A 144,179-nucleotide genomic window follows, 5' to 3' on the forward strand; every position below is an offset into this window, starting at 1 on the left:
ATCTTTGTTTTCAATGTTCTGAATAAATCTTTCTGCAATGGGTGCTATCATTTCGCACCTGGTCCTGTAGAAATGAATATTATGGTTCTTAAACAAGGCACGAACGTTCTTGATGCAAAACTCTTTTCCTTGATGTGTTTATGTAACATGGCACTTATTTAAAAATAGACTCGAAAGCATTAACAACAGCGTCTGCTGATTTCTTCTTCAGTGTTGGAACCCAAGCAAATCGGGAAAAAGAATCAATACACATAAGAAGGAAACACACACCCCCATTCTCTTTTGCAGGATGACATATCTGCCAAATCACATTGAAAAGTGTGTAAAAGTGTCGGGACTTTGATTTGATTGCGTTTAAACTTTCTTCTAATGGGTTTATGTCTCACATAAGTAGGCTGTGTTGCTAACCAACTTTTCACGGTTTCATATGGCAAATTTGTATGTTTCTGTAAAGCTTTGATACTTCCAAAACTAACTACTATATTAGGATTATAGTAATCTGCTAACTTTTCCATCACTAACTATTAGTTTCTCTTTGCAGGTGAAAATCAAGAACCATCGCAAAAGTGGGATACTTGCTTTTATAGCAGTGCTACTAATATTAGTGTATGTGGAAATTGGCATACTCATCTGGGAAGCAGTATCAAAATCACCTAATCGCACGTCTTATCAAAGAAATGTTACGACAAGAAAAACACCACATGGATTGGTGATGGCTGTAAATTTCTATTTCTGCATATTACATTGTAAATAATATCTGTGAAATAAAATGTTTAAACTTAAATGAACAGTGTCGTAAATGTGTTATGCACTTTTGAAATCACAGTGAATTCACACACAATTTATTTATTTATTAAAATTTGGACAAATCAAAATATTCGGATGTGTTATGAATAAAATATGAATTAGAATATGAATAAAATATGGATGAGTTATGAAAAAAAAAGTGTATGTTTGAGGGGACACCACCATATAATTAATTATTCTGAAAAGGTCTAAACGCAGCTGCCATCTCGACTTTGCTCTACTCTAAGAATTCCCATATTATTTAACAGGAAAGAAATACCCCAAACTATATTGGAAAATTAGTACTGCCATCTATAGACAACCAATCACAAAACTTGATGACAAGGACGGATGTTTGTCACCCTGGGAAAATTCCAAGATATCTTATCTCAAAAACATCGCCCACAATTCCATAGGCAAACCAAAACACCATGTGATATCACAGTGACATATGTTTCCCCGAAATTTCCAAACACATAACGTCACGATTCCTTATCTCTAAATATCACCCATAATGTTAAACGCGAACCACACCACGTGATGTCCCTGACAGAAGGGGCCCCCAGCAAAATTCCAAACTCTATTTTATCAGTATCCATCACCCATAATGCCATATGCAAACCATTTACTTATTTACAGTTCATAACAGCATACATCCACGCCTCTTCCCCCATTCATCCTATCCCTATTTGGTTTCAACTGTCCCACCAATCACAACACGAATCCTTATCCACTAATAATCTTCCTTTTCCATTCAAAACAATAACGTCACTTATTTACAACTAACAAATGATGTCACTTATCTTCATCCATTTGATAACAACACACATCCACGACACTGAAATTGCTTCCCCGTTCACCCAACCCCTATTTGGTTCAGTGTCTCACCAATCACGACACGTTTCCTTATCTCTAACCGTCACCCACAATTCCATACGCTAACAAAACAAACGTGACGTCACACGTTCCCCAGTAAAATTCCAAATATTCCAATTGCATGACGTCACACACACGACGCCATCAGCTGAACAACCAATCACGTCACGATTCCTTATCTTATCTTGATCTGGTTCAGAGTGCCTGGCCTACTACTACTCATGACCTTTTCTGCTGATGGAACTGACTTTTTCTTTGGCACTGAACAACCAGCTTCTGTCCACTTTTTTTGATTGCTGTTTGGATTCTGATATATAATAGTGAATCAAAGTCTCATCCATAGTAATAAATTGACACACAAAATCAGTTTTATTCTTGTTAAAACACTCGAAGTACTGTTCAGAGATTTTCATGCAAGTGCATGTTTGATCTGCTGTGAGCAAGTACAGCACCCATCTTGCGAAAATATATCTTCGCAAGATGCCTAGTCTCAGCAATTTCATGCACTTTTACTCACTGATCATCCAATACCATATCGTGCACGTGATCAATGATTTCTGGTGTTACAATCCTTCATGTGCATGATCCTCAAGGCTGGTATGGCCATTTTGGCATTCAATCTTCTTTTACAAAGGATTCTATAATCGCACAATACTCAATTTTATCCATTTCAAGGGTTACAGACAACACTGGCTGTATAAAACAAACTACTTGATAGAATGACTTGCAATTTCACACGGATGCTTACGACAGATGTACCAACTTAGAAAAAAAATCTTGCCGATAGTGTTGCCATCTATGGTCGAGGCCTAGAGCCTTTCATACCACCCTCGTATGTATACATACACACAGAGGGAACTCTTTCAACTGCTTTGGTACACTTGCTCAAAAACCAAGGTTTGGACAATGGTCTGAGATTGAACTTCTGGGTGGAGAGGGGGGGGGGGATGAAGTCCTACATCTCCATTCCTTTAAGAATGGTTTGTTATCTGGATAATCCAGGTGCCTGGATCTAAAGAGTGAAAGCAGTAGTCATCCCCATAAAAGGAGAAGTAAATTCGCTGTGTATTTATCAAGCAAATTGGTAAAGTCATCAAGAATGTTCATGAAGGTGGGGAGGATTAGTGAGTATTCTGCTGAGATTGTTACTGATGGCAAGATCTTAATATTTCTGCCAGCTTAGTAGATGGAATTGAAGGAAAGCTATTGTGAACCTTAAATCCGTCCTCTCTCCAAGAAATATGACCTCTCTTTGGATTGCAGATAATCAAGTTTCACAGACAGATTGTGGAAAAGTTCAGTGTTTATCAGAATTGGAACTTCATCAGAAATGACAGTGAAAGCAGATCATAATGAATGAATTCAAGGTGACATTCTTTGAAACAGGGTATGAGACTTCACAAATGCAGTTTCTCCCATGTTAAAGAAGTTATAAAAACAAAATAAAAAAGAATAAATATCAGTTTTACACAAGTGCAATTATTATTATTATTATTACTATTATCTGAGATCTCCAGGGAGTCAAGGACTCATTGAGGGAGGCTGTAAATTACCCATGTTTGTATTATGGGAAATACTGAGATAGGAGTGATGTTAGCTTGGTCCACCTTTGCTACTAGTTGCCCAGTGTTGTACTACCTCACCCCAGTCCTGAAGATATTTTCAGGGGCAAACTTTTATCCAAATGTGAGCAAACTTGTTTGCTCACACTTGGATAAAAGGATTAAACTAAATTTATCACAGTCTAACCAAGTGAAAAATAAACTTTCAACATCTTTTTCTAAATCCAGAGTAATTTAATAAAAAGGTGGCACACCTTTTGGCAACTCCTATAGGTAAAGGTGACCTCGCCATTGCTTCTGCCTGTGCCTGGTATCTCCAGGGCAGTGATTAATACCCTTGGAGGGTAACGGATGGCAATGCTGTAGCCAATGAAGTTCTGAGGCTCGGCTATTGCTGTTACCCTCTGCCATGATCAGAGCTTTAATAGCTCAATAACACCTTATCTCTACACTGTCCTCTACAGATAATGGGGAAGATGAAAAGCATTCTTGCTTCGCCCCTTTAAGCCAGTCCTTATAAGTATAATATAATAAGCATCTCCACTTCTAGGCCTGGCTCCCACTGAAGAGATATGAGGCTCTGCTTGGGGTAGGTTTTTGCCTGTCTCTGAGTAGGGCCAGGCAAAAATTAAATTAAATTACTCTGGTATGAGCCTGCCACTGGGTAGAGCTATAGAGCCAATGCTGAGACGTTCTTGGTGATGGGGTGAGCCTGTCACTGAGTGGAACAAAGCTGAGTTGGGCGATCTTTCGGGATCGTCTAATTTTTAGAGAGGTCTTTACTTAAATACACCTCAATAAAGGTAGAAACTAGCCTGGGTAGTGGCCCTTCCCTTAATGCATAACATTATATACACCTCCAAGGAGATGTGTTTTGCATTATGGGAGATACTGAGATAGGAGTGGTTAGCTTGGTCCATCTTTGCTACGAGTTGCCCGGTGTTGTACTACCTTACCCCAGTCCTGAAGATATTTTCAGGTGCAAACTTTGTTTGCTCACACTTGGATAAAACGATGAAACTAAATTTATTATAGTCTAACCAAGTGGAAAATAAATTTTCAACATCTTTCTCTAAATCCAGAATAATTTAATAAAAAGGTGGCACACCTTTTGGCAACTCCTATAGGTAAAGATGACCTTGCCATTGCTTCAGCCTGGTATCTCCACTTCTGGGCCTGGCTCCCATTGAAGAAACTAGTCTGGGTAGTGGCCCTTCCCTTAATGCATAACATTATACATATCTCCAAGGAGATGTGTTTTGCATTATGGGAGATACTGAGATAGGAGTGATGTTAGCTTGGTCCACCTTTGCTACGAGTTGCCCGGTGTTATACTACCTTACCCCAGTCCTGAAGATATTTTCAGGCACAAACTTTATTTGCTCACACTTGGATAAAAAGATTAAACTAAATTTATTATAGTCTAACCAAGTGAAAAATAAACTTTCAACATCATTCTCTAAATCCAGAGTAATTTAATAAAAAGGTGGCACACCTTTTGGCAACTCCTATAGGTAAAGATGACCTCGCCATTGCTTCTGCCTGGTATCTCCACTTCTGGGCCTGGCTCCCACTAAAGAGACCTCAATAAAGGTCGAATCCAGTTGGGGGCTGGCTCTAAGAGGCTCTGCTTGGGGATAGGTTTTTGCCTGTCTCTGAGTAGGGCCACCGCTGAGATTATGGTTCTGCTTGGTGGTGGGGGTGAGTCTGCCACTGGGTAGAGCCAATGCTGAGAAGTTCTTCTAGGTGATGTGGTGAGCCTGTCATTGAGTGGAACAACGCTGATTTGGGCGATCTTTTGGGATCGTCTTATTTTTAGAGCGCGCTTCACCTATACATAAGGCAGAAACTAGTCTGGGTAGTGGCCCTTCCCTTAATGCATAACATTATATATATCCGCAAGATTTGTTTTGCATTATGGGAGATACTGAAATAAGAGTAATGTTAGCTTGGTCCACCTTTGCTACGAGTTGCCCGGTGTTGTACTACCTTACCCTAGTCCTGAAGATATTTTCAGGAGCAAACTTTGTTTGCTCATACTTGGATAAAAGGATTAAACTAAATTTATTATAGTCTAATCAAGTGAAAAAATAAATTTTCAACAAATCATTACCTTAAATCTGGAAGATTCACACCCATTGTATACCTCTTTGATATCTGTCTGTCAACCATCCCCTGATCCAAGTCAATAGATTATGTTCCAATCACATATTCTCCAGTTTACACAACAGCCTATCGTGTGGTATCCTATCAAATGCCTTAGAAAAATCCAACATTATCATAGTGTATCCATTCCCCTTATCCAACACGGCCATAACATTGTTATAAAATATGAGCAAATTGCTAAAACATGACCTTCCTTTAGTAAACCCATACTGTTCCCTGCAGAGTATAGAATGCTTGTCTATCCATTTCTGTATGCGAGTTCTTACCAACTTCTCTAAAATCTTCAACTACCACACCAGAGGCACTAATAGGTCGGTAGTTAGACACATCAATTTTTGCACCACCCTTGTGCAATGGAACTATCATACATTCCTGAGTTGAGACTCAAGTTATACAAATGTGTGAAAGGCCTAGCCAATTCAGCTGAACATTCCTTTAACAAACGGGCAGATATTCCATCTGTCCCTATTGACAAATTCTTATCCAGGTTATGCAAGAGCTCTTTAACCTCATTTTCATGAATCTCTAACTCTTCATCCAACGTAGCAGTAGCACCATGCACCTCAATGATATATCTTAGCAAAGTGAGCACTCATTAACTGAACAATCTCCTTAGCTTCCGACACTCGTGTACCATCTGCATTCAATAAAGTTATTCTTCCACATTCATTCTTTCTTTTGCTTGCAACATAATGATAAAATTCTTTTGGATTGCCTTTAGCTTGCATGGCCAATTTCTTTTCACACTCCATTTTAGCTTTTCTCACAATACTCGTTACTTTTCTGGCCTGAGCTTTATATATTTCATAACTCCTCTCACTCTTATTCTCACAATATTCTTTCCACATCATCTTCTTGTGGATCTCTAGCTTAATAAGGCTGCACATTCATTTCACTCCCAACCTATTTATTCTTCGAACACTAGGGATACATTCAGATACCACCTCATTCAAGCACTTTTTCAAAGATTCCCATGCACTGCTGACATTTTTTCCATTCAGTAACTGATACCATGGGACCAAAGATAGTATTCTCCTAAGTTGATCATAATTTCCAGCTTTGTAATTCAGCATGTAGCCTGATTTAATCAGAGCTTCAATACAAGTAGATACTTCCCAAGAAAGAACAGCATGATCGTTGTCACCAATTGGTGGTAAAATAGCCATATTCTTGACAGAGATCCCTTCTGATGCTATGAGCAAATCCAACAATCTTTGACCTAGAGTTCCTTCTTTCACATGCTGCTCGAGAAAATTATCCTGCAACAATTCAATAAATTCCTGTTCTTTCTAATCATGAGATTTCTCTTCTACCCAATTAATGTTTGGAAAATTAAAGTCACCCATAATGATCATTCGCTTGGTACCCATAAGGCTAAATTGGCGATGCATTTCTTCGTCCCCCACAAGTGAGCTGCCAGGTCTGTAGCAACACCCCACCATATATTTCATTCTGTTAACCTCCACTTTATACCAAATAGACTCAAACTCATTGCTACATGGGACATTGTTACCATCATTGTTTTCTTGTATTTCTACTCTAACTGGACTTAAGTCATCTGATATCATTAGTAGCACTCCTCCTCCTCTCCTATCGCTTCTGTCATTCCTAAAAATAGTATATCTGTTACACTCGATTCCATATCTGATTCTTATTTACAGAAAATACTGAAAAAGGTGACTAAATAGCCCAAAAACTAATAATTTCCTTAGCTGGCAAATACAGCTAAGGAAATTATTATCCCTTTTTATAAGGTTTTTGGATGACTAAATCTGTGCGCATCTCCTGTTGTGCAGAGATTGTCAACTTGAAGTGGAAAGGTTGTGGACACAAGTAACCAAAATGATGAATGGTTTGAAGAGTGCTTACAGTTCCTAGATTACTAAGAAAAGGTTTTATTGAAGGGGATGCTAAAGAACTTTTTCAATATATGACTGGGTGGGAGAGACCAAAGGGAGATCACCCTTGGAAGCTTTGTAAGCGTGTGGTTAAATAGAGTAGATTATTTCCTCCCCCTTCTTGAAGAGTGGTAAATGAGTGGAATAGATTGCCATGTTTTGTATGTAAGCAACTAAGTTAAGAAGAGGAATGCATGCCAATATTAGTCAGTGTTGACCTTCCATGATGAGCCTTTAGACTCCATGAAGATGTCTGTGAAATAATAAAAATAAAGCCATGTTTAATTTCCAAACCAGACATCAAATCATTACTATTAGACAACGGTTCCAAGTAATCCAAAACATTCTTAGCTATTTTGCTGGACTGGCTGGCAGAGCAGATAGATCCTCCCAATCTCCAATCAAATAAGTTGTCAATTCAAATTTTGCTTCAGATGTTTGAGAGATTTTAGGTAGCAGATGAATTTTGTTGCTTGCTGTGAAACCATCACGGCCCTGCTTATTGCATATACCTATATATAATTTTTTTTTTTTGTTCCAAGAACAAGCTTTTCCTTTTCACTTAAAGACAGTTAATATCATATTAGGGCATTTTTTACATTTAATATTGTGTACTTTTAAAATGTCACTAAAACCATTACAATCCCCATCACCAAGCCATGTTGGTTTCCTGACATTGTCAAGTATGCTTTGATTAAGCCCTCATATTCATGGCACATGCTCACTTAGTAATGTAATCAATGGCTACCTGTAAAGGCAGAATCCCTAGTTATATCTACGTTTTTATACTAAATATTAGTTCTTTCTATTAGAGTACATAACAAGCTCAAGTAACATGACAAAAAATTAGAAAAGCACAGGATGTCTGCTGATCCAAAATTTTCATCCATGATCAGTAAGGAGAAGACTTTTTGATTTAAAATTAGTTGCCACATTAACAGGCTTAAAAGTTCAAAAATTTACCATTACTAAACAAATTATAACATTCAAATCTGATATATGAATAACAATGGTTTAAAATAATTTTTATTACAAAATAATGTCGGTTCATTTATGTATACATTACTTTTATTCTCTTTTTATGGTACCAGTATTTCATATAAAGAATGTACAAAAATAGGTTTAAAATTCGAGAAATTACAGTAAATCTCTCTCTCCAAAGATTCGACATATTAAAATGGACTTTTATCATTTTCGAATTTTGAAACACCTACTAGTTAAACTTCGATACTCAAAGTCATGTGGTAAATCTTTTACATAAGCTAAGAAAGAGCAGTTTTAGTCTGGAATTGCAAAAGCAGCAGTTTTTTCCATGCAAACCATAGAGAAATGTTTTCTTCATCAAAGTCATAACTGAAATAATATACATTTTTTGTTCTCTGATTCCCACTTCTTTTGATTTGATAAATTACGCTGATACAGTTCAAAGAGTGCCAAGTTATGATAAATTGAGTTACTGAATAAAATACCTACAAAGATATAACTTTAAATAGTACACTATCATGATGTTTTCTTTTAGCTGCACATCACAAATTACTTATACTCATTAAAACTGTCATTAGAACAACAGAAAACTTGCCAGTCTGATGACTTTTCATATTCAGTAATTAGTAAAGTTTATAAAAATAACCGATTTTGATGTTTATCATTGTTTACAGTACACAAGGAAAAGTCTTCTAAATGGTTTCTTATATATTTCTTACATATTTAAGCAAACAAAGATGTAAATGGCACAAAAATACCTCTTACAGCAGTACAACCGATTCCAGTTAGTAGAAATTACAGTACTATGTAATGCAGGATCTCTCATTATAGAAAACTCATAACCTCAGGAAAAATTTGTTACAGAGAATATTTTGCTACACTGAATTGTTTTAGAATAGCATTGGGCATATATGGTTTGATTTAAGACTTTCTGAGAGGTGTTATAGTAAACAAGTTTACTCTAACGTTTACTATAGTGAGAGGGGATACATATTTTCTTTTCTTTCTTTTTTAATTTACAATATTTACAGTTTTCAGCTGGAACTTCATCAACACAACCTACTTTGCAATTATAGCAGATTTATATATAAGATATATTATTATAATAATAGCCCTGTGGGAATGAGATTTGCTTCCATGGTACTAGTGTACTTGAAGAGAGAGAACATTATAGATTTGATTCTAGTTGCTGACTAAAAAACTTCAAGGCCTTTCTTTGGCCAGTTCCCAAGTTAGTAGATCTTTGGCACAAGCAAGACGGGGCTTCCCTTCCAAAAACATGAAGAATCACAAGATGGCAGCACTTGTCTGCTGTAATCTCTCTCTCTCTGTCTCTCTCCTGAAAGCCTGAAGATGGTTGACAGCCAGCCACCACCTTCAAAATGTTAGGGGTAACGGAGCTCTGCCTACCTCTGTTTGAGAATAAAAGGTGTCAGATGATTTATTTTATAATATAATGCATTACTACTTCAGTGGTTGCATTTGTAACATAAGTAGTCAAGATGATGACAGTCATCACCTACAGTAAATTTTATAATTTTTTAAGTTTCTGTGCTGCTCAAGTTTATAATTTTGAGATTTCAGAACTTAGAAATTAATCTCATTCTAATTAGACCATCTCATTTCAATCTAGTTCAGAATATTACAAATGTACAAAAACAGATAACTTTTATTTCTTGTTGCTTCACAGAATTATGATATCTGGTGTGGCATTATTAGGAGACCTTCTGCTTATTTTATGCACAGTACAAATGTACTATAAGTTTACCTTACAGGAGTGGGAGTCATATACAGTGAAATCTGTACATTATTTGGGTAATATGCCAATTTCCATTCTCAATGTGGTTATATACAACTCATTCCAATATTAATAGTGTTTCTTATGTTACTACATATTTTGCTTGAATATCTCCACATTAATATCATGAATTAACTAAGCTCAAGACAACTGTTCAGTTCTCTCCAACATTCATACATTGATTTAATTAAGCCATCCTGATGTGAATTATTTCAGCCTAATAGTGTTGCTTGCTTGAAAATACAACTGTAGGGTAACACACCCGTGCATGTTATCATTCAATACAATTTAATTTATAAAGAATAATAACCGACTAGGGGGTTTTACATTTACAGCAAGCATAAAGTGTGATCTGTACTAATAAACAACACTATAATAGTGCTGAAAAAGTTCAAAGTGTTTTATTTCTCTAACAAAAGAGGTGTGAATTGAATTTATAAAATAAATGGAGTCACACTATTAAAATTTAAATTATAACATTAAAATACCCTAAACACTTGATAAAGAAATTGTGGATAAAAGGCAGATATGATCAATGAAACAATGACTTTCTGATAAGGTAAATTTGCAACACTAACATTCAAAATAGTTTCAAGAAGTGAATTCCTTAATTTTACAAATTTATTCTGAAGAAAATTACAATTAACCATAAATATTTCTGAATGCAGATTTTCTTTTCTACATGAAAACAGTAAACAAAGATTTTTATACTCCAATCTTACGGGAGAAAATCATGGAATCTAATAAAAAATAATAAAATAAATTTCTAATACTTCCATCATGTGTTTTTAATAATTACTGGCTAAACCAATCCTGATGTTTTATTTCCCATTTTACCGAAATTTTCCTCAAGATTACTTCATCTCACCAAGGACCCTTTATCCCATCCAAAATTATACAGAATTCAATATTCCTGGACACTATGCTCTACAGAGTCTAAACAGCAGGCATCAGATTAATTAATAATATAAAAAATTGTAAGAATTATTCAGCAAGGCAGGTTTTGCAGACCCAGATTAAAAGCAACAATGGGATCCCATGTAAAAGGACTAGGGTGATTGTTTCATAAAATGTAAATTTGAACATCTCTTTAAAGATGGAACTCTTATCAACAGGCTTTAAGCAGAAGTGGAACTTTTCAAAATATGAACTAATGTCCTCTGAAGATGAAAGGAAACCATTATCAGATGTGGCATAATTGAACAAAAGATTCTTGTTATATGCTTCATAGTTGCACATTAATGTGCAGTGCTTCTTTTCAATTATCTAAAATATTCCTGATAATTTCCTTGGAACAACAATGAAATGTTGAATATCTGTAAGGAAAAACAATATTTTCTTTAGTACAGAGCATTATTCACAAAATTAACAATAACCAAAAAGTTGTTTACAGATTTAGTCACCAGGTTTTCATGGTGATGAGGATATGGTGGAAATGGTCCAGAAAAGATTTACAAAGGTGGTCGGTGATCTTTGGAATGTAGAGTACGAGGACATATTGAGAGAATGTAAGTTACAAAGTCTTGTGAATAGGAGGGGATATGATTGAGACATAAGCTAGTCAGGGGTTGTTATCAGGTTGACATGGAAGAGATTTTTCATAGAATGTGAGAGGGGAAAACAAGAGGCCATTGCTGGAAACTGTATTTAAGGCATGGTTAGATGAGCATTATGTGCAATAGTGTGCACCTCCCACAATGAGTCTCTGACTCCATGGATGTCAAATGTTAATAATAATAATGGCAATCTATCAACACAATTTTTATGCCAAAGTTTCTTTTTCCTCTTTGGTATACTAAGGAGTGTAAGCATAGTATATATAATTAAGAGTGAGACCTCCAGGTAGTAAGTCCCTTAGTAAACTCATCTGTTTATTTCAAAGCATAAATTTTCTGTTAACCAATTTGTGTATGCAAGCTCTTACCAGCTTTTCAAAAACTTTATCAGCACATCAGAGACACTAACAGGTTGATAGTGCAAGGATGTTACAACACCCTTCTGCAGTGGAATTACTATACATTGTTTCCAGCCCTGTGGAATCTTCACTGTTCTGTAACTCAATATAGCCTCGTCAAAGGAATAGCCAGTGTTCAGCTGAACACTCTTTTAGCATCTATGTTGATATCCCATTAGTCCCTACTGCTGAATTCTTATTCAGTTTATGTAACAGCTGTAGTACTTCCTTCTCATACACCTGAGTTTCTTCATCCACTGAAGAGATAGTAATGATCTCCAAGTGCATATATCAAGGTTGATAACTTTTAGCAAAATGGGTACTGAATTAGTCATACAATCTCTTCTCCATCTATCACTCGAATACTATTTGCATTCAGATCTTTTATTTTCATTCTTTCTTTCACTTGCAGCATAATGACAAATTCTTCAGGCTGTCTTTAGCTTGCAGAGCCAGTTTAATTTCATACTGACTTATCTTTCCATACAATAGTAATAACAAGTATTCCTTCCTCATAATCTTTTTTTTCTTAAGAATCTCTTGCTTAATAAGATTGTACATCCATGTAAATCCTTAATAAGATTGTGCTCCTATCATATTTATTCTTTGAATGCTACAGACACATTCCAATATTGCATCTTTTAAGTATTTTTAAATGCTTTCCATATACTGTGATATCCTTCCCGTCTGGCAATCAGATACCATGAGATTAAATGCAGATTATCGATACTCAGTTAGTCATAATTTCCTGCTTTGTAGATAGCATGATATAACTATTTTAGAATGGATCATTGATAAACTTATCCTCTTGCCAAGACAGTATAGCATGATCACCATCACCAACCAGAAGCAGAAGAGTCACATCTTTAACACCCTCCCTGAGGGTATAATCAGATCTAACACTATGACCTTCAGTTTCTTCTACCACAGGCTGCTTGAGGAAATTGTTCTGCAACAGCTCAAATCACTGTTATCCAATAACTAAAGTCTCACATGTGATTATTCATTTCATACCAATGATCTTTAGTGGTAATGCATTTCTTTGTCACTAGCAACTGATTATTTGATCTTGTTAGACTTCAGCTCACACCACATGGCTTTAAACTCACTGCCACACAAAATTTTTACTAGTATTGCGATCATTGATTTCTACTTTAATTGGACTAAAATAGATAAGAATAGAGATCTTCAAGTTATCCAACTGGATCATGCAAACTACAGAAGTGAGTTTGCATGATCCAAACATCAGAGACGTGAGTTTGCACCCAAAATCATTAGAAGCACACCCCTCCTCTCCTATCCCCTTTATCCATTCAACTACTTGCATCAATACCACTGCATATACCTGTCTCTTTTAGCAATGTCTCACTGAGACATTGCTGACAGAGAAATCTAAAACCCAACATAAACATTCCAGCCACTAAATTAGAAACTTTTACTTCATACTGTGTAAGAGATTACATAAGATGATGGACTGCATTTGTGTCTACAACATACCAGATGTTCACCAGACAGTCCTTTAACAGGCTCAGATTTCATGGAAGAGAACTTTGCTCACAGATCTGTTTTTCTAGCACATCCCATACATTCTCAATGGAGTTCAGATCCGTGCTTTATGGCAGCCAGAGAAGATGATGGAAATCACTCTCATGCTCTCTGAATGACTGTTGAACAATTCTTATGCAATGGACAGTAGCATTGTCATTCATGAAACAACCATCACCTACTGGATAAAATGTCAACACTGCAGGATGAACTTGATTGGCAACAATATCCAGATATTCCTTAAAGGATACCTGACTTTCCAGCAATATCAGGGGACCTGTTCCATACTAATAGAACTTGTCCCACACCATGACGCCACCTCTGGAACCTTGAGTTGTGTTTACAAGACAAGCTGAGTTTGTTGCTTCATGGAGCTACTGTCAAACTCTCTACCTACCATCAGTACAGAACAAGATTTACTGCGACTCATTGGACCATGACTTTTTTTTCCCAGTCTTACAGTGTCCAGTCACAGTGAACACTACTGTACATGAACTATCCATCCAGTTATTTGCAGAAATCAGTGGCTTCCATATGGAAACTGACTGCCAATACTGATTTTCTTTAATTCTGTGTGCATAGTTCAGTGAGATAGGAACAGCCTTCATTAAATGTTTCAGTGAATTGCTGCTCACAGGAAGTTCTGTTTGTCTCTACAAGCTTTTTCAGACAATGGCAATCTCATTCCTGACAGGCTGTCTTAGGACCAGAGTTACGGCTTAAATAAGCAACGTGGGTTATTTATCCACTGATTAAGCATCTAGTATATCTCATCTTTTGAGAAACCAGTCAGCTCTACTGTTTTCAAAATCATGACTCCAGACAGACAGGCACCCAAAATAAACCCTTTATCAAACTCTGAAAGATCCTGTGTTTCTCCCATTGTGATCAACACTACTGACTAGTTGCATTCTTAAATAGTTACCTAGAACCTGTGTGACACATCTGACAAAGTATTTTGCATATACACTGCATAAGTGATGTTTATGTACATCTCCATATAGGTTTCTAATTCAGTGGCCAGTATGTGTATCTGTCAAGGCAACAAAGTCTATCCCTCTGTTTCTAATTCATGTAGACATAAGCACAGATCTGAAGTTCTAATGGAAAACTGGACACTTGAAGACATAAATTACCTGCATGCTTTTGAAAACTCACTTCTGTACTTTGCATGATCCAGTTGGATAACTTGAAGATCTCTATTCTTATCTAATGTCTTACTTATGTAGACATGCTTGCATGTTGCTTATTATGTCTGAACCAGACAAACCAACTTTTGTTCTTTACTCATAATCTTTTCAATAATAATGCATATTCTGATCATTATCATCATTACATAACATGGTTACTCTTATGCACAGATTCTCACCATTCCACCCATCATAATTTAATTTTCAATACTAATTAATAATTTTTCCAGACTGTTGATATCAAATGCATTCAAATACAGGCTGTTCCTCTTAACACAAATCCATTCTTCCCTCAAACTCACTCCACACATTTATTCCTTCTACATAGCCTACACACCAAATCATTCCATTGTTAAATTGTGATTTTAGGAATTCCAATCTAATCACGATTTAACATACATAACCCAATGAAAAGGAAATTAAATACATGTGTTTGTCTCTAGGTATTATAATACAGCTTTGTAAATATTAAATGTTCCAAACTTAAGAAAAAAGAGTAGTTATCAAGTATTAACAAAAGAACACTCACTAGTTTGTGTAAATAACAGTGGAAATGTAAATACTTAATATTTGTTAGAGCCATAAGTATTACGAGTTGTTGAATGACTTGAACAAACTTCTAAAGGGGATGTAAATCCAAAGGTCACGAAGCAGTGATGTGAAGGGGAGCGGTTTGCCCCAGGCAATCGCGTACCGACGGCACACGAGAAGGGTAAAGGAAAAAGGTGGATGTTGTGACGTCGACGCATGTGAAAGCGCTACGTAGACATCGCGGAGTGCAAGAATCACCATGATAGAAGGCAAAATAAAAGGGTCAAGAACTCCCCCCACACAAGGCTTTTTGTTCCTGATCTCCTGGTGTTGGTCTCTCAGTGTCGCGAACTGGAGAAGAGTGGCAGCACCTCTACTCCACAGGTTTTGATCGAGGCATCGGCGGAAACTCGAGGTCCATGGGGCGAGAATAGGCCCAGCCGTCCGCAGAAGGAAGGGTTACGCGCTTGTTATGCAGACATCGTGGAAGTTCACCGATAGCACGGAGAACCACGTGCGTGCTTAAAGCCAGAGAGGACTCAATGGAAAATTCGATTAAGGAGAAACAAATTCCTGAAGATCAATCTGTTTGCCTATGGATGAAAGGATTTGTGTCAGGTTGTGATTCAGAGGAAAGAATGTATTTTTGAAAATTATGGAGACAACTACCGTGTTTGAATAAAAACTTTAGTTTAATATAACTAAAATCTACATTCGACGTTTCGACCTTTATGTCAAGGTCATCTTCTGGAGCATACAACTATACACAGAAAACAAGCTACACTACAATCAAACTGGTTTGTTAAAGATACTGACCAACCGCTACAACAATTGTTGTAGCGGTTGGTCAGTTTGATTATAGTGTAGCTTGTTTTCTGTGTATAGTTGTATGCTCCAGAAGATGACCTTGACATAAAGGTCGAAACGTCGAATGTAGATTTTAGTTATATTAAACTAAAGTTTTTATTCAAACACGGTAGTTGTCTCCATAATTTTCAAAAATGCATTCGGATCACCATGTAAGCCTAAAAGAAAGGATTCAGAGGAAAGAACATTAATAGTATCATAAAGAACTGAACTGATCTTGAGATAAATACCATAAATTTACTGTCTCCTAAAGGAATTGAATTGTAATATGTGTTTATAGAGTGTTATGATAAAATTCAGAATGATATTAATAACAAATTGTAAAAGACATTGATGCTATCTAGAGTGGTTTGGTTGTGACTGGATTGGAATAATTATTACTGTGAATATCATACCTAGTTAGAGTGCTTGTTTGTTGATAAGATTGATATTGCTAATATAAAAATAATCAGTTTGAGTATCTGTATGTTGTTAGTGTTTTTTAATGTTAACCTAATTGTCAGAGACTCTCTTGGAATGAGATCAAAAATAACATGTACTGTACATATATAATTATAGTGTTCAATAAACCTTGATTTTGAATCCAATTAAGGCTGTCTGTAATTTGGAATCCGATGCACCTCTTATAAAATTTAATATGAACCTAGGCGGGAAATTAGAAAGGAGAGATTTTGGCCACGTCTGCAAGGTCAAGGTATCACTTAAGTACAATCTAGAGATCGCTTCTTGATTGATATAGTTTATTTAATCTAAAAGCCCTAAGTGGTGCAGGAATAAAAATAAATTTCTTAGTGCTTTATGAGAGGTTGATCTCAGATACTCTGGTATTAGCTCAACCCTGAGGCAATTCCATTGTTATTCAGAGGTACCACTTGATACCTGAGAAAGAGTCTTATGAGTATTTGTATAATAGACAAAAAAAAAAAGTACATATATTAGAAGGAAGTCAACACAACACCATCTTGACCCTTCTTCATTTCTATCATGTCTAGGTAATATACTTGATTTTTACTTTCTCTCTTTGAAAGGATATTAGAACAATTGCTAGGAGAAGTAATTGTTCTATATACAGCAAAACCCCTTTTTTACACTTTCCAGGGGACTGATGGAAAAAAGTGTAAATAGCAGGAAATGTAAAACGCATTAAAAAAAAGGCTAAAAGATGACTTACTGCTAGTATGTGACACTACATACTTGATTACAAAATTTAATAACTGAAAATAAATGAATTTACAATTACTTACATTTATCTATTTAAAAAAATCTTTAATTATTGATTGTTTTTGCTTTTTCTGCACTCTTATAAGTTCCACCCTGCCTCTCCACATTAAATGCCCCATCGTCTCCTGATGCACTTTGCAATATACTGCCTCAAAACAGAGATAGCTTCCATTGCTTCTAACTAGTAGGGATGGTAGGCTCTTGATCACAGTCTTCTTCAACCACTTCTTCACCACGGTGGTTGGAAAGGATGTCTTCTACAGTTGGTACCGTTGATGTGATCACATCAACATAGTCTTGAAATGAGAAAGACTCATCCATCACATACCAGTTGTTGGGCTCTGACATATCTTCTTCTTTCTCCTGTAGTTGTTCCTCCTCTTCCACAAACGTAACTCCTGCCTTCCGGAAACAGGTGGATATGGTTTCAGGAGTAACATGCAACCATGCTTTGGCCATATAATGCATGGCATGAAGGATTGATATGGTCATTTGTTTTGGGTCTATGCCATTATCATGCATAAACACAGCTTTTTCAACAAGCATTTTTCTATATTTCCATTTAAATGCATGGATGATGCCCAGATCTAATGACTGAAGCTCACTTGTACAATTAGGGGGAAAGATACTAATCTAATGTTTCTGAGCTGCAGATCTTCAGGGTGTGCAGGAGATTTGTCTAGGAGTAGTAGTATTTGCCCCCATTCTAGCATCCAGAGCAATGCATGGTGGATGTGAAGATGATGCTGATCATCCATGCTGTGATGTTGGCATCATACTTAGTAGGCAGATTTTTCACGTTCTTAAAACATCTTGGCTTTTTAAATTTACCAATTACCAGTGGAGGTAATTTTTCTGATCAATCAGCATTGACCATGAGCAAAACAGTTACCCTCTGCTTGCTGAGTTTCCCACCGTGACACTTCTCTCCTTTAAAACACAATGTTTTACTTGGCAGAATATTATAAAAGAGCCCAGTTTCGTCAACATTGAAAATATTTTTCGGTTCATAGTCTTGAATAATAGTCTTTAGTTCATGTTTCCACTGGTTTACAGTTTCCCCTGCAACACTATTACTTTCTCCACACACTTGATTATACACAATATTGTGATGGGTCTTGCAATGATCAATCCATCAATTTGACGCAGTAAAACTATTAATCCCCAACCTCACAGCAAATTCAAGTGCTTTCGCTCGGAGTATAGTACCATCGACTGGAATACCCGATGCTCTCGTAGAACAAACCACTCTGCAAAAGTTTATCCAATTCATCGTATGCCGATGTCTGGATATATTTTTGTTTTTTTGACATAGCGCCACATTGCTTTGCATTGAGTTCAATGCTTGACCTGTTTTTTACTATCGTTCAAAGTGGATTGTCCAAGATCTTTTGCTAATTGCACACATGTTCCGGCATGCCAATCTACAAGTCGCAGAATTGCCATCTTTTCTTCTACCGAAATACATTTTCTGTCTTTTTTCTCCATGTTACTAACATCGATCATCCACCACCGCAACTATCACATGCTAAATTACGTACCAGAAATTCTGCAATATCAATTTGTACTGTGATTGAAAAATCAAGTTATCATTCATCACTGCTGCAAGCATGCAAGTCACCATGATGGTGGAAACAAAACTACAGCTGAAAGTAATGCCATCTGGGAACAGAAATGCGCAGATTTCTGCAGAAATCGATTTGAATGAGAGGAAATTGATTCGAAAATCAGTGTTGCCACCTGATAAAAAAACACAAATCACTGGAAATAACGTCCACATCAAGTTGTTAATGGTGGGAAAACAATATATCGTAAGAATAGGCCTTAAGACGGGACCAACGGAAAATGATGTAAATGGCAGGAAAAATTAAATTGTGGGAACGTAAAAACGGGGTTTTACTGTATTTTCATCATATCGAACTGATTGCTAGTGAAATCATTTGTACCTACTGGAATTACATCTTTTGCTTTATTTTTTTTTGTTTTCAATTGCATTTATTATATTTATTTTTGCTCCAGGAAAACTCGAACTAATAGCTATGGCATGTTTTATGATTGAATCACTAGACCAAATAATATCCTTCTTTTTATTTTACTTGTATTTAATTAAGATAAGTACTTGAGAGTGCAATGCGAGGTCTTTAGCTAAGTTCATAGAATATCAAAGAAAAATATAAGAAACATTGATACAGAACATTTATTTATCACTAGGTTAGACTATAATGAATTTAGTTTAATCCTTTATCCCAGTGAGAGCAAACAAAGTTTGCATCTGAAAATATCTTCAGGACTGAATATAGTGTTGTACTAACTTACCTGGGTAAGTAGTGCAACACCAAGGCAACTCGTAGCAAAGGTGGAGCAAGCTACCAACACTCCTAACCTAGTATCTCCCATGTAATGCAAAACACATTTCCTAGTGGATATGTATACTGTTATGCATTAAAGTATACATATCCACTAGGAAATGTGTTTTGCATTATGGGAGATACTGGGTTAGGAGTGTTGGTAGCTTGCTCTACCTTTGCTACGAGTTGCCTTGGTGTTGCACTACTTACCCAGGTAAGTTAGTACAATACTATATTCAGTCCTGAAGATATTTTCAGGTGCAAACTTTGTTTGCTCTCACTGGGATAAAGGATTAAACTAAATTCATTATTGATACAGAAATAAAAGATAAATTCTTTTGCAAGATAAAAGAAACCAGCTAGTTTCTTTTATCTTACTTTTTTTTTTTTTTTTTTTTTCAATTAGATTCTGAATTAAAAAACAAAATAGCTTCTCAAAATACTGGGGTATTTTGCAAAATAGCTTCTTATTAAAAAAATACTTCAAATGAATAAAAAGATTACATTTGAAAATTTATATCATGTGTTGATTTACAAGTGATACCAGCAACAAAAAACAGATTTCAACATATGAAGTAATGATTATATAAAGATTATTTCATCTTTCATCATAATCAAGTTCCTGAAACGTACCCTCAAGAGGGAGGCGTAGAGGATGTTATGATAATACTACATGAAAAAGTTACATCATTACTGACTTCCAATTGACAAATTTTCTCCAAATTAATCTATCTGTCAAGATGCTAACATTATCATCTTATATTTCTGTCTTCTAAGGCACTTTTACTGTATCAATCCAAGTACATCTTGGTCTTCCTCTTGGTCTTTTTCCTGCCATCCTGGCAAAGAACATTTGCTTAGCTAATCCTTTCCCTTTAGTCTTACATGGTGATCAGCATTCATTTCAGTAAAATTATAGAGACTACAACTGTGTTAGGAATAATTACTTTAATTTCCCAACATTTTGACCTTCACATTAAGGTCATCATCTGGAGTATACACATATATATATACAAAGACAAGCTATATTACATTTCAAACAGCATGCTAAAGTGAGAATGATTTTTTACTGGCCTGACCTCTAGTGAGAAAAAAAGTAACTACATCAAAGCTATATTCTATTTATAACATCAGCAAAGAACATATATCGTTTTAATACAGCAAAAGTGGTGGCCTAATCCATAATTTAACATAAGTGTTGTTATATACACAAATTAAGATCCTAGATTACTTATAGTCCAAATTATAATTAACTCTTAGACCAAAAGGTTAAGTGGATGGAATATGTGTCATCTATATTCTTGGGATTTTTAAATGCCCATTATTGTTAAGATTAGGGTGGCTGATAAGAATTTCACAGGCCTTCTTAAATTTATGCTCATACCACATTTTGGTGTGATGTAAACAAGTGCCTTTCCAGTCAATTCTATGTAGTGTTATTCAGGGTGATCAGAAAGAGATTTAACATACTTATTAAATTTAATGTGCTGCTTATGTTCCTTTTTTTTGGATAGTAATTGTGCAAATTATGGGACAAATTATAGGTACAATTAATATGGTATACTCCAGGGTGGGCCAGCAGAAGAAGTGGATCCTTGGATGAGTTGAATATGTTCTTTAATTTTGCAGGAGGTTTAAAGATGGCATTAAGATTGTACTTCTGTAGTATATTCTGTTATTTTATCTGATATTCCTTTAATATATGGAATGGCTACTACAGTTTTATGGTAATCTAGTTTATTTTTGTTTTTAAGTGGAGCCTTGTGAAGAATTTTGTTGATAGTATGATATTTTAGCTGTAGCCATTTTTCAGGAAGGTATTGCTATTAAATTTTAATTCATGTTCAAGTGCTTGTTCACTGGAGCAAATCTTCAAAGCCCTATTTTTTATTATGTTAATGACACCTAGTTTTTGTGTTGGGTGGTGGTAAGGGTTTCTGTGTATATATTGGCCAGTATGTGTAGGCTTACGGTAAACAGTGAAGGAAAGACTCCCGGAAGGAAGACACGTGACAAGTGTATCTAGAAAAGGAAGCGTGTTCTTACTTTCAATTTCAGTTGTGAATTCTATGCATTTGTGTTGTTGGTTTATGTGGTTGAGAAAAGTGTCTAATGTCTAGCACAAAAACAGCATCAACATGTCTAAGCTAGACTTGGGTTTTAAAGTAAAGAATCTGTTGCTTAAAAGCTTCCATATAAAAGTTAGTAATTGGGGGGGGGGGGGAGGATAACAGTTAGCCCATGGCTGTGTCTTCTTTTTGCGGGTAAAAAGTATTTTGCCACAAAACAGCCAGAACATAGTACATGAGCAAAGAGCACTGAGATATCAGGCAGGAAACAACTCAGCTGGCTGGGCATGGATGTTTGTGATTGTCTGTGAAAATAGTGGTGGTGGTCAGCAGTAGATGATGAAGGTAGTTGTGGTTAGTGGAGTGATGAAGACTGAGAGCTGTAGATTAGGTGCCCTCCCTCAACGAGTATTTGGACTCCCCGGAGATGTTATGTAATAATAACAATAAGAAGAAGAATTTGTCCTGAAAAAGAAGAATTGTATCATTCATTGGGACATTTATGAAAAGAGCAGTATCATATTAAAAATGAGGATATTAGGAAAGAACTTGACATTGTTAGGAAAAACTTAATCAGGTTCTAAATTTAAAATCGGAACTTTTAAGATATTTAAATCCATATATTTGGGATATACTTGAGAGGATTACTGACAATTCAGCTCAACATATTCTGAAAACAAATAAAATAAAACTTATATCCAAATTTCAGACTTAAAGATCAGCAATATTTAAATAGCCAACAGACAAATTTAAATTTCTCATCATCAAGCCAAATATAACAAGAACAGCCAACTACTAACAAGAGAGGATAACAAGTGATAACAGGAACCACCAACTTCCTTCAATGAACAGTCATGTGATAAACCTTTCTACCCACTCCCCTAAACAATGACAGACGCTCGCAACTTAGTAAAGGCTTAAACTTTGCTATGGCCTCCAGGGGTGTTAACAAATTGGATTTTATATACCATATTGAGGTTTCTATTTACCATATTATATTATATATCATATTCAAGGTTTCTAACTGTATTTTATCATAGCTGATAAAATACAATTAGAAACCTTGAATAGTTTTAAATAATATTAAAACAATAACTAGCAACCTAACCAAATCTGAATTGGCAGATGTAAAATTTTAAAAGCAAGGCAGGACGTTGCAATCACTAGAGTTGAAAGGCAGTGCAATGGTTATTTTAAACCAAACAACTTACCTAGACAAAATGAATCAGTTAGTCTCAGACAATAGAACTTATCAACTTGTGAACTATAACCCAAGTAATCAGATTAAAAAGAAAACAGAATTACTTAAATCAGTCACATCCCAGCCTGTGGATACAGTTAAAAAACTACTTCTTCACTATGCTTGTTCCCTGGAAATATATGGTTTGCCCAAGATTCACAAGAAAAAAAAAGTACCATTTCGGCCAATAGTTAAAGGTGCTGACAGCCCAATTATCATCTACCCAAGAAACTAGTGTCAACACTCAAGGAGTTGGTAGGTCATCTGGTATCCGGAGAGTTCAGCGAAAAACAGTTTACCGAAAGACAATTCATCGAAAAAGCAATTCACCGAATAAACAATTCATCGAAAGACAATTCCCCGAAAAAGCAATTCACCGATGAGCAGTTAATCGAAAAGACAATTCATCGAAAAATCACAATTCATCGAAAATACAGTTCACCGAAAAATGAATTATAAGGCATGTGGGGGCGAAGATGTGTGTGCAATTTTTTTTTTTTTTTTTTTTTTTGTTTTGTTTTGGATTATTTTGAGAGGTATATATCTTTTTATTATCCTACTATTTATAACTACTATTTATCCTACTTCGTTCGGAAAGCGATTTTTTGGCAGGGCATACTGGTTGCAGTGAATGATATCCACTGAGGCGGGTACAGTTGAGATGTTAAAAGAACATTTCATAAAGGGATTTCATCCTCGTGAAAATTTTTAGCTCATATTCTAACCGTTGATGAAACATGGCTTCATCACTATGACCCAGAGAACAAACAACAGTCAATGGAGTGGAGACACCAAGGTTCTCCATGGCCAAAGAAGTTTCAAACCAAACACTCAGCAGGGAAAGTTCTTGCCACTGTCTTTTAGGATATTGATGGTGTAATCCTTACCTTACCTCAAGAAAGGTGAAACTCTTACAGCAGCTCTGAAGGAATTGAAGGAAAATCGGTTCGAGAAACTAAGCAAAGGCGTGTTGCTTTTGCATAACAATGCACCTGCTTATGAAATCCAACAGACAATATACGACTTGAGATTTCAATATCTACCTCAAACACCATATTCACCAGGACTGGCCCTAGAAATTTTGTCGCCATGTGCAGTAGCATATTTTTCTGCCCCTTCCCCTAAAAAAAACTCTTTTAATGACGTCTTAAAAGCCATGATATTAATCTAGGCTTCACCATCTCTGATCATAAATTCTAAATATCAGCATTTAAAATTTATAGCATCCTACGTTTATCAAGGATGTCAAGCGCCTTTATCAGGGCGTTTAACCTGAAGGTGAGTTAGCCTGTCTCATACGAGGATGAAGGTTTTTTCCTCTCTGAAACTTGGTTTTTCTTTGCCGAAAAACAAGCAAACCGAATTGGAAAAACATGCAGGGATTTAAGGCCAGTTGCTTCTTCCTTAATTCAAAACAACTCAACCCAATTCCAATTTTTCTATTAAGATTTTTCTATTAAGAAGGGGTATGTACGGAACTACAGGTTAGGCAATTATAACAAGCTTCGGAGTGAGCTTGCAGCCATCCCATGGCAAAACATATTGCAAGGGAAAGATGTTAGCAGTGCTTGGGATAAAATCAGCGGGTATCTGAGGAAAGCAATATCAGATTGTGTCCCTATGGTCAGGAGGTCAAACAAGGCAGGCATTAGATGGATGAGCAGTAGTATCAAGCTTGAACTGTAAAAAAAGAAAATGTTATGGAGAATTTACAAGGAGAAGGGCGATCAGGACACCCATGAGCAGTACAAGGCTCAAGCTAGGAAGGTTACCAGCATAGTAAGAAAAGCTAAATCAGATTATGAGAAGACCTTAGCCAAAGAGATCAAGGGTAATCCCAAAGAGTTCTTCCGCTATGTGGCAAGTAAGAGGAAGAATGACTTCGGAAGGATAACCTTAGTGGGTGCTGATGGTATTGAGGTGACAAAATCAGATGTAATAGTCGAGTTACTGTGTGATCACTTCTCAAAAGTCTATCACCCAAGTGAGGATATCTCTATACCTATAGCAATACCTAATGTGAGAATTGAAGCTAAAGAATCAGAGGTATTAAATATATTGCAAAACTTAAATGCAAACACTGCGGTAGGCTTAGATGGAATATCAGCTCGGGTGTTGCGTGAATGTGCAAATGAATTGTCAACCCCTCTTACCTGGATATTTAATTTAAGTTTGAACTCTGGTATGGTCCCTAGGGAGTGGAAGTTAGGCAAAGTGGTTCCTTTGCATAAGGGTGGCTCTAAAACTGCGGTATTGAATTACAGACCAATCACCATCTCAGGAGTAGTGGTAAAAGTATTGGAAAAATTGGTTAAAGACAAAATTCAAGAATGGGTGGATCAGGATATGATACTCTATAGAGGCCAACATGGTTTTGTTAAAGGTAGATCCTGCCTTAGCAATCTATTAACTATTCATAATAGAATAACATCCGAGTTGGACAAAGGAACTGGCTACACAGTGGTACTTCTGGATTTTGCTGAGGCTTTTGACAGGATACCCTATAGAACACTGTTACGCAAATTGGAGCAGATGGGAATGGATATTAAATTGGTGATATGGATAGGAGAATGGCTCAGGGAGAGATACCATAAGGTGGTGTATGGAGGAGCCGAGTCCAGAATGAGGCAGGTGACCAGTGGTGTACCTCAGGGCTCTGTGCTTGGGCCAATGTTGTTTAATTTGTATATAAATGATATAGGAAATGGCTTAAAGGGAGATATTCAGTTGTTTGCTGATGATGCAAAGTTGTGTAGTGCAATAAAAAATCAAGCTGATGTTGAAAGTTTGCAGGAGGATTTAAATAAGCTGGTAAAATGGGCAAAAGAAAATGGATGTCAGTTCAATGTGGAAAAGTGTAAAGTCATGCATTTTGGGATTAAAAGATTACCAGCTGTGTACTACATCGATGGAAAGGTACTCCAAGAGATTGATGAGGCTAGGGACTTAGGGGTATTGGTAGATAGGGAGATGAAGTTCAGAGGACACATTGCTAAGGTGTCCAAGATTGCACATAGGATTACTTGGTTGTTGAGGAACACACTGACATCTAGAGATAAAGAGGTTATTATTCCCCTTTATAAAGCATTGATACTTCCACATTTGGATTACTGTGCTCAGGTCTGGTCACCTGGATTCCTTGGAGATCAGGAGGCTGTGGAGAGGGTTCAGAGAAGAGTGACCAAGTTGGTGAGTGATATAAAAAATACTCCCTACATTGATAGATTGAGAGCTTGTGGATTGCAGAGATTGGTTGATAGGCGAAGAAGAGGGGATATGATAGAAACATTCAAATTACTAAAAGGTTTTTATAGGATTGATGCAGGGGAAATGTTTCAGCTGTGTGATAGTGATGGAAGAACAAGAGGTCATCTCTGGAAATTAAAGAAGAGTGTGGTTAACAAAGGTGTCAGAACAAGGTTTTTTGCCTGGAGGGTGGTGAATGAGTGGAATTCATTGCCTGACTTAGTTGTGAGCTCTTCGTCTGTAAATGAATTCAAGAAGAGATATGACAGATATTGTTTTGCTAGTTTGGGTCTCCCGCGATGAGTCTACTGACTCCATGGAGATACCCGTAATAATAATAATAATAATAATAATTTCCTTTAGCACTGTGCTTTCTAACTGTGATCTTCCGACCACTGGCATCCTTCAAAACTCTAATAAGACTTCTAACCGCTTCTCAAATATAACACCAGATTTAGAGTATGCTTCTAAAAGGTTTACAGGTTTGTTTTTTAAGACTCTTTATTCGTCATTCCTTATTTTATTATTTTTCTTTCCTAGAGAATATTTTAACCATTTTTTTTTTTTTTTTTTTTTTTTTTTTTAACAAACTGCACCGATCACCTCCTCAAAACCCAGAAATATACCCACACATATACTCATTAGTATTCTTAGCCTATTCCTTCCCTTATTAACTGCAATTACTTGCTTTCGAGGTTATTCGGGAAATAAGTGCATGTGGCACTCCTGTCGTTGAGGAATAACAGAAACAGGAGTAAATAAGTGAAACATGATTGAAAAATCTTCAGGAATGATTTTTTTTCAAGTTTTCCAATATTTTTACTCTGAATTCCTGTATATTTTATTATTATATTGTGAAAAATATTTACATCAAAGAATCAATTTATTATTATTATTATTAGTAGTAGTAATATTAATGATTAATACTATTTTCCCTCATCCTCCTCAATATAATGATTGTTGGTATAGCAATGCTGCTTTACTAAGGAATAATTACAGAACAATATCGATTCTTATTGTTTTTCTTGTTCGATTTGCCTATTTCCAGGAGGAAAAGCCTAGTCATCTCAGTATTAGGCCTACTAACTTACGTTCAGTAAATTTATTTATTTATTACATTTATTAATGAAAAAAATTTATTTGGATTCCGTATTTGAAACTTTTACAAAAAAATGTCGAACCGTTCCAGTTTTCAGTTTAGCTATATTCGGGGCTACAAAGAAAAGCGTCGAAATTATGTATTACAATAACTCGCAGACTTAGCAGAATTCGCAGAAGTTTTCAGAACAAGAAGCTGAATGCACGGTTCAGTTTTAGTTCGTAATGGATCACTTTTATCATGACATTTCCGTAAAGAAGTTCCTAAATGATATTAGCAATTTCGCTCTGGCTGGATGAAATTTAATGAAATTTTTAATTTCAATCGACTAGACTTATTGTGACAAAATTTGGTAGAGCGAATTTCTTAGCCTATTCCTCCCCTTATTAACTGCAATTACATGTTTTCGAGGTTATTCGGGAGATAAGTGCATGTGGTACTCCTGTCTTCCCTACAGATAAATCGCTAACTATACAATGAAGCAGGATGTACACTTACATTAAATGCTCTAAAATGCAAGAAAATAATTATTACGTTTCAATGACCACTTCCATGTGTTGTATGTATTATGAGTAACGTTCTGTATTGTTTCTGAACATTTTCTAAACAATAGTTTGCAAGAAAAATAACTTTTCGATGAATTATGAAAGAATTCATCGAAAATTTTTCGGTGAATTGTTTTTTCGATGAATTGCATTTTCGACGAATTGTCGTTCAATGAATTGTCATTTGAGGAATTGGTCATTCGACGAATTGCCATTCGTTAAATTGTCATTCGGCGAATTGCTTCTTCGATGAATTGTCTTTCGATGAATTTGCCTGTAACCAGGGCATCTACACTCCTATTTTAAAAACATACAACACCTTGTAAACAAAATTAAAGGCATAGCATTAGAAAAAAAGTTATTTACTGGTCAGTTTTGAAGTCTCTGCCCTTTTCACAAATGTCCCAATCAATGACACAATTCTTCTTTTACAGGACAAATTTTCTTTCCTAATGTAATCTAATGTCTCAAAGACAAAAGCAGATAGATTACTAAAATGTGCTCAAAGTTGTATGTGACATTTGGAAAAAAAATATCGTTTGACTAATAAGTGTAAAAAGCATGCCTTGAAGTGGATGTCCCAATGCCACCTCATGCAGAGAGCACAGAAAACAGGATGAACTTGCGAAGACCATGTGACATTCAACATCCAAACAACTTAATGATGCATGGTAGAACTTCATAGTGAAGGTAAGTGATGCACAGTATAAAATTGGCTAAATGGTCAAGTATTTCACTTTTGCAAAGCAAAAATGAAACCTTTTGACAAGGCAACACAAAAAAAAACACATTTCCAATGGTGTAAAAATCATTTAACTGGAAAAATGACTGAAAAAAAGTCATTTTTAGTAACGAATCTCGAATTTGTTTTGGAACGAGTGATAATAATGGTACCTTTCTATGGAGAAGGGTTGGTGAAAAGTCCTTCGATGAGTGCAATAAATTTTCACCATCATTTGCCAATTGGGATTACATGACATCGCAAGGTGCTGGAAAACTATGTATTGTGCTAAGTACAGTCAACTCCAAAGTCTACAAAAAACTTTTAAAGCATTTTATGGTTCTAGTATTGAATGGTTCCATGATTCCAATGACTTCATTTTTCAATATGATAATGCATCTTGTCACTGCACAGGACGAATCATGAACCTGCAAAACAATGGAAAAACTCCACTTAAAACTATGACTTGGCCTTCGAATATTCCAGACCTTAATTCAATCAAAAATGTTTGGAATATTTTAAAGCAAAAAATCGACACCACAAGGCCCACAAATGTCGTTGAATTACATCAACCAATCAAGGAAAGCAGGAGTGAAATTCTGCCAACTGACTGTCAAAAGCTTATTGAGTCCATGCTACAAAGGATGAAAGCCATCATTCGGGCTAAAGGAGGAATAACTGAATACTGAGTTAAGTGACTGGATACATAAAGGAGGTTCCAAGACTGCTGTTGCAAATTACCGACCGATCAGCATATCAGGAGTCGCTGTCAAGGTCTTGGAAAAAGTAGTCAAGAGAAAAATACAGGAATGGATAGATGAAAATGGGATACTATATTGGGGACAGCATGGTTTTGTGAAGGGTAGATCATGCCTCAGTAACTTGCTGACATTTTATAACACAGTGATGGCTGAAATGGATAAGGGTAATGGGTTTACAGTGATACTGCTGGACCTTGCTAAGGCCTTCGACAGGATACCACATGGAATTCTAATCAGTAAACTGCAGCATATGGGGGATGGATATATGGTTAGTGAGATGGAAAGGAGGGTGGTTGATGGAGAGATATCAGAGAGTAGTTTATTCAGGAGTAGAGTCCAAAAGAAGGCCTGTGACTTGTGGTGTGCCGCAGGGGTCTGTTCTTGGACCACTACTATTTAATTTGTTCATTAACGATATAGGAAAGGATCTGAGAGGAACTGTTCATTTTTTTGTTGATGATGCAAAGTTGGGTAGAGCAATAGAGAATGCACATGATGTCAAAATTTTGCAGGATGATTTGGATAGATTGGAGTTCTGGGCTAAGGAGAATGGATGTCAATTTAATGTGACAAAATGTAAGGTTATGCATTTTGGGGTGAAAAGATTAGCAGCAATATACTACATTGGTGGAACTGTGCTCCAGAAGATTGACGAGGCCAGAGATTTGGGAGTGTTGGTGGTGGATAGGGAGTTGAAGTTTAGGGGGCACATTGCAAAAGTGGCTAAATCAGCTCATCAAATCACTTGGTTACTGAAGGATACTTTGACGAGCAGAGACAAGCAAGTTATTGTTCCTCTGTTTCGAGCGTTGATAAGACTTCATCTTGACTACTGTGCCCAGATTTGGGCACCAGGGTTTCTTCTTGATGGGGAGGAGGTGGAGAGGATCCAGAGGCGAGTGACCAAGACGATAGCAGGTCTATGGAATGAACCTTATGAGAATAGGTTGAAGATTTGTGGGTTGCAGAAATTGGTTGATAGGTGGAAAAGGGGTGATATGATTGAGACATTCAAATTACTGAAGGGTTTCTACAAGATTAATTCAGAGGATATTTTTGAGAACAAGGAAACCGGGCAAGAGTGTGGTTAGCAGGGGTGTTAGAGCTAGGATTTTTACTTGGAGAGTGGTAAATGAGTGGAATAAGCTGCCATGACTGTAATGAGTTCAAGGCAAGGTATGATAGATACTGTGTGAATGTTGAATATTTGCTCTTTACATGATGTTAGGGTCTCCCTCGATGAGTGTGACTCCTTGAAGTTGCCCATAATAATAATAATATCTTCCAATCAAAAAATGATCACAGACTTTTTTCTTCAGTGTTTGATTTTCCATTCACCTAATTTCTGATTAAAATAACTAAAAAATATTTTTTGTAATACATTTTATTTCTTTGTTAAGCTTATTTATATTCATAACTGTTCAAACTGTACAAAATTTATGTATTGAGGAAAAACAAATCCTAATATATATACAATTTTAGTGTTACAGTTGATCAGATACTTTTTGCCAGAGGTTTTATGTGTATACTTCAGATGATGACTTTAATATGAAGGGTGAAATTAAAGTAATCATTCCTAACAAGTTGTAGTCTCTATAATTTTACTGTAATGAATACTGAAATGATTGTTTATCTAACCTTTTCTCTCCTATTCTATTTAAGTAGCTATACCACCTGAGATTAGCTCTGCTAACACATTCCTGAATGCCAACAATGTCAAGTTCTTTCCTAATATCCTCATTTTTAATATGCTACTGCCATTGATTACATCTGTTCAGTCCCCTAATCTTTCTCAGAATCCTCATATCTGTGGTCTTTGTCTTAAGTCAAGAGTTTTATTTCTAGCCCAACTCTCAGATTCATAAGTTAAAATTGGTTTGAATACTGTCTTACAGATAATTTAGTGTTTGACTAATTTCTTTCTTATTCCACATAAATTTATTCAGTTGACTTCCTATCATACCAGCCTTTCTAATTTTGTTATTTATTGTCGTCGTCATCATCTTCCTATCTAGGTTCTAGGCCACGTGGCCTATTCCAGACTCGGTCCATCTTCTTATTGGTCCTCTCCTATTCCTTGTTCTTCTAGGATTATATATTAAGATCTTTTTTGGTAGCCCTTCTCTCTGCATTCTTGCTATATGGTCTAGCCAGTTTTTACTATATTTGATCATTGAGTTTGTTATGAATCGATTTTGAGATTTTTAATTATTTCACTATTTCTTTTTTTTATCTAATAGAGTAAGATTTACTGTTTTCTTAAGGAATTTCATTTCTGCTGCGTGAATTCTCTGTGTGTCTTTTTCTGCAAAAGTACAGATCTCATTTTCATATAATAGTGTAGGTTTGGCTATTGTTTTGTAGACTCTATGTCTTGTGTGTTTCTGTATGTAGTTAGGTTTAAAGGTTCTGTTAATTATTCCAGTGATTTTTATAAAGCTTGTCATCTTAAAAACAATATCTATTTCATTTATGTAAGACAGTTTACAGCCTAGGTATTAGAAATTATTAACTTTCTCAATTATTTTATTATTTATTACTATTTTACTTCTCACAGGGTTATTTCCATAAAAAGTCATGACTTGAGTTTTCTCTGTTGACATTTCTAGGCCATACTGTTGTATATTATTATTTAAATTATAAATTGATTTCTGTAGTTCATCTTCAGTCTTTCCAAAGATGATCTGATCATCAACAAAGAGTAGTATGTCTGTTTTTGTATGTTGATCGATTTGGAAGCCACATGTATCATCATCATCAAATTCTTGCCATGTACCCTCAAGGGGTGTACAGGATATGATAGTACTACATGAAAAAAATTACATCATTACTAACTTCCTATCTACAATTTTCCTCCAAATCAGTCTGTTACTTGTCAAGACTCCAACATTATCAGATCTTATATTTCTATCATCTAAAGCACTTTGTACCATATCAATCCACCTATATTCTTGCCATGTACCCTCAAGGGGTGTACAGGATATGATAGTACTACATGAAAAAAATTACATCATTACTAACTTCCTATCTACAATTTTCCTCCAAATCAGTCTGTTACTTGTCAAGACTCCAACATTATCAGATCTTATATTTCTATCATCTAAAGCACTTTGTACCATATCAATCCACCTATATCTTAGTCTTCCTCTGGGTCGTTTTGTTGACAACTTGGCAGAGAACACTTGTTTTGCTAATCTTTCTTCGCATATTCTGTTTAAGTGACCATACCACCTGAGATTAGCTCTGCTAATGCATTCCTGGATGCTGACAATGTCAAGTTCTTTCCTAATATCCTCGTTTTTAATATGATATTGCCATTGATGCCATCTGTTCACGCCTGTAATCTTTCTCAGGACTCTCATATCAGCGGTCACTAGTCTTTGGTCATGTGTCTTACTTCTGACCCAGCTCTCAGATCCATAAGTTAAAACTGGTTTGAACACTGTCTTGTATACAGCTAATTTAGTGTTCCGACTAATTTCCCTCTTCTTCCATATGAATTTATTCAATTGACTTCCCACCATACCAGCTGATTCTGTTGTCTATTTCTATATATAATTTACCATCTTCAGTAAAAATCGTACCTAAATAGCTGAAATGTTTTACTTGTTCCACAGGTTCTCCGTTCACAACACAGTTGACATTTTCAATGATTCTGCCTATTTTCATTGTCTTTGTCTTTTTATTGCTGACCTTCATGCCATATCTATTACAACAGTTATTCAATTTAGTCAGAGAATCTTGCAGACTTGTATTGGATTTATTTAGAAGTATAACATCATCCGCATAAAGCAAAGAGCTGACATTAACATTTCCAATTTTGATATCATGTTTAATACCACTTTCCTTCATAATGTGATCCATATAGATAATGAATAACAGAGGAGATAATGTACATCCTTGTCTCACACCAGATTTAACATTAAATGATCTTCCTGTACTTCCTTCAATTCTAACTGCTGATTTACAATTCAAATAAAGACTAAATATTGCTTGATATAATGCCCCATCGACACCATATAACTGTAGCATATTGAATAGCTTCTCTCTTGGCACCTTGTCATATGCCTTTTCCAAATCGACAAAACTTAAATAAAGATCTCTGTTAAATTCCCAAGCTTTCTCGACTATTTGTCGTAAAGTGAAGATCTGATCCTGACAGCCTCTATTTGGCCCGAATCCAGCTTGTTCTTCACCCAGCTTATCTTCCACAATTCTTCTCAACTGTTTCTCAAGTATACTTACATAGATCTTGCCAGGAGCACTCAGTAGGGAAATACATCTGTAATTCTCACATTCAGTTTTATTTCCCTTTTTATATATGGGTACTATAAGAGCTCTACTCCAATCATCGGGAATTTGTCCCTCTGTCCAGGCTTTTTGAACTATGCAATGCAGCCACTGTAAGACTTTTATACCACCATACTTCAGCATTTCTGGTCAAATATCATCTACTCCTGCTGCCTTTCCACATTTCAAGCCTCTGATGGCTTTTTCTACTTCAAGTATGGATATGTATTCCTGACTGCATGCCTGGTCAGTGTTTTTTTACCACTGTGCTGTCATCACTGCTTGTTTCATTTAGCAGTTTTTCAAAGTAATTACTCCATACATCAAGGATATCTTTTTCTCCTGTTTTCATGTCACCTTTATCATCTCTAACTCCTTTTACAGCACTCTTTCATCCATTCCTAAGCTTCTTCAACAACCTCCAGAATACTTTGCCACCTTCTTGATATTTATTTTCTATATTCTTGCCAAAGTTCTCCCATGACTTTTGTTCAGCTAGTTTTACACAGTGTTTAGCATTCTTGCATTTGTCTCTGTATTCTCTAAGAGAACAAGCTGACTTATTTGCCAGGAACCTTTGATAGGCTTTCTTCTTTTCCTTCACTGCCTCTTTAACTTCCTGTGTCCACCATGGAGTTCTGATTTTTATATCCTTGCAGACAACTTCACCACTTGCCTCTCTAGCTGAATCAATCAGGGCTTTCTTCAAGGCATGCCACTGTATCTCCAAGGTTTGATTCCTGTTCTCAATCTCTTTCATGTTTTCTTCAATAATCTTTGTGTATTTTAGTCTACAGTTCACATCTGAGAGCTGCTCAACTTTTATTCGCTTTAAAACTTTCTTACATGTTATTCTTTTCAAAATGAACTTGAATTTTATCCTGCTCAAGAATAAATAGTGATCACTTCCAGTTTCAAATCCTCTGTACACTCTGGTGTCCTGCACCAGAGAGAAAACATCACTATCAACAATAACATAGTCAATGAGAATTTTCTTATTCCTTGCTTCTCTCCATGTGAATTTGTGCACATTTTTATGTTGGAACATGGTATTAATAATATTAACCAGTCCATGTCCTGCAGGTATTTGCCATTATTATTAGCTTTTCTCTTTTCTCCAAATATTTTTGTATGTCTGACAATCATTTCCTATTCTGCTATTTAGACCAACAAGGATCAACGTTTTCTCTTTCATTGTGTCAGCTGCTTTTTCTAAAGCATCAAAAAATTCCTCCACTTCTACCTTGGTAGAACCTTCTGTGGGACCATAGGCACAAATAAGTCTCATTGACCAATTCCCCATTCTGATATTAGCCCACATCACTCTACTTGAAGCTGCCTGCCATTCAATCAGATTAGCCTCGTATTTTGTGTTGAATACCATGGCTACTCTTTCTTTTCCTTGATTGTCATTTCCTGAATATAACATTTTGTATTTATTGCTCAGAAAGATCTCACCAGTTTTTGCCTTTTTGTTTCAGTCACCCCTATTATGTCGATCTGGTACTTATCTAATTCCTCAGTTAGCTCCATTTCTTTGCCATTCAGGCTTCTTATGTTGATAATACTGATCTTTAACTCTGGTGATGTTGAGTTGTGGTGTTTTTTCAGATTTGTTCCAGTAGCTGACTTTTCGCTGTTCGCCCTGGTTCCCTGGTGAAAACAACGGGGGCCGTGTTTAACCGGGCGACTCCCACCCAGCCAGCATAAAATTTTGTCATGTTGTACCATCATTTTCGGTATTGGTTTAAGCCAATAAGAATACAATTTTGTCGGCTAAATCCCAAATTGCCAGCCCATTCTCGTTTGTTCAGTATCCAAGTAGATACCCAACAGGGTGCACCACGAGAAGGTGAGGATTGAACATTAGGTCAGTTCTCCGCATTCCTTTAAAGGCTATGTGGGGGTCTTCTCTCAGTTATACAGCTTTGATCCTTAAGCACCCCTGCCACATGTATTTATTTCCATATTTAATTTGCCATCCTCACTAAAAATCATGCCTATATTGCTGAAAAGTTTTACTTGTTCTATCATCATCATAATCATTATCATCCTTTAAGGGATTTAGGCCCAGTGGTCTGTTCCGGTCTCATTCCATCTTTTCTTTGGTTGTCCTTGACCTCCATATCTGCCAGCTAGGTGGTATCAGAGTATTTTTTTGGGTAGTCTTGAACTGTCCATTGTTTCTATGTGTTCAATCCACTTTACTTGTTCCATTCATGATAAAGTTAATGTTTTCAATGTTTCTGAGTATATGTAAGGTCTGCGTCTTTTTATTGCCAATTTTCATACCAAAAATTTATGACAACAGTTACTCAATTTAGTCAGGGAATCTTGCAAACCTGTACTAGATTTATTTAGAAGTACACTATAACATGTATATAAAGTAAAGAGCATAAGATTAACATCCCAAATTTTAATATCAGGTTTAATACCAGTTTCCTTCATAATAATCCCATACATAATGAATAACAGTGGAGATAATGTGCACCTTTGTCACACACCTAATTTAACATTAAACCATCTTGATGTTAAATGTGCCATTTACACCATATAACTGTAGTGTTTGGAAGAGCTTTCCTCTTGGCATCTTGTCATATGCCTTTTCCAGATCCACAAAACTGAAATACAAATCCTTGTTATATTCCCAGTATTTCTCAACTATTTGTGTTAAATTGAAAATCTGATCCTGACAACCTGTTTAACCTGAATGCAGCGTGTTCCCTTTCATCTTTAAATATTTTTAAAAGAAATATTTAATTATGCATACATGCAAGTAATTTAATCAGAAAAACAATTTTCATTACATGTAGATATGTAACTGAGAGTGTATTAGTCTGAATTTCAATGTAATGCAGAAAAGCATAGAGATAACCAAAATAATATTAGTGTGAGAAGTTTATTACATAGCTGTAGAGATTTTTCATAGAATAACAGGAACTGAGATGGGAGAAGACAAAGAACCAACAAATGGTACAAGATGTGTATTATACAAGGTAAAAACAATATATTTTCAAGGGATTGAAGTGTGAAAAGAATCTGAAGAATCTATGTGCAAAGATTAACCAGAAATTGATAAGCAAAGTAAGTGTATCTAACAAATTTCTCACAATTAGTCTTATGAACACACATACATGGAACAGAGATTAAATAGTAACAGTAATAATTAGAATAATCACAAGAATATTATACTTACACAGCAAATTCCAAGTATTAGCTTTTATGCTGAACTTTTTTCAATAGTTCCATGATGAGTTCACAGCTTATTTCTGGATGCTTACGAAATGAATAATGAGATCCAGCTTCAAAAGATACAATTTTCAACCAGTCATTTTCTTTACCTGAAAAACAGACAAAGACATTTATACTATAAGAAATTTGCAGGTAGTGTGAAAAGTTAATAGCCAGAGTTAGTAGGAAATAAGTTATATCAGTAAAGTTTTTTTATGCATATATAAATTTGATATATTTGATATCTACTAAGTATAAAAAAAAACTATTTGTTTTTGTTTTGCAGGTCTCCAAATTCAGTAACATTAAAATGAACAAAGCCATTTAGGTTTGGAAGGAAATTTAAAATCAAAAACCATCACATCAGGGGAGAAAAAGATGTGCTTGCTTGTAGCACCATTAAGAGATGGCCATGAGATTCAAAGTAATGAGATATCCTCCATGACCCAAAGATAGTGGTGTTCTACTGGAAATACAGAAGATACACATAAGGTTCATAAAATGGCCATCATATGTAACTATTTTAATTAATATTATGTCAAAAATAATGAAACCTTATTAAGCAACATATCAGTTATGCAGAATCAAAAACTTTCATCATACATTTATGAAAAATTATCATCATCCTCAGTCCTCCATAGAGTCAAAAACTCATCATGCGAGGTTGCAGTCATACACACAGCTCATCATACTGTGCTTTAAATATATTCATGTTCTCCACAGATACCACAAACTCAGGAAATGTACTCCTACCATTCAGCAATCTCCATGCAAAAAATTTGCTTCTTGGTAAGTTGTGCACACCCTCCTTATACAGTTTCTGGAGATCACCTCTTGTTCTCACCCCTCCCTCTTACAATATTTTATGAAAAATTTCTTCAACATTAATTTAATAAGAATGCTTTACCAACTTATAATGTCTCTATCATATCATTATCCCTCCTATCCACTAGACTTCATAATAAATTTTACTGGTATAACTAACATCAAGAGGAAAACATACATTTATTAAACTCGCTTAATATTTCACTGGTTTTCTACTCTGCATCACCAGAGCACAATGAAATTGTGACAGGTACACAGCACTAAACCAAGTAAATTTAGAAATAATTTAAATTGTAACTGACACCTAATGTCCTTGCATGGTACCCATTGTGGATCAGATAACTACAAAGTTAATTCAGAGAAGTCCAGCTATTAGATATTAAAATGATAGTCTCCCAGATTGTTGGTAAATTAATGCAACCATAATTGCTGAGGTTGAGAGATTGCTTCATAGCTGATGCTGATTCTAAGAATAGCCTCTCAGACTTGTAATGACTTCTATGTAATCAAGATGTTTTTCACCATCTGATCATATGAAAAGTATCCAGAACATGGTCTGCAATCCCAACTTGCCATACAGATGATCACGGATGTAATTTTTATGTTCCTCAAGGTGTATGTTAACTGATCTATCAGTCTGTCCAAAGCAGACTAACTTGCAGGCACAAGGAACTTGATACACTCCCGGATGTTCAAAAGGACATACAGCTTTAGGAGAATGGAGAATAAATAAAAGTAGCCAGTTGAATTAAAGTGGCATGGAGATCATATTTGTAAAGAACTTTGTCTATTTTTTCTGATGTACCCTTAACATATGAAATGGGAATGGCTTTACTACTTTGATCCTGTGTGTTGGGTGCAGATAGGGGGGGGGGAATGCATATAATATTTTATTTATTTTATACAGGCTGTAGCCATTGGCTAAAAAGGGTTGCTAAGGTCTCTAAGATCAATTTTAAAGGTTAACCTTCCTACCGGCTAGGACGTCTATAGACGTCCAACTAAATCTGGATAAGATTCAGCCCTCCTGTTTAAAGAACCTGGATAAGAAGTGCAATTTGACTGTCATGTCAATTAGAAGGTGTGATAAACCCTCACGCTGAAGAGAAAGGTTAATCGGATTATCTCCCGTTCATAGCTGCCTCTCAGTTGCCTATAACAAGAAACGGACTTTCTTGTTCCATGCTGGTGAACTGGATTTTAGTTATATATGATAGACTAAAAATAGAGAAATTATTTATATTTTTGTTTTCTCTTTTTATTGTACAATACAATTTTAATTTCTGGACAAAATAAAGGTCTTGCATAATTTCTTCACTTAACCAATTTAATTTTTTATTTTTTGGCGCTAATTTTTTTCTAATCGCTACTTGACAAAAGATTTTTCTTTGTTCTCGAAGAAATTAATTTACGATAATTATTTGGAATATTCTTTTAAAAAAAGAAAAGAAAACCGGATGCCGACGTTCCAGGTTATATTAATTTTATTTTTGTACAAAACCATCAAAATCGAATAATACTTAACAGATTTCCTTTAGGACACGCTTGAGCAACTTTGCTTTATAGAGAATAACATGAAATTCTTTAATCATATTACTAAATTTTTTCTTCATGTTGTATAGTAATCTGTACTTTCACTTTCTTGGTTTCCTTGTATAATTGGTCATTTCAAAATGAAATTAACAGTTATGATTTAAATTTATATTTTCTGCATAATTCAGATATTTTATTCTCCAATTTTTAAAGTAAGCGATACATTTGCTTATTATTATCATTCAAAATATGTATATCAAATGTGAAATTTCATTTCCATATTTTTACAATAGAATTGAACTTTATTTCGCCTCTGATAGTTTAAACCCCCCCCCCCCCGTTGCATTACTATCACACACCCGAAAACTGTTATGAAACATAGGTACAATTTTTATTTAATTCGTTATTTTTCTCTAGTAATTGTTCCACATAACTTTAATTTTTCGATACTGAAACTATGTGGTGATTATTATAAATTAGCAAATTATAAATCAGACAATATACATATTTCCTGATTATTATAAATCAGGAAATTATGTGATATTCGGATACAGGTGAAATTAATATTTAAAATCACTGTCATCCTTCAAATGCAATATCAGAATAAAGAAAGTGAAAAACCCGAAGTTTCGAAATACATTTCGAAAGCCCGCTCTCGAAATGTATTGGTCTATAGACTAGATTCTGAACACGCCAATGTTTCGTGATGTTATGACTGAAAAACAATTCAGTCTCATCATGAAGTATTTGCATTTTCAGAATAATGAAGAATACGATCAGGCAACACATCCTTGCCCAGTCCTCAACAAAATTTATGATTTTCTGATGAAAATCCGTCAAAAATGAAGATCACTCTACATTCCTGAGAGAGACTTGAGTATCGATGAAAGCCTTATGCCATTCAAAGGTGGACTGAAATGTAAGCAGTATATTCCCAAAAAGAAAGCGAAGTATGGAGTAAAATTTTTTATGCTTTGCGAATCGGAAAGTGGATATCTTTGGGATTTCAAACCTTATACGGGAAAGCAAACTGTAATCGAGCACGATAAATATTCGGATCTCCCCTTGTCGATGCGTGCAGTAATGCAGTTACTAGACCCTTTACTGGGGAAAGGTTACTGCATTATAATGGATAATTACTATATATGTGTCCTGAACTCGCTGATTTGCTTTTACAGCATCTTACAGATAGTTATGGTACTGTAAATGCAAAAAGGCGAGATATGCCTCCAGATCTGGCTTCAGGAAAGCTATCGAAGGGGGAAATCCGAACTTATCAGCGAGGGAAAGTGCACTACGTTGGAAAGACAAAAAAGATGTTTTTCTGCTATCTTCCCTGCACAATCCATCAGCGGAATCCGTGGAGAAGCATGGTTTGAAGAAAGAAAAACCCATTGCTGTGTGTGCATACAACGACACTATGGGTTGAGTCGACAGGTGCGATCAGCAGCTATCATTCTACTCTGTAATGAGGAAACAGCATAAAAAATATTACAAAAAAGTGTTTGGACATGTTATTTGAATTTTGAAGTGTTTGGATTTTGTTATTTGGAATAGTTTCCTCCTGTACAAGAAAAAATGTTTGTCTACCATAACATATCTAGAATACAGAATAGAAATTGCGAAAGCATTGCTGCATGCACATGCACCTTCTTCAGCAAGCAGAAAAACAGGAAATCCTGTCAGACATCTGAGGTTGAACGCTGCTAACTCCAACCATTATCCTGAAAATCTATCACCAACGGCTAATAAAAAAAAAACCTCCACGCAAATATTATGTATGTAATAAAAAAAATATCAGAAAAGAAACAAAAATCTGGTGCCCTGAGTGTAAAACTGCTTTGTGTGTTTACCCTTGCTTCAAGGTGTTCCACGCTGTTCAAGAATTTTAAATTCTGAACAGTATGAAATAAAAAATGTTTGTTTTCAAGGCCATCAAAACAGTCCTTTTCAGGACTACAAATATTGATAGATGGATACCCGAATGCACTGTTTCTTTTTCATCTTGAAGGCTAATTTTTAAGTTCTTTTTATGACACAGAGAAACTGGAAAGAGTATTCCAGGTAAAGTATTTCATCAAAACAATAAAAAATAATGAAATAAAATCTACCCTATATATATATAAAATGATAAGCTTTTTTATGTCATGTTTATCGAAACGTTTTGAAACTCAGGGGCTACCCTGAGTGTCGAGTCTTCAAAATTCGAGTCATCAGAATTCAGGGGCTGAACCCCCTTTCGAGTTATCACAATTGAAGGAGAACTGGTCTACCATACCGGAACACGGGGGGTTGGGCATAGCTCCCCTAGTTAATAAATGAAATATATAAATAATAACGGGAACATTTTCACCTTGCCAACACTCAACATTGATGTGATATGGGTTCCAAATTTCTTGTTTCGGAGATATATATATATATATATTAGGGGTGATTAAGGGTCAAAGCTGTATAACTGAGAGGAGACCTCCACATAGCCTTTAAAGGAATGCGGAGAACCGACCAGGGCTTCTGACCTAATGTCCAATCCTCACCTTCTCGTGGTGCACCCTGTTGGGTATCTACTTTGATACTGAACGAACGAGGATGGGCTGGCAATTTGGGATTTAGCCAACCAAATTGTATTCTTATTGGTTAAACCAAAATAGAAAATGATGGTACAACATGACAAAATTTCATGCCGGCTGGGGCGTCGCCCGGTTAAACAAGGCCCCCGTTGTTTTCGCCAGGGAAACAGGGCGAACAGCGAAAAGTCAGCTACTGGAACAAATCTGAAAACAAACCCCAACTCAACATCACCAGAGTTAAAGATCGGTACTATCAACGTAAGAAGCCTGAATGGCAAAGAAATGGAACTAGCTGAGGAATTAGATAAGTACCAGATCGACATAATAGGGATGACTGAAACAAAAAAGACCAAAACTGGTGAGATCTTTCTGAGCAATAAATACAAAATGTTATATTCAGGAAATGACAATCAAGGAAAAGAAGGAGTAGCCATAGTATTCAACACAAAATACGAGGCTAATCTTCTTGAATGGCAGTCAGTCTCAAGTAGAGTAATGTGGGCAAATATGAGAATGGGGAACTGGACAATGAGACTTATTTGTGCCTATGGTCCCACAGAAGGTTCTACTAAGGTAGAAGTGGAGGAATTTTTTGAGGCTTTAGAAAAAGCAACTGACACAATGAAAAAGGAAAAGTTGGTCCTTGTTGGGGATCTAAATAGTAGAGTAGGAAATGATTGTGAGACATACAAAAATATTTTGGGAAAATTTGGAGAAAAGAGCAAAGCTAATAATAATGGCAAATATCTGTTGGATTTCTGCTCAGGACATGGACTGGTTATTACTAACACCATGTTCCAACATAAAAATGTGCACAAATTCACATGGAGAGAAGAGGCTAGGAATAAGAAAAGTCTCATTGACTATGTTATTGTTGATAGTGATGTTTTCTCCCTGGTGCAGGACACCAGAGTGTACAGAGGATTTGAAATTGGAAGTGATCACTATTTAGTCTTGAGCAGGATAAAATTGAATTTCATATTGAAAAGAATAACATGTAAGAAAGTTTTAAAGAGAATAAAAGTTGAACAGCTCTCAGATGTAAACTGTAGACTAAAATACAGAAATATAATTGAAAAGAAAATAAAGAGTTTGAGAACAGGAATCAAACCTTGGAGATTCAGTGGCAAACTCTGAAGGAAACATTGATTGATTCTGCCAGAGAGGCATGTGGTGAGGTTGTGTGCAAATATAAAAAAATCAGAACTCCCTGGTGGACACAGGAAGTTAAAGAGGCAGTGAAGGAAAAGAAGAAAGCATATCAAAAGTTCCTGGCAAATAAGTCAGCTTTTACTCTTACAGAATACAGAGACAAATGTAAGAAAGCTAAACAGTGTGTAAAACTAGCTAAACAAAAGTCATGGGAGGACTTTGGCAAGAATATAGAAAATAAATATCAAGAAGGTGGCAAAATATTCTGGAGGTTGTTGAAGAAGCTTAGGAATGGAGGAAAGAGTGCTGTAAAAGGAATTAGAGATGATAAAGGTGAAATGAAAACAGGAGAAAAAGATATCCTTGAAGTATGGAGTAATTACTTTGAAAAACTGCTAAATGAAACAAGCAGTGATAACAGCACAGTGATAAAAAACACTGACCAGGCATGCAGTCAGGAATACATATCCATACTTGAAGTAGAAAAAGCCATCAAAGGCTTGAAATGTGGAAAGGCAGCAGGAGTAGATGATATTCGACCAGAAATGCTGAAGTATGGTGGTATAAGAGTCTTACAGTGGCTGCACTACATAGTTCAGAAAGCCTGGACAGAGGGAAGAATTCCCGATGATTGGAGTAGAGCTCTCATTGTACCCATATATAAAAAGGGAAATAAAACTGAATGTGAGAATTACAGAGGTATTTCCCTACTGAGTGTTCCTGGCAAGATCTATGCAAGTATACTTGAGAAACGGTTGAGAAGAATTGTGGAAGAAAAGCTTGGTGAAGAACAAGCTGGATTCAGGCCAAATAGAGGCTGTCAGGATCAGATCTTCACTTTACGACAAATAGTCGAGAAAGCATGGGAATATAACAAAGATCTGTATTTAAGTTTTGTCGATTTGGAAAAGGCATATGACAAGGTGCCAAGAGAGAAGCTATTCAATACACTGCAGTTATATAATGTCAATGGGGCATTATATCAATCAATACTTAGTCTTTATTTGAGTTGTGAGTCAGCAGTTAGAATTGAAGGAAGTACAGGAAGATGGTTTAATGTTAAATCTGGTGTGAGACAAGGATGTACATTATCCCCTCTGTTATTCATTATCTATATGGATCACATTATGAAGGAATGTGGTATTAAACCTGATATCAAAATTGGAGATGTTAATGTCAGCAATTTGCTTTATGCGGATGATGTTATACTTCTAAATAAATCCGCTACAAGTCTGCAAGATTCTCTGACTAAATTGAATAGCTGTTGTAATAGATATGGTATGAAGGTCAGCAATAAAAAGACAAAGACAATGAAAATAGGCAGAATCATTGAAAATGTCAACTGTGTTGTGAATGGAGAACCTGTGGAACAAGTAAAACATATCAGCTACTTAGGCACAATTTTTACTGAAGATGGTAAACTAAATATAGAAATAGACAACAGAATCAGCAAAGCTGGTATCGTGGGAAGTCAATTGAATAAATTCATATGGAATAAGAAAGAAATTAGTCGGAACACTAAATTAGCTGTATACAAGACTGTGTTCAAACCAATTTTAACTTATGGATCTGAGAGCTGGGTCAGAAGTAAAACACTTGACCAAAGACTAGAGACCGCAGATATGAGAGTCCTGAGAAAGATTAGAGGCGTGAACAGATGGCATCAATGGCAATATCATATTAAAAATGAGGATATTAGGAAAGAACTTGACATTGTCAGCATCCAGGAATGCTTTAGCAGAGCTAATCTCAGATGGTATGGTCACTTAAATAGAATGGGAGAGGAAAGATTAGCAAAACAAGTGTTCTCTGCCAGGTTGGCAGGAAAACGACCCAGAGGAAGACCAAGCTATAGGTGGATTGATACAGTACAAAGTGCCTTAGACGATAGAAATATAAGATCTGATAATGTTGGAGTCTTGACAAGTAACAGACTGATTTGGAGGAAAATTGTAGATGGGAAGTTAGTAATGATGTAATTTTTTCATGTAGTACTGTCATATCCTGTACACCCCTTGAGGGTACATGGCAGGAATTTGATGATGATGATGATGATGATGATGATGATATATACAGGGTGTTCGGGATAAATTTGACATATTTATAATTAATTATATTTTTCCGTAAGTTACATGTATTAACACACACTTCTCTTCATTTAAAAGTTTGGACCCTTCTTCATTCATATACAAGATGTCAGAAAGGATGGATAGCTGGAACCCACCTGAATCATGGAAGAGAATAACTTGTATCATGATGATTCGTGCCCGCCATCAAAATAAGGATATTACGACTGCTGCCCAATGCTCCCTGAATACAGTAAAAACAATCAGGCATGAACTAGAGACTTGCAATGGTGACTACGAGGATGTAGCAAGAAGAAAGATCCCTAGCAGACGATCTGATTGCGTTCGTACAGCAGAATTCCTCGCAAATCTGCAGGAACAGGTGTTGAAGAACCCTGGCATTGGAATTCGGGCTTTGTTCGTGGAGTTGCTAACTGTAGTCAAGCCCTGGATAACAAGGGTAGCCAATGGTAGGCCGTATGTATGGCAGCAGGATTCGGCCCCTTGCCACACCTCTGGGAAAAGTCAAAAATGGTTGTCTGAAAATTTCTACGACTTCACCAGTCCAAATGTTTGGCCTCCAAACTCCCCAGACCTTAACCCCATGGATTATTTTGTATGGGGCGCAGTTGAAAAAGACACCAATCGCACTTCCAGTAATACAAAAGCCCAGTTAATGGATAAAATTAAAACAGTTTTTGCGGCCCTTCCCAGGGAGACTGTAGCATCAGCTTGTTCGAGGTTCCGAAGCAGAATTGAAGCTGTGATCGATGCTAATGGTGGTTATTTTGAGTAAATCTTGTTGATAGTATTGTAATTAACTCTGCCTGTAATGTTTTTTTGTCAATTCATTAAATTTAATAGATACAAAGAAGATTTTCTTTTTCCTTACGAAACTGTCAAATTTATCCTGAACACCCTGTATATATATATTACAAAGTTTTGTAATAAAAATTTCTGCTACAATGAAGTTTGGCAGAATCAACAATATTATTACCACCTTATTTCTGTTTCTCGTGTGGGAGAAAAACGGTAAAATGTCACTCTTATAATTATATGAGATGTTATAATGGCAAAAATAGTAAGAAAAAAGTCATTTGCAGTTTCTCTTCAAAACACAAAGAAAGAACATTGTAAATTCAGCCAGTGGAAAAGAAAATACTACATATTTTTCTCTTGTTATCTGATTTTTTTCTTATAGTTCAAAGAAGAAATCACTGCATATAACATGAAGTCTGCAAGAGGGAAAAAAATCTGGAAATTGGTTACATTATAACGAATAGAGAAATCATGTCAGAAAAATTATTCACGTATGATTCTAATCTCAGCAGACATAACATTTTCTTCTAGATTACATATCTAAAGTAACTGAACCTTTGCTACTATTTTACACTAAGATGAATGGGTATGTTCCCCAAGTGATTTACGTTTGTAACAGCTGTCTTGCGAACGATTTATGAAATAAATTATCTGAAATATCTGCAGATTGCTTAGGTCTATATCCCCCCCCCCCCAAAAAAAAGAAGATTATGAAACGCATATGCACCTTTTCTTTGAAAATAATTCAAATCCTCTTTTTCAAGATAATTGTATGATTTAATTTCTAATTTTTGATAATAAAAGTGAAACTGATCATTATAAATTAAGCAATTATTTTGGCATAAATAATGTATAAGCATGTAAACGAAATATCACTATTTCTGTTAGAATATAGGTAATCAACAATCAAAAAGGAAACAAGACATTCTTGACATATTCTGCACTACAGCCTGGGGCACTTTAGTGTTCTCCCCTTTCTTCTCAATAGCACTGAGAGTAATAAGCCTTCAACTTTTCCTCCAGCTAAGAGGATATTACCAAGTATTTAGAAGACGTAGATTATTTCAGAAATAGCTTCCAGCAGCAGAAGTAATATTTAGATTTTTTTAAAGAAAAACAAACAAAAATAATACTACTGAACTTTCTTTTGTGTGGTATGCATATAAACAATTTTGCATGGTGAAAATATAGCATATTATTTCTAAAATTTCACATAATTTCAGCGGGTAGTAGAACAGCTGGTTTTAGATTGCAAATAAATAGAACAGATTTAGAAGCTTCACGATACAATCTGATTGCCATATATCTTTTGTCAAAATGGTAAAATGAAGTAATTGATTTTGAATGCTGTCTAGAAAAGTTTTCAAACCTGTGAGTTATAAGAGAGGATAAGGAGAGGGGGGGGGGGGGAAAGCATTAGAAAATCTTCAAAATGAAAAAGAATTTTGAATCATTCCGTATATGATATTTTTCCCATTATATTTTCAACATATCTACGAGGATGTGCACTAGACATTATCGTAATATGCTTAATACAAATAAATAAATAAATAAATGACGAAGGCGAAGAATCACTGCTAAAATATCATTGGATATAAATTTTTGATACCAAAAAGACATACAATCGGAAACCGAGTAATGCAATGTAGCATTTTAACATTTTTTTTTTATTTTGTCTTTATGAATAACAAAAAATCGTTTCTAAAACTGAAATGTGATGATCCATATAATGCTATTTCACTAGAAACGAAAGAAAAAGGACATATTTATTTCAATAAATATTGTTTAAAAATATAAATATTTGACATAATATTTTCAAAGCAAACATTTGAAAATTCTGAAATTCGAAAAAAAATTATTCAATTATTATACGTAAAGTGAAAGATCAATCAGTGCAACTCTTCCGGTGCACTGATTTGTAGAATTACCAAGTATTTATAAGACGTAAATTATTTCAGAAATAGCTTCCAGCAGCAGAAGAAGTAATATTTAGATTTTTTTAAAAGAAAAACAAACACAAATAATACTACTGAACTTTCTTTTGTGTGGTATGCATATAAATAATTTTGCATGGTGAAAATATAGCATATTATTTCTAAAATTTCACATAATTTCAGCGGGCAGTAGAACAGCTGGTTTTAGATTGCAAATAAATAGAACAGATTTAGAAGCTTCACGATACAATCTTATTGCCGTATATCTTTTGTCAAAATGGTAAAATGAAGTAATTGATTTTGAATGCTGTCTAGAAAAGCTTTCAAACCTGTATAGAAATTTAGAGTAGTTATGCAATTCAGTTCCAGGAGAGAATAAGGAGGGGAGGGGGGGAAACATTAGAAAATCTTCAAAATGAGCAAAAATGTTGAATCATTCCGTATATGATATTTTTCACATTATATTTTCAACATATCTACGAGGTTATACACTATATATTATCGTAATATGCATAATACAAATAAATAAATAAATGACGAAGGGGAAGAATCACTGCTAAAATATCATTGGATATAAATTTTTGATACCAAAAAGACACAATCTGAAACCGAGTAGGGCAATTTAGCATTTTAACATTTTTTTTTATTTTGTCTTTATGAATAACAAAAAATCGTTTCTAAATCTGAAATGTGATGATCCATATAATGCTATTTCGCTAGAAACGAAAGAAAAAGGACATATTTATTTCAATAAATATTATTTAAAAATATAAATATTTGACATAATATTTTCAAAGCAAACATTTGAAAATTTTAAAATTCAAAAAAAAAATTATTCAATTATTATACGTAAAGTGAAAGAACAATCAGTGCATCTCTTCCGGTGCACTGATTTGTAGAATAAAATACATCAAATTCACTATCACTAAATAGATTCATTGCAAAAGCTGATCAGTGGGCATTTCAGGATTGATTTTTTTTTCGCATATGTGAAATTGGTTTCAATTTTTGGGAAGAGACACAATAAATCATTTTAGAGGCAAGAAAGGTCAAATAACTTAGGTCAGTAAATGAAATTCTAAGCAACACAATAGACGTAAAGACAGGGGGAGGGGACACAAAGGTCACTCAATAACAGTTAATCCACTAATGCTATAGAATAGCCGTAACGAGATTAACGGTGGAGGAAGGTAATGGCATGATAAAAGGTAGAATGCCGACGAAGTTTTGATCCATGAAAAAAGCTAGGGAGTGTTGAATATTTCATCCACACCGGCCGGTTGGGAGGTTAAGTCATTTGAAGAACTAGCCCTGGCTCAGTGAGTAAGAGTTTGAGGATGACATACTGTTGGGAAAGATGGTAGTGTGATTGTTTATGTAAATATCTACCAGTATGAGTGGGTTTTCTTTGGATACAGAAGGATAATGAGCCATTAGGAAAAGTTAATAACTTAACACGTATAAATCAACAGTAATAACTTTAATGGATTAAAGGTACAAATATTTCAGTGTAGAACTGTTTGTTCTACACTGAAGACGTACTGTTATTTTTAATAAGAAATATTTGTACCTTTAATCCATTAAAGTTATTACTGTTCGTTTATACATGTTAAGTTATTAATTTATTATGCCACAGGTACCTCAAAACGTTAGGAAAAGTGCCAGTAGCGTATCTAAAAAGGGGAGACTATTGTGACTTTCGTTTTCTATGGGGAAGTTTATTTTAGGATGTTGACCATTAAGATCAGACAATAACATATGTAATGTGTCTGGACCATGAGGCCAAACAACAAACATCATCATAGTGCAGCCAAACCTTTGGTTTTGTGTGGCTGTGTTGAGAGCTTGATTTTCAAAATGCTCCATAGAGAAGTTTACTGGGGGAATGGGGAAGGAATAACCTGCATGTATGGTGAATCTGAATAATTCAATTGTGTTGGGGGAGGGGGGGGGTTCTGGCTTGATAAGGTCAAGGGTTTTTGTTGAAAGATGAGGTGATATCAAAACTGATCATAATGTCAGAATCTGTCCAACTTAAATTTTCCATTAATGTTTTAAAGAGTAAAGAATTTTTTAACAGATGAGGGGGAGTTGCTGTAAGGAAAGAAAGTGATTTGGATAAATTTTAGCCAGTTTATAGGTGGAACTGTCTATGCTATTGGGGAAAGGTATTGGGTTTGTGAATTTTAGGGACCCCTTATATCTGTGGGGGATTTGGACATGATAAGATTCAAGTTTTTTGGTAATTTCTTTAAACCACGATGTAACTTTTTTTAAATAATTTGTGCACTTTTTCCTTTTGGGATTTTGTAGGATCCGATCTACGATCTGATAATGGAGGAGTCTTTAAAAAGTTGATTCATTTTTCTGTTGCACTCTGCTTGGTTCATAATGGCAGTGCCATTAGCCTCATCAAGCTTTAGTTACAATGATTTATTTGTTTTTATATAGCTTTCTGAAAAAATTTGTAGCACTTCAACAACAGAGCTGTTCCCAACTGCAACTACGACAAGAACGTGTAGTTATAAATCCATCGTAACAAACATTCTCAGTGGGCTCAAACAACATACTTCATTGTGGGCATAATTTCATCATCATGCCTCCCCCAAAAAGTACTATTTTTAAAAATCTTGATCAGCATAGAATGTGGCAGCTATGAACTTGCATCAACCATAGCTAACAACATTCGGTTGGATGTGGCTGGTATTCTAAGTAAATCTAAACCACCCAAGAATAACATTCTGCCAAAAGAAATATCAGCACTTAGAAAGTTATATAAGAATAAATAAATTATTGTTAACTAAAGCTGATACAGATAATGCTACTGTCATGGCCTTAAAATGGACCCTTGGCACACCACCAGAGACTTTCATCTTTTGGGATATTGCTACTCCATACACAATTTGCCATCACCTATCAGAGAGTCAATCTCCAATCCAATGCACTAATCTAATATCTAACTCCATCCATCTAACTCTAGTTTAACTATCAACTTATCATGTGACAATGTATCAAAAGCTTTGTAAAATTTAAGTATACTACTGTTCATCCTTTCCCTTGTCCAATGCACCTGTCACCTTACTGTAATAAGTAAGTCAATTACTAAAACATGATCTTCCTTTAGCAAATCTATGCCTGTACATCAAAGAGAATACCACTCTTGTCAACCCAATTCTGAATCCTGGTTCTCATTAAGCTCTCACTTTAACCACAACACCTGGTATACAGATTGGTTTATAATTTGAAGTTTGAGTTCTATTAACTCCCATCTTGCCTTCTTTCCACTCTTTTGGAACTTGACTCAGTATCAGACTCATGTTAAACAAGTATGTCGAGGCAGATGTCAACTCCCTGGTACATTCCCTCAAAACACGTTGATATATCATCTAGTCCCACAGCCTTCTTAACATCAAGTTTGCTTAATTTCCCACATACTTCTTGTTCACTCACAGTCAGCCTCTCCTCCTCCTCTCCCCCACTTCTGCTGCTTTCAAACTCTGCAAGATGACATATTCACAAGGATGAAACACCTTAATAAACTGCTCATTTAATATCTCAACTATATCCGCTGCAGCAGCTATCCTTTTATCTTTGTCTTCGATGTCCTCCTTCCATATGAAAGGATGATGCAGAATAACTATGATTGAAAAGTCATTCTTTTTTCTTCTAGCTACATGTCAAAAGAACTCCCTGCGGTTTGTTTTCATTTAATTAGCTAACTGCTGGTCATGCTGAACCTTCCCTTACCAACCAAGTCACGCTCCTTGCCTGTTCTTTGTACTCCTCATGGAACTGATTATGACAACTCATCTTATGTGGCCTCCATAATGCCTTTTTCACTGTATTGCAATTTTAATCTCTGCATTTATTCATTTCACACTTACTTTATTTAACCTTCTGATCCTTGGAATACATTTAGGCATTGCTTCTACTAGATAATTCTTGAATATCATCCAAGCAGCACTGATCTACTTTTCACCGAACTCTTACTCCATGCAAAGCTTCATTGACTTCTCAACTGTTTCTCAAGTATACTTACATAGATCTTGCCAGGAGCACTCAGTAGGGAAATACATCTGTAATTCTCACATTCAGTTTTATTTCCCTTTTTATATATGGGTACTATGAGAGCTCTACTCCAATCATCAGGAATTTGTCCCTCTGTCCAGGCTTTTTGAACTATGCAATGCAGCCACTGTAAGACTTTTATACCACCATACTTCAGCATTTCTGGTCAAATATCATCTACTCCTGCTGCCTTTCCACATTTCAAGCCTCTGATGGCTTTTTCTACTTCAAGTATGGATATGTATTCCTGACTGCATGCCTGGTCAGTGTTTTTTACCACTGTGCTGTCATCACTGCTCGTTTCATTTAGCAGTTTTTCAAAGTAATTACTCCATACATCAAGGATATCTTTTTCTCCCGTTTTCATGTCACCTTTATCATCTCTAACTCCTTTTACAGCACTCTTTCATCCATTCCTAAGCTTCTTCAACAACCTCCAGAATACTTTGCCACCTTCTTGATATTTATTTTCTATATTCTTGCCAAAGTCCTCCCATGACTTTTGTTCAGCTAGTTTTACACAGTGTTTAGCATTCTTGCATTTGTCTCTGTATTCTCTAAGAGAACAAGCTGACTTATTTGCCAGGAACTTTTGATAGGCTTTCTTCTTTTCCTTCACTGCCTCTTTAACTTCCTGTGTCCACCATAGAGTTCTGATTTTTATATCCTTGCAGACAACTTCACCACATGCCTCTCTGGCAGAATCAATCAATGTTTTCTTCAGAGTTTGCCACTGAATCTCCAAGGTTTGATTCCTGTTCTCAAACTCTTTCATTTTCTTTTCAATAATCGTTCTGTATTTTAGTCTACAGTTCACATCTGAGAGCTGCTCAACTTTAATTCGCTTTAAAACTTTCTTATATGTTATTCTTTTCAATATGAAATTCAATTTTATCCTGCTCAAGACTAAATAGTGATCACTTCCAATTTCAAATCCTCTGTACACTCTGGTGTCCTGCACCAGGGAGAAAACATCACTATCAACAATAACATAGTCAATGAGACTTTTCTTATTCCTAGCCTCTTCTCTCCATGTGAATTTGTGCACATTTTTATGTTGGAACATGGTGTTAGTAATAACCAGTCCATGTCCTGAGCAGAAATCCAACAGATATTTGCCATTATTATTAGCTTTGCTCTTTTCTCCAAATTTTCCCAAAATATTTTTGTATGTCTTACAATCATTTCCTACTCTGCTATTTAGATCCCCAACAAGGACCAACTTTTCCTTTTTCATTGTGTCAGTTGCTTTTTCTAGAGCGTCAAAAAATTCCTCCACTTCTACCTTAGTAGAACCTTCTGTGGGACCATAGGCACAAATAAGTCTCATTGTCCAGTTCCCCATTCTCATATTTGCCCACATTACTCTACTTGAGACTGACTGCCATTCAAGAAGATTAGCCTCGTATTTTGTGTTGAATACTATGGCTACTCCTTCTTTTCCTTGATTGTCATTGCCTGAATATAACATTTTGTATTTATTGCTCAGAAAGATCTCACTAGTTTTGGTCTTTTTTGTTTCAGTCACCCCTATTATGTCGATCTGGTACTTATCTAATTCCTCAGCTAGCTCCATTTCTTTGCCATTCAGGCTTCTTATGTTGATAGTACCGATCTTTAACTCTTGTGATGTTGAGTTGGGGTTTGTTTTCAGATTTGTTCCAGTAGCTGACTGACTTTTCGCTGTTCGCCCTGGTTCCCTGGCGAAAACAACGGGGGCCTTGTTTAACCGGGCGATTCGCCAGCCGGCATGAAATTTTGTCATGTTGTACCATCCTTTTTTATTTTGGTTTAACCAATAAGAATACAATTTGGTCGGCTAAATCCCAAATTGCCAGCCCATCCTCGTTTGTTCAGTATCAAAGTAGATACCCAACAGGGTGCACCACGAGAAGGTGAGGATTGGACATTAGGTCAGAAGCCCTGGTCGGTTCTCTGCATTCCTTTAAAGGCTATGTGGAGGTCTCCTCTCAGTTATACAGCTTTGACCCTTAAGCAACTCTAAAACAGAGGTATAAAGAAAAAATATATATGGTAGAATATAGAAAAAATTATTTCCATTCACATAGCATGCCACAAAAACAAAGAAATAATTCTAATCCAAACATGAAAACTAAAAATATTAACAATGATCAAATTATATTTTAAATAGCAAACCTTTTTTTATCAAAATTTCATTGTCATCATAATACCAAATATCATTTTGGCTGCCTTGCAGAAGAGAAATTACATCATATGTGAGTTGTCTTTCTACCATCTTATCATTTTCACTGTAAGCCAAAAGTGTTGGAATTCTGCGATTTGCTATCTCCTTGAACAGGCTATCTGACTGCAAGTGGAAATTAAACATTTTCTGCATTTTCAAACATTTCACATAAAATTATAAAAATAACACTTGAAAAGATAATGAAAAAATCAAACAATCAATGCACTGAACTCTTTGATTAGCAATAACATTGTGCATACCTGTATCTTATTAGGTACATTTCCAAAACAATATGCACAAGCACATAGAAAATTATTTTGTCTGTATGCAAGTAATTTCTGGATTCTGAATGGATGAATTTCCTTTTAGTGACTCAGCTAATTTCCTCTCATAATTTAATTTTACCTTACTTACCATTACTGATTACACTTCTTATCTATGTGTATGCCAAGCAGACTACTGATTACAATTTCTGTCTGTACCTTCCCCACCCCACCCCATGATATTTTTATTTTCAGCAACTCCTCCGATTAATTCCAATACAAGTCCAATAATGCTTTATAAGCACCTCTTGATAATTTTCTATACATTACTTCAAGCTGCATCCTGAGTTTGTCATAATCACTAACTCAGTAGTTTCAAATATATCCCTTCTTAACTGAAAATTCCACATGATTGGCTAGCTTCCCAGTTCAAGAATATATAATCAATCTTCTCAAATGGGGCAAACCGGTTACTTTGATTATGGAGAAATCATCAGACAACCAGATCAAGAATTCTCTCTCAAATTAAGACAACACAAGGAAAAATGTGAATAATAAATTTAATAGCCAAATATTTCAACCTGAAAATTATAGGTCATCAACAGCGGCAATAGGTAGTTTGAATACATGGTGGAATGCCAACAACAGATTATTTAAAACAGTAAGAGCCACGTGATGTTATGCATAGAACAATGTAAATGGATAACAGAGGAAACATTGAATTATTTTTAAAAAAAATTGGTAATGATGTTTGATTAACCCATATTCTTGATAGTGAGCAGAAGTCATACCAATTAAGGTTCGACTGGTGGAGCAAGGCCCTGGCACTGTCTTTAAACAAATATTCAAACTCATGACAGCAACAATGGAAAAGCGTGTTTCAGACCATAGGATATTAGTTGTTGTTAAAGTATTGAAAAAGTTGGCTAAAGATAAAATTCAACAGTGAACAGCACACCTTTCTTTGTGAAGGGTAGGTCTTGTCTTGTCTTTAATTTATTCACATTTCATAAGAAAGTAACCATGGAACTGAAGAAAAATGGTTACACTACAATACTGCTGGACTTTGCAAAAGCATTTGACAGAATATCATATCAAAAATTACAAAAGTTGGAGCAAATGGGAATGGATATGAAGCTAGTAGCATGGATTGCATGGGGGGGGGGGGGGGCTGAAAGACAGACAGCAGAGAGTAGCATATGTTGGAGTGGAATCTAAGAGAATGAGAGAAACTACTGAAGCACCTCAGGGCTTCATACTAGGGCCACTACTCTTTAACTTGTATATCAATGATAATAGAGAAAGATTTAAGGGAGGGGAACTATTGTACTCTCAGTTTTGCATATTCAGTTGTTTGCTGATGATGCAAAACTGGAGAGGGCAATAGTTGATAAAAGTGACAGATATTCTGCAGGATAATTTAAATAAATTGGCATTGTGGGCAAAGGATAATGATCATCAATTTAATGTTGCAAAATGTAAGGTTTGCACTTTGGGTTGAAAAGGTTACATACTGTGTATCAGACTGATGGTACTAGATTGGAAGAAATTGAGAAGCTAGTACCTTGAGGACAATGGTGGGAAGTTCAGAGATCATATGCAAAAGTTGGTAAAATAGCTCAAAGGATTACTTTGGATTACTTAAAAAGTTTATTAACCTTTTTCGAAGTGTAAGCAAATGAAGTTTGAGTATAAAGTTTCTTCACAACTAGGCTACTTGTATATAGCAACTAATAACCTGACATCAATTGCCTTAGTATCCTACAATGCCAAGCACACATTGTTTTGGATGTGTATAACACTATTGCATTATGAGAAGGCCCACTACCTAGACTGACTTCGACTTTTATTGAGGTCTTATCATAACCAAGTGAAAAAACTTTCTACTACTCGCTCTAATTCTGAGTCTTTTAATAATGAAATATTACATCTTTTCACTACTTGTATATGAGTCATATACAATTTCTATAGTACTTCAACCTTTGTATCCCTTTCTGGCTCTATCTCCCATTGATGAGACCTCAATAAAGGTTGAAACTGGTCTAGGGAGTGGCCCTTCCCATAATGCAGAGCATTATACATACTCAATGTATAATGCTTTGCATTTTGGGATACTAAGGCAATTAATGTGAATTCATTAGCTTCTATGTACAAATAGCTAAGTCATGAAGAAATGTTACATGCAAACTTTGCTTATACTTGGATAAAGGATTAAACAATATAATTACTGGCATTTTCAATTTAATTTATAACCAATGGAAGTTTTTATCCCTCTTTATAAGGCTATGATTCAGTTATATCTTGACTACACTGAACAAATTTGGTTATCTGGGTTTCTTGGGGATCAGGAGGTGATAGAAATGATTCCAAGACAAGTGATCAAGCTGGTGAGAGGTCTGTGGAATGCTTCCTATGAAGATAGGTTGAAGGTGTGGGGGGTTACAAAGTCTGGTTGATAGATGGGAAAAAGGACACATGATAGAATCTTATAAGATATTGAAGAGGTTTTATAAAATTAATGCAAAGGAAATTTTTCAAATTATGACAATTAGAAAGGGATTATCTGTGGAAGTGTGTGTGGTTGATAAGGATGTGCAGACTAGACTTTTTGCATGGAGAGTAGTGAATGCGCGGAATGGATCGCCAGAATTAGTATTAAGAACCCTGACAGTGAATGAGTTTAAGGAGAGGTATGATAGATTTTGTGTGTATAAAAGTTAGTGGGTCTCCCATAATGAGTCTCCGGACTCCACAGAGATACCATATAATGATTAGTATCAATTCAATGTTGTGATATGCCAGATTTCACAGAGTTTTTATAAATGATGTAGGATAGATGTTCTTGCAATCTTTCCACTCAATGTCCAGCTTGTCTGAAGTAAGAAAGATAACCACAGAGAACTTGGTAGATGCCAGGAAGAGAGAGGGCACCATAATGATAGTTTGTTGAAAGAAACGAATGCAGCCACAAGATTATATTTTTTAGAATTCATGAGATTGGTTCCAAGATGCCAAAAATATATGGAAGAAGAACCCTTCACATTGTTTTATTGTTTTTTTTTTGGCTAGGCTTATAGGAATCAAAAATATGTTAATAGTCTATTTTGAGAATCCATTCAGATGTATAATTTGGTGTACAGACATTCCTGCTATAGCTATCATGGTTTAGAGCATATAATACAAGCACAATGTAGCAGTTTTTATGATTCCTATCTTTTGAGAAGGATGGTGAGCAGATTGCTGCTGAATGTAGCATCCAGTAAAAGTAAGTTTTCAATAAATGGAAGTAGCTCACCTGAAGTAAAGCAGGAGAGTAAGATGTCCAGGAAAGTTAGTTTGTTTTCTTTATCTATTTCCATCGCAAAATTGATTCGAGGATGTAGACTGTTTATTTTTGCTAGAAAGGCAGGTCAGATATCTTCACTGTAGGGCCAGATAGCAAAGATGGCATAGATGTAGCACACCTAAAATGAAAGCTAAAGTTGTATGGATGAGAATAGAACTTCTTCTAGACATTCTAGATAAAAATTGGCAAGAGCAGAAGAGAGCGGACTACCCATTGTAGTCCACTCAACTTGTCTGTAAATTCTGGTCTGAAAAATAAAATAGCCTGAGTGAATAACAAAGTCAAATAATTTGACTATCTGGCAGAAAGGATTGTAAGAGTAGGCAAAGGGAATTTTCTAGAGGCACATTTGTGAATAGGGATTCAATATCAAAACTCACCATTAAGTCAGTAGGCTGAAAAGATAGATTTCTCACTTTATCTAGGAAACTGGAAGAATGCAAGTTGCCAATTTGAGATTTTAATAAATGGTTATTTTATTAACTGTTTATTAAAGTCAAAATTTATTCAAGTCTTGTTGAAACACCAATTACTCTCTCTCTCTCAAACCACAGGTCTTGTTCCAATAACATACTGTTTAAGGCAAATATCTAAATTACCAGGAATGCAGAAGGCACTTCATTTAAGGCTATCCGACTAAATAGACTAGAAGTATTGGCAAAGGTAAATGGCTGCCAGTTTAATGTGGCAAAGTCAAGGTAATGCACTTTAGGAAGAAGAGATCACATGCTGTGTACTACATGGATGGAACTGATTGCAGGAAACTGATCAGATTAGGGATCAATTGCAGACAGGGAGTTGAAGTTTCAAAGGCATATTGCAAAGGTAGCCGAAACAGTGCATCAGATTACATGGTTGTTGAAGATTATACCAACAAGTAGGGATAGAGAAGTTTTTCTTCCCCTTTAAGGCTTTGATAATACGACATCTGAACTACTGTGTGCAGATCTGATCACCCAGATTCTTTCAGGATGAAAAAGTGGTGGAGAGGATTCACATGCAAGTGACAAAGATTGTGACACATCTGTGGAATGCTCCCCCATGAGAATAGATTGAAGATCTGTGGGCTTCAAAAGTACGATGATAGGCAGAAAAGAGTAGACATGAAAGAAGTATATAAATTATTAAAAGGGTTTTATAGGGTTAATGGTGAAGACTTTTTTCAGCACATGTCAGGAAGAGAGAGAATGAGGGGGGGGGGGGGGGCACCCCATGGAATTTATGTAAGAGTGTGGGTAGCAAGAGTATTAAGACTAGATTTTTTGGTTGGAGGGTGGTGAATAAGTGGAATGGGTTGCCAGAGGTGGTTGTGAGTGCTTCATCAGCGAATGAGTTTAAGGAGCAGTATGATAGGTATTTTGTGTGAACAATGGATCTCCTGTGATGAATCCTCTGACTGCATGGAGATGCCAGTAGAATAATAACTTGCCAAAAACAGAGAGGTTAAGACAATCATTTTTTGTTTAGATTCAGATGATATGAACTTCACAACTTTCTTTGGACAATCTTTCTAACAGACATATATTTTATATATATATATATATATATATATATATACACACTGCTCAAAACAATTAGGAATATTTTAGTTTCTGCCGGATAATCATAAATTTCTGCAAATAATTATAACTATTGAGTACTTTATACATGAATAAATATTTCTTACTTATGGATAAGGTGCAATTGATGAGATATTGTTTAAATAATTGATATTTATTACAAATTTAGCAAATTATACATTTTAGCGTGAAATAATTTTAACAAGAATAACAACAAGAATAGACGAAAACACTTTTGTTGATTTTTAATTGGGCATATGGTCTCCATTAACAGCCAAAACAGCGGTACATCTTGATTGCATGGACCAGATAAGATGATCGAACACTTCTTGTGGGATATTTCCCCACTCTTCTGTGAGAACAATTTCGAGCTCTTGAAGCGATCGTGGTGGCACCAGTCAAGCAGGAACACGCCTATCTAAAGCATCCCAGGCATGTTTGATTGGATTACAATCCGGTGAACAGGCAGGCCAGTCCATTCATTCAACACCTTGTTCCTCAAACCGCTCTTGTACCAAATTTGCACGTTGTGGACAAGAATTGGCATTCATAAAAATGAATTCTTGGCTAATTGCAGCAGCATATGGATGAACTACATGTTCCAAAATCTCATCGCGATATCTTTGGGCTGTTAAGTAACCGATTCTGATAAAATAGAGATCAGTATGGCCACCTACAGTATACTTATTCCACCCCCCATACCATCAAACCCCCACCTTGATGTTGGGATCTTTCACGTACAAACTGTGGATTATTTCTTGTTCCACTTTCATGCCATATCAAGATAAGTCAGTTATCTGGTGCAGACTGAACCTGGACTCGCCACTAAAAAGTACACGAACCAATCCTCATTTGCCCAATTGCAGTGTTCCTGTGCCCATATTCTTTGAGCTCTTTTGTGATTTGCAGTAAGTGGAAAATGCAAACCATTGGTCTTCAAGCATATAAACCTATGGCATGAAGACAATTTTGAATATTTCCCGTCTCTAGAAAGCAATTCCAAAGTTGCGAAATCATGCTTTGATATACACGACATGCTTGAACGACAACTTGCTGCGTTTGTCCAGCTTCTAATTGACCAATGGCTTTCCAAGCCACGGATTCCGGGATATCGTGTTGCTCTGACATTTTAAACAAAATAATGAGTGGGAGGGGACACAAGTTTACAATTGAAATGATAATTATACACTGCAGAAGTGAGCGCAACAAGCCACACTTTTATACCCTCCACATGCTAATATGGCTAAGACACGTTTTGACAAGTCTTAACATGATTTTGTATGTGGTTGCGTGTTCTACACTGTTGTATATTAAGAATATTTTAAAATAAATGTGTTACATTTGTAAATTATTTTTATAACTTTATAATTTACAAGAAAATCAAAATATCACCTACTTGTTTAAATTATATTTAATTTAATAATTTTAAAATATCCTTTCCCAACTGAGGTATTATAGGTTTACAACCTTTCTTGGATTGGAGTCAATTAATCACAGGGAGGAACGAATTAACTTGAAACAAAGTTCCATGTTTGATTTCTAGACTAGTCCAGACTATGGGATTTTGGGATGATACACAACAGCACAAGTTCAAGAACCTCTATTAAACAGTGACATATGATGCATGGATGTGGTAATTTAGAAATTTGTAATATTCAGTAATTTTTTATACAAGTTTACCAACTATTAAAGCTTAGTTAATTAATGAAATTTATATTTATGCTATGCCTATTGTTAAGATATTTGCTCTAATTATTTTTAGAAAATTGTAAATTATGTTCATGTTAACACATTCGTGCCAGGCTCTCTTGCTTGAGCTGCACCTCAAGCAAGACTGTATGTAGTGGGTACCACAATAAAACTTGTACTTTGTTTGGTTTCCAACCACACAGAATGTTGTTCACTTCAGTTGTTCCTATTGCACTAAATGTGTGTTTAGCACAATTAGGAACTGTACTAAACGTCTTTGTGTGTAAATTGCATTAAACATGTCTAAGTGTAAATGCAAAAGTGTAAATGTAAAAATATGAATAACAATATTTCATGTTTGTTTTACAAGTTTTGTCTAAAAAATAAATATATATAGCATAGTCATTGCCTGTAAACTTATCAAAAATCCTTTGTATATAATAATTTCATTAAGAAACTGTGTTAAACCAAATGTCTGATGTATGAAGTGTGATGTTATCGCATCCCGATGTTAGCACATATATGGTAATATTGAGCGTCAGGCATGCACACTACGCAGAGTCTGGGATGTATATAAGCTATTTAAATTGTACATGTTTTGGTCATAAAGTATTACATAGACCATATATTTATAACGTACTTAAGCTCTTACAAATTGCCTACCGGTTTCGCTAGTAACTGACTAGCTTTCTCAAGGATTGCATAGTACAAAAAAGGTAAATGTAAAAAAGGTTTAAAAATACAAAGAACCGTTAGTACCTGTTAGGTAGCTAGGGTGACACGTTCACGTGACATAACTACTCAGCATCATGAACACGCGTTACATGTAAACGCATAATATGATTATTTGCGTACTGTAGCTCTGTTGAACTGAGGGAGTTAATTAGATTTTTCCAGGTATCGTCCAGAATGGCCCCTTGATTTCTGTTTAGGTTACTTCCCGTACGTAGTACAACTGCCGCTTCTTTAAATACTCGATGTCTGTAATCCTCGTCTACATAGGGCATAGAGCTGTTATCCCAGTCTATCGTGTGGTTCGAAGTTGAAAAGTGATGTGCCAATCCTGAGGTGAGATCTTAGGACCTGTCTTATGCTATTTGTTGGTTTAAATACAACCCTGATGTTATGTGTCTTTAACAATCTTGCAATTTTTGTAGAAGTTGAAGCTATAAAGGGGATGACTGATGTTGAGATTTGCTGGGCAACTGTTCTTTCTTGTTGGTTATCTTTGTATAGAAATTTGTTGATGATGTGTCTAGGATAACCATTTTGTGATAGAGTTGTAGCTATTTGAGATAGTTCTGTTTGAACTTCTTCCTCGTCAGAGATAAATTTTCTAGCTCGATTTCTTAGCATGTGGATGATGCTGTGTTTATGTGACCTACGATGGTTAGAAGAGTAATGTAGATATCTTCCAGTGTCCGTTGGTTTTTTTGTAAATCAACAGTTTGATACTGTTTCCTTGTCTTTTTACTAGTAAGTCCAAGAAGTGTAGCTGTTTGTTATTTTCTAATTCTAGAGTAAATTTTATTTTATTGTGGAGTGCACTGATTCTGTTAACAAACATATGTAGGCTTTCTAAGTTGTCTTTCCATATGATGAAGATGTCATCCACATATCTCCACCATATAGAAGGTTTAGGAGTAATGCTGGTGAATATTTCATCTTCAAATTTCTCCATGAAAAGGTCTGCACATGGTGGCGACAGAGGGCTGCCCATGGCTAGGCCTTCTAATTGTTTGTATATCTTGTTGTTAACTTTGAAAAAATTTGATTGTAGGCAATGCTTGAACATCTTTGTGATATCTGCAGGAAAGAGATCTTTGATAATGTTCATTACTTCTTCTACTGGTACATTTGTGAACAAGGACACTACATCTAGGCTGGCCATTATGTCTGTTTGTGTAATTTTTATGTTTTTTAGTTTGTCCACAAAGTGTTGAGAATTTTTTTAAGTAGGACTCTGTTTGTCTACTTTTTCCTTTAAGTAAATTCGCCAGGTGCTTAGCCAATAGGTACGCGTTGGGGAGGACCTGCCATCCACAATCGGACGAAGTGGCACTTCTTCTTTATGCACTTTAGGCACCCCGTACAGTCTAGGAGTAATGGGATGTGAGGATTTAAGTTTTTGTTTTAGTTCTTCAGGCCAAGTATTCATGTTACGGATCAGGAAGTTTGTCTCATTGTGGTTCAACGGACACTGGAAGATATCTACATTACTCTTCTAACCATCGTAGGTCACATAAACACAGCATCATCCACATGCTAAGAAATCGAACTAGAAAATTTATCTCTGACTAGGAAGAAGTTCAAACAGAACTGTCTCAAATAGTTACAACTCTATCACAAAATGGTTATCCTAGACACATCAACAAATTTCTATACAAAGATAACCAACAAGAAAGAACAGTCGCCCAGCAAATCTCAACATCAGTCATCCCCTTTATAGGTTCAACTTCTACAAAAATTGCAAGATTGTTAAAGACACATAACATCAGGGTTGTATTTAAACCAACAAATAGCATAAGACAGGTCCTAAGATCTCCTAAAGACAGTGTGCCATTTTATAAATATCCAGGTGTGTATAATATTCCGTGCACGTGCGGTCTTTCCTACATCGGACAGACTTCAAGAAGCCTGGAAATAAGACAGAAAGAACATGTAGGCGATATTAATCACAACAGAACGATCACCTCAGGATTGGCACATCACTTTTCAACTTTGAACCACACGATAGACTTCTTGTGTAGAGGCTTAAGTGCTGTGAGGACATTATGTTGGAGGTTTAATGGATTTTTTACAACACTCAAAAAGAATTAAAATAGAATTTAATACTTCCTATATTTCGTCCTAGTCACTAGGACATCTACGGGGATTACAAAGACAATTAATGTAACATGCACACAAAAACTTACAATACTAAGCCCAACCACGTGGGTGACAATAAAGTCCTATCTAGCTAGATAGGACTTTATTGTCACCCACGTGGTTGGGCTTAGTATTGTAAGTTTTTGTGTGCATGTTACATTAATTGTCTTTGTAATCCCCGTAGATGTCCTAGTGACTAGGACGAAATATAGGAAGTATTAAATTCTATTTTAATTCTTTTTGAGTGTTGTAAAAAATCCATTAAACCTCCAACATAATAAAACACATGATAGACTGGGATAACAGCTCTGTGCCCTACGTAGACGAGGATTACAGACATGGAGTATTTAAAGAAGCGGCAGTTGTACTACGTACGGGAAGTAACTTGAACAGAAATCAAGGTGCCCATTTTGAACGATACCTGGAAAAATCTAATTAACTCCCTTAGTTCAACAGAGTTACAGTACGCCAATAATCATATTACGCGTTTGATTGTAACGCGTGTTCAAGATGCTGAGTAGTTATGTCACGCGAACGTGTCACCCGAGCTACCTAACAGGTACTAACGGTTCTTTGTATTTTTAAACCTTTTTTGCATTTACCTTTTTTGTACTATGCAAGCCTTGAGAAAGCTAGTCAGTTACTAGCGAAACCGGTAGGCAATTTGTAAGAGCTTAAGTACATTATAAATATATGGTCTATGTAACAATAAATTTTTATTATGTATATAAGCTCTCGGGCCTTGAACGAAATCGTCTTAAAATTTTTTACCTTCTCTTACCTGGGTCCACTGCTACGTGATGTCCACTGTCAGTCATCAAAAGAGAAGCATCGTACATCTCATGTTTTTTTCCAGCCTCAAGGTTTTAGCTGTTCCTTCTCTGGGTCCACCACCAGAGCCATAGAGAGCTCAATGGAGATAGCACATATCAAACAGGTGATGCCACCACATCACTAATTAATAGACTCCAAAAGTTAAAGATTATCGACGACAGAAGACAAAAGAAAAAGCACGAAATAAGAAACAAACATACAGCCTGAAGAAAGAAAAATCATATAGAAAAAGGAATCAAGTAAGGACTGTAATGTATGATAGAACTATATGATATGTAATCCGTTCTAAGTACAAGAAGAGATTTGTAAGTATTTCTAGACAAATCACATACAATGTTTTGGTCTGCAGTCAGTTTTATTATCATAAATATTATCAATATATATGAATAAATACCTATTCTAAGGGTAAGTTTTAATATTATATGTAATAATTGTAAGTTATAAGTCATACGCTGGACAAGGTTATTGTCTAATGAATAAGAATGACTGGTAACAATACTAGTTATGCTGAGATTATATGATAGAATTGTAGGAGATCCAAAATAGTTACTTGTAATTATCTAACACTTGGAATTTTGTTGAGTCAATGCTTATATGTAAATTGAACAGTGTATTATAATTTCTAAGTTTAAATAATTGGATTTTGAACAATACACTGAGACTGATCTGTCAATGAACTGATTTAACAAAATACAAACCAGTATACATGTCACTAATAAGGGGAAAGTAAATATGATATGCTACATGATAAGTTAAAGCCACGACTGAGATAAACTATAGGTCAGAGCTAGCAGGGAATAATATCTGCTTTATCTTTGTTCATAGTTCTTACAAACTCGCACTCAATAAGTGATTTAACTGGTGCAGTTATAAAACAAATAAATTCGTTAAACTAGAGAATGTGAAGTAAAGTAGAATATTTACAATGCTGCAGTTGACATAAAATAAGATTAAGTAGAAAATATAACACATGTAATTGTGACACAATTAATTATAGAGTAATACTGTAACTGACACAGACATTTGTATCTGTGTGCTGTTTTAATGCATGTTTTGCTTGCATCTGTACAGTATGGTGTTTGTAAGGAGAGATGTGTTTCATTATATTGGGGTATTTTCATCCTGTTATTACTAAACTACCAGTATGTAATGAATATGCAAACAGAAAGGCAAGTACAACATGAGTTAATTTGTCTCTTTCCATTACGAATGCATTAAGAAAATCATTTTACTCTTTTTTTTTCAGACTTGCACAGATGCTCTATTCATCTAAGAAGTAATACAATAAAAAATGCCTTGAACCATAAAGTAAAAAATGAAATGATTTCCTTTCCCCTTCCACAGTTATTAAAAAACAAGTGAGAAAATGAATGATGAGTTAACTACAGAGGCTGTGTCAGACTGTTTTTGTTCATGACTATATCAGTATCCAACAGCAAGGAATGACTTTACATTAGTGACTGGCCAAGTTGCTGGACTATATATATATATATATATATATATATATATATATAAATAAATAAAAAAAAAAAAGATTTCTGTGTAAAGTATAACTGGCTAAATTATCAAATAAGAGACTTGGATGCAAGGCTGTGGTTAGGGTATATGCTGCGCCTGCCATCAAAATATATGTAATTTTTTTAAAAAAGTGTTTTTTAAATAGTTGAGATTTTTCCAGATTTTGCAGCTCTCTAAGCCCACTCCTATGCATTGCCTTAATTACTTAGTGGGTTATGACCTGGCTTGATGTGCATTACATAAATAAATGGAAAGAACTCTTGGAGTGGAAAGAAGATGAGTATGAAGATTTCTAAATGAGTAAACAATGAAGTTGCCAATTTTGGCAAAAGTAGGTAGTAACAGCTACCATCTTTAAGAAAGGAAACAGTATCACACTATGAAGTAACAATACAGGTAAATACTTTGATTTTTCATGTTGTAAAGAATGAGTATCAGCACCTATTATTTTGCAAAAAAAAAAAAAAAAGTACTGTACACATATATAATAAAGAATAGAAAAAAATCCTTAGCCTACCCATGGTATGAAAGGTTATGTAAACAGGGATATGTCAGGGAAGTTGCAAAGGTAAGTAATCATGAATAGCTTGATGGAATATGGGTAGGTAGCAGAAGTGCTGTCAGCAAAGGAATGATGAGCAGTGATTTTTTTTTGTAATGAACAGTGGGGCATAAATGAAATGTATTATTTGAGTGGGAAGTAAGTAGATAAAAAAAAAAAAAAGAAATGGAAAAACTGGCAGCCCAATGATCACAATCATTATGAGCCTTGAGACTATGGAGTCTCATAATAATTAAACCACACTACAAAGATAAACTGCATTGTGTTGATTATTTCCATAAATTAATGTTCCAGAACCTCAATCCAATAAAATATATAAGTGCAAACACATTCCCACAGTATAATATAAATATCACAAAAGATTTGGTGAGCAAAATGCTTACCTGTTCAAATTTAGAATACATCATAGTAATGCCTAAAACCATAATACCATGCATATTATCAGATTTTATTGGTCCTCTAAATATCACTTTCATCAACAATCTTCCTATATCTAAGAAATATTTTCTTCCTGATGCTCCCAAGTGCAGATAAATAAGTAACATAATTTTAGCTAACCAAAATGGTTCCATTGACCTAAAACAAATATGAAAGACCAAATTTCATAACCTCAAATTTTATTAATTATGAAACAAATTCAATATTTATGAATGTAAGCAAGCAAACAAGAATTATATATTGTTATGCAAATTAATAACCTGATAACCTAAAGAACCTAATGGCAATATTCATCCAAGTCAATGAAGAATCTATAGTATACAAGTATTATGATCAGCTACAAAGGAAAACTGAACACATGTGACAAATTATACTTGACAAGAAATTAAATTCTTGCTTAATCCTTTATCCAAGTGTAAGCAAACGAAGTTCACATATGGCATTTTCCCAACTCAGCTTCTTGTATATGGAGCTGTTGACTTCACATCAAGTGTCTTAGTATCATATAATGCAAAACACATTCCTTTTGGACATGTATACTGCAAGGCAAAGGGAAAGGTCAATCCAGACTAGTTTTGATCTATAGATCCAGAAGATACTGAGGTAAAATCAATACGCAAGACATATAATTTCCATATACAAGCAAACAATGAAGTATCACCATATTTTTAAATTACTCTGGATTATAGATAGTTGTAGAAACCTTTTTTTACTTGATAATCAAGTAAATTAAGGAAAATTCCAGGATACTAAGGCATCTGAAGCGAATTCAACAGCCTAGTGGTGTAAATACTTAAGATTGGAAAATTTAAAGGATTAAACAAATTATTTTTTAAATTTAAAGGAAAAAAAAATATTTTTTCTTAATTTATTTTATAATTGAGTGCAAAAAAACTTTCTAGGAAGTTTGCCTTAGACAACACAATCTATCATACAAATCCTTAAACTCATTTGCTGTTGCACTCTAACCACCTGCTCAGATAATGCATTCCATGTTCCTACTACTTCTCCATGCAAACAAACTTACTTCTTACCTTATAACTTACAACTTCTTTTTTTGCAACTTTCAAAGATGGCCTCTGGTCCTTGTTCCATCCCCTCATTCCACCATATGAAAAATCTCCCCAGTGGCAATCTGGATGATACCTCTCAATAGCTTAAATGTCTCAATCATCTCTTCATCTCCTTTCCATCAGGTTCTGCAGATTAGCTCTGGCAAAACAGAGTTTGCAATATCCCATCTGTGGATCCCAAATTTCAAACCTTACAATGAGCAGTATTAAACTGATATGATATCCCCATTCATTTGCCCACTATTTGAGCTTATTCAAGTCTTCCTGAAGGTCACAACACAATAAGTAATAACCCTCACAAGCTTTTATATCATCAGCAAACAACTGAATATCTCCATTTAGTGCAGTGACAATATCACTGACAAATATTGAATAATAATGGTACAGTGCAGAACCCTGTGGAACTCTACTTGCAACCTTCCTGTTCCTCCATGTACAACTCTGATATCTATCCAAAAGCCAGTTACCAATCCACTAACCTGATACACAAATCCAATAATGTAATTTAAATACTGTCATGTGACACCATGTCAAATGTCTTTGCAAAATACAACTGGTGTAGTTGCCTACCCCACAACTCCACATAAACTTCTGCTTTGATCCTTCCACATGCCGTTTCATCCTCCAATTCAGGAGTACAAATTTATTCTCTCCAACTGAAGGCATATAAGACATCTCAGTCACAATCTGATCCTCTGATGCTATGACCAAGTTCAAAGCTCTCATTCCCATGTTCCCTCCACCACATTATCAAAGACAGTTGTCCCCCAAGAAGTCTAAAAATACAGCTCCCTTATTAACATCTACTGCTCAGACTGCTATAGTTGAATTCCCCCATAATGATCACTCACATTGCACTTGATAACATAATTTGCTTGAACATTTCCTGCTGATCACTATCCTTATTTCCTGGTCTATAGCAGTATCCAAATAAATATCTTTTCCTAATCCTTTCACATCAAATACTTTCAAAGTCACTAGTGTCGTTTCCCCTCTGATTCTCTATCCTGAGAGGGCACAAGTAATCTCTTACCATGACTACGAGATTACTTGTGCATTATATGCTATACCCCTCAATTTACATCCCTTTCAAGACATTCTTCTCCATCAACCAAATTAAACATGTATCCTGATACAAATCTAGAGACTGAATCAATCAACGTTGCAAACTCATTCCCTTTATTCCTAATTGCTCCTGGCACTTGTATACAGAAAAACTAGTGCACTGTCAGTATTCCTACAACTATTATTACTCTCCACAGGCACCACTTAGCTCTGGAATATAGTATACACCCTCTCTTTTTATCAAGCTGCTATTCACATGTGATGCCAACCTTGCTAACTTCCAACTCTAATTTCCTTGCCCTAACACATGAGTGTGCATGCACACATGCGCGCGCGCGCGCACGCACACACACACACACACACACACACACACACACACACACACACACACACACACACAGAAAACATGGTCTCTTCCAATGCTTGCATCCTTCTGTGTTAAGACGTACTCCAAGCATCCATGTATTTCGGACCACTCTTCCTGCATGTTCTTGCTATCATTTCATTCAATGTCATTGTTCTCTTCCTCCACTATATATCATATCAATTCAACAAACTATCTTTCCTCCCACACATTTCTATTGCACAATCCCTAACATCAATCTGAAATCACTTACTACACGCTACTTCTTGGGTCCTTTGTACAACCATCACTATCAACTCTTCCATGTCTCCACCTCACTATCATTCCTCTAGGCAAGCTCCTCAAACACTACTATGTACACCCTGAATCATCAAATCTCCACACACACACACACACACACACACACACACACACACACACACACACACACACACACACACACACACACACATTACACTCCTTCCAGCTTCATTCACTCTTTTCTCAATGAGATCCCTGACTTTTTGCTTCTACACTTTTCTCTTTCTCTCTCCCACTTTCCTCCCATCTCTCTACCCCTTGCTCCCACATTTCTCTCAACTTTCTCCAAATTCTCTATTACTCTGTGTCTCTCCCATTTTCTTGTCTTCTTCTGTCCCTTGCTCTCTCATGTCCTTTTCTCACGCTTACTCTTGTTCACTACTAATCTCTCTAGTTTCAATATCCTCGTTCACCCTCCTCAACTCAGTCATCATGCTTTCCATTTCATTTATCGGCAGTTCTATTTCTCTCTCCACACATCCTGCTTTCACTTGACTTTTACTCAAGCAATCACTGCCATCGCCATCCATGAAAATCTCCTTCTGCCATACTGTCAACAGTCAAAATTCATAAACACCTCTTTCACATTCTCATCACCTTCTAACATTCTTTATGTAAAAAATAATGGTTAATATATGTAAAGAATAATAGAATCCATTAGCTGTTATGTATTTATTCCTTATTAGAAGGACAACATCGAGGAGAGAAAAGACAGTGTGTGTCCTTGAAATAAGAAAAATATATATAAGAGCTAATAAATTCTAGTATTCTTTACATATATTAACCATTATTAACTATATAATATATCCTAATGTTCTCTCATTTCTTTTAATGTGTAATGATAAATGTTGAAAGTTGCTTCAACCTTACTTTAACCTTGGTATCTCTTATGGGTCTGGCTCCCACTAATGAGACCTCAATAAAGGTCAAACCTGGTCTGGATAGTGGCCCTTCCCATAATGCTCAGCATTATACATGTCTGAAAGGGGTGTGTGCTTTGCATTATGAGATATTAAGACAATTGATGTGAAGTCATTAGCCTCTACATACAAGCAGCCCGGTCATGAAGATATTTCATGCATAAACATTGTTTGCTTACACTTGGTGAAAGGATTAAACCAAGAATGTAATTTCTTGGCACCTTTAATTTATAGTATAACCAAGTGAAAAAACTTTCAACTTTCAACATAATGTGTAATGAGGTCCAACTCATTGTTAATTCTTTGCAACCAAGCCTTAAACATGTATCCTAGATACATGTTTAAGGCTTGTGTGGAATGAAAGAGTAGGATAAGATTTGGGCCAGAGTAAAGCTGAACTATATATATGGATATAATCACCTGTTCATTTTTACAAGCTTAAAGGAAAGTGGAAGAACAATTGCGACCAGTTTACCAGAACAGTAACTATGGACATACCCAGAGAAAAGGAGGCAGAAACAGAATATGAGAAAATGCACAAAGTGAATCTGTAAGAAAAGATGTTAACATGATACATTTTTAGGGAAATTTTTAGTGTGCGTGCTACCTAATGGAAAACAATGTTTTAAGGTTTAAAACATTTAGGATTTATAAAGAGTTGTACAGGTGAGAAAATGCAAATGCATGATAAAGTTTTCTGAATGGTGATGTGGCTGTGGGTTTGATGCATTTATGTAGAAAAGGTTTGAATGTAGTTCAGAAAGAAGAGAACAGAAATTCTATTTTCACTGGTGATGTAGGTATTAATCAAAGAAAAGGAGAAGTTATTTCTTAGGTGAAGAATTTTCTTGTGAGAAATAAGACAGGACTGTTTCTGGTAGTGTTAAAGTGTTACAGTTCGTGAGACTGTCCTCTCCCTACTAGAGAGCAGCAAACAGATCAGTATTTAATTGTGACAATGATTATGAAAGATCATGAGGTTCAAAATGTTGAACACTACATGGTTTGTCACATGAAGAAGAACAGAATACTTTTTATCAGGGACAGAAGTTCAGGCCAGTCGGAAAGAAGAGTGCAAGCACAAAGCATGAAAAGGGGACACAATTCACCATGGCATGTAATGAACAGAGAGGAAACCGGCAATCCAAACCACAAAAAAATGAAAGAAAGGCAACAGGAGTTATTTATTAGCCAAGTATGCCTCTATGCCAATAAATACGCAGGAACAAGATTCAAAGGAAGACTCTTATTCTTTTTAAATAAAATTTACTCAACTGGTATCCCCCCAATAGAATGGAAAAAAGCAATTGCGATTCCTATCTTTAAGAAAGGTAATAGAGATGACCCTAAAAACTATAGAGGTATCAGTATACTAAATTCATGTTACAAAATATACAGCAGAATCTTAAATAACAAACTAATGAAATATTCCGAAAACTTTATTCTAGAGGTACAAAATCGATTTAGAAAAGGACGATCATGTATAGACCCAGCCTTCTGCCTAAAATTAATAATAGAGAAAAGAAGAGAATATAATTTAGAAACACATATTGTTAATTGACTTTGAAAAAGCATTTGACAAAGTTAAAAGAAACATATTATTTAACATATTAAAAGAAAGACAAATACCAAATGATATCCTAAAAGCTGTCACAAGTATATATGAAAATAATCAAATACAAATAAGATTAAATCATGAGCTATCATATACAAGAGAGATAAACCAAGGGGTCTGACAGGGATGTCCCCTCTCAGCAACTCTTTTTAATATCTACTTAAATGAAATAATAATAAAATGGAGTAAAAATTTACATCAAGGAATTAAACTTTCACCTACAGTTAACTTAAACACTCTCCTCTTTGGTATGATAATATCAACGGAAAAATCAAAAACTATGGCCTTTAAAGGACAAGATACAGCAAGAACTAAAATAGTATTAGATAACAAGATCTTAGAACAGGTGAATTCATTTAACTACCTAGGATGTATGATCACATATGAAAATGAAAAAGATATAAACATAAAAATTGCAAAATATTTAAAAATAACAGGAGTAATTAACTCTATATTTAAACCAAACCTAGTTCAAAAACAAACCAGGTTAAAAGTATACAATACATTAGCCCTACCGGTCTTAATGTATGGAAGCGAAATCTGGACAATAAAACAAAAAGACAAACAAAGATTAACAACAGCAGAAATGAAGTTTATGAGAAAAACTGCAAAGTATACCCTATTTGATCACAAAAGAAACGAAGATATTATGAAAGAATTAAACCAAGAACCAGTAATTGAAAAAATTAAAAAATATAAACATAGATGGATGGAACATGTTCAAAGAATGAAAACAGAAAGATTACCAAAACAAGCCTTAAAGTACAAGCCATTAGGAAAAAGAAAACCAGGACGTCCTCTTAAACGATTCAACGATGACTTCTAAGGCCGGAACAGGCCATACTAGGCCTAAATCCTTGATACGTATGATGATGCCTCTATGCCAGACTCAATTTATATGTTCTGGAAATATTAAGAGCAAATATATTAGCTATTTTTCTTTTCATTTTACACAAATTATGGACTCTACAACCGTATTATAAATAATTATTTTAATTTCCCGACGTTGAGACCTTCATATTAAGGTCATCATCTGGAGTATACGCATATATATACAGGGTGTTCGGGATAAATTTGACAGTTTCGTAAGGAAAAAGAAAATCTTCTTTGTATCTATTAAATTTAATGAATTGACAAAAAAACATTACAGGCAGAGTTAATTACAATACTATCAACAAGATTTACTCAAAATAACCACCATTAGCATCGATCACAGCTTCAATTCTGCTTCGGAACCTCGAACAAGCTGATGCTACAGTCTCCCTGGGAAGGGCCGCAAAAACTGTTTTAATTTTATCCATTAACTGGGCTTTTGTATTACTGGAAGTGCGATTGGTGTCTTTTTCAACTGCGCCCCATACAAAATAATCCATGGGGTTAAGGTCTGGGGAGTTTGGAGGCCAAACATTTGGACTGGTGAAGTCGTAGAAATTTTCAGACAACCATTTTTGACTTTTCCCAGAGGTGTGGCAAGGGGCCGAATCCTGCTGCCATACATACAGCCTACCATTGGCTACCCTTGTTATCCAGGGCTTGACTACAGTTAGCAACTCCACGAACAAAGCCCGAATTCCAATGCCAGGGTTCTTCAACACCTGTTCCTGCAGATTTGCGAGGAATTCTGCTGTACGAACGCAATCAGATCGTCTGCTAGGGATCTTTCTTCTTGCTACATCCTCGTAGTCACCATTGCAAGTCTCTAGTTCATGCCTGATTGTTTTTACTGTATTCAGGGAGCATTGGGCAGCAGTCGTAATATCCTTATTTTGATGGCGGGCACGAATCATCATGATACAAGTTATTCTCTTCCATGATTCAGGTGGGTTCCAGCTATCCATCCTTTCTGACATCTTGTATATGAATGAAGAAGGGTCCAAACTTTTAAATGAAGAGAAGTGTGTGTTAATACATGTAACTTACGGAAAAATATAATTAATTATAAATATGTCAAATTTATCCCGAACACCCTGTATATATAGAGAGAGAGAGAACAAGCTAAATTATATTTCACACAGTATGCTGAAGAGACAATGATTTGATCAACAGTTATTCTACTGGCCTGACCTCTAGTGAAAATAAAATTACAATAAATAAATGAAATAAAATAATGTTGGAAGTTTTTTTCCACTTGATTAGACTATAATAAATTTAGTTTAATCCTTTATCCAAGTGTAAGCAAACAGTTTGTGCCTGAAGTATCTTCAGGACTGAGGCAACTCGTGGTAAAGGTGGACCAAGCTCTCATCACTACTTGTCTTAGTATCTCCTGATGACACCTCAATAAAGGTCAAAACCGGTCCGGGTAGTGGCCCTTCCCTTAATGCATAGCATTATATATGTCCGCAAGAAGATGTGCTTTGCATTAAGGGAGATACTAAGACAAGTAGTGATGAGAGCTTGGGCCACCTTTACCACGAGTTGCCTCAGTCCTGAAGATACTTCAGTCGCAAATGTTGTTTGCTTACATTTGGATAAAGGATTAAACTAAATTTATTATATTGAAATAAAATAAATTAACTACATCAAAGCTATATTCTATTTAAGACATCAAAGAAACATTCTTTCAGTAACAAAACTATCTATACCTATGCATTATGGAAAGGGTCACTATCCAGACCAGTTTCAGCCTTTATTAAGGTCTCTTCAATGGGAGCCAGACCCAAAAGTGATACTAAGGTTGAAGTAATGCAGAAGTCATATTTTCATATATAAGTTGCCAAAAGGTGTCATACCTTATTATTAAATTACTCTGAATTAGATAAAGTTGTTTGGAAGTGTTTTCACTTGGTTATACTATAAATTTAATCCTTTATTCAAGTGTAAGCAAAAAGTTTGCACCTGCAAAGTATTTCCAGGACTGGTATAACCAAGTGAAAAATCCTTCCAACTGTGCTACAAAGGCACTTAAGATAACAATGTGAGTTTCACACTGATGTTTCTTAGTTTTTTGTGAGCTAGAAATTACATCAACTGTACTATAATTAAGACCATCATTTTTAGAATTACTGAAAGTTTGTGAATCTTTGGTGATCTTTACAGGCCTTAATCTTAGGTTTAGTAGTAATAAACAATACCAAAAGAACAAAATAAGATATTCAGTAGCTGCTAATTTGTTGAATTTCAAAACACCATCTATAGACAAATAACTTGGTCATAATACAGAGATAATAAATGAATGTTGAATAAATAAATAAATGTTGAAAGTCAGGAATTGAAGTATGTGTCAGGTGGTGAGATTGTTGTGGTAGAAGAAAGCCAGAATGTGAGTGAATGAGTGAAAATAGTGGCCTGATAGGGAATTGCAATGTTGTACAAGATGGCAATGAGAGAGGAGATCAAAGAGAGAGTGAAAACAATTATACAGAGAGAGAAAATGGTTTAAATGATGAAAAAAATGAGGAATTATTTGTAAGGAGTGAGATCACATGGTTACGCAGAGTAATACACAATGCCAAGCGGCAGTTGGAGCACCTGCAAAACTCTTTCCAGAGTGCCTCGGCTAACGGAAATAAGCAAGTGTTTGAAAGGAAAAATAAGCGTAAGAGTGGGAGAGTTTCAGAAATTAAGGAAAGAGTGTTGTACGGTGACTCGTTATTAAGAGGTGTGATAGATGAGAGTTTAACTAAATCGTACTTACCGGGTGTGAAATTTAAGGATATAAGTGACAGTATTAAAGCGCAAAAACAGAGGGTGAAAGAATTGATAGTTGTGGTGAGTATGAATGAATTGAAAGGAGATAAATTTTTTATGAAAGAGGACTTGAAAGTATTGTTAAAGGTAGCGAAAGAAAAGAGTGACAGAGTAAGGATGGTGAGTCTGTTGCCACGGTACAACAGAGAGGACTTTAGGAGGAGGGGCATAATCACATGACTCTATGCGCAGATTATGCAGATGGTGTGGTGTGGAATTTGTGGACATGTGGAATGAGTTTGATGGGTGAAAGAATTTATACAAGATGGATGGCCTGCATTTGAATGGATTTGGTGTGTGGAGACTGGAAAAAGTGTTGCTGAATGAAGTGAAAATGGATGTGCAGAACCAGGGAAACTAGAACTACCAAGGAGGGGGAGGGGAGTGGATATGCAGACATCAGTGAGACAGTTGAGTGTAAGAATGTATATAATGTACCCAAGCCAGTACTAAAGACAAGTAATCGGAATGGGATAGTTAGAATAACACATCAAGATAGGGGTAGGACAAAGGGACCTCTGCGTTTCATGTATACTAATGCCAAGAGCATTAGGAACAAGAAGGAAGAATTTTTGACCTTAGTTGGCTCTTCCTGGCCACAGGTTATTGGCATTAGTGAAACATGGCTGACGGAAGAAGATATAGTTAGTAGGATAGAATGTGTAGACTATAGTGTGTTTAGGAGGGACAGAGAGAATAAAATGGGGGGGGGGGGAGGGAGAGGAGTGTTATTGATGATAGCTGATGAACTGCAGCCAAGGAGAATTGAAGTTGTATTGCAGGATAGTGAAAAGAGCTCATTTGAGGCTATTTGGTGTGAGATTTTGACAGCAGAACAAAATATACAGTTGGGTGTTGCTATAGATCAGGTATGGAATAGATGGTGGAGATAGTATGCATACACAAATTGATGAAATGAGTAGAAGAAAGGTAATTGTTACAGGGGATTTCAACTATGGTAACATTGATTGGAAGGAGGAGAGGACACATATGAGGAAGGAACTGGATTTTATTCAATTATTAAGGGATAACTATCTGAGACAGCATGTAATAGAAAATACTAGGGGTTTGAGAGTGCTTGACCTGGTAATAGCATCTGAGAATTTGACTGTAATGAATATGACCATGTTGCCACCTATTGGTGAGAGTGATCATAAGGTCTTGACCTGGGAGGTGGCTAAAGGTGTGGAATTTTCGATTAAGACAGAGTATATGGGGAATTACTGGGCTGGCAAGTATGACAAGCTTAGGAGATTGCTTGGCTCAGTGCCATGGCATGTAAAACTGCAAGGGCTGGATGTCGATAGAGCATGGGAAGTGGTCAAGGAGCATTTACAGGAGATTATGGCTGATTGTACACCTAGGGTCCGAATAGTAAAACAAGTAGGGGTTAAATGGATGAATAACACCATTAAGCTTGAGCTGCAAAAAAAGAAACAACTGTGGAGGGAATTTAAAGAGAAAGGTGACCTGCAGGCAAGAAGGGTAATGAGTGTGGTAAGAAAAGCAAAAGCGAATTATGAAAGGAAACTAGCTATGCAAGCTAAAGAGAATCCCAAACAGTTCTTTGAATATGCTGCAAGCAAAAAAAAAAAAAAATGTACACAGCAGAATGATTTTAAGGAATGCCGATGATAAGGAGGTCACTGAATCAGTCGATATAGTAAAATTACTGACTGAGCACTTTGCAAGAGTATATCATCCAGGTGGTGACACTGAAAGAATGAAGGAACCATTACTTTATATGGGAATTGTGATGAATGAAGGGGAGGTGAATAGTCTATTACAGAACCTTAATGTGAATACATCTGTGGGATTGGATGGTATACCGGCATGGGTCTTACGTGAAGCGGCAAAAGAATTATCAGGGCCCTTGACCATGTTGTTTAATCTGAGTCTCAGGTCTGGTTTAGTCCCGAAGGTGTGGAAAGAGGGGAAAATAGTTCCACTGCATAAAGGAGGATCCAAGACTACTGTTGCAAATTACCGACTGATCAGCATATCGGGAGTCGTTGTCAAGGTCTTGGAGAAAGTAGTCAAGGGAAAAATACAGGAATGGATTGATGAAAATGAGATACTGTACAGGGGACAGCATGGCTTTGTGAAGGGTAGATCATGCCTCAGTAACTTGCTCAAGTTTTATAACACAGTGACGGCTGAACTGGATAAGGATAATGGGTTTACAGTGATACTGCTGGACCTGGCAAAGGCGTTTGACAGGATACCACATGGAATACTAATCCGTAAACTACAACATATGGGAATGGATATAGGGTTGGTGGAGAGATATCAGAGAGTAGTTTATTCAGGAATAGAATCCAAAAGACAGCCTGTGACTAGTGGTGTGCCGCAGGGTTCTGTTCTTGGACCACTGCTGTTTAATTTGTTCATTAAAGATATAGGGAAGGATCTAAGAGGAACGGTTCATTTGTTTGCGGATGATGCAAAGTTGGGTAGGGCAATAGTGAATGCAGAAGATGTCAAAATCTTGCAGGATGATTTGGATAGATTGGAGTTCTGGGCTAAGGAGAATGGATGTCAATTTAATGTGACAAAATGTAAGGTTATGCATTTTGGGGTGAAAAGATTAGCAGCAGTATACTACATTAGTGGAACTGTACTCCAGGAGATTGATGAGGCCAGGGACTTGGGAATGTTTGTGGATAGGGAGATGAAGTTTAGGGGACACATTGCAAAAGTGGCTAAATCAGCTCATCAAATCACTTGGTTGCTGAAAAATACTTTAACGAGCAGAGACAAGCAAGTTATTGTTCCTCTGTACTGAGCCTTGATAAGACCTCATCTCGACTACTGTGCCCATATTTGGTCACCTAGGTTTCTTCTTGATGGGGAGGAGGTGGAGAGGATCCAGAGGAGAGAGAACTGGGGCAACTTGTATAAAGAAGCTAATGACTTCACATCACTTGCCTTAGTATCCTCAATAAAGATCGAAACTGGTCTGGGTAGTGGCCCTTCCCATAATGCATAGCATTATACATCTGGAAGGAGATGTGCTTTGCATTATGGGATATTAAGGCAACTGATGTGAAGTTATTAGCTTCTTTACACGAGTTGCCCAAGTCCTGAAAATAGTTCAGGTACAAACTTGTTTGCTTACACTTGGATAAAGGATTAAACCAAGTATATAATTTCTTCGTAACTTTAATTTATGATCTTTAGGATGTGAAATATAAGGACACATTGAGTGAATGAAGTTTGCAAAGCCTTGTGAATAGGGAAAAGAGAGAGGATGTGATTGAGACATTTTTGTTGGTAAAGGGTTGTCAGGTTAATGTGGAAGAAAGTTTTTGCAGAATGGGGAAGGGGTAGAACACCTTGAAGTTGTATAAAGAGGGTGTGAGTAGGGACATAAGGAGTAGGTTCTTTGAATGGAGCATGATTGGTTAGTGGAAGGCTTTGCCTGACATTGTGGTGAATGAGTTTAAACCAGGCCTTGATGGGCTTTATATGTATCAGTGTTTGCCTGCTGTGATGAGTCTTTAGACTCCATGCAGGTCTGGTGTTAATAATAGTCCTCAGACTTCCATGAAGTCAGACTCATCATGGGAAAATTAATCTCAGGATCATTTGAACATGACTTTATATCCATTTATATACTAAATTCATACAGAGCATAAAAATAATAATAAATAATAAATGACACCAAGTCATGAGCCCTAACACTATATATTATTCTTACTAAATAGCTTAAGGAAATTACAACGTGCAATAGAATATATATTAAAATAAATTTTAATGTGCTTCCAATATTTTGGCAACGTCATGTTGCCATTATCACAGGAACTTAAAAATAAGACACGTGCACGCAAGCACAACACACAGTAAATGAGGAACGAAGCAGGAAGTTATTCTTTCTCCTAAAAGTCCTGATTATGCCCCTTAGTGGGCAATGTTGGTATTCTTGGCCGATTGGGCTGATGGTCTTCTGATGTAGGTTTCTCAAATTTGGGGCAGTCTCTTGCAACCAAATTTGTTGAGGTTTTTTGGATTGTTTCTTAGGGCTGAGGCTGATTCCATGAATAGCCTTTCATATTTGAATTTACTACGGTGTATTATCGTGGCTTTTTTCCACCGTATTCTATGGCGGGTATCCAGCGCATGGTCTGCAAGACCAGAGTGGCTGTATTGGTGAAACTGGATGTAGTCCTTGTGTTCCGAAATTCTGATATTTTAGCTGTCCTGCCTGTTTGGACAAAGTAGGCCAGCTTACAGTTGCGAGGGACTTAGTATACACCAGGTAGGTCTAGAGGGGAGGTTGGTCTTTAGTGAAGCAGATAAGGGATGCCAATTTTTTATAAGGTCTGTAACTAAAGACCAACCTCTGCCTCTAGACCTACCTGGTGTATACCAAGTCCCTTGCAGCTGTAAGCTGTCCTACTTTGTCCAAACAGGCAGGACAGCTAATATCAGAATTTCAGAACACAAGGACTACATCCAGTTTCACCAATACAGCCACTGTGGTCTTGCAGACCATGTGCTGGATACCTGCCATAGAATACAGTGGAAAAAAGCCACGATAATACACCGTAGTAAATTCAAATACGAAAGGCTATTCATGGAATCAGCCTCAGCCCTAAGAAACAATCCAAACCTCAATGAATTTGGTTGTATGAGACAGCCCCAAATTTCGGAAACCTACACCAGAAGACCTTTAGCCCAATCTGTCAAGAATACCAACATTGTCCACTAGGGAGCACAATCAGGACTTTTAAGAGAAAGAATAGCTTCCTGCTTCGTTCCTCATTTACTGTGTGTTGTGCTTGTATGTACGTGTCTTGTTTTTAAGTTCCTGTGATAATGGCAACGTGACGTTGCCGAAATATTGGAAGTGTGAAAACTGAGAACTTTATTATTAAGAGACCATATGATTTAATGAATAAAATACAAATTGCCAACCAGTTTCACTAGCTACTGTCTAGCATAATCAAGGCTGTACTGGTGTAAATACAAATGCACCAAGTTACATGAATAGAGAAGCATTAGTCTGTTAGGCCGTCACATTTGATAATCCTCGTTTGGAAGTGTGCATGCATTAGTCAGAATCCAGTACATGACACGTGTTGTGTGGTTTTTTGCGTATTGTAGTTCTGTTGAGTTGAGAGAATTGATAAGATTTTTCCATATGTCTTTAATAATAGCACCCTGATTTCTATTTAAATTGCTGCCTGTGCGTAGCACTACTGCTGATACTTTAAAAGTTCTGTGTCTGTAGTCATCCTCAATGTAAGACATAGAACTGTTTTTCCAGTCTATAACATGATTGGATGTCAAAAAATGGTGAGCTAAACCTGATGTGATTATTCTGTTGTGATTTATGTCTCCCACATGTTCTGGCAAGACTTCGAGAGGTCTGTCCAATGTATTGGTCAGACCTCTTGAAGTCTTATATTGGAAGTGTATTAAAGTTTATTTTAATGTATATTCTATTGTACATTGTAATTTCCTTAACACGTTCGCTGCCAACTACGAGTATACTCGTAGTTCGTATATGAGCTTCACAAGCCAACTACGAGTATACTTGTATGTCGATTTACTGACCTCCTATGCCAAACACGAGCTATCCCTTTGTATAATTACCTTAATTTGGACCCTTGGATTATGAATAAAGCAGAGCACATGTCTGGGGGCTTGGTAGAAGGGAAATAATTTCAACTAAAATATAGTATATTGTGTATGTGCCTCAGATGCCAACTACAAGTATACTCGTAGTTCGTATATGAGCTTCACAAGCCAACTACGCGTATACTCGTATGTCGATTACCAACCTCCTATGCCAAGTGCGAGTTAATCCGTAGTATAACACGTAATTTGTAAATCAATTTAAAACTAGTAAAATCAATAAAAACCAATCAATGAAATAAAAAAGCACTCAGTAAAATAAAAAAAAAAACATTTATTCAAATTAAGAATGGTATATTTTAAAACAATTTTCCACGCACAATGGTGGTTTTTCCTGGCAAACAGGACAATAATAACGTGTTTCGCGTCTACATTTGTTTCTTGTACAGACATGGCATGGCTTTGTCGGGTGATTCTTTTCTGCTGTTGGTGGTAAAATTTCCAAATAATGAAAATCCCGATTCCTCCTGATATTCTCTGATGCTGTAAGTTCATCCATTCCAACAAAAATTGAGATAAATTGATCTCTAAATTTTAATGCAGACATTGCATTTCCAGTAATCATGTTATAAAATTTATGCTCATTTTGAGCATAAATTTTATAACATATTTCATATAATATGTTACATTTACATAAACATATAACATTTTCATACGTCAACTATGAGATTATTCGTAGTTGGCGTATGAAACAAAATTCTATCTGATAAGCCGGCTACGAGATTACTCGTAGTGACCTTGAAGATGGGAGTAATACGAGATTACTCGTAGTTGGCGTATGAAACAAAATTCTATCTGATAAGCCGGCTACGAGATTACTCGTAGTGACCTTGAAGACGCGAAAGCGCTTGAGCAGCGTGGCAGCGAACGTATTAAGCTATTTAGTAAAAATGTATAACCAATGTCTAAGCCTTTCCACGAGAACTATATATTATTTTGTGAAATTGTTCAAGTTCTATGGTCAATTATTTGCTGGGGTGAAAAATCAAATTTCCAGAAGTTAAAAACAATGCCTGCTTGCCTATACCAAAGAAAAATTAATTTGGGAACTGGATGAAAAAAGGACTAACAAGTTCTAGTTTGCAACTAGAATTGAATTTATCAGGGTATTTCATCTGAATGTCTCTACTGCCATGGAAGCAATACTATTTCCAAAGGGCTACAACAGCACTATTCATTCAAATATTACAAACAGAATATGCGTTATCACATTGATATTCACACTTAACAATCTAGAAAATTTACTCATATTTAGAAAGTTTCATCTCAAAGTCCATTCTCATTTAAATTTTAAAATTAGCAACAGTCAAATTTGCAAAGGCATCAATCGTTTCCAGATCATACCTGATGAAAACTCACGTAAGGGTAAATTATACAATAGTAAATTATATACACGTTGACTGTAGTACTTTATATTTACTGTTTATAAAATGATATAATATAAAATAAAAGGTACACAACCTATAGTATATTTACTCTTTATAATAAAGAAACAAACCAATTACTGCTTAAGGAACAAAGCTGTGTAACTGAGAGAAGACCTCCACATAGCCTTTAAAGGAATATGGAGACCAGGGCTTCTAACCTAATGTCCAATCCTCAACTTCCCATGGTGCACCCTGTTGGCTATCTACCTGGATACTGAATGAACGAGGATGGGGTGGCAATTTGGGATTTAGCGACCAAATTTTATTCCATCATTTTGTATATTGGCTTAAACCAATATACAAAATGATGGTACAACATTACAATATTTCATGACGGCTGGGGCGTCACCTGGTTAACCTGAAAACACACCCCAACTCAACATCATCAGAGTTAAAGATCGGTACTATCAACATAAGAAGCCTGAATGACAAAGAAATGGAACTAGCTGAGGAATTGGATAAGTACCAGATCGACATAATAGGGGTGACTGAAACAAAAAAGGCAAAAACTGGTGAGATCTTTCTGAGCAATAAATACAAAATGTTATATTCAGGCAATGACAATCAAGGAAAAGAAAGGAGTAGCCATAGTATTCAACACTAAATATGAGGCTAATCTTCTTGAATGGCAGGCAGTCTCAAATAGTGGTGTGGGCAAATATGAGAATGGGGAACTGGACAATGAGACTTATTTGTGCCTATTGTCCCACAGAAGGTTCTACTAAAGTGGAAGTGGAGGAATTTTTTGAGTCTTTAGAGAAAGCAACTGACACAATGAAAAAGGAAAAGTTGGTCCTTGTTGGGGATCTAAATAGCAGAGTAGGATATGATTGTCAGACATACAAAAATATTTTGAGAACATTTGGAGAAAAGAACAAAGCTAATATTAATGGCAAATAATTGTTGGATTTCTACTCAGGACATGGACTGGTTATTACTAACATGTTCCAACATAAATGCACAAATTCACATGGAGAGAAGAGGCAAGAAATAAGAAAAGTCTCATTGACTATGTTATTGTTGATGGTGATGTTTTTTCCCTGGCGCAGGACACCAGTGTAAAGAGGATTTGAAATTGGAAATGATCACCATTTAGTCTTGAGCAGAATAAAATTGAATTTCATATTGAAAAGAATAACATGTAAGAAAGTTTTAAAGCAAATAAAAGTTGAGCAGCTCTCATATGTAAACTGTAGACTAAAATACATGAAGATTATTCAAGAAAAAAAATGAAAGAGTTTGAGAACAGGAACCAACCCTTGGAGATTCAGTGCCAAGCCTTGAAGAAAACCCTGATTGATTCAGCTAGAGTGGCATGTGGTGAAGTTGACTGCAAGGATAGAAAAATTAAAACTCCATCGTAGACACAGGAAGTTAAAGAAGAAGTGAAGGAAAAGAAGAAAGCATATCAAAAGTTTCTGGCAAATAAGTCAGCTTGTGCTCTTAGACAATACAGAGACAAATGTAAAAAACCTAAACACTGTATAAAACTAGCTAAACAAAAGTCATGGGAGGAGTTTTTCAAGTATTGGCAAGAACATAGAAAATAAATATGAAGAAGTTGGCAAAATATTCTGGAGGTTGGTGAAGAAGAGGAATGGCAGAAAGAGTGCTGCAAAGAGGAGTTAGAGATGATAAAGGTGACATGAAAACGGGAGAAAAAGATATCCTTGAAGTATGGAGTAATTACTTCGAAAAATTGCTAAATTAAACAAGCAGTGATAGCACAGTGGTAAAAAACGCTCAACAGGCATACAGTCAGGAATACATATCCATACCTGAAGTAGAAAAAGTCATCTAAGGCTTGAAATGTGGAAAGGCAGCAGGAGTAGATGACATTCGAACAGAAATGCTGAAGTATGGTGGTATAAAAGTCTTACAGTGGCCGCACTGCATAGTTCAGAATGCCTGGACAGAGGGACGAATTCCTGATGTTTGGAGTAGAGCTCTCATAGTACCCATATATAAAAAGGGAAATAAAACTGAATGTGAGAATTACAGATGTATTTCCCTACTGAGTGCTCCTGGCAAGATCTATGTAAGTATACTTGAGAAACAGTTGAGAAGAATTGTGGAAGATAAGCTGGGTGAAGAACAAGCTGGATTCAGGTCAAATAGAGGCTGTCAAGATCAAATCTTCACTTTATGACAAATAGTGGAGAAATCATGAGAATATAATAAAGATCTGTATTTAAATTTTGTCAATTTTAAAAAGGCATATGACAAGGAAGAAGCTATTTAATATGCTACAGTTATATGGTGAGAATGGTGCATTATATCAAACAATACTTAGTCTTTATTTGAGTTATAATTCAGCTGTTAGAATTGAAGGAAGTACAGGAAGGTGGTTTAATGTTAAATCTGGTGTGAGACAAGGATGTACATTATCCCCTCTGTTATTCATTATCTATATTATGAAGAATCACATTATGAAGGAAAATGGTATTGAACATGATATCAAAATTGGAGATGTTAATGTCAGCTCTTTGCTTTATGCGGATGATGTTATACTTATAAATAAATCTGCTACAAGTCTGCAAGATTCTCTGACTAAATTGAATAGCTGTTGTAATAAATATGGTATGAAGGTCAGCAATAAAAAGACAAAAACAATGAAAATAGGCAGAATTGTTGAAAATATCAACTGTGTTGTGAACGGAGAACCTGTAGAACAAGTAAAACATTTCAGCTACTTAGGCACAATTTTTAGTGAAGATGGTAAATTAAATATAGAAATAGACAACAGAATCAACAAAGCTGGTATGGTAGGAAGTCAACTGAATAAATTCATATGGAATAAGAGAGAAATTAGTCGGAACACTAAAATTAGCTGTATACAAGACAGTGTTCAAACCAGTTTTAACTTATGGATCTGAGAGCTGGGTCAGAAGTAAAACACTTCACCAAAGACTAGAGACCGCAGATATGAGAGTCCTGTGAAAGATTAGAGGCATGAACAGATGGCATCAATGGCAATTTCATATTAAAAACGAGAATATTAGGAAAGAACTTGACATCGTCAGCATCCAGGAATGCATTAGCAGAGCTAATCTCAGGTGGTATGGCCACTTAAACAGAATGGGCGAGGAAAGATTAGCAAAACAAGTGTTCTCTGCCAGGTTGGCAGGAAAACTACCCAAAGGAAGACCAAGATATAGGTGGATTGATATGGTACAAAGTAGCTTAGACGATAGAAGTATAAGATCTGATAATGTTGGAGTCTTGACAAGTAACAGACTGATTTGGAGGAAAATTGTAGATAGGAAGTTGGTAATGATGTAAATTTTTCATGTGATACTATCATATCCTGTACACCCCTTGAGGGTACATAGCAGGAATTTGATGATGATGACCGATTACTGCAATTGGTTTGTTTTTTTCACAATAAAAGACTATTTTGAAATTTGACTTTGGAAAGTATATCAGGATAATATATATTCAACCTAGTATTCAATTGGTCCTGATTATAAAACTTAAAAAAGTGCTCATTTTAAAAACAAAAAAACAAACAAACAAAAGCATTGCAATTACATATATACAATAACAGGCAAAATAAACTTACTTTGTTGCATTGTATCCTCCAGTATTAAAGAATGCCTGCGATTTAACCTTAAGATCAGAGTTCTTTAATGCCAATTGCAGGCAAGGATAAATTGCACTACTATGAGCTAAAAGACAATCAACTCTAAGAGGAAAGAAATTAAAACTTTCAAACTAGAATACTGATAAAGAGTGCTGCTTGTTAATTCCTGATTATTTCTGTCATTTGGTTTTTAATTTATCTATAGATAAACTATTAACATACATTTCAAACAAATTTGACTGCTAAATTACATTAAATGGAACTGCATAAATGTTTTTACATCTACATAATTAACTAATGTCAGCATCATTTCTGATTACATGTGAGTGTCAGTTAGTCACAGAAAATTTGTAAACTTCATCTTTGTTTTTAAACAGAAACCCAGCCTTTTATATAATGTGAAAAAGTTGAATGATGACTCATTCAACCAAACCAATTCTGTAGATGACAAATGTTCTGGTATTGAAAATGACAAACCAGAAATAGATAACATTGGTGATAATTTGTCTGAAAATAGATAGCATTTAGATGAATATGATAGAGGGAGGAAAATTTTTATAAAAAGACCTTACTTCGATGCTTGTTATTAGATCCAGATTCCTATTTAAGTACTGGCATTTAATAGATATAGCAAAATCAAAGACTTGTGGGTGATCCCCTTTAAACACTGCAGTCACATATGCATAATTATATATGTATAATATATATATATATACACACATATATATACATATATATATACATACATATATTACAACATGCAGCTCATCATATCATGCCTTAAATACATTTGCCACTCTCCATGCAAAAAAAACAAAAAAAATCTGCTTCTCACTACTTCGCTCACACTCTCCACATATAATTTCCAGGGATGACCTCCTGTTTCTCCCCCCCCCCCAACATTCTACGAAACCTCTTCAACATTAATTTGATAAGAACATATCATCACCCCCTCCTCCTCCTATCAACTAGCCTGTAAATTTAATATTCTCACCCTTTCTTCATACTCAACATTCCAGAGATCAGAAACCACCTTAGTTAATTGCCTTTTGACACTTTCCAGTACCCATTCATCCTTGGAAAACCAGGTGACGAAATCTGTGCACAGTAATCCATACGTGACTTAATCAAAGCCTTATAACAATGGAACAAGAATCTCCTTACAAGTCAGCATCCTCCACATTATTGCCAGAATTCTTTGTGTTGGCCTCACAATTGTAGAGAGGTGTCCTCTAAATTTCAGATCCTTATCTACCACCAAACACAGAACTCTTATTTCCTCCACCTCCTCCAATATATTCCCACTAGGTATATATCCAAGCTTTGATTTTTCCAAAATTTAAAACCTCACACTTTGCAACATTCAGCTGATAACCTCACTCCTGTGCCAATTCACTCAGTCTATTCAAGTCCTCTTGTAAAACCACATCTGCTCTCCTTCTCATAGTTCTTCCCAACTTTTCATCATCAGCAAACAACTGAACATCTCCATTCAAACCTTGCCCAATATCCTTAACACACAGATTAAAAAGCAATGACCTTAAAAATGAACACTTGATGCACACCACTAGTTACTTTCCTCTTCTCGAATACTGCTCCACACTACACAACTTGCTGATGCCTATCATAGAGCCAATCACCAATCAAATGCATTAATCTAATATACAACCCAATCCATTCCAGATTAACTATCAGCTTATCATGCAGCAAACTATCAAAAGACAGAGAGTAAAAGGGCAATTAATTTGATGCTTGAATTCTGTTACCTCCCTTATGAAGAAGTAAAATCTTACCTTTCTCTTCCACTCCTTTGGAATTCAAATGTAAAGCTCATATTAAACAAGTATGCCAAGGCAGAAGTCAACTCTAGAATATTTCTTCGAAACAAGTGGTGATATATCGAATCTTGTATGATTTTTTGCTATTATTCTCTCTCTGTTTTCCTGTCAGTCACAGATGCTTTTATTCAATCAGCCCTTCTCATCACCTTACCATTACTTGCACTCTTTTTCACCATCATTCTCTTACACTTTATTATGGTCAATGGCACTATTTCTTTAGCTATCAGTTTCACAAGTTTTTTTAACATTTGTACAATCTTCCTCAACATCCATTTCACTTACCCTGCCATGTTTTCTACTCTGATTCAAACAAGCCTCATGGTCCATCAGCAAATCTCCCTTCTTGAATACCCACATTCTCTCGGTTATCTATTCAACCTTTCCACATAAACATTAGCATCATCTCCCCATGAATACATATTACACACACAGCACTTCACCATTTGCAAAAATCTACTATACAATTCACTTTGTATTTCGTGTTGACTTATGCAATGATCTCCCTTTCGCTGCCATTTTATTACAAAGCACCGAACAAGAAACAAACGATTTAAAATGACGTTGTCTAAAATATTTAATCAAACACCACATTCCAATTACAAATATCACATTGCAGCATTCAGTCTGAAAATTCCATATTGTCACACAAATATAAAATTAACATATCTTACAGCAATCCATACTATGAATGATGTGTTAAACACACCAAACAGTGGCCAAAATTCTATGGCAATATCAGCAAGGAATATTTTAAAGGGGATTAGATTTCAAGAATGTTATTTAAGCATGTTTGCCTGTAGCACAGAGCAAGCGATTTAAAGTAATCTCTAAGTTAAAGGACAAAAATTCTGAGGTGTCCATGTGTGCAAAACTGGAGTTCAGGAGGATTTTTTGGCACTTAGATGAATTGTTAATCAAGAGCTCAAAGGTTAGGTTTATTAATATAATGCTCCAATTTGAAAGTAATATTAACCAAGCAGAAATTTTGTCATTTAACTTACAGATTACATTAAATCACTTACTCTGTGTTACAGGCAAACATGCTTGAATAATGTTTTTGCAAAGTAACCTATATAAAATATTCCTGGCCATCTTTCCATAGAACTGTTATAGCTTTTAATGCCAGTGCTTAAATAAGAATCTGAATCTAAGAACATTCATGATAATTATTATGCAGTCTCTTCCAGATAGACAATGAGTCATCGAGAAAGGGCTTCTTCCAGATCACACAATGTCTGGATATCTGTCATACCTTTCTTTAAAAGCATTTACCAAAGATGCACTCACAACATCTACTGGTAGCCCCTTTCCCACATTTACTAAATGCCACTAAGAAAAACCTAAACTTCATATGCTTCCTAACCTTTATTAACTTTCCAGAGATGACCTGAGGTTCTTCATTGCACCTGATACGAGCTGTCTATTACTCAAACTTTTAAAATCACATTCCCTCAGTTCATAGGCATAATTTCATATGTCAGATATTATGATGTTACTTAGCAGAGAAAACACACATCTAGAAATAATAATTAACTAACTTTCTTTAGTTATTAAATTATGACTAATATTTTGCCTACATCATCAAGGCATCTTCATTAACACAAAGACATAAGCTCTAACCATTAACATAGTCATGCCATTAGGAAGGCAAAGAAAGATGGTGTAAAATTTAGGTGGGATCCTGATGTTCTAGATGCACCCTCAATGACTGCAGTGATAGGATCGTGCTCATTCCAGTGAAAGTCTCAAGATGACCCAGATTTTTGGTAAGGTGAGGCAGCCATATTTATTTAAATCTGGAGAATGTTGTAGTGTAGTGAGAGAGATTCTCTCATATTTGTATCTATATAATACTAAGGATCTTGCATTCCAGATGATGCTTGATTTCTACAGATGTTAGCTGTTTTTCCTGTTTATCTAAAATATGTCAGTTTACAAGAGCAAGAAATACTGTAGAGATGATGGAGATTATCTTCTGGTGAGTAAATAAAATAGTTAATTTTTGTTATGGTTAAAAGGAAGTCTATATGTTAGATCTTGTATGTTATCAGAAACTTACATACCTCTACTATCGAATTGCCGAAGTGGTGTTGTTAAAAATCGTTAACTACAAAGATAATATACCAAAAGGCTATTTTACCGGCAATTCGATAGTAGAGGTATGTAAGTTTCTGTTCACTTTAAACCTTGATATTCCAGGTCTACCTACTCACTGATGAGACCTCAAAAAAGGTTGAAACCGGTCTGGGTAGTGACGTCTTCTCATAATGTAAAACAATATATATACATCTCTTAGGAGCTGGGTTTTACATTATGAAAGAATATTAAAGTTAGCGAGGGAGCTTGCTCCGCCTTTGCATGGAGTTGCCCTAGTGTTGTACTATCCAAGTGATCATTTACACTTGGTTCTGCCGATAGTTTTTTCGGCATTGAAACTCTATGGATGTCGATGGATTTCAACCCGAGTTTCGTACCTGGCTATAAAATAAAATGGGATTTAACATCTCCCTCTTAAATAATATCATTATATTAGAAATGAATTCCACATTAAAAATGAATACCACACACACAGAAATATATTGGAAAACATTTGGAGAAAAGGGCAAAGCTAATAATAATAATAAAGTCTCCAGCATGAGTTCCTCCTAGCACATGAATCCTATCATAAAATGTGAGCAAATTGTACAAGCAAGACTTACTTTTATTTCATGTTCTCTATAATGGATTAAGATGCTATCTGTCTATCTCTGAATGGTAGCCTCTTTAACACATTAATGACCACTCCAAAGATGATGATGTTTCTAACTAGAATGCTTCTGTCCTAGCTACACTAATATAATAATTAGCAGAAATGATGAATGAATATGATAGAAGGAAAATCTAAAGGATTTCTTCTGCTACTCTGCTAATTTTCTCTCATAATTTGATTTTGCCTTCCTTACCATCACACTTCTTGCTTTTGTCTTTTTCTTCTACTACTACAAGCTTACTACCCACCTTATATACTATCCACAGGATTTATTAATTTTGTTTTCAGCTCCCGTTTATGCTACTACTTATCCATCTAACACCTTCTGACCTTGGGTATACAGTCTAATATTATTTCCTTCAGATGCCTCTCAACTATCTTCTATACACTGCTAACATTCTTCTTTTGCATATTCTTAAGTCATGGCACTTCTTCAAACTGACTCCCAAGCTTGTTAACTATCTGCCCTGTGGTTCAACACATATACCTTCTCAAATGGAAATTCAATGTATGGCAACCTCCCAAGTCAAACTCTTCACAATAGGAAGCAATGTAGTTATCTTAATTATGGACAGCTCCACTGATATTATCACAAATCCAGAACAAACCCCTGAGCAACCTCCATCATGTGCTAGTTTAGGTAATTATCTCTTAGAAGGTGAATAAATTCCATTTTCTTCCTAGCACATTCTTTCTCTTTTCTAATTTACTAGTGGTGGTAGTGGACAGCAGATGGCATTGGTATAGATGATGCGGGTTGGTGAATGACAAGTGAATGCGGTTGAGTGGTGGGAACGGAGAGTTGTAGAGCAGGTGCCCTCCCTCCCTGGAGGTGTCAAATAATCATAATCATAATTATAATAATTTGGGGTGCTTAAGGGTCAAAGCTGTATAACTGAGAGGAGACCTCCACCTAGCCTTCAAAGGAATGCAGAGACCCGACCAGGGCTTCTGACCTAATGTCCATCCTCACCTTCTCGTGGTGCACCCTGTTAGGTATCTACCTGGATGCTGAATGGATGAGGATGGGCTGGCAATTTGAGATTTAGCTGACCAAATTGTATTATTATTGGCTTAAACAAAAATTTCAAATGATGGTACAACATGACAGAATTTCATGCCGGGCTGGGGCGTCGCTGGTTAAACAACATCCCCGTTGTTTTCGCCAGGGAACCAGGGCAAACAGCGAAAAGTCAGCTACTGTAACAAATCCTAAAACCCACCCCAACTCAACATCATCAGAGTTCAAAATTGATACTATCAACATAAGAAGCCTAAATGGCAAAGAAATAGAACTAGCTGAGGAATTGGATAAGTACCAGATCGACATAATAGGGTTGACTGAAACAAAAAAGGCAAAAACTGGCGAGATCTTTCTGAGCAATAAATACAAAATGTTATATTCAGGCAATGACAATCAAGGAAAAGAAAGGAGTAGCCATAGTATTCAACACTAAATATGAGGCTAATCTTCTTGAATGGCAGGCAGTCTCAAATAGTGGTGTGGGCAAATATGAGAATGGGGAATTGGACAATGAGACTTATTTGTGCCTATGGTCCCATATAAGTCTCAACAAATTCCTCCACTTTCACTAAGGTGGAAGTGGAGGAATGTTTTGAGACTTTAGAGAAAGCAACTCACACAATGAAAAAGGAAAAGTTGGTCCTTGTTGAGGATCTAAATATCAGAGTAGGAAATGACTGTCAGACAATCAAAAATATTTTGAGAAAATTTGGAGAAAAGAACAAACCTAATATTAATGGCAAATACCTGTTGGATTTCTACTCAGGACATGGACATATTTCTAATACCATACTCCAACATAAAAATGTGCACAAATTCACATGGAGAGAAGAGGCAAGGAATAAGAAAAGTCTCATTGACTATGTTATTGTTGATGGTGATGTTTTCTCCCTGGTGCAGGACACCGGTGTACAGAGGATTTGAAATTGGAAGTGATCACCATTTAGTCTTGAGCAGGATAAAATTGAATTTCATATTGAAAAGAATAACATGTAAGAAAGTTTAAAAGCAAATAAAAGTTGAGCAGCTCTCATATGTAAACTGTAGACTAAAATACACAAACATTATTCAAGAAAAAATTAAAGAGTTTGAGAACAGGAACCAACCCTTGGAGATTCAGTGCCAAGCCTTGACAAAAACCCTGATTGATTCAGCTAGAGAGGCAGTTGTCTGCAAAGATAGAAAAATCAGAACTCCATGGTGGACACAGGAAGTTAAAGAGGCAGTGAAGGAAAAGAAGAAAGCATACCAAAAGCTTCTGGCAAATAAGTCAGCTTGTGCTCTTAGAGAATACAGAGACAAATGTAAGAAAGCTAAACACTGTGTAAAACGGGCTAAACAAAAGTCATAGGAGGACTTTGGAAAGAACATGGAAAATAAATATCAAGAAAGTGGCAAGTTATTCTGGACGTTGTTGAAGATGTTCAGAAATGGAGGAAAGAGTGCTATAAAAGTAATTAGAGATGATAAAGGTGACATGAAAACAGGAGAAAAAGATATCCTTGAAATATGGAATAATTACTTCGAAAAATTGCTAACTGAAACAAGCAGTGATAGCACAATGGTAAAAAACACTCAACAGGCATGCAGTCAGAAATACACATCCATACTTGAAGTAAAAAAAGCTATCAAAAGCCTGAAATGTGGAAAGGCAGCAGGAGTAGATGATATTTGACCAGAAATGCTCAAGTATGGAGGTATAAAAGTCTTACAGTGGCTGCACTGCATAGTTCAGAAGGCCTGGACAGAAGGACGAATTCCAGATGATTGGAGTTCAGCTCTCATAGTACCCATATATAAAAAGGGAAATAAAACTGAACGCGAGAATTACAGAGGTATTTCATTACTGAGTGCTCCTGGTATGATATATGCAAGTATACTTGAGAAACGGTTGAGAAGGATTGTGGAAGAGAAGCTTGGTGAAGAAGCTGGATTCCGGCCAAATAGAGGCTGTCAAGATCAGATTTTCACTTTACGATAGATAGTTGAGAAATCATGGGATTATAACAAAGATCTGTATTTAAGTTTTGTAGATCTGGAAAAGGCATATGACAAGGTGCCAAGAGAGAAGCTATTCAAAATGCTACAATTATATGGTGTTAATGGGGCATTATATGAAGCAATACTTTGTCTTTATTTGAGTTGTAAGTCAGCAGTTAGAATTGAAGGAAGTACATTATCCCTTCTGTTATTCATTATCTATATGGATCACATTATGAAGGAAAGTGGTATGAAACTTGATATCAAAATTGGAGGCGTTAATCTCGGCTCTTTGCTTTATGCAGATGATGTTATACTTCTAAATAAATCTGCTACAAGTCTGCAAGATTCCCTGACTAAATTGAATAAGGTCAGCATTAAAAAGATAAAGACAATGAAAATAGGCAGAAACATTGAAAATATCAACTGCACTGTGAATGGAGAACTTATAGAACAAGTAAAACATTTCAGTTACTTAGGCATAATTTTTAGTGAAGATGATAAATAAATACGGAAATAGACAACAGAATCAACAAAGCTGGTATGGTAGGAAGTCAATTGAATAAGTTTATATTAAATTAAAGAGAAATTAGCCAAAACACTAAATTAGCTGTATACAAGACAGTGTTCAAACCAATTTTAACTTATGGACCTGAGAGCTGGGTTAGAAATAAAACACTTGACCAAAGACTAGAGACTCCAGATATGAGAGTCCTGAGAAAGATTACGGGCATGAACAGATGGCAATATCATATTAAAAATGAGGATATTAGGAAAGAACTTGATATTGTCAGCATCCAGGAATGCATTAGCAAAGCTAATCTCAGGTGGTCACTTAAGCAGAATGGGAGAGGAAAGATTAGCAAAACAAGTGTTTTCTGCCAGGTTGGCAGGAAAAAGACCTTGAGGAAAACCAAGATATAGGTGGATTGATAGAGTAAAAAATGCCTTAGAAGAACAGAAATATAAAACCTGATAATGCTGGAGTCTTTACAGGTAACAGATTGATTTGGAGGAAAATTGTAGATAGGAAGTTAGTGATGGTGTAAATTTTTCATGTAGTACTATCATATCCTGTACTTAGCTTGAGGGTATATATCAGGAATTTGATGATGATGATAATAATTTATGTCTCCATAGCAAAAGCCTTCCCTCCCCACAAAAATTACCCAACCTGCACTCATCATGCTAATTTTCACCTGCGACCTTCACCTGTATATTTTGTTCTTCTGGCCTCAATCCTACACACCCAGCCTTTCACATCTGTCTGAACTTATACATTATTTTGCTGCAATCCATCTGCTATCATCAACAGTACTGCACCCCCCCCCCACAACCTATTAACTATATCATCCTATTATCCCTGATGCTTTCTGGCATTAGTATACATAAATTGCAGTATCTGCTTAGTTCCACAAGCACCTTCACACTTAGTATTCACCACACCATCAAGTTCCACTAAGCTTGTTCAATAAGATGGTGAATTAAATCTCATATCACAATTCATATTAAACTGGCTCAATGTGCTCGCTAGAAATGTTGCATATCCAGAGACTCCAGAAAAGAGAAGAAATTATAAAACTAAGCTTTACATTTCTTGGCTAAGGCACCTGGAAATGTACACATGTGAAAACTTTATGCAATTTCCATTAATTAAATATTATTTATCAATATCACTCAACCTCTGCTTATTGTGCATTAAGTGATGCAAAAAGATGTGTTGTGGCAAATAACAAAAGTTGCTATAAATTCATGAGAACTCTTGCTATGACAGACTTAACCATTTGCTATAACATGAATTTATAGTAAGGCCCATGAACTGAATGGTAAAATTATCATCTTAAGGTGTATCATGAAAAATCAGTTCTGAATACACAAACAAAGCAATGCAATTTTTTCCCTTTACAACAACAACAACAATAATAATAATAATATGTATTTTCCACAAAATTTTCCTTTGAGTAAATTACATTAATATACAAAATAAAAAGAATAATAAAAAAAAGACTTACCTAGAAATATTCAGGGCATTTAAAAACTCTCTGATCACCTGAGTTTTTTCTTCAACTGAGTGCCGAAACAATTCTTCTTTGCTACTTCCAGGATATTCCAATGAAACTAAAGAAGGATATAGTAAAATGATATTACAGACAATCATCTATATAAAATGCAGATAATTATCTAATTCTTAGCTTATTTCAGAATTCCAACTTTTCATGGGAAGATTATCATTAAAAAAAAAATGACTGTCATTTAGCAACCGCTTGAAAACATGAAAGAAAATACAGTCTATCACTAATAAGTATTTAGCATTAAAAGTTCTCCTATAGAACAACTGGATGAATGATGAGACACTGCACCATTTTACAGGCCTAAAGGGCATAGTTTGATGCTCATCGTGAAGAAAGGAATATTGATATGGACTTTTATGGTTTTCCCTCCTGTAAACTTGCATCATGCATACAAGCAAACTGGCCAGACACACATGTAATTTAAAAAACAAATAAATAAATACTACTAGCAGGACAAAGATGGTGGTTTGTATAGATGGAGGTTTAAGTAGTGTTCATGATGGAATGTGTGGAGTAGAGCACCCTCCCACAATGAGTGCTTGGAGGTACCATTAGCACTGATCAACATTTAACTAATACCACAAGAAATAATTATTCACAAATATGATAAATAATTAAATGCATACAGTAATATACTGTTCATCTAACATTAAAAACAACAGTCCTTCAATTAATTGACTCACATATGTCAAACAGCTGACAGCAGAGCACCACATAATTATACTTCACTTATCTGACCCTTCAAATAACAGAACAGCAAATTACCTTTCCACTGTAGTCAGATAAACAGCATATTCTTTATATACTTGTGTATTTCTTATCTATTTATAAATCACTTGGGAAATCAGAATTAACATCAAATACAACAATAATACAACAGAAAATTTCACACAAAGACAATTAAAGTAACATAATAGGGGGATAAAATAACTTACTATGGCTCATGCCCTAATATATCCCGATATACAAACATCATAGAACCTCATGCGGTGCGCAGCAGCTAGGTTCTCGTTCCTGCACCCTATTAGTACCCATTAGGGGAAGCTAAAGCTGCTATCAACCAAGCACAAGTGATCGAACTAAAATGCTCCCAAATTTCTGCCCTAAAGGATCCTACCTGGGGCCAGGCCTAAAAATAATATAATTTAATATTGAAGGTTTCTCCAGTGTTAAGCAAGATCTCATTGCAAATATTTGCAGAGATAATGACTGCGATGTGCTCTGCCTGCAAGAAACTCACAGAGGAGATGGTGCTGAAAGACCTTACATCCATGGCATGAAACTCAAAGAAATACCCCACAATAAATATGGTAGTGCAATATTTACAAAAGAGAACTTGATCCCATCGTCCATTGAATCAATGAACAACGGTAACATTGAGATTATTACAATCACATTTAAAAATATCTCCATCACGTCAGTCTATAAACCACCAGAAGAAGCTTTTTCCTTCCCTGACATCCTCCTCAATAATAATGCATACATGACTAATGTTGTATTAGGTGATTTTAACAGCCATAGTGTTAACTGGGGTTACACAAAGTCCAACGAAGATGGAGAACTTGTTGAAAAATGGGCTGTAAACCTTTCTCTAAACCTCATACATAATTCAAAACTCCCTGCTTCTTTCAACAGTGGCAGATGGAAGCGAGGCTATAACCCTGACCTCATATTTGTTAGCTCAAATATATCCAACATTTGTGTTAAAAATGTCTTAAATCCGATTCCACATACTCAACATATACCTATAATGCTTCAATTCAACCCAGCAATTATGTCTAATACAGTCCCTTATAGACGACGATTTAATTTCCAAAAAGCTAATTGGAAGGGTTTCATGGAAGATCTCGACCACTCCATAGAACAAGTCCCTCCAAACCCTAAAGAGTATCCTGAATTCATAAAAATACTGAGGAAAATCTCCACCAAGTGCATCCCCGGAGGATGCTGCACAAACTACATTCCAGGCCTTTCCAATGACATACAAGCCCAGTATGCCGATTACTTACAACTTTACAACACCAACCCCTTCTCACAAGAGACTATCCAAGCAGGAGAAAAATTATGCTCAAAGATGACAGAGGAAAGGCGTTCCTCATGGAAAAAAGAAATAGAAGCCCTTGATATGACCCATAGTAGCAGAAAGGCATGGAACTTTATCAACAGAATTAGGAAGGATTTCACTAAGCCATATGAGCATCCGCAGGCAACAGCTAATCAAATTGCTCACCAGCTGCTGCTGAATGGAAAATTTCCTAAAAAGCACACAAAAAAAGAAGATACTTAGAACCCCCAAGTGAGGAACAATATATGATCAACTCAGATTTCACCATCACTGAACTCAGTGCTGCCATAAACCTATTAAAACCTAGAAAATATGCAGGCCTTGATGATGTCTGTAATGAACAGATTAAACATTTTGGAAACAGGACTAAAGAGTGGTTATTAAACCTATACAACACTTGCCTCAGAAACCTAAGGATGCCAACTATCTCAAGACATGCCAAAGTGGTGGCCTTTCTGAAACCAGAGAAAACTCCAACAGAAGCAAAAAATTACAGATCTATATCACTACTCTATGAATGATTAATTTTGAATAATCTACAATCCCTAATTGAACCACATCTTATTACTAAGCAGGCTGGCTTTAGACCAGGCAAATCCTGCACATCACAAATTCTCAACCTCACTCAATATATAGAAAATGGTTATGAGCAAAAACTAGCCACAGGAGCAGTCTTTGTGGACCTAACTACAGCATATGATACCATAAACCATCTCACACTCAGAAATAAAATATACAGAATAACTAGAGACTATCGCCTTGTCCTCCTGATCCAATCACTCTTGGAAAACAGACACTTTTATGTGGACCTGGGGGGGTAGGAAGAGCTGCTGGCACCTCCAAAAAAATGGCCTCCCCCAGGGAAGTGTGTTATTGCCATTACTTTTCAACATCTATGTCAATGATCTCCCCCATCTTTCCAGGAACTAGAAATATTATCTGTGCCGATGACCTTGCTATAGCTACTCAATCAAAAAATTTCAAGTCCATTAAAACTACTCTAGCACTTGCCTTAAATAGTCTAACCACATACTATACCAACAATCAACTAAAACCAAACCCCTTGAAAACCCAGACTGGCCTTTTCCACCTTAACAATAAGGAAGCCAACAGAAAGCTACAGATTTCTTGGGAAGGCTCTAAAATAGAACATTCCTGGAACCTAATCTACTTCGGTGTGACTCTCGATCGCACCTTCTCATATAAAACCCACATAGAAAAAACAAAGGCAAAAGTGAATGCAAGAAATAATATATTACGAAAGCTTACTTCCTCCAAATGGGGTGCAGATCCTAACACACTGAGATCTTCTGCCTTGGCCCTTTGCTATTCTTCTGCTGAATACGCCTGCCCAGTATGGTCCAGATCCTTGCCATGCTGAAAAACTTGATCCAGCATTGAATGAAAGCTGCCACTTAATTACAGGATGCCTGAAATCAATACCACTAAAAGACCTGTATACTTTGGCTGGTATTGCACTCCCTTCAATTCGAATATCTGCATTCTCAGCTGATGAAAGAAGCAGACAAATGAATGATAAACGGCACCCACTATTTGGCCAGACCCCAGTGCCCCAAAGACTAAGATCCCGACATAGCTTCCTGGCAACTATTGAACCACCGAAAAACCTCCCAGAGACAAGACTTCAACAATGGCTTGCTTCATTCCTGAAAATATTACTGGTATTTCAATAGCCGAACATCTTACACGTGGTGCCCACTTGGAATGGAATACTTGGAAAAGCCTCAACAGACTGCGAATGAAGAACACTGCAAACAAAACCTCATCAGATGGGGCTACCTCACTGGCCCAGACAATTGTGAGCGTGGGACAACCCAGTCCATGGTACACCTTCTTCCTTCTTGCACAAAAGAGGACCTTATATCCTACACAGAAAGAGCAGTTGATTGTGCAAGATACTGGAGGAACATCTGACCATATCTATTGTATATAAGTTATGTATAGTTTCTTTTTTTCATATTTAATTATTATTTCCCAATATAATTCACCTACCAAATGTAAGCTGATCTCATTGTAATGTATCCTAATTTGGTGTAAATCATGTAGTACCACTTACTTACTACTGTACTACTTGTGTTTTGATATGAAATAAAAAAATAGAACCTCATGAATTTATAGTGATGGAACATAATTTGTAATTAATCAAAGGGCCATTTGATTCACCATGAAGATTTTATTGTATGCTCAATCGTGGCAGTCGATGTTCAAGATAATGTTTACAACAGTAAATAGATCTGATCCGTCCTAAATTCTAACCTTAGCTAAAAGCAGAACACCAATCACTTTGAAGGAGTGAATCATCCCTCACTTCAGAGATACAGAGGGAGAGAACAATTCCTGCAAATTCTAAATAGAACATATACACCATCTTTAAACCTCCACGAAAACTGTCTACATATTTAATTATTTCAAATATCCAGAACATGAACTGGAAAAGCCTCCAGGCAATTCACAAAATAAAATAATGATCAGAAAAAAATAAAAAATAAAATAAGAACTTAAAATTATAAAGCAGCTCAAACAGCAAGAACTACATAGGAACCTCAACAACAGGACTTAACTCAGGATTCCTAGGACTGCAGACATCTGAATAAGCATAATAAACGCAACTTCAGAAATTATTAGTATCTTTAGGAGAGCATGTGTTTGCACACTGAAGTAACTATGATAGAATTCTTCTCTTTCATCCTCCCTGGAATAATTAAATATCAGGAGTACATAAAAGTTCATTTAGAGCCTACATGTAACTAAGTAGATAATGCTAAGTGCTAAAAAGCATATACAGCAAACAGGCATGTCTTCAAGCAGAGAAGTAGCTGGACACAAGTTCTGAAAAAAACATCTAACATGGCTTATTTCCTCCTCCCTCCATGTTAACAGATAATTATACTAAGTTCATTTGGATGTGTCAAAGATCATAACCAATTAGTAATTACATCCATAAAATGAATTAATATTTATGTTATGCAGTACCTAGTGGCAACATGCACTCTTCAAAATTATCTCAATATAGAGATTGAAACAGCTATACCAAAATTAACAGATGAATTTCTTTTAAATTAAGCTGACTTATGGCAGAGATAAAAGCGACATACAGTTTTTTCCAAAGCAATGGATAGTTCCTTTTGATATATTATGCAGCAATTGAATTCTAGTTATAATCCTGAAAGAGATTAATTATTTTTGTGTTCAAGGATAAGGAAGAAGTTTCCATTACGCAAAAGAAAATTTTTAAATTATCTCTGTATTTCAAGGAAACAGAAAAGGAACTGATATTGCAAAGATGTGAAAGAAAAAAATACAGTCTTTCTTAAGAAAAGTGTACAAATTATCATTTTTTTGCTTTCAAGGAAAAACAGGTATCAACTAATTAGATTTATATGGCTACTGTTTATAGTGGAAGAAACTGTCTTATAAATTTGAAGTTTGTATATTCTCATCAAATGTTGTGATCTTAAAGAGAAGAGAAGACAAGAAATCTTGTGTGGTGTTTATGTTCTTTAACTCCATTGTTAAGTTTGTGAGCCCTTTTGTCTTTAGGAGATAAGTTTTTATTTATAATGTGAAACATAAAATATTTTGCACACACTGTTAAGGCAATACCATAAATTTACACTAATATGAATTACATGTAAATAAAGATATTATTTTTTAATTTGTCCTTGTCAATGAACTCAATATCTTAAGTTAACTTATTATAATAATAAATATCACAGATTTGGATCAGGGATATAACTAACAAGTTAATGAATCACTCAGGTATATAATAACAACAGGAAAAGCCATACAATAGCATCAGAATGGATCATACAAGAGTATACAGATTTAGTTTTGAACAGGATAAAAAAAAAAGAGGGTATCAACACAGAAAAGAAAAAGTAACTGTGATTTGAAAGCCAGATTTACTCAAAATCTGGCTTTCAGATGGAAAAATTGTGCAGAAAGAAAAACAGAGGTGCTGAAGAAGTAGAAGGAATGAAGACTAAATTGAAAAGTATCACAGAAAAAAAGCTGAGACTTCAGAGGTTAACTGGCGCAAGGAGAGCAAGAGCGGGTATGAGAGAAAGCAGAACTATGTGAGAGAATGAGAGAGAGAGCCAGGGAAAGAGAGGAAGTTAAGAAAGTAAGTGTGGATGCAAGGAAGAGAGATGAGAGGAAGATGGGATAGTACAAGAGAAAGTGTAGAAGCAGAAATAGATAGGGATGTCAAGTGAGAGAAAAATAAATGAAGCTGTGAGGAGAGAGGAGAGATGTATGGATATTTGATGAGTTGAGGTATGATGAGGAGTGTTAGAGGAACCTGTCTGGAAGAATGACAGAGTGTGGTAATGAACATGGGTGAAAACATATGATATGACAGTGACTGTTTGTACAAATGACCTAAAAAAGTAGTGAATCAGATAGCAATACATTTGAGATTGATGTTAGGGACTGTGTAGCAGAAGAATGCAAGAGAGAAGATAATGTGCTGCCCAGGTATGATAATGAAGAGTTGAGAAGAGCAATGATAATGAATGATAGCAATTCCAAAATACATGGATGTGATGTTTGGAGTGCATTTGACAAAAAGAGAGAGGGAGATGTATGCAACCTCTGAAGGCTGAAGGATGTAATCATTTGGAGAAGCTGTTGTTTTCTGGGTAACCGAGTATATGTAAGGATAAGAAAACTAGAGTAGCCATTGTTGAAGCTGGCAAGATGAGCTCTTATAGAGACAACGGTTTAGAGGACGAATAGTATATAGAATTATGCAAGACCAAGTGGAGGCTGGGCTGCAGAGAGCAATAACAGATATAGTAATAATGACAATGCACTTTGTTTTCTATACATGAATGCCATGAGTATTAGGAATAAAGGTAAAGAGTTCGTAACACTGACTGACTTAGTATTTCTGAAAATTGCTAGTATAGTGAAAAGTAGATGACAGAAGAAAATATTGTAATTTTGACAAGGAAGGTAAACAGGATGAAGAAATGGTACTTGTGATGACTGATGAGTTATCTGTCAAGGATAGAACTAGAATGGAAATTTTTCAGAGTACAGTAATCTACCATTTATCCAAACACATTGGGAAGGCAATCTGCCATTCTGGTAACTGAAGAGGTGGACGATTGAAGTACACTTATGTGATGCTGTACCAGAAGTTGGTTGACATGCGAGTTAATTGAAGTGTCGTTGCTTTGAAAGTTGGATAAATAGTAGATTAATCTACATTGTGTGAGTTAGAGGTGGATGGACAAGATATTTAGTGGTATGTTAATATAGGCAGAAAATACAGATTGATGGGCAAGAAATTTTTAAGCAAATTAATTTGGCAAGTGCAAATATTAATACTAATAATAATGAAAGATGTGATAGATGTGATAATGAAATTTTACCATGTGTTTCATGCTAATGACTTGGTTGTTATATGCAAGTCTTACAACATGGTAGGTTCCTAAGGAGTGGTAGCAAAATGGAAATATCAAAGTATAAATTTGTACTTCTCTAGTGGCTGCTACGATTTTGGAAAAATTGGAGCTCATGTATATTTTTTTTTTTTTTTTTGGAGGGGGAGGGAGAGAGATTCTTGTTTTAGTACTCTTGTGGCGCCATTTATAATAAAGTAAAAACAGTAGTGAATGAGAGAGGAAAGGCATAAACTACCATTTTTCTGGATTTTGGAAAGGCATTTAATAAGATACCACATAAATTGATATTATGTTTATGTAGTTGCAACATTAGTTCATATATGAAGCTAGTGGAAAAGAGACCAGCTTTCTGACAGATATTCAAGAGTTATGTATGAGGAAGCAATATAGGAGTAAGAAGATAAGATTAGAAACAGGGATCAATAGGATTCACTACTGAAACCATCACTATTCAGTCTTTATGTCAAATACCATTACTGAATTACAGAGAGATATTCAGTTGTTTGTAGATGATTATAACTAGTAGTGCTAATATTATAACTTGGCAAGAGGATTTGAATAAGCTCAAAAGGCGGAATAATGAACGGAAGATATCAGTTTAATACAGCTAAATTTCTGAAGTGGAAGAAGCTAGAGATCATGTAGTGACTTGGGATAGAAATATGAAGTTTGAACACATTGCAATGTTGTGTATATAGAGCACTGCTGCAGTATTTAGGACATTGATCAGCAAAAATATAAGAGTGATAGTACCATTGTATACAGCCTTGATCAGGTACAAAACTGGATTACTGTGCTTGGATCTAGTCACCTGGATTTGGAGGGAATGAATGTAACTGTAGAGAGGGTAAAGAGGCAGATAACAGTACTGTGACTGCAGAAGACTGGTTATGATGATAGACTGAAGGCATGTAATCTACAGAGCCTAATGGAAAGGAGACAAAGAGGTGAATGAGACATTTAAGTTATTGAGAGGACTGCCCAGATTGCCAATGGGGAGATTTTTCATATAGTAGCAAAAGAGATGAGGTCATCTTTAGAAGTTGCAAAACAAAAATAGCAAGAGTAAAATGTTTTTTTTTTTTTTGCATGAAGAGGTGTTAGGAGTACAGAATGCATTGCCTGAGCAGATGGTGAGAGTGCAAACAGTGTATGAGTTTTAGGAGTGGATGATACTTTATGTTATCATAAGTGGACCTATTATGATGAATCTTATAGCTCCATGTAGGTTAGGAATAATAACAGTAATAAGTTAACCATTTCATAAGGAACACATGAAGACATTATGTAGTCAATAATATTAGGAGAACAGCCTGAACTGCATGCTTACTCAGTTTGCCTTTGTGGTCGATCATGATACTTATATGCTAGATTCTTCATTGTCTAAGATAAATATTTGTGATTAAGTTCTTTTAATCCTTACATCATTACACACCACATTACACAGATGGACATTTTAATAGCTTAAGAGTGAGTGAACTGGAAAAACAGTTGCAACATGGAAATAGTGTATGATGCAAGTAAGAGATCAGGACAGTCGTATTGAAGAGACAAATGTGCTTGGCAATGGAAAGTAGTAGTAGGACAAGAGATGAAAAGAGAATGGGAATGCAAGAGGAACCTGGGCAAAGAGGGCCGTATTGTCGGGCAGAAATTTGTTCTGTAGTAGGAGAATTGTGTCATTGATGGGGACATTAGTGAAAAGGGCAGAAACGTTGAAACTGACTAACAGGTCGTCTTTGTCGAGTGTTATGTTTTTAATTTTGTTTATAAAGTGTTGTGTGTTTTTTTATGTAGGAGGGGGAATGACCTACCAACTCCTTGAGTGTTGCCGCTAATTTCTTGGCTAGGTGGTAATTGGGACTGTCTATTCCTTCCACGATTGGGCGAAGGGGCACATTTTGTTTGTGTATTTTCGGAACCCCATATAATCTGGGGGGGGGGGGCATATCAGAAAAAATCAACAGAATCCTACAACATTATAACCTCAATGCCACCTTTAAACCACCCACTAAACTTAAAACCATATTCAACTCCTCTAAGGATCCTCTCCTCCCATTAGCACATCCTGGTGTCTATTGCATCCGCTGCACCTGTAACTTACCGTACATTGCTGAAACAGGACGGACAATCCCTATACGCAAGAAAGAACACATTAGACACATTAAATATAACCATTATGGTGAAGCAGGCCTCTCAGACCACGCACTCAACACCTTACACCAAATCAACTGGAAAAGCACCTGCTCCTTACACTGCACAAAAACCTGGTAAGAAAGGAAATTAGGAATCCTGCGAAATCCTGATAAACCACCCAAATATCAACAACAAAGATGGCATGAAAATTCCAAGGATCTGGATGGCACACATTCAGCCTACCTAAAATGAAAGATCCAGCATAAGTCAGGACTCTAGCCAATCCTTAGCTAGTATTAGAAACCATTCCATACCAACTGGCTGGAATGATGTTAATATATGTATATAGTAGACAACACTAATAACAGGACTCTAGCATTGATGTATAATTTTTTATTTTATTTTATTATTTTTTTTTTTTTTTCTCACTAGAGGTCAGGCCAACAATTGTTGTAGCAGTTGGTCAGTGTCTTTAATAAACCAGTTGATTGTAGTATAGCTTGTTTCCTGTGTATAGTTGTATGCTCCAGAAGATGACCTTGACATAAAGGTCGAAACGTCGAATGTAGATTTTAGTTATATTAAACTAAAGTTTTTATTCAAACACGGTAGTTGTCTCCATAATTTTCGAAACGTCGAATGTAGATTTTAGTTATATTAAACTAAAGTTTTTATTCAAACACGGTAGTTGTCTCCATAATTTTCAAAAATGTATGCAATCTATTAAATTTCCTCAATTTTCCTCAGAACTATCATATCAATAGTAGGTTACTTGTTTCATTTCTAACTCAATTCTCATATCTATATGTTAAAAACTAGTTTTGACATATATAATTAAAATAATTTTTAGACATCTATATTTCAACAGCGGCTTGTTTATTGGCAACTTGGATTTTTTTACTAATGTTTCTCCTCCATCTACTTATTCAACAAGCTCTCTACCATACTAGCCTCACTTCTATTATCTATTTCTATATTTAAAATATCATACTCAGGAAAAACTGTGTAAACTATTTGAGACCAGTAGTGTTCTAACCATCACAGATAAAAAAAAAAAAAAAAAAAAAAAAAAAAAAAAAAAAAAAAATGCAGTATGCAACTACAGTTAAAAATGTTTAAATTTGTTTCAAACAATGTTTTTGTTTGTTTTCATGAATAACAATCTGAAAGAAAAAAAAAACATATGATACATCTGTGTTGTGTGTGTGGACAAGTAGTCAAGAAATGTGTTGGTAAACAGCTAGAGGAAAGATGAAAGAATTTCTTTCACTCCATCTAGAGGAGTATTTCCCAACGTTTTTTTGATCATGCCCCACCTCAACGCCTCAAAGATTTTGATGCCCCCCCCCTTGCCGACAATGGTGAGAGTGTTTTGACTATATCAGTGATGAGGTGACGAATGCAACATCATTTTCTAATTGCCCCCAAAATATTCAAATTGTCCCCCTATGGAGCATACACCCCACGTTGAGAAATACGGATCTAGAGGCTAGATGGAATGAAAGAAAAGGGCAGTTGGTTCAGTATAAAGCTAAACTCTATGAATGTTGACCAGTAGATGCTTCTATTTTTACATGGTTAGAAAAATATAAAGGAATAATGACCACAGAGTCAGGTAAGCAGAGAACAATTAACTGGAGACTAGATATTACCTAAATAATTTATTATATATTCTTCTGTAAAAGTTAATATACACTTCAAAAAAGAATGAAGAAAAATTTAAAATACTTACTAGGAAATGTTGGTACTACAACTCTGATACCTTTTTGCCCAAGAATATTAATTAGGTGACTAAATACACCACAATTTCCTGGAATACCATGAAGACACATAACCACAGGAGCATCTTCATGTACTCTTATTTCTTCTTTTTCTGTGACAGCTGTATCTACATATTTGATATCCATTGTCACACCACTCTGTGGAATATTTCTGAACCTTTTTTCTGCTCTCCATTCTTTATAGAGTTCTTCACATGCATAAATAGTCACTTGTTGTTCAGGATACATTATTACATATTTATTTTCAATCTTGTCTTCTAAATTAGCATTAGATGAGTTAAAACGATGAAATGAGAAACATGGGACTGAAGGCAACTGACAACTTTTAAGATTTGGTAAATAATAAAGAGTGTCACAGATAATTCCTCTGCTATAAGATCTTTTCAATAATTTTTGTTGAAAGTGCTTTGAAATTTTCAATAAAGTAACACATATTGTTGTCCCAAGTGTCCCTGACATCTTTTAATTCCTAAATAAATAAGATGGCATACACTAAAAAATAGAAAATGAAAATTATTTATTTGAACATACTGAGAAAACGTGCATATATCTAATATTTAAAACTTCAATAAAACTAATCATTAGAGATAACCAGCTAGCAAAAAATCTGTATATACTACTATTAATATTCAAATGATATACAAAACAGTCTAAATATTTATTGATCTGTGAGTAAAGCATCTGTTTTCATAATGTTAATTTCCCTCATGGGATTCAAGAAATAGTATAGCTATACAATAGTAATAATGTATTGCATAAGATGAAGAGAACTGAGACAATCAGCCACAAATGTTCAACTCTCATATGGTTAGTTTGCTATTGACAGATATCCTAAGTTCTATCAAGTGATTATTCCAATATCTTCTAACATAATCAAACTTTTTAAGAACCTCATATCAAAATTTAATGAACTACACAAAATTTCATGTAATATTTCATGCATGACAGTAGTAGTATTAGTTGGTAAATGGCATTGTGTGTTGATGGTAATAGTTGGAGAATTAAGCAAGATAGACTTGAGTTGTATATAGTGGAGCAGACTGCTCTCCTGCAATAAGTCCTTAGAGGTATCATGTAATAATAATAATAATCTTTCAACTGCTGATATCACTTAGAGTATTGAGGGGGGAGGGGAACTAAAGGGTCAATTTCCGTAAAAATAATATACTAAAATTAAACAATAAAAAAAAATGTATTCATGTTAACTAGAAGTATCCTTTCATTGTAATCTCTCAATTACACTGTTGCACTTAATTCTCCAACTAATTTGCAGGTAAGTTAGCCGAGGGTAGGGATACAGCTAAATGAATATTATTATCATCATCATCATCACAAGAAACCTTCATGGAGTTAGGGCATCAAAAGAGGACATATCACACAAAACATGTCATACCTTTTCTGAAATTTGTTCATACTATGTGCACTCACAACCTCAAAAACAAGCATTCCAATCATGCAGAGCTCTATAAGAGAAAAATCTACTTCTCATCCCTTTTTTAACTACATTCATTCTCACTTCATGGATGCTCCATCATCCTCTCCCCATCCTTCATAAAATAAAAAATTCCATCTACTGGTATCCTGTATGATCCTTAATGTATAAATATACAGCTGCCTAATGTTATCCCATGAGTCAGTCGATGTCAATTACACTGTTGCACTTAATTCTCCAACTAATTTGCAGGTAAGTTAGCCGAGGGTAGGGATACAGCTAAATGAATATTATTATCATCATCATCATCACAAGAAACCTTCATGGAGTTAGGGCATCAAAAGAGGACATATCACACAAAACATGTCATACCTTTTCTGAAATTTGTTCATACTATGTGCACTCACAACCTCAAAAACAAGCATTCCAATCATGCAGAGCTCTATAAGAGAAAAATCTACTTCTCATCCCTTTTTTAACTACATTCATTCTCACTTCATGGATGCTCCATCATCCTCTCCCCATCCTTCATAAAATAAAAAATTCCATCTACTGGTATCCTGTATGATCCTTAATGTATAAATATACAGCTGCCTAATGTTATCCCATGAGTCAGTCGATGTGCTCAAAAATATAAAGTTCAGTTAACTAATGGTTTGGTTATTGTGAGTTTGATAAGTGAGAGAATATTAATATATATATATATATATATATATATATATATATATATATATATATATATTTTATATATTTTTCTGGCTTGTGTGAAACTTAAAATGTAATGACAGAAATTCATATTTTTAGTTTTTCCCTCCCACTCCCCCTAATATTTGTATGAGTTATACTGATGGCTAATGAAATGCAGTATATAAGATCTTAATTAAAATCTGTTGTGATAATTCAATGTTGATTAAAATCAGACTAGTTTGCAAAGTGATTCAAAACAAAAGTGCATGTTGCAAATAAGAATAAACTTTGTGGACTATACTTAAGGATTAGAAACTACCATAAAATAAAAATGCATTTCATAATAGCATTTTTGTACAGTGACATCATTACCATAACAATTCAGCAAGGAGCCATTTTTGGCATATGTAGATATAATGATGTTTTGCTTTTTTTTTTTTTTTCCTAAAAAAGCAGTTCATATGGAATCAAACTGATATAACTGAACAAATTATAACAGAAATCATGAATCCCAAATTTCATTAAATTCCATCTAGCTGAATCAGAATTATCATTTTGAATCATTTTGCCAAAATAATACCATAATCTTATCTTTTTTTTGCTTGTTTATTTGTTGCTTCCACCCATGAAAGGATTATATGCAAACCTATATTACATTTTATGCTGTGGATGAGCTAAGGATTTTTTTCTATTTTTTATAAATTTTATATATATATTCTTTTTTTGTGGTTTTAATTTTATTTTTTACTTTTTTAGTGTGGAAACCTCTAGAGACCAAACAAAACTTTTTCAAGCCAGATCAGGTCTCCAATAAGCAGGATGGTGGTCTCACACTGGCCAACGAAGTTCATCTCCCATCTAAAGACAATCACAAACATCCATACCAACAGCAGGATTCAAACCTGCAGCCTGTTGGTTGGAGAGCAGGTACTCTATCTCATATAGATAGAGCTACCACTCTGCCAACCAAGCCAGCATTAAAATTAAATTGATATATAATTTCTACTGCAAGAATGGACAAAAATATACTAAGATGTTTATGCATTTTTAGATACATTTTGAAAAATGCATCCAAAAATCTAAATGTCAGATAGGAAGCTGATGTTATATTTGAGGTTGAGAACAGCCAGCAACAAATTATTGTTCTTTCATTTCATATTTTCAGCTAATTCATTCACACTCCTTCTAACAGTGAAAAGCATATTTACTAATATGTTGTAGTTTAGAAATGCATAATATTTTCTGATCTACTGTAGCACTGACATGTCATCTTATATATCCTAAAAGAAAAAGAACAAATTATTACAATTTGATGAAACATGAGGATTAAAGGTTTTTAAGATATGTTCTTTCATGTGGTTATATCAGTTGCTTTAATATCATTTTGGTATTTGGTTTCTTATAATGATGTCTGATATAGTAATAGTACTATTACTACTCAAGTGTAAATGGTTACAAGGATGCACTTCATCTACAGATGATTTAAGCAAATACAGTTCTTTTGTGTAATTACAGTGAAATAACAATGACAACTTGGCTGGGAATTCCTTTTCTCTTAGTTAACAACTAGGACTCCAAATCAAAGGGATGGGTATGACACAAGCATCAGTGTTATACGGTTATTGATTCATGCTATTTTCAAAACAGAGTTTAATATGCCAGGTTGAACTTTTATATACTTAAAAGCTGACAAACATTTTTTTCCCATTTCTAGCTATGGTAGTGTCAGGGAAGACAATGTTGATATAGTAAGATTATTTAGGACTGAATGAAAGAAAGCAAGAAGGACAAAGCAGACTACTGATAACATGAGGGGCATTTTAAATATGAAACAATTTCAGTTCTGGCATGAATTTGCATTCTAAAATCCAAGGCTCACTCTATTGAGGAAGGTATGAATTTCAGTATTTTAAAATCTGTCTGTCAGAGGTTGAATATATAAATGAATGTTTTCTTGTCCCAAAAGCTATAAGTTGTATTTGGTTTAGAAATGTATGTTTGTAAAGTGAAACAGAAAGAAAGTTATGTACTCAATCACCCAAAAATGTAGGTTATGCTTTGTTTGAAAAGATGTCTTTACAATATGGCTAGAATTACAATTAACAGTTAAAATGCTGTTATTATCAAGAATAATAACAGCATTTTAGCTGAGCACATACTGAATAGGCATTTTCAAAGTTCATATAATATGTAATATAAACAAAATATTAATAACAGTGTATATTATCAGGTCATAACACTGTATTATCATTTAATCTTGCTATGATCATATCTGCTATTCATATTGGATCATTGTATGTTCCACATCTATTATATTATTATCTGTATGCGATTATTTGATTGGCATGGTATCCTCAAGAATATCAAATGTGCTTCCAGACCATCTTTGAAATAAAATAAATAAATATATAACATTCCCTCCCCAAATACACACAAGGGAAGGTTACGGAACCTACAATTATAAACATTTGAGAGTATTGTTTAAATCACGAATAATCTTGTTGAATTCAGGCGCCAAAATTAGCATTTAGTCATTAAAATTACATTTAACACTAAGATAACTTTACAATAAATCGTCCCCCCCCCTCTAAACTAATATACCTGCTAAATTTGAAGAAGCATCAGGTGTCGAAATACACAAATTTATCGATACACGCGTTAAACCTTTTTTTTGTGTGACATTTTTATTCTGTTTGCATTATATCCGCTTTTTCTGGTTAGTAAAAAGTTGTGCGCTTTGTGTGTATGCGTATTTATTCTATATCAATAGTAATAGCACATTATACATATGTTTTATTTTGCACATATTGTCGTGGTGTGTTGAAAGATTGCGAGTTGTGTAGTATGTCCTCCCTCATATAATAATAATAGTAATAATATATATAAATACATATAAATCACTTAAAAAAGTTTACCTTCGTGTGACAGTATTCGCTACCACACTTAAAGCACCAGTCTGTTGAGTACATTTATAATGCATTTCATCGAAAAACTAGTTTATCAGTTTTGAAGCCTTTTCTGCTCTTTTCTACATAAATTCGGAATCAGTACTCCTCTAAACTTTTTACTGTGTTCAGAAGGATCCAAAGCTATTCAATAGCAGCAACGTGCCACACACTTAGTAAAGCACTAACCACGTTAAGAAATTTCAGATAAAGTACGTAACTCCTCGTTAAACCAGGAGATGAGGAGAAGGGAAAAAAGAATACATAAATAAAAACACGAGGTGATTAAACTCAGAATGACGTGTTCAAACAGTAACCTTGTCCTGTAAGAGGAACTCAGAGCGAAGGTTGGAGATCCAACCGAGTGATAACATTCAAAATGCACACAATGGAAACTTCTGTAAATAAACATTTCTGAATATGCAGCAAAAACACAATGGCAAATTAAAGCAAAACTTATACAAAATGTTAACTCAAACCAATGCCATACTTTACTTTTGGAAAGAATGATTTGATACATGATATTCGTTTTTTTTTTAAGTTAACTTCTTAGCTTATTTTTATTTATTTTTTGTTAATATTATGATTTACTTCAGTTTTATACTGATGATAAGTCAATTTTTAATTTAAATTATACTTAAAATAAAATAAAGAAACAGAGAGGTTTAATTTCTGTTGTTTACATGAACAATTTTAACGATGCCGTATAATAAGACGATCATTATTTTTGCAAGCCTTGTGTGTGAAACTGCACTCATAGACTACTGACTTTCCGGATATTTTACAGTAATAAATTACCATATATCGTCCGTTCTATAGAGTTTTTAAGCTAGACTTTGATTTAGAAAATAAATATCTAGCATAAGCCATCACGTATCCAAAACTTGACTGTTTTGCATTTTGTATATTAAAAATAAAATAAACAAACAGATGGAAGTTAACTTGGTATTTTAATCGAGTGAGCCTGTGTAGCTCGGCAGAATTAGCGTGTGCCGGCGAGGGCGCTAGACTGCCCGAAGAAAGAGCGTAGTAAGTTCTATTCTAGCCACCGATTAGAAGAACTTTTATATACTAACCTTTTTTTTGACTGGTTCCGGAGTTAGTCGATCTCTGGCACTGGCAAACAGTTTTTTTTTCCTTCCAGGAACTCGGGTTTTTCGTTACCATAACTCAAGAACCCATACTATTTTCAGACAGTAAAAGTAGTGTTGTTCGCCCACCGTTTGTAGGTCCCTGCTTCGTGTCTTTCCAAGAATAGTCGATTCATGCTGAAGGGGAGAAAGAAATGAAGGACGTCCGAATTGGTCGCCAACACGCGAAATCACGTGCTTTATAGGTAAAATTTTCCAACTGTTATACAAGCAACATAGTTAACTACAATAATCATAAAAGAGAAGTTAATTTTCCGACCGGTAATAATAAACAACTCATCCCACTATACGGACTGATTACCCTATTATCGGAATGGATTCTCCTTTTTCTGAGATGCGCAGAAGTGTCGAAGGATCTCTAATCGGTGGGCGAACTATATTAGGCTGACCATATTCCCTTGAGACCAAAACGGGACATTGGGATGGCAAAAACGGGACGGGGAGTTATGTTCCGGACTCTAAATTGTTTATAAGATTTTCAATGTTCATGGCTACTTTTGAAGCTGAAATATTATCTTTTTCAAAGTTTATTTTTTATTATTATTATAATAAAAATATAAGGAAATAAAAGGCGTTAGCTGATTATTATTATTATTATTATTTTATTTTTTTTGAAGTTTATTTTTCACTCTTGGTTAGATAAAAGGATTAACCTAAATTTATTATTATCTTTTTCAATTAAGCTAATGTATGTTTGGAACGTAGACACTTGATCTCTTGCAAATGACAACCACAATTTCAAACAGGGATCATCAAACAATTTTCGCAACATAACAGGGCATTTTTCTTGAGAAAGAAAAGAAAAACAAAGCCCATCAAACGTGCTTAAAATTCTGTCAATTGATGGACCATGGACAAAAATTTTGTATTTACATGCTATAACAATTTTAGCATAATTGTTTCCTGTAAAGTCATAAAAGTTTTTCAGTTCTTCAACTCTGACTGTGTATATATTGGTAAATAGTCAACAATACACTGGAGACAATTGTGTATAATGTGTGCCTTACAACCAATACCAATAATTCCTCCTCTTCAGTTCAGTTTCAAGTTTTTGCCACACATTATTTTTGCCAAGTCTTTTGCAACCACCAAAATTGGTGTTCTTGTTATCTGCACACAAATCAACAATTTTCTTTTGTAAGGCAAATTTGGCACTTACTTTCTTCAACATTGTACGTCGAATGTTTTACTAGGTACGAAATAAAGTAAATTTTGTCTTGAACACCACAATTTGGCAAAAATTACCGCACAACGATTAGAAAAGGTTTAATGTCTTTTTTGTTTGATGCATCTAAACTGACTATAATGCTTTTTGTTTTAGTCAAATCCTCTATTAGTCAAATCCCAATATATATGGTGATAAAATTTTGGTTCATAAATTTTGTTTATCAATGTCGACAAGCAATCATTTGGTCGAAAACTTTGGCTGTGACGCACAGTATGATAAGCAACAAGAGCTTCACTTGCTGCAGTTTCATCACTTTTACTATCATGTCTCACCATAAATGAGCTGATGTTTTTAAATGAAGCCAGAGTCTTTTCAGCATCCTTATATTTCTGGCTACTTGGATGTTGTTTTATGTTGCTTCTGCCTCCATGGGCAACAGAAAAATGGACATTATAATGTTAGCATACCGCTTTTGTTCCATCAGTACACAGCTTGTCCAGTTTAATAAATTTGAATTCTTTCTGGGGATCGTGTTTAAAACTGCAGTTTTGCCTCTTTGACATTGCAAGGAGAGACTTAAAAGTTTTAAAAAAATAAGAGAAAAAGTTTTAAAAAATATGAAATTTAAACCACCAGCATTGAATAACAAAGCCACCGGTTAGCATACAGGCAAAACAAAAACTATGCTGCAGCAAAACGCCCAGTCTGAGACATGATGCAATTGCATGGTATCCATATTATTGTAATAGTAATATGGATACCAGTAATAGTAATTAAGGATACCAGTAATATTATACATATTACTGGTATCCTTGATATTGATATACGTTTATCGGTTATGAATAATAATTTATGATTGACCAATATTAAAGTATATTTATAGTTTTATTAAAAACGGGACAAAATTGACATTTTTCTTAAAACGATGGGACGGCCGGGAAATATGAAAAAAACGGTACTGTCCAGTTCAAAACTGTACGTATGGGCGCCACCTTAAGTGTTAGGATTAGAGACCACGAGATGGTAGTGCTTCTCAGCGGCTTCTCTTCACTGGATGCCAAGTATAATTAGCGATAGTCTTGGGCCAGATATCTCTGATTGACTAGTGGAGGAGAATGAATTTCCCCCTCAGTCGCCAAAAGTTAATAAGGCTAAAACGGCCTCGACTACTCCCGATACGGAAATAAAAGCCGTTATCTATTTTTTTTATTTTATTTGTTGACAAACGGATGGTTGTTTGATATGAATAAATGTTCATAAGATAAGTGGAGATATAAATCTGATCAAGCCAGAACCCAATATCTTGACTATTTAGGTCTCATTGGTGGGAGCTAGACCATGAGAACACTGATATTAAATCAATACTGAAGTTATACTATTTTCCAAATGCAGGTAGTGAAATCGTGTATTACCATACGAAGGGAGCTGAAAAATTCTAATAAACACCTAGAACCAAAATGATATTAAAGCAACTGATATAACCACCTGAAAGAACATATCTTAAAAAATCTTTAACCCCCATATTTCATCAAATTATAATTTTTTTTCTTTTTCTTTCAAGATATATAAGAAGATATGTCAGGCATCAATTTCTTCAAGGTGATTATCACTTTTCCGCGAACCCTGATGTTATTGGAATACTCTGGACTGGAGTTGTAGAAGGTTTTGTGCTTGGTTATAAAGTAAATTAGAAATAAAATAAATAAGTTTTAATAAGGGAATACCGTGAGTAAACATATAAATACAAAATTAATAACGGAAAACTCATTTAAAAAGGTTATTTAATAGTATAATTTTCGCCTGCATGTCACAAGTATCTTCAGTACATTTTAAGCTAAAATGAAACAATAACTGACAATTCCAAAAAGCGCCACCTAAGTAGCTAATGTAAGATAACTAAAAAGGTCAATAAATTTCCTAAGTAAAAAAAATATATATACAATAAAAAGTTAGGAAAGATTAGCTAAATTATAAAGTACTATCTCCCATAAAGGGGACAGATGTAAACCATTGGATCTGTTTAAGTTAGGAGAGTGAAGTAAAGTTTCACATGTTTCTTTATAAAGCTGTTCCATGAGGAACCGACTTTTATGAAGGACTCTTGTCTTCTTCCAATGAACTCTATGTCTAGTGATGATGACATGTTCTACAAGTTCAGACTGTTCAGGTTCAAGGTATTTAATATAAGACTGGTGTTCTTCTAGCAAATGGAGGCAGATCTTCCTGTTTGTCCGAAATAAGATAATCCACAAGAGCAATGAATCTGGTAGACACCTGGATAATTATTGACCGTTTTAGTTATCTTACATTAGCTACTTAGGTGGCGCCTTTTTGGAAGTGTCAGTTATTGTTTAATTTTAGCTTAAAATGTACTGAAGATGCCTGTGACACGCAGGCGAAAATTATACTATTAAATAATCTTTTTACGTGAGTTTTTCCATTATAAATTTTGTATATAAAATAAATAAATCCCATAACAGCTTTGTTTTCCAATATAGAGAGTAGGTGAGGCCGTTTTAACCCTATCTACTTTTGGAGACAGATGGGGAAATTCAATTTTTACCAACAGACAGTCAGAGATAGCTGGTCAAAGACTATCTCTAGTTATATGTGGCATCTGGTGAAGAGAGGCGGCTGCTAAATGCTATCATATTGTGGTCCTTAATCCTAATAGTATGTTTTATATCTGAAATAGCGTAGAAACTACGCTATTTCAGATATAAAACAAATTTCTTGAGTTTACAGGATGAAAAACTGGAATTTCTGGGAGAAAAAATCTACTTTACCCTGCCAATGATGAAGTAACTAGAGAACTCGTAAAAAGGCTTAGGAATAAAGTTCCTCTAGTTGGCGACTAGACTCGAAATGAGGACACTCTTTCTACAGGCAGCCTTATGCAGTGCATGTACACGTCACTTACAGTGAGCAACATAGGGTCAAAAATTTATACTGTTATTTATCAATCACACAAAGGCTGTATGCGAAGTATCTTCACAGTAGGCTATCTGTATGTCTCCTTTAATATCATTGATAGTTTGGACAACCTATCTCTTTTTCAAGTATGGGTGAGGTCTGATTGCCTCTTGAGTTTCCAACAGTTAGATCGAAAACAGCCTCTCCTATTCCCTTTAGAGAATTAAAGGAGTTTAGCAGATTTATTTATATTTAGCACATTAAATAGGTTAGCAGATTTATTTCTTTCATTTTTACAAATAGCTCGGTGAGTGAGTGCATATGCTATCTGGTCAGTAAACCAGGTTCCTCTCTCTCATGATAGATACTCAGTTCCTTCACAGGGTATCTATGGTTGAAGTCTTTTACGCTTTAGCTTTCTCTTTCAATGATTACCAAATGCAGGTATTAATCTACCCAGGAAAACGCTCAGAGGACTTTTAATGTCTATATCATCATCTTCTTATATATGAGTGATTCCACATCCCTATTATAAACTTTAAAGGGGTATAATAACTTCCACTGAGCTACACAGGATACTACGTGTCCTGTGTAGCTCAGTGGAAGTTGCGCTTACATCCTCTGCAATAAGTCGCTCGAAGTTAGACATTGGGTCAAGTCTGGTCGCTGACTGGAGGAACTTATCTTTGATCAGTTCCCTGGAGAAGCCTATCTTCGATCAGTTCCCGAAGTAGTCGATCTCTGGCACTGGCAAGCGGATTTTTCTCCCGGAAACTCGGGTTTTTCGTCCCGTAAACTCGACCGTAGAATCCACATTATTTCAGACAGTAACAAATCCTGTTAGGGACCAAGAGATGGGAGGACTTGTTTGCTGGCCGCTTAAAACTGGTGATTAATCATGGGCCAGCTATCTCTGATTGGCTACCGGTGGAGATTGAACTGCCCATTTAGTCTTCAAAAGCTAGATAGGATTTAAAGGGGCTTGTTACTCCCCTATAAGGGAGTAAAAGGCATTAGATTTTTGACATTTTGCCTTTTATCTGCATCCTTCTATCAACTCTTGGTAACTCAAAAGATATACTTCACACTTAATCTCAAAATGATTTACAGTGCTTATGCATTGTAGAAGAGATATGCTTCATAGCAGATCTCAGAATGACTTACAGTGCTAGCCCAAGAAGCCATGAGACATCTCACTATTGACAGCTTCTCGAGCGTGGGGTTTCTGGAAGCAGTGCTTTTAAGTTCAACACATTTCTGCAGTTCATGAATATTCCTTGCTGGGTAGACCACATCAATGATTTCCAATGGTCCACATAAATATCCACAGAATAGAGGGGCAGATGACCAAGAACACTATGTAATTAGTCCATCTCAACCAATCCATCTTTCAGGAAACGTTTGATAAAGATACCTTCGGACCTCACAATGAATGTCCGAGGGTATTGTGTTTACTATCACGAAGTTTGGGGAAGAGCTGTCATGTATGAACCACATGTTTCTTCTCGAAGCAAAGGGAAGGTCATCAAGCACATCATCATGAGATATTTTCTACAAGGTTTTGCTAGAAGTCATGGTGTAAATGTCGTGTCAGCTTGTTACTTGTTAATGACTTGAATACCAATCAAACTTTGCATAACTGTATGTGAAGTTGATTGACCCGTGTGTGATTATCTTATTATTGAAAATGGCACATCTCTAGTGAACATCGTCTCGACTGTGAAAAGCACACAATAGGAAATTTGTTTGCCTCAGGTTCGGTGTTTTTTCAGAAACCACTGATATAATACCAAAAGATGATAATGATCATCTTGTAAAATTGCTTGAACAGTTGCATATGGTACCAATGAAACTCGTTTTCATTACGAACCCTCTACAAATATGCTTCTTAGAACATCTTTTTGTGCTATTTCAAACCATCATATACTGTCTAGTACCGTCATTCAAAGCGCTTGATGTACCTGTCTTCAGCACCGCCTTTGTGATTAGCACAATATCTTTTCATGCTGCAGAAACCGTGCCATGCTCACAAATGCGGTGCTGAAGACAAGTGTGTCAAGCGCTTTGTTATGATGACTAGGGAAATCATTTTGATAGATACGTGCTTCATGAGCGTTTCTGTTAAGTAATTCCATAATAAAAGCGTACGAGTTAATAAACGCAAACTTCCCCTCCATGACAGAACACTGGTGTATGACTTATGAGGGTGTACTGAAAAGTTGTGATAATCACCATGAAGCAAGTGACATGTCTGATATGTCTTCTTATATATCCTAAAAGAAAAGAACAAATTATTACAATTTAATGAAACATGAGGATTAAAGGTTTTTAAGATATGTTCTTTCTTGTGGTTATATCAGTTGCTATAATATCCTTTTTGTTTTAGATGTTTATCAAAATTTTCAACCCCTCCCTTCTAGTACCTCCCACTTATTCTCAGTGTGTATTAGAATGCATTCATGTTTTCCATATAACTCTTCCTTAAAATCACGTGATTCATTGGTATTAACTATTGCCGTTAATTCATCAGCATCACTAGTTCTAATCTTCTTTCACTTAACTTTGTCAGTGCAAATATACAGTAAAGAAAATATCCAAAGACAGTCAGATCTAACTTTGGAAATATAATAATTGAAGGAATCTGTATCTTCAATTTTTATATTTGATACTGACAAGATCTACATTGATAGGAAATCGCTATTTATTTGTATCTTGCCTCCAACTAGAGAATCCTTTTATCTCTATTTTTCTAGTCTCTCAGTCTTTGGGCAAGCATGTATTTCTTTCTTCTTATTTTGGAAAGTTAGGTTTATAACATTCGAGTTCAAAAAAATCACCGTAGAACTTGCAGTTTCAAGATTCTATTGAAACTTAGTCATTATTATTATTATTATTATTACACGACACCTCCATGGAGTCCAAGGACTCATCGTGGGAGGACACATTACTCTACTTTGCTAAATACATCTATCCTCTTCACTATTACTTAATTCTCCAACTACGACACTACTACCATCAATGCCATCTATCGCCCATCATCACCAACAACAGTATTTTATGTCTGCAAATTGCGTGTGTTCTGAAGGCCGATTTGTCTGTATGCAGGATGAAAACTCCGAGTTTAAGGGAGAAAACAACCTTGCTACCACTGTATGAGATCGGCTAACTCACCTTCAACTGAATAATCCCATATAAGGATTCCCCTCATCACTACGAGAATCGAACCCAGGTCTTTTCCAATCGAAGGGCACAACATTCCGCTATTCTTCCAATTGTACTATGGAAGCTGCACTGTATTGTATTTTTCATTGTATTGTGACTATGAAGTTATTGTATTATGGCTATGAAAGCACTGTATCATGTCTGTTAATTTAGTGTGTTTTTATGATTAGTATGTCTGTTTTTCAGGATGAAATATTTGAGAAGGCAAAACCCTGTATATGCGATTGGCTAACTTGCCTTCTGTTAGAAGCGAAGAGAACTTTGCTTTTGCTTCCATCCTAGACTGATACTTTATTCAGGTCTTTCCAATCTAATATGATTTCAGACAATAATACCGATTATGGTTAGGAACATAAACCTTCACTAATAACTTCACAAATGATGGTTAGAAGTAACTAAACTATTTATGATAACTAAGAGTGGAAACTGACGGCCTGCAGATTTCAAGATTGGGGTTAAAAGAGTTCACCAACAATGTATTTGGGTATATAGAGCATTAGAGGATAATCCCATTAGACTAAAGGAACCTTTTGTAAGCCTTTCTTCGACCGGATCCCGAGTTGCTCAATCTATGGTATCCGCAAGCAGGTTTATACTCCTGAGCTCTCGGATTTTAATCCCGACTTTAGAAAATTTACAGTAGTGCCTACATTATTTCAGACAATAACACATTGCGTTAGAGTTAGGGACCGCGTGATGGGGACTGTTATTTAGCATACTCTTTAATATCTTTAAAAGCATTGATAGTTTGAGCCTGTTATCTCTGATTGGTGTGAAGATTGACTGTCTTCAGATCTTTGTGTGTGTGTGTGTGTGTGTGTGTGTGTGTGTGTGTGTGTGTGTGTGTGTGTGTGTGTGTGTGTGTGTGTGTGTGTGTGTGTGTGTGTGTGTGTGTGTGTGTGTGTGTGATTGGTGTGAAGATTATGTTCCTAACCAAAATGTGTGTGTGTGTGTGTGTGTGTGTGTGCGTGCGTGCGTGCGCGCGTGTGTGTGTGTGCGCGCAAAATGCTGTTTGTATGCCAGGCCTTGTTGAGTTTGACCACTCAGTCTTCAACTGATACTCATTTGTGTTGACGTACTGCATAATTAAGGGGTTACAACTGAGATTAGCATTCAGACTACTATGGATTACTATAATTCCTATGAATCGCATGATATCATGGATATGTTGAATTGAATATTAGGTAATGCTCATATTTTCTTTCAGTTCACAGTAACATTGATGTAAGGTCTCCGAAGCATACTACCTAACTTTTTTTTCTTTTTTTGTCACGCAGAATGGTCATTATTTGGGGATTTACAGCGTGTGCGATTAGAGTTGAGGCATTTGGATATCTCATAAATAATATATGTAATGAGTTCTTCTACCTTATAAAAACAAATTGGCTGCAATATGCAAGCGACTACTTTGCTGTCATTATTTTTATAATTTGTGATATTGTTGTCATTATGGTATTGCTTAAATTTGAGAAGAGAATTTACATTCTCAACTAATTTAATAATAATGCCAGCTACTTAGACCATCCTGATTTGCTAAGTGGCTAGCATGTCTGTTCTCTTACCAGTAAGTTGTACATCCCAATTCTGCCGTTGGCATGAATGTTTGTGAATATCTTTAGTTTAGAATGTAGCTGACTTCATCGTTCAGTGTGAGACTATTACCCAGTTTATTGGAGGACTAAGTGGCTTGAAAAGTCCTGTGTTTGGTCTTTAGAACAAGTGTTAACAAAGAATAGTGTTAACAAACTCTATTGAAAATTTTTGTATAAAACGGTTGAATGATATGATCTACAGAAGTATCTGAAGTCCCAAACATACTCCTAAATTTTTATCAAATTATGTAATTTCTCAGGAGCCATTTACAACTTAGAAACACTGTATTCCGTCGCTGAAACTGGTTGAGTTCTTTGCAGAGAAAGTAACCTCTGACTCAGCTCCTTCACTTAAAACTGATTAAGTGGAATTTCTTAGGTGATGGAAGCAAAGTAGGAAACAACTATATTCCAAATTTCATCGAAATAGAATGAACTATTTCGTTATATATCTTATAATGATGAAGTACAGTATTTCATTATCTTATCGTTATATATATTCAAATTGACATTCTTTTTTTTATTTATTTTATTTATTTATTGAATTTAATACTTCGTATTTGGCAGGATACGTTTCTGTTGATTATCGATATTGAATAAAATTGCGAGACTATTGATATTCAACTTTGAACCAGCTGCCTCTAATGACTATAAATTGGTGACTCGCTGTGGCACTTGTTAAGGGTCATTGTCCTCTGTGACTTTCGATAACGTTGTTTCATAGATATGTCTGTACGCTAGTGATATGAGACATTACTTTTACACCAAAGACGGCAGGTGTTTACTTGAGTACTGTTCAGTTTCACTCATCGAAACTGGACAGTTGTTTGATTAGAAGAATGAAAGCGATTTGAGATTCGAAATTCCGAAGAATTTTCACCAGTTTGGTTGTAATGGAGTTACTAAGGAGAAGTGTGTGTGTGTGTGTGTGTGTGTGTGTGTGTGTGTGTGTGTGTGTGTGTGTGTGTGTGTGTGTGTGTGTGGACTAGTATCATTATTCCCCTCAAAATATATTTTTAAATTAATATATAATTAAATTAAAATAAATTATTATCCGTTTTATTCAACATCTATGCAGGACCAAATAAGAATATAAAATGCTTTTCATTTGTGTTAAAAAATGTGAAATATCGAAAGAATAGTGACAGAAGGTTTTCTATGCCAGTGCAAACTGTAGAAAACGTGACTATGTGATCATTAAATCGAATTTTAACAATAATGACATATTTAACTTCAACAAGAATTTCTCACTTTTTTTCAATTGGATATTAATGTTTTATCAATCATCAGTTTAGCTTTTAAAAAAAAATCGAAATACCACCTACCTAAACTAAAAGATCTGAATCAGCAGAGGGACAGAAATATGTAAGATATGTTAGAAAAAATAATGCAGTAATACTGCTTTGCAATACAAAAATCGAACTGCTACTAAACATTTTATTGATGATAAATGCACCAATGCACAGTTGGTATGCTTACGCAGTGTATGAAATTAAACTCTACATTTTTTTTATTCTTTCCTTAAAAGCAGGAAGAATTCGTGAGCAATTACCGAAAAATATAAGTGCAGGTAGAAGATGACGTATAATGCTTGTGAAATTACAACTTTTATGTTGGGGACAGATAAATATTAAAGAAATATTAATCATGGAAATGTTGCTTGTAGAAAGAAAACCAATATCCATTAATATCATAACAGATGGTGATCTTTTAATTTATATTGTTTTAACGATAATATCAGCAACACCAAATTGGATTACCCTATTTTAGGAAACATGGCATATGTAGAAGTCATAATGTGCCTATGGCTTTCCCAGGAGGAAAAATCTGAGTTCGAATCCCTCCTAGGATTCGAAGAACCTTTATCTGGATTTCTCAACTGAAGGTGAATTAGCGGTTTCATACCGCAGTTGAGGGAGGGTTTTTTTCTTTTCTTTCAGGAAACCAAGGATTTTCATCCTGCCAAACTAATAATAATATTAATATAAAAAGAAGGAAACAAGGTATTATTATTATTATTATTATTATTAAAAAAAAACCTTCAGGGACTCAGAGACTCTCATCAAGGGAGGCCAAACTATCCGAACCAGCTCTCATATATGTTCTTGAATTCATTCACACTACTTGCACGCACATTCAATGGCAATTCATTCCAATCACTCATCTCTATAAGAGAAAAATCAAGCTGTCATCTTTATTTTTGGCAGCATTCATTCTAAACATCCACGGATGCCCTCGCATCCTTTTCCCACCTTCAATGAAAAATTCTATCTACTGAAATCCTGTATAACCTTTTCCGAAGTTTGTAAGTGTCAATCATATTATACCTTTCCTGTGTTTGTTAATGTTTGCAGTACCCAAATTATCAATCTATTTTCATAATCAGTATTCCACAATCCTGATATGATTTTAATACTCGCCTATGCTCTCTCTCTCTCTCTCTCTCTCCACTGAGGTCATATCACCAGGTATATTCCTAACAATTTCATACCTTCATAAGCAGTTCTGGAAGTGTTGATATAGTTTTCGACTGAACAGATTAGCGTTTGTTTCTTGAACTTCGCGTGTGTCCTTTTAAGGAAGCTACAAATCTAAAGAAGAATTTATATTTTTTTTATTTATTTTTATTTTATATATGTAGTTACATGAACAAGCGACAGAGTTTTTCCTTCCGGAAACTCGGTTTTTCATCCCGAAAGACAGACTAATTAGCAAAAATAATAAAAAATAATAAAAAATGACGCAATTAACAGACAATATATTGACCACATAGACTTAGCTGTTGTTCTGGTTGTAATTCAAAACATCCTAGCTTTTAATTTCCGTCGAAGAATAAAAGTATGGCTGCTAGTCGCCAGATTTCTCAGTATAGCAGGTATCGTATAATCAATTACATATTCATTCAGTGATGTCATGAGAGTGAATCTCACCATGAGCATGAATATAAGTCGTCCAGTGATCATCGTTTCTGCTTTTTGGAGGTCTGAAGTAATAATAAATCATTAGACTCTCTATGGCAGTAATGCACTATATTACTATAACGTACCAGCATGTTAGGTGAGAAGACGATGGCAACAAAACAGCAGACAGCTGCCGTCATTTTGCGTTCTAATCTTAACTAAAATACGTAATATTGTGTGAGTTCTGTGGTATTATTTCGAAAGATGAATAAACTCTATAACAGACAGAAAAAAAATTAGAAAAAAGTAAAAAGTTCCTGTGGTGCGTGACTAGAATTAAACTTATTTTTGTTCTATTAAATGAGTGCGATATCTCAGACCGCACTAAGAATATCAGATGAGAGATGGTAACTGAAAAGAAGAGATTGAAATAAAGGGAAACCTCACGCTTTATAGTGTTAATCAGTATTGTTTCAAAAACTATCAATGACCAGAAAGAAGGATACATCGTGTAATTAATTATGTTTTGGACACAGTTAGAGTATGGTAGGAATTTTAGAGGAATTTGAGCAAATTAGGTTGCACTGCAGGAAAATTAATATACAATCTCAAGGAGAGCGAGAAATCGCTTTGCATTAGGGATTCGAAGTTAGATTAGAATATACTGTATATAGAGAATCGATTAGAATAGGAGTTTTGGTTTAGATTAGAATATATTGAGGAGGATGTCACTAAATTAGGCCATTGTTGGAATGTGAACAATTTGCTTTATGCTAATGGAGTTCCGATTTTTGCAAGTTTATAAATAAAGTGCTTTTATTTTGTGCTTATACTGATATATGCAGTATAGATATAAAGAGAGACAAAATAATTAATAAACTTGATTAGTAAAACGAAGTTTCTGAGATAGACAATGCAATAAGAAAGATTGACGCCAAGAAAGTGAAAATAAGGCGATAGAAAAGAGAACTTACTTTGCTTCAGCTGATTCGGCAATGATGATAGTGCATCGAATTAATACGTCCAGGTTACTATGGATGCGAAGTGCATATTAAAATTGTAATACTATTGATATTACATTGAAATATATGATGGATACGAAGCGTATGATGATGCGTATTTGATCCACAATGGCCGGTAAGGTGGTTAATAGCGCTGTATTTTTATTTAATTAAAACTAGAAAAAGAGCAGTAGATGAAACCTTCATTTTTTTATTTTATGGTGAAGTAAGCGATATCATATTTTTTTTTTTTTTTTTTAGCAGAATGATGAGTGGCGTTAACTATTCTACTGCAGTCTTGAGATCGAAATGAACTGCACTTAATAATAACAGAAAGTGGTAGAAAATTGATTTTGCAGAGCTACTCATATGTTGAAATCACGCTAAAATTTTCTGATTTTACTGATAAAACATAAAACGTTTTACTTTTTAAGTAATAACATTGTGCTAACCTTGCATTAGTACTGACAGTTCTCAAGATTTATAAGTTCCCAATATAGAACCACCCATGTTTTGGGCGGTTGACATCGCTAGACAATCTAGCGATGACTGTATTGATATTTTTTTTCCTGTATGCGTGAAATATGCTTACGCTTATTATACGAAACTTTATGCGAATTATAAGTAATTTATTCGTCTAAATTTCTTAAAGGCAATTCTTTGAAAATTTTGAAAGTCCTTTTTTAAACGTTAACCATTTTCTTTCTGATGCTTTATGGTTATATGCAGTGAGATTGAACTTATGAAATACATTCACCTTCTTAAGTGTAACGTGTTCCCAAACCTTCAATGAATTCGAAGGTCAAGTTTGTAACAGTGTACTTTGCTATCAGCATGCTGGCGAGCTTGCGCGTCGGCTGTGGAGTCTGTTATCTACGTTTACGCTATTTCAGACTTCGCCTCTAATGAAGTGAATGACCTCAGACTGTGAAAAACATTCGGTTTCGTTTCACAAAACTACTTACAAGTGTTCATAATTTTTCATTTTTTTTATACACCACTGTTAAACAATTTACTCAATTACATTTCGGTACATCGTACATGAAAATATTTATACGAAACCAAGCAACCAAGGAAAGATATATACTATAGATTAAAAACTTGATCTCTTGAGTATGAGATTACCATAAAAGTAAAATTATACAACAGTTTCCATAAATTAAAAAAAAAAAAAAAGATAAAAATCGCGATAATTCGGGGGGACGAAACGAGAAGAAATGTATGAAAGTCTGGTACATTATATAAAAAAGTCACGCTGAGTCTGGTATATAGAATGAGTGTTGCTGTAAGCGATATGTGCAAATGAGTCATAGAATAACAGCGGGTATTTTAGGATGGTTTTCTATGAAGTGTCTGGAGTGAGAGGAAGATTTTTCGTGATAGTAAAATTCTTTGATACGGCTGCAAGACATCATTTAACAGGTGAATTCCAGTGGCAAGCCATCGTAAGACTAGAGACTGGCCAAGTAGTTTGGCAGACGTATCCAGATGGTCGCTTGCGAGTCCTTTAATGGCTCACAGACTGTGGAATCAATTCTTACAGTCACAAACAGCATCCCGGAGATACAGTTAAGGAAGTCCACGAGCTATAACAGCAGTGGGTGACCGATCTCTCCGATTATCTGCTTGACGAAACAGGAGTGCTACTCCGAATTAGTTACGACCTGACCTCGCGTTAGCTACAGGATCATTGGTATTTCCTTCCACTGTGCTCAGAAGGTTTCGCTAAGTATGCCACGTAGTTTGCGTATCCTTCTTCCCACTCCACAGGACAGAACATTACGACGATCATCTACCATCTAAGGTTATTCACAAGCCTCTATGCCAGAGTGAAAATCGAACAACTATCCTGTTAGCTGAAGAGCATGGTGCTATCACCTTGGCTGACCAGGTCGTCAGTTAATCTCGCCAATACCTGAGAGCACTTCTATGAGAGATATGTCATCTCTAGCGCCGGTAATATATATCAGTTGGCAGATGTTTTAAAATATTGTATAAGCAGGTACTTTCTTTTGTGATTATATCAGACTCTTCTCAACCTGTACTATCTCTCCTCCAATATTATTTTTCGTTTATTTATATAAACAGTTGTGAGTGGCTGTTAAATTACTCCACTTAATAGCGAATGGTTCAACATTATTATTCCTACAACATAATTGCAGAGCTTGATATGTTATCTTAAGTTCCTTTTTCCTCACTCATATTTTGCATATATAATTTATTTAATATTTCTTAATTTAATCTTTGTTATCAACTGTTATCAAGTTTAGCTTTACAATTAATTAAATTGGGTTAACTATCTATCGATTTGTATTTATAATACAAACAACCATAGTTATTCAGATAAATCAGTTAATTTCTTAAATTAATTTTTAAATAATTAAAATTTTTTAAATTTTATAGTTTTAATTTTATAGCCTATTTTTATGAACATCTGACTACTCATCTAATAGATTCCAGTCTTATTTCTTTATTTTTGTTATTCCTCTCATGCATATTATTGGGAAAAGATCACTAGAAGCGTACCAGTTCCTATTAGTGCTCATTCCATTAAAGTTCAACTCCATTTCATAACTTTCTTGTTCTCTTGCCAAACTCTAAAACCAGTTTCCAAACATTTCAGCCTTGTTGCTTCCGTATAACTCTCCCCCCTTCGTTTCATTTCAAATGAAATTCATGCTTCACTACTATCCAGTGATTCTGGATAACTGATATGGTATATTCTTTATCCCTGTGATGTTATTAAACATCCAACACCATTCTTCTTATCACGATAACAAGAATACGTAATATGTAATACATCATGATGTTGTGAATTAACATTGAGAAACTGCTAGTTATTTTGTTTACAGTTTCATGCTACTAATTAATATCACTGATATTAAAATTGTCTATTAGAAATAATTTGAATTTCTTAAGTCACTAAATAACTGACTTTTATCATTAGCACTTCATTCGGGTGACACACGCTCACTGTTAGTTTCATTTTCTCCCCGTCACTATCAAACACTATACTGTTTCAAACCTCCTCTTATATGAATTTATTAAATTCCTGATTTCATAGTTTAGATTCTTCCTGTAAGAAATAACACTTTCCTCTCTTCCTCCTCATCTTTCGGTAGTCAATCTCTTCTATGGACATTACAGTTATCCACATGTGCTCCTTCATAATATACAGGGTGTGCCAAAATTCACGCAAGAAGTAATTTTGATAGAAAACACAGGTTTTTAATTAAAAATTATAATTTCTTATTGATTCATAAAATATACAGTATAGGGTTATGCATCGAATAGCATATCGGGTAAATGGCCTCCACGGCTTTGCTGGCACATACGCACTCTTTTGTCGAAATTTTCCATGACCGTTTTGCATAAATGTGGCTGAATTTCGATGATACAGCGCTCAATTTCCTCCTTCAAGGCGTGGGTGGTGTTGGCATAAACCTTAGACTTCAAAAAAACCCAAAGAAAAAAGTCTAACGGCGTTAAATCACATGATGGGGGGGGGGCAATTCTGATCACCAAAACGGGAAATTACACGCCCAGGAAATGACTCATGCAGTAATTGAATTGTTTCTCGGGCTGTATGGCATGTGGCACCGTCTCGTTGAAACCACATGTCGCCCACATCCATATCTTGCAATTTAGGCACAAAAAACTGGATTATCATGTCGCGATAGCGAGCCATTAACTGTTATTGTCTTACCAGCCGCATTTTCGAAGAAGAATGGACCGATGATGCCTCCAGCCCAAATCCCGCACCAAACAGTGACACGTTGTGGATGCATTTGTTTCTCAACAATCACTCGTGGATTTTCTGAACCCCAAATGCGACAATTTTGTCAATTAACGAAGCCATCAAGATGAAAATGAGCCTCATCGCTGAAGATGATTTTGTTCGAAAATAAGCATCCACTTGTTGTTGTTGTTCCATAATCCATTCAACGAACTCTCTTCGCTGTGTGTGGTCATTTTCAATAACCCTGAACTGTCAGCTGTCACACTGTCTTTTTTTCTTGTTGGCAACACTTTACCGCACAAATCGCGCTAAATTTAAATCTTGCGTGAATTTTGGGACACCCTGTATAATATTTCTTTAGTTGTTCCATTATACCTATTTTTATTACATTTTCCCCCTTCTCCTCTGTAATAAGTTCTGATGTGGGTAAGGCATGATCGAATTTTTAATTGCATAAATTTAAAACTTTTAATATGATTATTTCAAGATTGCACTGAAACATTTTGATATATTTATCTCAAACCTCTTTTTAATGAAACTCTCACCCACATAAAGTTGTCAACTTATAGCACATTATAATCTAATGGTCGGATGCTCCATAAACTTTGCTCTAGAAGTTTCTGGATTCAATAATCAGGATAGCAGTTTCAGACCAGGTACTGAAAATCATTTACCACTCCATGACTTCAAAACGTCCATACAACAATAGGATACAAATCAATAACCTCTTGAGTGTAAATCAGAAACTCTATAGCTCAGGATTGTACAGAAAAGTAACATAAAACACTTAATATAATGACTATGGAATGACAACACCTGTTCATTATGTTACACGAGATTAGTGTAGTAAAATTCGTAATTTGAATTAATTTTAAATCAGTCTATTCGACTTGAAATGTGTCAAGAAAGATTAGAAGTAGGTGCATTAGCAGTATATTTATTTAAAACCCATTTGGTTCATTATTTCCTTTCGATATTGCACAAGAGTCCAACTTCTCTGGGAGTGCAAAAGCGCCTCAGTAACTCGTAATGATTTTATTTACACCATGTTCGATAATTCTGAGAGGTAATATGTGCATTCAAATGAAAAAATGGTTCGTCTGTCTATAACCAAGTACTCAGTTCCCGTGCATCACAAATTAGTATTCCTAGAATCACTGTTAAGACTGAAGATGATATTCCAGACTTTAAACACTATGAAGTTTGCATGGAGAGTCGAAATGCTATGTTCACACTCTTGTTTGATCAGTTGAGAAACAAATCATTATATAATCGCTACCTCGTATCCAAAGGTAGATAGAAGAAATCACTGTTGAAATGACTAGTACATAAACTATCAACAGAAACCCTTATCGTTCTTATACCCATCCCTTAATGCTGAAATGACTAACGATTATGTTAAATAAGTTTCATTTTAATGCCTAATATATTATATAATTATGCTAAATATGTTGCATATTTAATATAATGTTATTTGAGACATAGACACCATGAGGTTCCGAAAGAGTTCACAGATGAGGAATCTTCAAGGTCATTTACTCAGTTATATCACACTTGACAAAGCGAGTCGCGGAACATCTAGTTCCTTTCAACCAAAGATTCACTTTGCTTGAAATCTAATGGCTGAGCAGTGACAATTGGTGAGTTGTTTTCATACTCCGAGAACTATACGAGAAGTTTGTTCCTCTTGGCATCATGCATTTTGCTGCTGCCAATTATTATCTGCTGGATATTCAATATTGTAAACATGATGGAATATACATGGTCGTTACAAATATTAAAATAGGCCGCTTAATTCAAAACTCCCTCTACTAGCATCAATCACGTGAAGAAAATGCTCCGAACACCACCAGTTTGCGGTATAAAAATACCGCTGGTAGTGTTGGAAGCATTTTGGTAAAAACTAGAAATGATTCTGGATGTTCCTCGGATGCATGTTTCTGTTATTATACCCCTGCCTTGTACTCATATTTGAACAGTCGAAACTGAGGTTCACTGGACCAAGTAACCCTTTTTTTTTCTTTTCCCGATTGTTTAAGTCTTCATAGTTGCACTCCCCTCTGCATTTTTGCACTGTTTGCTTTTAATTGAGGCAAGTGAAACTCGACTATGTTTTCTGCTATAATATTCTTTCTGTTGCAAGGTCCGACTCACTATATATTCTGATAAGCTTCATTCCAGATCACTGGCGTATCGTTCTGTAATTTAACAAATTGTAGGCTGGTTGTTAGAAGCTAATGCCATTAACAAATGTTCACTTTTTTTGTATCAACAAACTGTTTGCAGCCAGAGAATTGCCATTCACATAATGTTTTCTTATTGGACCGTTCTCGGTTCAAAAACTAGGCACAGTTTTACGACTGTTGTATCATGCACAATATCGTGTAATTCGAACTACTGACGCATTTTCGCAATGAGATTTACCATTTTTTATATGAATCTTATCCTTGATAGATTATTAGTCCATTAGTACATTAGTTGTATTGGTACATTAGAGGTATTGGTAAAATAGGTGAATAAGGATAAAATAATCCACACACCTTGTTAGAGAGATCAAAAATGGACTTTTTGTTTTGTGAAGCTACTTCATAACTCGAATAAGAAGAGTGGTAATTTCATTGGGAGATGAAATTCTACCACATAAAAATATTCGGAAACATCCATATCCACAGTGGGATTTGAACCTAAAGGTTCAAATGCCTGTTGATTGGAGAGGGATATACTAAATACTCGGTCATCTAAGAGAGTTAGCTATTTTACATAGCTTATGATTAATACATAGTCGAAAACACAATGCACATGGAGCCTTTGTATCACAATTGATGTTAAAAATGCCATGTGTTTGGAATGACTTCGGTCCCATCCAGTCTAGGAGAAGAACACCTTTTATAAGGAAAGTAAGTTAACCCATCTCATACGGAGATGGTGACAGTTTTAATCCCGGAAACTTGAGCTTTTCATCTCAAAACATGCAAACTAGCTAGAGAATACGTGCAATTAACAGAAATAATACATTGGCATCATAGCCTCAGCTATTTTTCTTCTCCATAATTTCAAACAATAACATACACTGTGGGAAGATGAGGACATCCTCTCATCTTCCCACAATATTTGTATGGATGAGAGGGTCTTGGATTACTCTTTACTTGAATTTCAGTGCGAAAAAGTTAATACACTAAATATTAAGTCTCAGTCCAATTTTTAAACTGAAACAAGACTTAAAAATTCATCATAGAATGATGAAATCTGAATACCGCACCTTACTCTCAAACTATCCGAAGTAAATATTTTATAGATGGCAGCACAACATAACAGTGGTATTTTTCATAGTAGATTCAGTTTTTATCATTTTGTTTAGTGCTGCCCTCTTTTGATATATTTTTAAATTATTTGTAGTCATATTCTTTCTGTAAAAGAAAAAAATATTTTAATTTCATTATTCCTTCCCAATATTATTTATCCCTTTGTAAAATCATCTCACTGATGTTATAATATCAAGGGATCATTTAAATTTCACACGAGAACAAATTTAATACCATAGAAACAAGACAACTGTTTAATGCTATCAACTGCTCATTAGTGTGTCGCTTGTTCAAATTTATTCTTCTCATGTAAAGTAGCATTAATTAGCAATGCACTGCTGTCTGGTGGGCGTTCGAGGAATGTCATGATCGTTAAAACAATTGTTACACGTAATCCTGCACACTGTTCTCGAATCAGAAATCGTGCTCGGGAAATACGTTGCTTTTCAATTTGAATACGTGAAACTTCGTTCATATTTTCCTATCTTTGAAAGCCTTTCCTCAACAGAAATTTCTTCCTGACTTTCCTAACGGTTTCTTTATGTAGTGCACAGCTTTAAAAGCCTTTTAAAAGCTATTTGCTGCTGCTGCTGCTGTTGTTGTTCTTTTTTCCTCCTTAAAACACAGCTGCTATCTGTGTTATTATAAGCTATTCTATTCAAACTCAATCTGAAATGCATTTCAGCAAACGAAAAAGTGAAGTGAAAAATATATGATTTAAATGATAACTAAGGGCTATATGTAAATTTTATAATGGATTTCTGATTAACCCATTTTGAAATAGTTCCACTTCTTATACACGCTGCATATTATTTTGACACCACTGTTAATGTAAGTTCGAGGAAAAGTTTAAAAGCAATTTCAGTAGAAATTTTTGCCTATTTTTATTCCGTTCTCTCTTTCTTTTTTAATTGAAATGCATCTAAATTTAGAAATCCATTTCAACTACCGTTTTCCTACTAACCTCTTTATTGCAGGAAGATATGCAAGCGATAAAGGGACGCATTTTTTGTTAGTAAGTACAATAACTACCCTACCAGCATTGCAATAAAAATATAAAAGTGAAAAAGTAATCAACATTTTAAAAAAGATCTCGTACCTTCTAAAGATCGCACTTTGGGAAACACAGATCTAGATTAAAATGACACATGACCATGTTAAAAATTTCAACTCAGTTTAACATGAATTCAATTTAAAAGAAACGATACGTTTTATCGAAGATTAAAAAAAAAAAGGAAAACTAACATAGCATATAGGAAAGAGAAAGTGACCAAATGTTCAATGAGTCGACTATAGACTTGAAACTGAGTTTTGTTTGTGTGAGAAGAAATTATACGTGAAAGATTTTAAATTTATTTAAATTAAATTTTGTCACCTAGAATCGCCCAACTTCGATCTTCTTTGGCTGAAGATATCCAAATTCATCTGCTGTCTCTATTGCTCTCCTAATACTATCAATCACTCTGAGCTCTTTCATTTCCTCTCCTTAAAAGTTGATTTTCTCCAGTCCCACTCTCCTAAGAGCGAAATCATCTTTCTGGGTGGTTTTAACGTTCATAACCAATTGGCTTTCCTCTTCCAGTTATACAGATCCTGCAAGCAGAGATGCTGAAACATTTGCCTCATTAACGACCTTACACAAATTGTTCAAAAACCGACCAGAATACCAGATAACCGAACCACTGCGCAAATACCCTAGATCTCTTCCTTACCAATGACCCATCCAAATATACAGTGAATGTAGTGAGCCCCTGGGTAATTCTAACCACAACCTAGTTCTTATCTCCTCCCCCATGCAACAACGCTTACACAGTCACTCCCACACAAGAGTAGTTTGGCATTATAACACAGCCAAATGGGACAGTCTCTGAGACTACTATGCTTCATTCCCATGGTTGGACTATTGTTTCCGGTCTTCCATTCCAAACATATGCACCGAGTGTATCACCAAAGTAATCCTCACTGGCATGAAAACATACATTCCCCACACTACTCAGAACTGCCATCCCTCCCTAACTAAACCCTGGTTCTCCAAAAGATGTACCAAGGCTGTACAAATGAAAAATCAGACACACCACAACAAATCAAGAACCCGATCCTCCTTCAATGCCTATACTGAAGCCCAAACAGATTCAAGAAAATTATCAATGCTTCTAAAACAGAATTTGAACGGGCAAAAATCAGGAAGCTTGCAGCCTGTCCAAATGGTAGCCATGCCTTTTGGTCTCTTGCCTAGGCAATTGTCCGTAATTTTTGCCCTACACTATTCCCACCTCTGTCATACCCAGATGGCTCAATTGCAACATCACCCATAGAAAAAGCTAATCTCCTGGCTTCACACTTTGCCTCCAATGCACGAATAACTGACAATGGCAAACGCACTCCAATCATTCCAACTGCCCAACATACAATGACCCTGTATCCTTTTGCCAAAAAAGATATCATAAACCTGTTGACTAAATTAAACACAAATAAGTCTCCTGGTCCTGACGGCATTCTTCCAATTGTCCTCAAGGTCTGTGCAACAGGATTGACTCCTATCCTATGCCATCTGTACACACTCCCTTACTCCACTGGTGTATATATATCCAAAAGTCTGGAAACTGGCCTATATTCAACCCATTCCTAAAAACGGTGACAAATCACTGCCATCTAACTACCGCCCTATCTCACCTCACTTCAGTCCTATCTAAAGTGATGGAGAAAACCATCAACTCTCAACTCCTAATCTACCTTGAAGATACTGGGCTATTAAGCGACCACCATTACGGATTCCGTCGAAGCCGATCAACAGGAGATCTACTCTCAAACATCAGCCATCGCTGGACAAATGCCATGGAGAAATTCGGCGAATCCCAAGTAGCTGCACTTGATATATCTAAAGCCTTTAACCGAGTCTGGCACAAAGACTTACTAAGCAAACTCCCATCATTTGGACTGTCTCAGGACTTCTGCAGATGGATTGCCAGCTTCCTGTCTGGACGCACACTTTGTGTGATGGTAGACGGTTCCCTATCCAACTAATGCTGGGGTCCCACAAGGTTCCGTTCTCTCACCGACCCTCTTCCTTCTATATATATATATCAATGACCTACTTCCGTTGACCTCTAACCCAATACACAGTTTTGCAGATGACAGCACTCCACCCTTTCATTTGACAAACTGTACTCTACACAACTGTTGTGTAGAGTAGAGTAGAACCACCACTAACCTCAATTCCGATCTCCAAGCCATCCTCCAATGGAGCTCAAATAACCTCGTCAAATTCAACGCTAATAAAACCCAGTTGTGTCTTATTTCTCACAAAAAAGAACTATTTTTCCCCAGCATTATTTTTGATAACACTCAAATTCCCAGGCAAGATGAGATTTCTCTTTACGGAATTACCCTGACATCAAGCCTCTCCTGGCATAAACACATCACAACCATTGCATCCTCAGCTTCCAAAAAACTAGGTTTTTCTCTTTCGCTCAAAACGCTACTTTACCTCTACATTATACAAATCACAAATCCGCCAAGCTATCGAATACTGCTCTCACATTTGGAGTGGGACTCCAAAAAACTTCCTCAAAATGCTTGACTCAATACAGAGGAGAGCAATTAGATTCATAAATGACCCATCTCTCACCAACTCGCTCCTCTCACTTTCACATAGACGCTTGGTCTCTGCAATCTGTATATTCTATAAATATTTCCATGGGAAATGTTCATTTGAAACAGTATCGATAATTCCCCCACTCTGTACTAAGCCGATTGGAACACGTACAGCTGCCGCCCAACATCCTTGCACAGTACACCTTGAAATTCACAGAACAAGTTTCTTTTCCTTCTCCTTCATCACTGATACTATGACGATTGTATTACGATAAACATTTATGTATCACTGGTGAAGTATGAAAGAAAGGAGGGGAGGAGCGGATATGTGAAGATAGAAAAATGTGGGAGCTAGAATTGTGGATAAAACAAAGGTATGTGAATTAAGAATCGAGTTTCCAAGGAAGGACTGTAAACTCTTAGGGAAGAAGATGAAAGATAGAATACTTTTAGGGGAAAGGAGAAGGATAGAGTATGGTTAATCAAGATTAGGGATGGGAGTAACGGGGTTTGAGCTGTTTCGACTGAGTGTCGTCTTCGGAGCTCTAGGAAAAGGATGTCGGCTTAGTGTTTTTGTCTTGGATTTATCTATGTTGTTTTCCGTTGGTCGAAATCTTGACCTAGTTTTCGTGTTGTGGAGCTCTCAGATATTATATATGGGCGGTGAACGTTTATGGAGTTTTTGTCACATTTTATGGCCATTATTTCTGATATTCTTAGCATTGTTTCGTTTTCCTGTATGATGGCTTTGTCGATTTGCGGGGTATGTTTCTGTTCAAGAGCGTGGGCTTCTATTTTTGTTTTCCTGATATTTTGTATTTTGTTTCTCTTTGGTTTGTTACATTTCTTATTGCGTAAATGTTCTGAGATTGGTATGTTGCAGTCACGGAAGTGTTCCTGTAACCTTGCCCATAAAGATATGATCGTGGAACCTGCGTAAGTGACATCATAACTAATGTTTGTCTTCCAGACAATTATCATCAGTTGAAAAAGTTCTTATAAATGATCCTGAAAAGGATTGAAATCCAGTGTTTCTGACGAACAAGCATGGCTATTCTTATTTAATGTGATGTAGAGGCTCTAGGAATGGTTTGGTTTGACGTTGTATGCTTAACGCCGTTCTGTTCTCTAGTCTTATTCATGGTCATCAAATATCAAAATAGCAGTTTAAAGATAACCATCTTTTTCTTTTTTCTCTCTCCCACACACGAGAGGCCACAAACCCTATGGCAAATAATTGTCATGAATGGGCTGGAGTAATGAAAATAATCTGTTGATATCCTATTGAAGAGTTGGAGGTTGTAATTCTTCGGGAATATTTTGTGGCGAAGCTGTTCCGAAGAACTGAGGTAGATGAATGGGATAGTAGCTTGTGAGTCAGCAGCTCAACTGTTGGTCAGCTGTTGCCCATGTTGCTGTAGGTTTAGCAAAATGGGGAACATAATAGGGGGGAATATCTGTAGAGGAGACAAACGGAAACTGAACTTCTCTAAGACAGTGACTGATGAGCCTATGAGAGAGGTGTTTATCAATCAATCGAACTGTTCTCAAATAAACAATATCGAATTTTAATTGCGCTTTTAGTTACACCACCCAGAATGTGAGAACAATATTCCAAAGTTGTACAGATTTGGAATTTGTACAGAGTTAGTAATTGGACAGATTAAATTAATATTTTGATTTATATATTGATATCTTGGCACCCAGAAAATGGTGGCAAGGTTTTTTGGAAGTCAGGGATGTTGAAGTCATTCCAAGAAACTCGATTTGATCTTGGCTGCCTAGTTGGTATCAAAACTACGGAAAAAAATAAATAAGATCTTCTTTTCTGTTTTGGAAGCACTGAAGGTGACTAAATTGCTATCGCCTCATTGAAGTATGGTGTGGAGATCATTTAGGACACGTATTGCAGATCTTTAACTTGAGATATTTAAGCATTGCCCAGTTTGTCGTATAAGTACGATGAATGAATGCAAATTACTAGGGTTTGAGCGAAAAGAGAGTGGATAAAATAATAAAATTTTGAACAGAGAACATTCTCCACCATTACACGTAATGAACAGCCTGAAAAACTGGCAATCCAATTATCAAGGTAGGAAAGTAGACCATAACATTGGCAATTGTTGAGAAGCTCTCGATACCAAACGCTATTATATATCTTGAAAATATCATGTGCAACAGCAGGAGATATGCTATGAATCTTGATTGGCGTAATACATATTAGTGAGCACTGATTACTTTCACAGTTCACTAAGTTTCGAAGAAGTCGACTATTGATGATTTCCATTACTATAGATAACACTGAGACGATGGGCTTGCTTCCGTGCTATATAAGACAGCTGAGTATAAGACTGTAAAAATGTTAAAGAACTGGTGCTCGTGACGTTTTCTTCTGAGCACAGTTGTCGGGATTCCATCAGCACCAGAAGATGATTGTTCAAGATTTTTGTGATATCTTTCTAGTGGAAGGCTAAGGAAAATATGCGATGCAGCTCCGTGTAAATAAGGAGGTGATTTGCAATGTTCATCTGTAAAGACATAGAATGAGTAGAATGATGCCAGAATATCACCTGTATGTTTATGGGCTCTTACAATACTTCTATATGAATGAGTGAGTAAGCGCGGAGATGGTTGTAAGTTGCTCCTAACAGTTTCGCGAGAGACCAGAAAGCATGGCATACATTTAGCCTGCTAAAAAATCAGGCGTAGCCCTTCTAATGATGGTTTTGCAAGTGTTGCACAATATAGGCTGTGAATGATGCTGAAGTTTTTATTTCAATCAACTTGCGATAAGCTGTTTTTTTTTTTTTTTTTTTCTTTTGACCTTGGCACACTTTTTTGGGAAACTATTCCTAGTATACAGAATGGAAATTTTGAAAAGAGTGGAAATGTAGACCCTCATTCGAACAAGGATAATTTCATAACAACATCACAACAAGTATCTGGATATGAAGAACTAAAACAATAGTCTAACAATAGAAAGGAGAAGTTAAAGTCTCGTATAGTATCCCTTGGTGTTATTGTGCCAAAGTACACCCAGTTGTGAATGACTAAGGGGTGCGATGTTCCGCTAGATATTAAGCTTGAATTAGATTGTAATCTGAGTTAATTTCCAAGAGGAGCTATCACCTGAATGTACCTAAAAGGAAAGATGGTTAAGAAAAGTGTTTAAATTTAAACACTTATTTAAAGGTGTGTTTTCTTATATGAGGGAGAGTTGAAGGGTCTTGACTCCCGTAATCTTAGATTTTTCAATCCAGAAAAACAGGTTAACTGGTAACTAACAGACATAACATTTTGCCCTCATAGATGTAGTTCCTTAAGCTGCAAACAACCAATTTAATGACATGTTGTAAGGTTGAATTATTTAAAAGATTCAACTTTAGATATTCTTAAGAAATGTAGAGTTATTTTAGCAATACAAAATTCCTCTGATAAAATAATAATGTTCAACGCAGTACCACCATAACAGCGAATCGAATAGAGTATTTTTTTTTAAAGAATTTTTTTTAAAGAAGCAGCTCAAATACATATTCCTGTAATATAAATCGATTTTAAAGCAACCATTTAAATTGGAGAATGTTTCGTTATGGTGAGCAGTTTATTTGTTTATTGAATCATCAATTTAATAGTGACATTTTGCCATTGGTTAGGAGAAGTTCTTTCATTTTTACGAATACCTCAAATCAGTTAAATCGTATGAAAAAAGTTCGAAACAGATTCGAACATGTTTTTTAAGATTTGGGAAATGAATACTGTTTCACACTTGCCTTAGACCTAACGCCACCTGTTATAAGCACGCCATATTAATTAGAGTTGAATATACACATTTTCTACCACTCTGCATTTAGATACTGATTTAAGAATTCTATGCGTATCTTTTGAGACATCCTATGTCAAAGGGTAAAAAAAAAAGAGTAACTGCCCTGCCAAATAATGCGACTTCTACAGGCTTAATACTCTCTTTTTGAATACTCTGAATCAATCATAGAAAATAATGTAATAAGTTATAAGTATTCTAGTTATCGGAACAGTACAGAAAAGAAAATTGTATATATTTCACTTGTTTACAGCTTCTCTTTTTTCTTTTTGATAAAAAAAGGAAGTCGAAATTTGTACAAATGAACAGTACAGAAAATTTTCCTAGGTTAACTCACTTCGCACAGTAAGATCCTTTTCTCACATTTTAAGTTAGCGAATAATTGATCCGTTACTAATGCTTCCTTTCTCCATCAATCATACGCTGATCAATAACTGTCTTTCTGCTGCGTCCATGCACATCTCTAAAGTCCCATTTCCTTCGGGCTTTGTTGGTGCAATGTGCTAGTTACACGTACTGATAGTTATCCAGTAATTCGTACTCTTATCTACAGTAGTTATTATTCCTGCCGAGAAATCTCCACATGCCATTAATCCCCGAGATATTTACAATATACTGTGATGGATGAGATAGCTCTATCAAGATAAAGAAATGTTCATAAAATTCAACCAACTTTGCATATTCTCGCGAAATGCACTGCACGTAAATGAATATAACATTGATCGAATTTAAGTAGTTTAGAAAACTTATTTCATATATAAAGATGAATGTCTGTCTTCAGTTGTGGTGTCCCTTGTATTGATTTATATCGTTGGATTTGTCACCTCCACCAAATTTTGCATGGCCCTCTTCATTCCTCTATGAGAAAAGCGTAGACTGTGTTTGAATTCAAATTTTTATTCTTTCTTTCTTTCTTCGAGTAATTTAGACAGCATTAAAATTGATCTTCTAGATTTGTAGAGGTTAAGGGTTACAAGACCCATTCTTCAGAATTATAGTTTTTCTTTTTTCCTTTCTTTGTCGATTTGCGACAGAAATTAGCAAGTAGGACACTTCTTTACTTACTTTGAATTTATGTTTAGAAATTATTCTATTACGGTCGGTTGAACGCAGCATTAAATTTTTTAAAATTTAAAAAAGTTTAAATTATGTGTTCTTTGTAATTTTAGATACGAAGTGAGAAAAATAAGTAATTATTCAATAATCGCTTAAATTGTTTACTAAAATGTTATAATAATAATAATAGTTCGATTCTAATCGTCGACTACATTTGTGACAAATTTGTGCCAAACAAAAAGACCTAGAAAAAGGTCTTTTTGTTTGGCACAAATGTGTTTTTTTTCTGTGCCAAATTTGTGCCTACCAGAAACTCGAATTTTTTAACCGCAACTCGAGAAAAACAACCATAGAGCTCACGCTGTTTCATTCAATTAGAAACCAAAATAACATCTGTGTTCCGTATTCTCCTCCCCAAATGTCTATGAAAATCATTAATAGTCTTCGGCCAGCTATCTGTGATGGCTAAGGGTGAAGAACTGGCTGATCACCAATGTTCAAATAGCTAGTTAGGGTTAAATGCTTCGCATACTCGCTGTTGATAATAAAAGATTTAGCAATTTTTTTAAAAAATAATAATGCCCTATTGATGAAACTTAATTTAGTTAATGACTTGTGCAATACCGTGTAGTTAGAACAGTGGCTCTCGCTAATATATTCTGATTACCTAAATTGTACTAAACAATTACAATTATAAAATAATAATATATTTGTCGACGAAATTTTTATGAATAGGAATTGATAAATATGCATATTTCAAAATGGAGAAAAATAATAATGAATATACAAAGAAACAAACACAACAGAGCCTGGTAGCTCAGCGGATGTGGCGTTAGCACACCGCCGCGCTTGGCCGCACGAAGGAAGACTTGGTTTCGAGTCTAGTCGGCGACTAGAGGAAATTTTTCTAAGCCTTTTTTCGACCGGTTCCCGAGTTAGTCGATCTCTGGCACTTTTTCCTCCCAGAAACTCGGGTTTTTCGTCCTGTAAACTCAAGAAAATCGACCGTAGAACCCACATTATTTCAGACATTAAATATATTGTTTTAGGGTTAGGGACCACGAGATGGCGGCACATTTGAGCCGTCTCTCTTCACTGCTTAATTAGTGATAGCCTTGGGCCATCTATCTCTGATTGGGTACCAGTGGAGATTGAACTGCCCACTCAGTCTCCAAAAGTTAGATAGGGCTAAATGGCCTCGCCTACTCCCGTATACGGGAATAAAAAGGCGTTAGCTGATTTTTTTTTTTTTTGACAAACACAACATTCAGAAATACTGAGGTCGCTCCTTCTCACACACACACAGGCACATAATATACTAATGTTATGTACTAATAGTCCTCATAAGTACATGGTACTGACTTTACTAGATTCAGATTATATAGCTGTAAAAGCTAATTGCATGACAATTAAAAACATTCTGAAAAATCCTAAATTTGTTATGAGGGCGATTCTTCACTTTCTCAAGTATGCTTAAGGACGTGACAGCATTCGAACTACGTTAAAATGATAATGAGACATACCTCTAATAAGTTATTATTCTAAAATTAAAAGGTACGTTTCAAATAACGTCGTTATCAAATAGTGATGAGTTTAAATTATAACTGTGGTTGCACTACCCCATTATACACTGACCTCTCGGATGTATCGAGATATGAAGACAAATAAAGACTATTATCTATAAAACACGAAATTTAGCAATTATGGTCACTCCAAGATTTAGCG

The 144,179-nt window shown here is 35.5% G+C and overlaps 1 protein-coding gene across 1 annotated transcript; it reads right to left on the minus strand.

The window, feature by feature from the left end:
- Positions 1-8,349: 8,349 nt before the first annotated feature.
- Positions 8,350-113,217, minus strand: LOC150092784 (uncharacterized). Its single transcript, XM_090414529.1, has 8 exons — positions 112,967-113,217; positions 107,884-108,424; positions 96,459-96,564; positions 86,832-86,954; positions 67,121-67,313; positions 54,050-54,221; positions 36,894-37,038; positions 8,350-11,386 (listed from the first exon to the last, which is right to left on the minus strand). The coding sequence occupies exons 2-7, from the start codon at positions 108,389-108,391 to the stop codon at positions 36,911-36,913; spliced, it is 1,230 nt and encodes a 409-aa protein (XP_090270655.1). The 5' UTR covers positions 108,392-108,424; positions 112,967-113,217; the 3' UTR covers positions 8,350-11,386; positions 36,894-36,910.
- Positions 113,218-144,179: the final 30,962 nt, after the last annotated feature.

The sequence above is a fragment of the Typopeltis vanoorti genome, chromosome 25 (genome assembly GCF_054136105.1).
Source record: "Typopeltis vanoorti isolate ZY-2024b chromosome 25, IOZ_Tvanoo_1.0, whole genome shotgun sequence".
NCBI lineage: Eukaryota > Metazoa > Arthropoda > Arachnida > Uropygi > Thelyphonidae > Typopeltis > Typopeltis vanoorti.

What these genes read in the sequence shown, in the direction of transcription:
- LOC150092784 (XM_090414529.1), bottom strand. Translation starts at nt 108,391, where the DNA reads ATGTCAGGGACACTTGGGACAACAATATGTGTTACTTTATTGAAAATT. An exon ending in GGAGGATACAATGCAACAAA is followed by an intron (nt 67,314 to 86,831) that starts GTAAGTTTATTT and finishes TATTTGTTTTAG; the next exon opens with GTCAATGGAACCATTTTGGT. An exon ending in TGTATTCTAAATTTGAACAG is followed by an intron (nt 54,222 to 67,120) that starts GTAAGCATTTTG and finishes TTCCACTTGCAG; the next exon opens with TCAGATAGCCTGTTCAAGGA.